The sequence below is a fragment of the Microcebus murinus genome, chromosome 6 (genome assembly GCF_040939455.1).
Source record: "Microcebus murinus isolate Inina chromosome 6, M.murinus_Inina_mat1.0, whole genome shotgun sequence".
NCBI lineage: Eukaryota > Metazoa > Chordata > Mammalia > Primates > Cheirogaleidae > Microcebus > Microcebus murinus.
This window is the reverse complement of record NC_134109.1, coordinates 3,114,333-3,258,511: the sequence shown is the minus strand read 5'-3', so window position 1 is coordinate 3,258,511 and position 144,179 is coordinate 3,114,333. Positions and strand designations below refer to the sequence as shown.

The following is a 144,179-nucleotide window of genomic DNA, read 5'->3' as shown; positions in this document are numbered from 1 at the left end:
GGTGCAGAATTCTTGTTTGGCAGGAAGTTTTATTTCTGTTCAGGACTTTGAATATCATCCCACTCTGTCCTGGCCTGCAAGTTTTCTGCTGAGAAACCACTTCCAGCTCTACAGGACGCCCTTGCATGTGAAGAGTTGCTTTTTTCTTGTGGCTTTCCAAACTCTCTCTTCATCTTGGACTTTTGATAATTTCATTATAATTTGTCTTGATGAAATCTTCCTGGGGTGGAATCCTGTCTGCAGATTCTTGAACTTCAGGCACCTTGAGGTCCATATCTGTCTCAAGATTTGAGTAGTTTTCAGCCATTGTTTCTCTACATAAAGCCCCCTGCCTCTTTCTCTCTTTCCCTTGCCAAGCAGCCATGATGTGCAGGTTAGGTCACTCGATGGTATCCCACAGATCCTGTAGGCTTTCTTCACGTTTTCATTTTTTTTTTTTTCTTTTTTATACTCTGGATAATTTCAAATGACTTATCTTTGAGTTCATAGATTCTTGCTCCTGCTTTGTCTAGCCTGCTGTTTGAGCTCTCTATTGCCTTCGTCATGGCATTCGTCGTTTCAGCTCCAGGATCTGTTTGGTTCATCTTTATTTTATCTCTTTGTTGAACTCCTTTTGTTCATGTATTGCTCTTCTTTGAGCTGCCTATCTGTGTTCCCTTATAGCTTGTTTAGCTTCCTGAAAACAATTATTTTGAGTTCTTTGTTCAGCAATTTGCAAATCTCCATTTTTTTGGGGGGGGGGTTGATTACTGCGAATTCGCTGTGTTCCTTTAGTGGTGCCATGTTCCCTGAATTTTTGTGCTCCCTGAAGTCTTGCATTGCTGCCTTCACATGTGAAGAAGCAGTCACCTCACTGAGGCTTTGGAAAAGAAAGACCTTAACCAGATGGCCTGGCTAAGGATTCTGGGAGCCTCTCAGATATTTCCTACGGTTGCAGCTGCTCCACTGCTCTTGTTCTCTCTTGGGGATGGGGTGGGGGAAGTCTTAGGATTGTATGCCTTCTCTATATCCAACACCAGAATAGGTTCTGAGACCTTCCCCTTTATTTTCCCTAAGGCAGTGGCCCTGAAGTGTCCAAGGTTAAATGCCCTCCCCCAACCCAATGGAGTCAAGCTGGCTGTCTGCATGTGCTTGTACAAGATTTGCCGAGGCTTCTGCATGCCATCTGTGGGGGTGCATGGAGGCTGCTCGCTATGGGAGAGACTGGGGCACATGGGGTGCTGGGGCATACATGGGATAGCTGGGGGGGGTGTCCACAGGTGATGCATTCTACAAAGTTTGAGGACAGGAATCCTGGTGGACTCCGTGAGATCGTGAGATCGTTGCTAGAAACAATGGCTCTTTGTCGAGTTGTGTGCCCTAGCGGATGTGAGCAGTCGCCACTCTTCCTCGCTCCAGGCTGCCACCAAACTATTCATCCATGCCGATGCCCTCGGTGCTCTGGGTGGGGTGAGGAAAAAAATGGGCCACGTGGGCAGTGTCCTACACTTTTGCTTTTCTCCATTGGAGAAACACAGACCAAAGGACTCTCTTGGCAAACAGAAGTACGACCTTGAGAGAGTGTAACACAGGTTAAGTGAAAGTGTTCTTCTTACGCTCCTCAATGCACCTATTCAAATGTATTTTTTTACTGCAGTGGGCGGGGGGCTGACCCCTCTCTGTTGGAGGCCTGGAACCCCACAGAGGTAATCTCATCTGTGGGTGGCTGTCAAAATGGTTTCTGTGAGGACGATGAGGGCTGAGAACTTGCATGCTGCCATTTTCCTGGTGTCACGGTGGTAGGGCATGTTGAGAATAGGGGAAAGTCTACATGTGCTGGGGCACGGGTCATATGGAAAATCTCTGTACCCTCCTCTCAGTTTTACTGTGAGCCTAAACCAGATGTAGAAAAATAAATCTTAAAATGGATGCATTTTTATTGAATGTAAATTAGATCTTGATTAATTTAACTTAAATAGAAAATTATATAAATTGTTTAATTTTTTTTTTTTTTTGAGACAGGGTCTTGCTCTGTCACCCAGGCTAGAGTACATAGCATCATCACAGCAGCCTCAAACTCCTAGGCTCAGGTGAGCCTCCTGCCTCAGCCTCCCGAGTAACCGGGACTACAGGTGCAAGCCACTGCACCTGGCCTCTGTTCAGTATCTTTTTTTTTTTTTTTTGAGGCAGAGTCTCGCTTTGTTGCCTAGGCTAGAGTGAGTGCCATGGCGTCAGCCTAGCTCACAGCAACCTCAAACTCCTGGGCTCAAGCAATCCTTCTGCCTCAGCCTCCCAAGTAGCTGGGACTACAGGCATGTGCCACCATGCCCGGCTAATTTTTTCTATATATATGAGTTGGCCAATTAATTTCTTTCTATTTATAGTAGAGACAGGGTCTCGCTCTTGCTCAGGGTGGTTTCGAACTCCTGACCTCGAGCAATCCGCCCGCCTCAGCCTCCCAGAGAGCTAGGATTACAGGCGTGAGCCACCTCGCCCGGCCTCTGTTCAGTATTTTTGACAGAATCTTTAATAGGAGGTTGTCTTAGTCTGTTTGTGTTGCTATAAAGGAATACCTGAGGCAGCTTAATTTATAAAGAGAAATGTTCATTTGGCTCGTGATTCTGCAGGCTGGAAGACTGGGGACGGGTGAAAGCCTCAGGATGCCATGACTCGTGGCAGAAGGCGGAGGGAGCCAGCAGGTGCAGAGATCACATGGTAGGAGAGGGAGCAAGAGAGAGGAGGGAGGTGCCAGGCTCTTTCTAACAACTACCTCTCCCAGGAACTAGTAGAGTGAAAACTCATTCACTGCCATGAGGATGCACCAAGCCATTCGTGAGGGATCTGCCCCATGACCCAACACCGTTCATTAGGGCCCACATCCAACAATGGGGCCCTAACCACATTTCAACACCCGGCCCGGAGCAGACAAATGTCCAGACTCTAGCAGAGGTGTGTGTACTTCCCACCGCCGCGTCACCGTGCCGTGCACTCTTCCCCACATTTTTTAAAGTTGCTGTTATTTGCAAATTTTTTACTATGATAAAATACACATAAAATTTAGCACCATAACCTTTTTAAAGTGTACAGTTCAATGGTATTAAGAATAATCGCATTGGCCGGGCGCTGTGGCTCACGCCTGTAATCCTAGCTCTTGGGAGGCCGAGGCAGGCGGATTGCTCAAGGTCAGGAGTTCAAAACCAGCCTGAGCAAGAGCGAGACCCCCGTCTCTACTATAAATAGAAAAAGAAATTAATTGGCCAACTGATATATATATAAAAAATTAGCCGGGCATGGTGGCGCATGCCTGTAGTCCCAGCTACCCGGGAGGCTGAGGCAGAAGGATCACTCGAGCCCAGGAGTTTGAGGTTGCTGTGAGCTAGGCTGACGCCACGGCACTCACTCTAGCCTGGGCAACAAAGCGAGACTCTGTCTCAAAAAAAAAAAAAAAAAAAAAAAAGAATAATCGCATCATTGTGGAACTACCTCCACCAGCCATGTCCGGAACTATTTTCATCTTGCAAAACTAAAACTCTGCACCCTCAGGTCGAGGGCCCAGTCCCACAGGACCGCCCCATTGCAGATTCCAGCCAAAAGTCTGGGCCTCCAGGTCTGACCAGGCAGCTATAAACTGGGGTCCCCATGCCCCTCTCCCTAGGTGACATTAATTTGCTAGTTTGGTTCATAGACTCAGAGAAACACTTTATTTGTATTTACTCACTATGACAAAGGATATTTTAGAAACTGAAGATACACAGCCCAATAAAGAGACACACGGGGTGAGGTCTAGAAGTGTCCTGAGCATGGGGCTTCTGTCTGCACGGTGTCGCTTATTCACCAGCTTGGAAGATCCCAGGACTCAGTCATTTTGGATTTTTTTTTTTTTTTTGATATAAAGTCTCACTCTGTTGCCTGCACTAGAGTGCAGTGGCATCATCATAACTCACTGCAACCTCAAACTCCTGGGCTCAAGCAATCCTCCTTCTCCCTAGTAGCTAGAACTATAGGCATATGCTACCAGGCCCAGCTAATTTTTTTATTACTGTTTGTAGACACAGGGTCCCGCTACTGCCCACGCTGGTCTCAAATTCCTGGCCTCAAGTGATTCCCCTTCCTTGACCTCCCAAAGTGCTAGGATTGCAGGCATGAGCCACCGTGTCTGGCCCATTTTGGGTTTTTCTACAGGCTTCATTATATCATATCATTGTTCATTGGTAACCAATTCAACCGTCAGCCCCCCTCCCTTCCCCAGAGGTGGAGGGTAGAGCTGTGAGTTCCAACCCTCTAATCACATGATTGATTCTCCTGGAAACCAGCCCCCATCTGTGGTTAGAGACTTTCCAAAAATCCCCTCATTAACATAAACTCAGGTGGAGTTGAAGGGGGCTGGTGATCTGTAACAAAAGATGTGTGTGTCACCTTTAACACTTGAGCTATTTCAGGAATGGAGGATGAGAGGCCAAATATTTTAACAAAAGATACTTATATTGCTCTAGAGTCTAGTCAAGTAGGAAATTATGACAGTTAAGGATCTGTGACCAGGAACCATGGATGAAACCCAAGATGTATTTTGCTTATGTAATATCACAATGTGTTTCCATGAATTTCTGTTTAATTTTTACAGCAATGGTTTTTAGTTTTCATTACATAATCTTTCGCTTCCTTGGTTAAGTTAGTTCATGAGTATTTTTATTCTTTTTGATGTTGTTGTAAGTGGAATTGTTTCATTAACTTTCTTTTCAGATTGTTCATTGTAAATGTACAGAAATGACGCTGATTTTTAGTGTGTCATTTGGATCTTTTGACAGATGCTCCTTGACTTATGATGGGGTTACATCCTGATAGACCTGGGAGTCGTCACTGCATTTAGTACACAATAACCTACCAAATATCATGTCAATACTTAGCCTCAGCCAGATGTGGTGTAACCCTAGCACTCTGGGAGGCCGAGGCAGGAGAATCGCTCAAGCTCAGGAGTTCAAAACCAGCCTGAGCAACAGTGAGACCCCATCTCTACTAAAAAATTAGAAAGAAATTAATTGGCCAACTAAAAAATATATATATAGAAAAAATTAGCCAGGCATGGTGGCGCATGCCTGTAGTCTCAGCTACTTGGGAGGCTGAGGCAGAAGGATCGCTTGAGCACAGGAGTTTGAGGTTGCTGTGAGCTATGCTGAGGCCATGGCACTCTAACTCAGGCAACAGAGCCAGACTCTGTCTCAAAAAAAAAAAAAATACTTAGTCTTGCCTAACTTAAACATGCTCAGAACATTTATCTTTGCTCACGGTGGAGCAAAATCATCTGGCAACACAGGATGCTGTAGATTATCGATTATTTACCTTTGCTACCATGCAGCTGACTGGGAGCTGGGGCTGTGCCGCTGCCCAGCACCACGAGAGTGTCACACTGCATGTTGCTGGCCTGGGAACACACTGAGATTCAAAATCTGAAGTGTGGTTTCTACCGAATGCATGTAGCTTCCACGTGCAGTTGAACCACAGTAAGTCAGGGACTCACATGAAATCATATCATCTGCAAACAGAGATAATTTTACCTTTTCCATTCCAATTTGGATACCTTTATTTCTTTTTTAAAATATTTTATCTTGGGCAAATAATAATTGTATATATTGATGGGGTACAGTGTTTTGATGTTCTGATATATGTTTACATTCTGGAATGATTATGCCAAGCTGATTAACATATTCATCACTTCCCATACTTGTCACTATGGACATCTTTCTTTTACTTCCCCAGTTGCCCTGGCTAGGTCTTCCTGTACTATGTCACATAGAACTGGGGAACATGGGCAGCCTTGCCTTGTTCCCGAACTTAGAGGAAAAGCTGTCAGTCTTTCACCATTGAGTCCAAGGTTTGCTGTGGATTTATCATATATGAACTTTTATTATATTGAAGTGGTTTCTTTCTGTTCCTAGTTTGTTGAGTGTTTTTATAATGAGAGGGTGTTGAATTTCGTTAGATGTTTTTTCTGAATCAGTTGAGATGATGGTGTGTTCCCTGCTTCATTCTGTTAACGTGGTGCATCACGTCAATTTGGTTTTCTGTGTCGAACCATCTTTGCATTCCAGGAATCCAACTTGGTCATGGAGTGTGATTATTCTGCTGAATTTTCTTTTTGGTATTTTGTGGAGCGTTTTTGTGTCAGTGTTCATATGGATGTTGGTCTACAGTTTTCTTTTTTTAAAATTTTAATTCTTCTTGTTTGTTTTTTTTTTACATAAAAGCATTAGTACACACCAGGATCTATAGTTTTCTTGTAGGTTCTTTTTCTGGGTTTGGTATCAAGGCAATGCTGGCCTCATAGAATGATCTAGGAAGTGTTTCTCTTAAATTTTTTGGAAAATGGTAGGAGTTTTTTTTTTTTTTTTTTTAAACTCCTGATCTCATTACTAGTTACAGGTCTATTTACATTTTCTATTTCTTCGTGACTTGGTCTTAGCAGGTTTTATGTTTTAGGAATTAGCTCACTCCACCTATTTTGTCCAATTTGTTGGCTTACAGTTGTGCAAGATACTCTTATAACCCTCCTTATTTCGGTAAAATTGGTAGTGATGTCACTTTAGTTTCTGATTTTCATAATTTGAGTTTTCACTTTTTTTCTCATTCAGTGTAGCCAAAGGATTGTCGGGTGTTTTTTTGTTTTTGTTTTGTTTTGTTTTGTTTTGTTTTGTTTTATTTTGAGACAGAGTCTCACTTTGTTGCCCAGGCTAGAATGAGTGCCATGGCGTCAGCCTAGCTCACAGCAACCTCATACTCCTGGGCTCAAACAGTCCTCCTGCCTTAGCCTCCCAAGTAGCTGGAACTACAGGCATGCACCACCGTGCCCGGCTAATTTTTTCTATATATATATTAATTGGCCAATTAATTTCTTTCTATTTATAGTAGAGACAGGGTCTCGCTCTTGCTCAGGCTGGTTTCAAACTCCTGACCTCAAGCAATCCACCCGCCTCGGCTTCCCGGAGTGCTAGGATTACAGGCGTGAGCCACCACACCCGGCCAGGATTGTCGGTTTTGTTGATCTTTTCAAAGAGCCCGATTTTTATTTCATTTATTTTCTATATTGTTTTTCTATTCTCTCTCTTATTTATATGTGCTCTAATCTTTATATTTCCTTTCCTCTGCAAGCTTTGGGTTTAGTTTGTGCTGTTTTTTCTAGTTCCTTAAGTTTTAAAGTTAGATTGTTGATTTGAGACCTTTCTCGTGTGTGTGCACGTGCACGTGCACACTCACATGCACATGCACGTGTGTGTTTGTGTATGTGTGTGTGTGTGTGTCTGTGTTTTAAGAGATGGGGCTTCACTCTGCTGCCCCGGCTGGGATGCAGTGGTGCAATCATAGCTCACTGCTGCCTCCAACTCCTGGTCTCAAGTGATCTTCCTATCTCAAGTCTCCAGAGTAGCTATAACTATATGCATGGCTAATTTTTAAATTTTTTTGTAGGGACAGGGTCTCACTATGTGGCCCTAGCTGAACTCCTGGCTTCAGGCAATCCTCCTGCATTGGCCTCCCAAAGTTCTGGGATTACAGGCGTGAGCCGCTGCACCTGGCCCACTTTCTTGTTTTTTAATGTAAGTGTTTTTTTGCCATAAATTTCCCCCTCAGCACTGCTTTCACTGCATCTCATAAGTTTTGGTACGTTGTGTTTTTGTTTTCATTTGTCTGTAAGTATTTTTCAGTTTCACTTGTGACTTCTTTGATCCATTGGTAAGAGTGAATTGTTTAATTTCCACAAATATGTGAATTTTCCAGTTTGTCTTCTGTTATTGGTTTCTTTTTTTTTTTTATTTTTTATTTTTTTTTATTTATTTTTTTTTTATTTTTTTGAGACAGAGTCTCACTTTGTTGTCCAGGCTAGAGTGAGTGCCGTGGCGTCCTAGCTCACAGCAACCTCAAACTCCTGGGCTCGAGTGATCCTTCTGCCTCAGCCTCCCGAGTAGCTGGGACTACAGGCATGTGCCACCATGCCCGGCTCATTTTTTATATATATATATCAGTTGGCCAATTAATTTCTTTCTGTTTTTATAGTAGAGACGGGGTCTCGCTCTTGCTCAGGCTGGTTTTGAACTCCTGACCTTGAGCAATCCGCCCGCCTCGGCCTCCCAAGATGGTTTCTTTTTTCTCTTTTTTTTTTTTTTTTTTTTGAGACAGAGTCTCACTTTGTTGCCCAGGCTAGAGTGAGTGCCGTGGCGTCAGCCTAGCTCACAGCAACCTCAAACTCCTGGGCTCAAGTGATCCTTCTGCCTCAGCCTCCTGAGTAGCTGGGACTACAGGCATGTGCCACCATGCCCAGCTAATTTTTGTGTGTGTATATATTTTTAGTTGGTTGATTAATTTCTTTCTATTTTTGGTAGAGACAGGGTCTTGCTCAGGCTGGTTTCGAACTCCTGACCTCGAGCGATCCGCCTGCCTCGGCCTCCCAGAGTGCTAGGATTACAGGTGAGCCACCGTGCCCGGCCTATTATCAGTTTCTAACTTCATCCATTGTGGTCAGAGAAGATACTTTGATATCTATCTTTTTAAATCTATTGAGACTTAATTTGTGGCCTAACAAATGGTCTATCCTCGAAATTATCCCATGATCACTGGAGAAGAATGTGTATTCTGTTGTTTTGGGGTAAAGTGTTTTATATATTTCTATTATATGTAGTTAATTGTGTTTTTGAAGTCCTCTATGTCCTTACTTATATTTGGTATTTTTTAAGATATATTACTGGCCACGCACGGTGGCTCACACCTATAATCCTAGCACTCTGGGAGGCCAAGGTGGGTGGATTGCTCGAGGTCAGGAGTTCGAAACCAGCCTGAGCAAGAGCGAGAGCCCGTCTCTACTATAAATAGAAAGAAATTAATTGGCCAACTGATATATATACAAAAAATTAGCCGGGCATGGTGGTGCATGCCTGTAGTCCCAGCTACTTGGGAGGCTGAGGCAGGAGGATCCCTTGAGCCCAGGAGTTTGAGGTTGCTGTGAGCTAGGCTGATGCCATGGCACTCACTCTAGCCTGGGCAACAAAGTGAGACTGTCTCAAAAAAAAAAAAAAAAAGAAAAGGAAAAAAGATCTATTACTGAGAGTGGGATACTGAAGGCTTGAACTATTATTATAGAACAATCTATTTCTTCCTTCAATTCTGTCAATTTTTTGCTTCATGTATTTTGATGATGTGTTATTAGGTGTGCATATGTTTAAAAGTTTTTTTTATCTTCTTGCTACATTGAACCTTTTATTAATATATAATGCCCTTTTCTGTCCATTGTAAACTTTTAAAATTTAAAGTTGATTTTGTTCCATGGAATACATTTTTCCATTCTTTTACTTTTAACCTACTTGGCTCTTTGGATCTAAAGTAAGTCTCTGTAGACAGAAAATAGTTGGATCATGTTTTTGTTATTCATTCTGCCAATGTCTTTTGATTGGAGAGTTTCGATCCATGTACATTTAAAGTAATTACTGATAAGGGGGTACTTACCTCTGTCACTTTGCTATGTGTTTACTGTGCTTTAGAGCTATTTTGTCCTTTATTTCACACATTATTCTCTTCTTTCGTATTTGATTATTTGTAGTGAAATGATTTGATTCCCTTCCCATTTCCTTTTGTGCATATTGGGGGGGATTACCTACCATAGAGAGTACATTTGACATCCCAGTTATAACACTCTAATGTGAATTTATACCAGCTTAACTATAACACACAGAACTCTGCACCTTTACAACTCTATCCCTATACCATTCAGTTCTTTTTGCAACCGTTTTAAAAACAATATTTTTAATTGACAAATCATAACTGTATATATTTATAGCATACAGTGTGATATTTTGATATGTGTATACAATGTGGAATGACTAAATCAAGCTAATTAACATATCTATCACCTCATTCGCCTATCATGGTTTTGGTGACACGTTTGAAACTTACTCTTAGTCATTTTGAAATATACATTACTGAAGACAGTCACTCTGCTGTGCAATAGATCTCAACGCTTATTCCTCCTGTTGGTCTGAAACTGTGCCCTTTGACCACAGCCCCCGTTCCCTGCCCCCCCGCCCCCCGCCCAGCCTCTGGGAAGCATCGTTCTCTCTCTAGTTCTGTGAGTTGAGCTTCTTTAGATTCCACAGGTAAGTGCACTCATGTGGCATTTTCCTTTCTGTGTCTGGCTCGTTTCAGTTAGCATAGTGTCCTTTAGGTTCATCCACGTTGTTGCAAATGACAATTTGATAGTATTCCGTTGTGTAGATACCCGCACTCTCTCTACCCATGCGTCTCTTGATCCTGTACCCTTTTATCCAGCAACGGACACTTACGTTGATTCCACCATATATATCTTGGCTGTTGTCAACAGTGCTGCAATGAACATGGGAATGCAGACATTCCTATGACACATTGATTTCACATCCTTTGGAGATATACCCAGACGTTGGCCTGCTGGATCTGACGGTTGTTCTATATTTCCTTCCATACCGTTTTATTTCATATTGGCAGTGCCAATTTAAATCCTACCTGATTCCCACCGACAGTGTACCAGGGTTCCCTTCTCTCGCTGTCTGCACCAACACTTGTTACCTTTCATATTTTGAAAAGCAATCCTCCCGCCTCGGCCTCCCGGAGTGCTAGGATTACAGGCGTGAGCCACTGCGCCCGGCCTATATTTTGAAAAGCATCAAAATATGGGTGTGAAGCCGGGCGCGGTGGCTCACGCCTGTAATCCTAGCACTCTGGGAGGCTGAGGCGGGCGGATTGCTCGAGGTCAGGAGTTCGAAACCAGCCTGAGCAAGAGCGAGACCCTGTCTCTACTATAAATAGAAAGAAATTAATTGGCCAACTAATATATATATAAAATTAGCCGGGCATGGTGGCGCATGCCTGTAGTCCCAGCTACTCGGGAGGCTGAGGCAGCAGGATTGCTTGAGCCCAGGAGTTTGAGGTTGCTGTGAGCTAGGCTGACGCCACGGCACTCACTCTAGCCTGGGCAACAAGTGAGACTCTGTCTCAAAAAAAAAAAAAAAAATATGGGTGTGAGATGATATCTCATTGTGATTTTAATTTCCATTTCCCTAATGATTAGTGATGTTGAGCATTTTGTCATGCACCTATTGTCCATTTGTATGTCTTCTTTCGAGAAATGTCTCTTCCAGCCTTTGGTCCATTTTTAAATTGGGTATTTGTTTCCTTGATATTGAAGGGTTTTTTTTTCTGAGACAGGATCTTGCTCTGTTGCTTGGGCTAGAGTGCCGTGGCGTCAGCCTACCTCACAGCAACCTCAAACTCCTGGGCTCAAGCAATCCTCCTGCCTCAGCCTCCCAAGTAGCTGGGACTACAGGCATGCACCACCACAGCTGGCTAATATTTTCATTTTTTTCTTAAGATGGGGTCTAGCTATGTTGCCCAGGCTGGTCTTGAATTCTTGGCCTCAAGTGATCCTGCTGACGTGGCCACCTAACGTGCCAGGATGATAGGTGTGAGCCGCCGTGTGCAGCCTCAAGATTCTGTTCTTTATCGCCCCAGTCCCATCTCTTCCAGCTCCAAAAACACAAACTAATAATTGAGTTTTAAAATCCAAATTATGTAGGGAACAAAATGCAGAGTTAAAAACCAAGGCTCTGAAAACACTAACTCTTAGACAAATGATTTTTTAAAATGTATTTGTCTCTAAACTCAGGTAGAAAACAAAGTACAGCTACAAACTATTATCATACTAATTTTTATATAATAACTGGTCAACCTAATTCCAACAGCATCTACCTATACTGCAATTCAATATTGATTTTAATACTAAGGCTAATTTTTATAAATATTGATGTTAATACTAATACTAATTTTCCATTTGTTTCAATATTTAAACACTGACAAACTACTGGTTACTTCACTTAGAATACAGTAAAATTCAAATTCACCTGAAAGTGAGTGATACCCAACTAAATGACTGTAGTTTGTCACAAAAGCTAGAACAGGTGACTTTAAAAGTACAGGAGGGAATTACTCCAAAGTGTGTCCCTTGCTTTTTTCTTCACAATAGGGTAGATGAGGCCAAATAAGAGAAAAGTGCTCTAAGGTTCTAAAAAATGCTAATATACGGTGGGGCTGCAAGGAAAGGTGGCCCTGCACACCTGGCCAGAACCGTGTGGAGAGACAGGGTGACGTGAGAGGTTCACACTGGAGACCTAGATGCCGAAGGCACCACAGAGATCTGAAAACAGACCTTAGGAAATTCAGGATCAACTCTGGAGAAGGTTTATTCGGCCTAATAATGGCTTTTGAGGTTCTTTAATAAATATGTGGTGAATGACCAATAAATGAACCTCGAACCTCTGCCGTGGAATCTCAACTCTGCGATCACACTGCAACTCGACTTAGCTGAGCAGGAATGTCTACACGCTCACCCGTTAGTCACACGGTCTTTTTTTTTTTTTTTTTGAGACAGAGTCTCACTTTGTTGCCCAGGCTAGAGTGAGTGCCGTGGTGTCAGCCTGGCTCACAGCAACCTCAAACTCCTGGGCTCGAGCGATCCTCCTGCCTCAGCCTCCCAAGTAGCTGGGACTATAGGCATGCGCCACCATGCCCGGCTAATTTTTTCTATACATTTTTAGTTGTCCAGCTAATTTGTTTCTATTTATAGTAGAGACGGGGGTCTCGCTCTTGCTCAGGCTGGTTTCGAACTCCTGACCTCGAGAGATCTGGGTTACAGGCGTGAGCCACCGCGCCTGGCCCAGTCACACGGTCTTTAAGCAAACAAGTGCTCGGGCTGAGCAGGAACCAGGAAGCCCTGACGTGGCAGCCCAGGGCCACGTCTTGGCCGGGCTTCTCGGGCAGATGCCCTGCTCAAGAGACCATCCTGCTGCATCAGTGACAGGGCCCATCGACCCTGTCCCTGGTCTGCAACCAGATGCAGCTACACATTACAAGGGAAACACAAGCATTCTTTGTGCGTGACACCACTGTCATCAGTTCTTTTGTTCTCAACCTAAGAATTAGCTGATGGCAGGAACAGCAGGACAAACTGACACAGTGGACTCCAGCTGCGGCAGCTGAGGTTGGATATAACACTCGCCACGCTGTAAACAACACAGTATTCTTACACCAAAGTGATCTTTACAGTCACACGACGTTTAGATTTTCTCAGAGACCACCCTGAGGACGCAGATCTAAAGCAAAGGCAGAAAGAACTCTCTCGTAACTACGTAAGCGCGGTCACTTGGCATGCCTGCCAGGTGACCTGAAGGTTGTGAAGACGTAAGTCAATGTACTCAGAGCCTTGTAACCTATGAAAAAAAATGTACCCCCTGATACCCACTAGCAAATGTACAAAGTTTTCATTCTTTTCACCATTCCCAGTGTCCATCAAACATCAGAAAAACATCTGCTGAACGAATGCTGGTGTGACATGTGCAACGCCAACACTGCAGGTTTCCTGTCCAGCGAGGTCAAAGGCAACAAAGGCTCGGTGCGGCGCAGGGAAGACCCAGGTCAAACGCTGACTGTCTCTTAATAAGCCGAGTGCACGCGGCAGCGCACGGCACGCGCTGAGCACCACCTTCGGTGACTGTGTCATCTTCAGCCACTTCCTCGGCCTTCCCAGGACCCGCTTAGCTCTCACCAGGACAGTCAGGTTATCCCCCACCTGGCAGGACTCGGCCCGGCAGGCGTCCTGCCCACTCCTCCCTCGGGACACAGCCAGTGCTTTGCAGACCTGTCTCCCCGCGCTCTCCTCAGCTCGTTTCTGTGGCGATCGGAGGGACAGGACGCTACCGTGGCAGTGAGAATCCACAACGCTGACCCTCCCCAGCAGCCACCCTGCTCCTTCCCAGAGGACACCAGTTGCTGCTGGGAGACAGTGATAAAAGTGGAAAGTACACTTTCCAGAACCTCCCATGTGGTTTCCTTAGGTGGAGCAAGAATAAGCTTTCAACCTAAGAAAACAAATCTGTTCCCAGCTATCTTCATAAAAACCAACAACAACCGGATGCTTCAGGCGAACGGACAAAAGGTGGCCCGGGAGGAAGAACAAGTGAAACACAAGCTCCTTGAGACAAGGTGCCCTTAAACAAAGCGGGGATCCTTGGAGACTTGTCCAGTACTTTCTGTCTCTGGCAGCAACAGTCCTGATTCTGCCCCTAAAAGGGTAAAGGTTAACTACAGTTAATCCCAGTCTGGACGCAAGGAGCCACTGTGTGTGGACTCCCTGAGTGAGCCGTGCTCAGGATGATGAGCAAACTCCTTGGTGCTTAAGAAAACGCCAGGACACTCCCACGGGCCTGGCCGCTTGCAACCCCCAGCCTTCGCCGGCACACCAGAGACAGGACCAGGGAGTGATGGGGTGTCAGAAGTAGGCCCGCCCTGCCCAGTTCCACTGACGTTCCAACCCGTTGGTCAGAAGTGGAACCATCAGTCATTGGGTTAACTGTACTCTGCTTTGAAAACAACCCCAGGCTGGGAGCCTGTAATCCTACCGCTTTGGGAGGCCTGGGGAAGATCGCTTGAGGCCCTGAGTTCAAAAGCAGCAGTAAGAGCAAGACCCTATCTCTACAAAAAAGGAAAAATTAGCCAGATGTGGCTGTACCTGTAGTCCCAGCTACTCAGGAGACTGAGGCCGGAAGATGCTTGAGCCCAGGAGTTTGAGGTTGTGTTGGGCTATAATGATGCCACTGCACTCAAGCCCAGGAGACAGAACAAGACCTTGTCTCAGGGGGAAAAAAAATCCATGATTGCATAATGCAATATTTTTAAAAACTTAAAAATACTGAAATAGCCAAGAAGAATTATCTACTCTTAAATTGTGATGGACTAAGGTAGCATCCCTCTCACTCTAAAGCACACAGACTGTGCAAGCCATCAGCTCTTTTGAAGGGACAAGAGCTCACCATCGGGGAAAGCACAGATGAGTTAGGGCTTTCGTGGTAACATCGCAAAGGCAGAGTGTGAGACCCTAATTCACCCAGAAAAGTTATAAAACTCCTAAAGCCAAGTCAAACATACACTGAACTGCACTTAATATGTACAGAGCATTGTATCAAATAGCAGGTCAAAATGTAAAAAAGGAAAACTGACCTGATTTCCTGCTGTAGCTTGAGACAAAACGCAGGGAAGAGAACACAAGCGTGTGGAATAATGGCAGACGCAGGACAGCAGGAGAACACAAAGCAATGGGCAGACAGCGGTCACGGGGATGCCAGTGAATCGAGAAAAGCTTTCTAAAGACGGAACAGCTGTACTGATTAAGTAAGAATAGCTAACATTTCGGAACTGACTACGCACCAGCCATTGCTCTAAGCTCTGCATGAGGATTATGTTCGTATTCTTCCCTGATAGTCACATCATCGCTCCCACTCACAGACGAAGACGCTGAGGCTCAGAGAAGTTCAGTGATGTGGCTAAGGTCACACAGCTGGAAAATGTCGGACACGGGAACTGCACACACAGAGCTGGCCCCAGAATCCACGGCCTTACAGCTCTATGCACGATCCCGGCTCGAGGAGAGGGGCTGAGGGAGATGGGCTCTTCGGATAAGAACACCCGCTCTGGTGCAGGGAACTGGTCAACGTACCACACCTGGCTTGAATGCAGTTTAGACAACAGAACTGTGGTGGACGAAATGACTGAGACCGAGGGTGAGAAACACACGGATGCCTAGTGCTCAGCTCCATTTGTTTCTACATTAACATCTTAACCCAATAAACTAAATGCCCTTAGTACCCTCAGCAAGAGTCTCAAACTCAACTGCAAAAGGAGGAAGAATGCAGATGAAAATGACCACAGTAACCTTGACCCCCCTCCCCTCCCCCAGCACTGCAGAGATGCAGAACACCTTGTGATCTCGCATCTGCTAGCGAGCGACAGGCTGACACCACAAGGTGGGCTGAGGACAAAGCTCACAGCCCTCACACAGCGCAACAAAAAATTTCCCACCACAACATCTGCAGTAGTATTAGCTACCGCAGAGGAAACACGATGCCAGTGTCTCTCTCTTCATTCACAGTGAATGTGCCAACATTTTCTTTAAGAATATGATAAATATCATGGTATCTCCTTGTATTATTAAAATAAGAAAAGAGTTAGTTACCACTGTAACTTGCTGAGAATCAAAATGAGCTTACGTAATGTAAGTAAAGCAATCATGCCACCTGGTGGGCACAAGCATTACTACAGCCAACACCTGAGGTTCCCTTTGAGTATCTCTAGGGCGAAAGAGGGCACAAGAGACAACACGGGCGGCACCGTGGGGCACCGTGGCTCACGCCTGGAATCCCAGCACTCTGGGAGGATCGCTTGTGGCCACGAGTTTAACACCAAGTTGGGCAACGCAGCGAGACCCTGTCTCTACAGACAGACATGCATACATAAATGGAAACACATAAGCCACAGCGACTTTGCCAGAGTATAATATCAGCCAGTCCTTCCGAGCCAGTAATAAAATGCACTTTCTTTATGAAGATGCTATTTCCTACTGTAGTTTTATAAACATCCCACTTTATAGGATAAGCCCTCCCCTCCCCGCAAAACACATCCCCAGTAAATACTACAAAATCCCACTTCTCAAAGACAACGTGACCTGGTGGAAACAAGAAATATGAAGCCCTCTCTAGCCACACACTTCGGTTCAACCTCAGGCATCCATTTCTACCCACGCTGACCTTCCACACACTCCCTCCACCCAGTGTCAACTGCTGCGGCTGCGGTGATTTCCACCCTCCCTCTGTGCCTCTGTTTCCTTGTCTACTGTAACATAGAAGTGGATTGGTTACTATGACCTGAAAGTCTCTTGCAGGCCTAACATTTTGAGCAACTCTTTACGTTTTTAAATGTTTAACTTCTTTGTAGGCTGCATTAAAAAAAGTTTCCAGTGAAAAGAGGACAACATTCCTCTGGCCTCACCTCAGTGTTCACACCTTTGTGCATCCACCCAGAAAGTCATGTGGAGAATCTCCTACATCTTTAAAACTGACAATCACTAGCATGACACTTAGTTGTTACTAATCAAAACAGTAGCCACCTTTCTACTGTAAAATGCCCAAAGCAAATACAAGGTCTGTTCAGTATCTACTCAGCTTTCCCTGACTTCCCCTAAGCAAGCAACTGTGCGCTGAAAAGGACCTCGCTGCTCCCGTGTATTTTCAGCTTTGTACAGTGTGAGCTGACGGAAGGAACCAGGTTCAAAACAGGGTCTGCATCTCCCTTGACTAAAGCTAACAATCCCCAACATTAAAAGAGAGGAAAAAATTTTAAAAACTGACGATGTTCGTTCACCCATCACCCTTGGCAGACCAGAGGAGAAAGAGTCAAAGTCCTTGGTCTGTATTAAGAACTTGCTGGCGGAACCCACTTCCTTAATAAAACAAGAAGACATCTTGTTCTAATCTCTCACAAAGTAGTAGGAGAGTCAAAATATATAAATGTAAAGAATTATTAAAATGCATTCCTTCATAAACTTTTACAACCAAAGAACAGGCTCAGCAAGAGAAGCTGCACCGGGTTCTTTACCTCCCTTAAAGCCGATCTCCAATTCCGCAGGTTCCTAGTTCTGATGGAAAAGAATCATCTCCAGCCTGAGCAAGAGCGAGACCCCATCTCTACTATAAACAGAAAGAAATTAATTGGCCAACTAATATATATAGAAAAAATCAGCCGGGCGTGGTGGCGCATGCCTGTAGTCCCAGCTACTCAGGAGGCTGAGGCAGGAGGATTGCTTGAGCCCAGGAGTTTGATGTTGCTGTGAGCTAGGCTGATGCCACGGCACTCACTCTAGCCTGGGCAACAAAGTGAGACTCTGTCTCAAAACAAAACAAAAACAAACTGAAAAGAATCATCTGAGAAACTTCTTGAAATTACTGGCTCTGCACCCCCCGCACACATTCTGTGTATGTATGTGTGCATACACGTGTATGTTTATGTATGCATATATGTGCACGAATGTACAGCTATACTTTATCCACAGTACAGTGTTCTAAAAAGCACTATCCATAGAGAAAAACACATGTAAGGGCACAGCTTGGTGAATGCTCACAAAATGAACACACTCGGCTCAAGGAAATAACTGAACACACCGTAGATCTGCTGTGGTTTGTTTCTGTAATGTTCCCACGTGATTGTCATGGGCCAATTTTGAGAACCAGTGAATTAGAGTCCTTTAATGACTAAAGGACATGGGTTTGACAACTTTCCCCATTTTAATATGATGAAAATCATTTCCACGAGCACAAAATTTTAAAGGTTTGGCAAGAAAAAGATGACGAAAATATCAGAATCACAGAAACAAGAAATGTGCTTTTTATGTCACTGCTACATAAAATGAGATATTTGAATTTACAAATCTCAATCATGAAAAAAAAAATTCCTTTCAGTGACTAAAGAGGCTCTTTTGAAATGACAGGTTTCAAGTCCACCTCCTGCTATGGGGTTATGGGCAGGGGAGGAAGGTGGTGGTCAGAAGAAGGATTTAAGAGTCTGCCAATCCTAGTGATTCCTTGCAGCTTGTATACAAACCTCAGTTCAAAGGGTATCTGTTCTTTAACCCTTTCCACTCTACAGACACAACAGTCCCTCTGTTAGTACAATCCATCCGGATACAAGGACCGTGTATATAGGAACAGGGGTCCTCGGTGAGAGTCAAATGGCTGAGGGAAAACAGGAGGAGGCTGCATTATAGGAACCTTCTGTAATGACAACCTCAGACAAATCACTTTCCCTCCATGGGACCCAGGTTCTTTGGCTTTAAAAATGGAAGCTTTGGGAGGCTGAAGTGGGAGGACCACTTGAGGCCAGAAGTTTGAGGTCACGGTGAGCTATGACCAAACCACCGCACTCCAGACTTAGTGACAGAAACTCTGTCCCTGAAACAAGAAATTAAAATGACAAAATACTGGAAGTTAACGGCACAGTGACATAGTGAGAGCAGGAGGGCCTGTGTGTTGGGAGGTGGCAAGCTTTCCCACTGCTAAGTCCTGCCATTGGCAGTACTCGAATCTTGGGTAGGGGGTTTCTTCATCCAGTAAAGAAAACATCAATAAACTCTGCCACGTAAATAGGCTCTTTAAGAGCTTTCAGAGTAGGTTGCAGCAAAGTGATTTTATTCTTTAAATGACAAGCAATAATTGTACATATTACATGGTGATGTTTCAATACACATAATGTGTAGTGATCTGATTATGGTAATTAGCACATCCGAGTAATATTTTATAATAAACTAATATGGTTAACACTGAATTATTCTCCACTGATGCAACAAATCTTGCAGGCCCACTGTGTGCCTGGCACTACTTCTATAGCCATGACTAAAATAGACAATATTCTGCCCCTATGAAACTCACAAGTCTGGCTGGAGAGAGAAATAATTGCACAGATAATTAATTCCAATAGTCGTAATAAGTGGCAGAGAAAAAGAACTATGAATGCACTTAACTGGGAAACCTGATCTGCAGAACCAAGCAGGGCTTTCATTTCTTTTGGGAAAGGACATTATAAATTCCTGCTTACCCATGTTTTATTAATAGCAGGAAAAATAGAAAAAAATCCAAACGTTCAAGAATGGGACATGGTTAAATAAATTAAGCTACAAGATGGGTTACTATCCACGGTCAAAACTCAGTTTAATTTTTTTTTTTTTTTTTTTGAGACAGAGTCTCACTTTCTTGCCCAGGCTAGAGTGAGTGCCGTGGCGTCAGCCTGGCTCACAGCAACCTCAATCTCCTGGGCTCAGCGATCCTACTGCCTCAGCCTCCCTAGTAGCTGGGACTACAGGCATGCGCCACCATGCCTGGCTAATTTTTTTTGTATATATATTTTTAGTTAGTCAATTAATTTCTTTCTATATTTTGGTAGAGACGGGGTCTTGCTCAGGCTGGTTTTAAACTCCTGACCTCGAGCAATCCGCCCGCCTCGGCCTCCCAGAGTGCTAGGATTACAGGCGTGAGCCACCGCGCCTGGCCGTAATTTTTAATCAGAGGAAAAATAATGTTGAAAACTATTACACGCAGGATGATACCACGTGCACTTAAAATCAGAGTGCACAGAAGCAGACAGAAAACACTCGAAAGCAAACTTTAGTAGTAGTTACCCCCACATGGTGGGAGGAAGGAACTATAGGCTGTTTTTAATAATAAAAACAAGAGTATATGCCATTTTTCCTGAACCATTTGAGAGTACATTTCACACACAATGCCCCTATACTCTTAAATACTCAGTGTATGTTTTCTAAGAGTGGGTATATTCTCTTACATAACCACAGGACAGTAAATTAAACATTGAAACAACCTAATCTGCATCCATCTTCCAACGTGGCCAACTGATCCCAAAATGTGCTTTACATTTGCTGAATAATTTTTTTTTTTTTTTTTTGAGACAGAGTCTCACTTTGTTGCCCAGGCTAGAGTGAGTGCCGTGGCGTCAGCCTGGCTCACAGCAACCTCAAACTCCTGGGCTCAGCAATCCTACTGCCTGAGCCTCCCGAGTAGCTGGGACTACAGGCATGCGCCACCATGCCTGGCTAATTTTTTGTATATATATTTTTAGTTGGTCAATTAATTTATTTCTATTTTTGGTAGAGACGGGGTCTCGCTCAGGCTGGTTTCGAACTCCTGACCTCGAGCAATCCGCCCGCCTCGGCCTCCCAGAGTGCTAGGATTATAGGCGTGAGCCACCGCGCCCGGCCGTGGTGTAATTCTTAATGGAAGGTTTCCAATGCAGTTTGCAAATTAAGCTCATTCAGCTGTTTGTTCTAATAAGTTTTGCCCATTTTAGTTAACTCTAAACCACTTAGAATAAAAATGATAAAAATAATTTTCACACACTCAAAAAAAAATCATTTTAATCACAAGCTCCAACCTCTTCTATAGCCATATGTTTATAAAAAGCTGAAAACCAGGCAATACAGGCCTTCCTATCCCTACTGTTGCTCACGTTCCAGTCAAAGAACATGTAAGAATTTCAAGTCAACTCTCCATCATAACTCAATGAACTTGTCGTTTCCCAGTAAACTGTGTGTTACACTTGGGCAGGGACTTGTCAGATTTCTCACGTATCCCTCCAATGCCTGCTGGTGCTTGGTGCAGAAGCAGGTACTTAAATATTTACTGAGTAAAGGAACGGTCACCACAGGTAAGTGACAAAGAAGAAAATGTTGGAGGATCCCAGGTGACCCAAGTTGCAAAGCAAATAGCTGAAAAGCCTGTATTTGCAAATCTCTATACAGAGGAATCTCCACACTCCCACTCTTCTCTGACTCATTCAACAAGCGTTTACTGTACACCCAGCACGTGCCAGGAGGGGACTGACCAGGAATTGAACAAACTTGCTATGTTCCTCCACTCAGTTTTATATGACAGTAGAGAGAAACATGAAATAAATCCGATGTCAAGTGATGCTCAGCAGAACGAAAGAATGAGAGGTAAGACAGTGGTTTGTGTGGCCAGAGAAGGCTTCTCTGACCCACTGACACTTTAGCAATAACCAGAAGGAACTCAGGGAGTGAGCCGTGTGCACATGCAGGCAGAGAGGATTCCAGACAAAGGAGAGAGAAGCCCCAAGGAAGATATTTTGGATGAGTTCAAGAGGGCAGGAGTGGGGTCAGCCTATGGAGGGCCTTGTAACTGTCAGGTGCTTTCGGCTTTTAATTTACAGTGACCCGGAAGCCACTGAGATGTTCTGAACCGAGACACCTGACATTTATTATACATCTATATGAAACTTTAGAATTACAGATATGTGTAATACATATTACATTATAGAATAATGTATAAATGTTATATAATAATTTCACATACAATATAGTCCAGAAAATGTACACCAAGTACAAATGTCAAAGTAGAAAGGACTTTTGTGTGTGCTGGAGGTACAAGTGTTCCCATTCCAAGAAACCTAAAACTTATCTTAAAATCCCCTAGTTGACCTTTCCTTTGGACATAATTTGAAATTCTGTAAGTCTAGCATGCTATATATGTTAATTTTTTTCTTTACAGTTAATAGCCAGTTTTCAAAAAAACTAGCGAGCTTGACTGTCTTTGGCAGAGCTAATCATCTCTGTCTTTGTCTATTTTAACATAGAGATCCATGCTTCTTACCACTGTACCGGGAGTTCCTCACTTTTATAATATAAAAGGACAAAAATGCAGTCAAATAACTGCACACTGACTGCATATAAAACACATAACGCATAAACGAGCAAGACCACTTGTTTCTATGGATATCCAGTAGCCAAAAGTTAACCTTGCTAAATTCTACACCCACGACAACAGCAGCCCATCTGGAAAATTGCTCTTTCAGGCAACTGTCCAAATCAGGCCAGGCTTTACCTGGGCTTCCCTTCCAGCTCCACCCCGACTCTTTCAAGCGCTACCTTAAAAAAATTATTGTACAAAATCCTCCTCAGATTATTCCTTTTCTTAGCCCACCTTTTTCCTACGACTCCCAGACCACAATTTTGCATTATATCTGACCACACTTGCTTTGGTCAACTTTCTTGTTTTCCTAAGTCAGTGAAAGGAAGCAGACTGGGCCTAAGATCTGGCCTAACTCCATATACACAGCAAAGAAGTTATCATTTAAAAACCTTTTGAGATTTCTTGTTACTACTCTATGTCCACTTTCTTTTGCTAATCTTTTTTTCTTTTTTTTGAGACAGAGTCTCGCTTTGTTGCCCAGGCTAGAGTGAGTGCTGTGGCGTCAGCCTAGCTCACAGCAACCTCTAACTCCTGGGCTCAGGCGATCTTTCTGCCTCAGCCTCCCAAGTAGCTGGGACTACAGGCATTCGCCACCATGCCCGGCTCATTTTTTCTATAGATTTTAGTTGGCCAATTAATTTATTTCTATTTATAGTAGAGACGGGGGGGGGGGAGGGTCTCGCTCTTGCTCAGGCTGGTTTCAACTCCTGACCTTGAGCAATCTGCCCGCCTTGGCCTCTCAGAGTGCTAGGATTACAGGCGTGAGCCACCACGCCCGGCCTCTTTTGCTAATCTTTAAATGTTAGTCTTCTCTACACAACTGAAGTCCAAGTCCGGGGAAGGAGTGCGGGGGGTACATGTAAGCGCTGGGATGGAGGGTATGGAGAGTGCACTGTGCCGTATTGTGGTCCCCCACGAAGAGAAGAGCTGATGTCCTAAGCCACTGGGCGGGGGCTGAACAAGGTGGGCATCTGGGGTGCAGACCAGATGGGATGGAGAGGGCTACGGAGGATGCCCTGGGGCAGGTGTGGAGCCCATGCAGAAGGGCAGCTGCACAGCATCACAATCACAGAGAGCCTGGCAGGTGCATGCTCAGTAGAAATGTGTGGAATGAAGGACGGAGTGGTGCAGGTGCACCTGTATTCAAAGGCATGGTAAAGGCCACCCGGCCCACCCACCTGCCCCAGGACCCTCCCCACCTCCTCTGGACAACTGGACCCTCCCGACACTGCTGACTTCACTTTCTGAATCGCCATCAGGCCTCCTGTTAACACCACTGGCCTGGTCAGGGCAGCTACTTCTCTCACCTGGAATCGCATCATCACTTACTACACCTCTAGTCCCAACTCTCCTCTGACCCACAGGGCTGTCAAGAGGTTTCTAATGCAAGTCCTATCACTTCTAGCTAAAAGTCCTTTAAGGGATCCTTGGCCCTTTAAGAAGTCAGCCTGCCTTTCCAGCTTCACAGATGCTCACTTCCCCAAGGACAGCACGAGTTGAAAGTCTTTTTTCATGGCCCAATTCAAGACCGATTCTTAAAAGTGTTTCATGTGTGTTTCAGAAAAACGTGTGCTCCCTAATTGTTGATGAAGAGTTCCATGCATGTCCATTACATCAGGCTCGTTAACTGCATTTTTCAGATATTTTATGTCTGTAACGATTTTTCTGTGTTTTATTTCCCAACAATTGGGAGAGTTGTTAAAATCTCCCATGTTTGTCAATATTTCCTTCACAGTCCTGTCAATGTTTGCTTTATATATTTTGAAGCTATTTTATTAGACACATACAATTCTTAAATTATCGTATCATTCTGGTAAAGAACTTTATTGTTATAGAATACGCACTTAATTACTAATAATTTATTTTGCCTTTAAACCTGTTTTGTCTGATATTGGCATGGTTACAGCAGTTTTCTTTTCATTAGTATTTGTTTGGTATTTCCTTTTCTCTCTTTTTATTTTAGTGTTTCTTATCTTTAGGGCTTTGGTGTGTCTCTTACAGCAGCATATAGCTGGATTTAGATTTTTTAAAAAAAAACCCAACATGATAATATCAGTGTCCCAGTCTTTTAACTGGTAAGTCTTATTCAATTTAGTTTATTGTAATTATTGAATATTTGAGCTAATTTCTACTATTTTATTAATTTTTATTTTTTTCTGTATTTCGTTTCTCTTTCCTTGCCTTTTGAGGGGATCGATTGGTGGGATTTAGATTGATTTGATGGGATGCTCCTGTTCTCATTCTAGTTTGTTCTCTTTTTTGTTTTGGAGTGTGTACGTACGTCCTATGTCCTAACTTTCGATGGTTACCCTTAAAGTTTTACCATGCATATTCAGTTTAACTAAGTCTAAATTTAAACAACAGCTTAGCCTTCCCTCCCCAACAGGGGCTTTTCTTAGAGCCTCTGTGGCACCAGGAAGTCTGCAAAGAGCACGACCTGCCCGGGTTCTCACTACCCCGCTCTCCACACAGAGTGGCAGGTGGGTGTCGCTGCAGAAAGAGGAGCCCCGGCTCTCCCTTTGTCCTTGGTGTTCTGAAATTCCGCTCGTTGTGCTGGGCACTGGGTATGATCCTTCAGCTTTTGGAAAAGCCTCTTCTAGCCTCTTCTATTATGTCTTTGATAATTCTCTTGTCTACGGCCATACCAGCCGGAGCACGCCTGATCTCGTCTGGTAATTTTCTTCCCTCTGTTTTCTTTCTTCTCTCCTTCTAGAATTCCTATTCTCCTGTTTTCCAAAGCGGCTGCACCGCTTTACATTCTCGCCAACAGGGTACGTCTCTTCTACATTCTCATCAGCACTGATTATCCGTTGTGTTTTCTGTCTTTCCGATGACAGCCCTGCTCCTGGGTGTGAAGTGATGGATCACGGTGGTTCAGAGGTGCATTTTCCTGTGGATAATGATGATGTTGCACATCTTTTCGGGTGTTGATTGGCCACTTGTATGTCTTCTTTGTAGAAATGTCTTTCCAGATCTTTCATCTATTTTTTAAATTTTTTTGTCTTTTTATTATTTAGTTGTAAGAGTTCTTTATATATTCTAGATAGAAGTCCCTTAACAGATTTATGACTTGCAAAATTTTTATTCCATTCTGTGGGTTTTATTTTATCACTGTCTTGATAGTGTCATTTGAAGCACAAAAGTTTTTCATTCTGATGATGTCCACGTTATCTATTTTGTTGTCATTGCTGCTGGTGCTTTGGTGTCATAGCTAAGAAACTATTTCTACTCCAAGGTCATGAAGGTTTACACCAATGTGGGTTTTTTTTTTAGAGTTTTGTGATTTTAGGTCTTACATTTATTTTTGGTCCACTTTGGGTTAATTTTTTTTTTTTTTTTTTTTTTTTTTTGAGACAGAGTCTCGCTTTGTTGCCCAGGCTAGAGTGAGTGCCATGGCGTCAGCCTAGCTCACAGCAACCTCAAACTCCTGGGCTCAAGCGATCCTTCTGCCTCAGCCTCCTGAGTAGCTGGGACTACAGGCATGAGCCACCATGCCCGGCTAATTTTTTCTATATATATTAGTTGGCCAAGTAATTTCTTTCTATTTATAGTAGAGACGGGGTCTTGCTCAGGCTGGTTTTAAACTCCTGACCTCAAGCAATCTGCCCACCTCAGCCTCCCAGAGTGTGGGTTAATTTTTGTATATGGTTTGAGATAGGAATCCAACTTCATTCCTTTTTTTTTTTAAGAAATGGGATCTCAGCAGGGTGCAGTGGCTCACGCTTGTAATCCTAGCAGTCTGGGAGGCTGAGGTAGGAGGATCATTTGAATCAGGAGTTCGAGAACAGCCTGAGCAAGAGCGAGACCCCATCTCTACTAAAACTTTAAAGAAATTAGCCGGACTACTAAAACTATATAGATATAAAAAACTTAGCTGGGCATGGTGGCACATGCCTGTAGTCCCAGCTACTCGGGAGGCTGAGGCAAAAGGATCGCTTGAGCCCAGGACTTTGAGGTTGCTGTGAGCTAGGCTGACGCCACGGCACTCTAGCCCGGGCAACAGAGTGAGACTCTGTCTCAAAAAAAAAAAAAAAAAAGAAATGGGGTCTCACTATGTTGCCCAGGCTGGAGTGCAGTGGCTATTCATAGGTGTGATCATAGTGCTCTACAGCCTTGAACTCCTAGCTTCAAGCAATCCTCCTGCCTCAGTATCTGGGTATGTACCACTGTAACCAGCTCAATTTCATTCTTTTGCATGTGAATATTCAGTTGTCTCAGCAACTAGAATTTTGATAGAGATTGCATCAAATCTGTAGATCTGTAGATCAATTTAGTAAATATTGCCATCTTATCAATATTGGGTCTTCCAATCCATAAACATGGATGTCTCTCCATTTATTTAGTTCTTCTTTAATTTCTTTCAACAATATTTTGTAGTTTTAGAGTATAATAGAACACAATTTATTTTTTCTTTTTTTTCTTTTGAAACAGAGTCTTGCTTTGTTGCCCAGGCTAGAGTGAGTGCTGTGGCATCAACCTAGCTCACAGTAACCTCAAACTCTTGGGCTCAAGCAATCCTCCTGCCTCAGCCTCCCGAGTAGCTGGGACTACAGGCATGCGCCACCATGCCCGGCTCATTTTTTCTATATATATGAGTTGGCCAATTAATTTCTTTCTATTTGTAGTAGAGTCGGGGTCTCGCTCTTGCTCAGACTGGTTTCAAACTCCTGACCTCGAGCGATCCGCCTGGCTCAGCCTCCCAGAGTGCTAGGATTACAGGCGTGAGCCACTGCGCCTGGCCACAATTGATTTTTTTGTATATTGATCTTGTATCCTACAACCCTGATGAACTTGTTTATTAATTCTGTTAGCTTTTTAGTGGATTCCTTAGTATTTTCTACATATAAGATCATGACATCTGCAAATAGAGATAGTTTTTTTTCCTTTCCAATCTGAATGACTTTTATTTCATTTTCTTTCCTAATCGCCCTAGCTAGAACCTCCAGTACAAAGCTGTAAAGAAGTATCAAGATCAGACATTCTTGTCTTGTTCGTGATCTTAGAAAGAAAGCATTCAGTCTTTTACTGTTAAGTATGTTAGGTGGATTATTTATAGATGCCCTTTATCATGTTGACAAAGTTGCTTTCTATTTCTAGTTTATTGTGTTTTTTTGTTATCATGAAAGGGTGCTAAATTTTGTCAAATGCTTTTTCTGTGCCTGTTGACTTGATTATATGGGGTTTTTGTTTTATTCTATTTATGCAGTATGTCACATTAATTCATTTTCAGATGTTAAACTGTCCTTGTATTCCTGGCATAGATCCCATTTGGTCATACTACATAATCTTTTTTGTACATTGCTGGACTCTATGTACTAGTATTTTATTGAGGATTTTTGCATTTATATTCATACGAGACATTGGTCTTTAGTTTTCTTTTCTGTGCTATCTTTGCCTGGTTTTGGCATCAGGGTAATACTTGCCTCATGGAATGCGTTGAGAAGTGTTTCCTCCTCTTCTAAATTTTGGAAGGTTTGTGAAGAATTGGTATTAATTCTCCTTGAGATGTTTGGAAGAATCCGTCACTGAAGCCATCTGGTCTTCTTGGTGGGGGAGAGCATGACCGGAGGGGGAGCAAGGGCACAAGGCAAGGCTGAGGTTGCGCTGTCCAGGCCAGGCCCAAGGGCTGGGGAAGCAGTGGCACCATCACACACACACACACACACACACACACACACACACACATAGCTCTTTTCTATTTCAACCCTGAAATTGTAATTTTTAAAATAACATGCTTTGGCCGGGCACGGTGGCTCACACCTGTAATCCCAGCACTTTGGGAGGCTGAGACAGGAGGATCACTTGAACCCAGATGTTCAAGCCCAGCCTGGGCAATAGCAAGACCTCTACAAAAAAATTTTGAAAATCAGCTGGGTATAGTGGCACATGCGTGTAGTCCCAGCTACTGGGGAGGCTGAGGCAGGAGGATCACTTGAGCTCAGGAGTTGAAGGCTGCGGTGACCTGTGATCATGCCACTGCACTCCAGCCTGGGGGACAGAGTGAGACCCTGTCTCTAAAAAATAAAAATTAATTCAAAATAAAAACTAAATGAAATAACATGCTGACAAAGATAAAAATCACTTCCAAGTAGGTTTCTTTTTCTTAGGTTTCAGGAGCTTTGGGGCTTTTGTTGTCTCTGTGTTGTATGTTTGTTTGCTTGCCTTAGGTCTGGATCGGAGAGTTGCTTTAACAGGATACCTTTTGGGCTTCACTGGCTACAACAGCCAGTTCATGCTTATTACCATTCAAACTCAGCAATGACTCATCTGCACTTGGGTACATTACACACTCCGAGTCATCCGTTCTCCTGCCCATCGGTGAAAGGAGGCTTTCAGTCCAGCAGCCCCCCGGGGAAGGCGTGTGAGTGGGACTCAGGGCTGACTCAGAGGAACAGCCCCGGACAGCTCACATCTGAGGTCACACCCTAGGGAGAAGAGGCAACGGAGCCACGAGAACAGAATCCTGTTCTGACAACTTCGCTGGCTCCGCGCTGCCTGGCCATGCCCAGCTCCCGGCTTGCCTGTGGGGTCAGGGATTTGTCAGGATGAAAGGCTGGACTTTTGAGGGTTTTGCTTTCTCAACTCTGCCCTTGTCCTTGCCCTGAAATCACTGGCAGCAGATGTTTTCCAAAGGCAGTGGTGACAGCTGATGCATGCGGGGGAAGTGACGAGCAATCAGAACCAGGTCAGAGAGGGCAGGGAGGGACGCAGGCATGGCCCCTGCGCAGCCCACTGCAAAGCTGGGGTGGCATGTCCGTATCCTGCTGACCTGCCTGTCTGGGATCCATAACAAGGGATGGGACAGTGGTGGCCCCATTGTCACTGATGCTCGAGTGCTATGGTCCCCACCCCCCAGGCCACGGCCCAGGACCAGTCTGTGGCCTGTCAGGCAACAGGGTACAAATCACTGCCTGAGGTCTGTACCCCCACACCCATCACACCCCACCCTATCCCCCAGGCCGTGGAAAAATTGCCTTCCACAAAACCAGTCACTGGTGCCAAAAATGTTGGGGACCATAGTGCTAGTGCACTGACATGGGGAGACAATTAAATCCATTACTAGCAAGTGAAGAATTGCCTTCCTTTCTTTAAAAATCACAAAAATAGCCAATATAGACTATCTGCATATTTTAGCCACAGTTTCTTGGTTATCTTGTCACTTCAAGCGGGTGACCTTGGGCACATTAGTTAGGCTGAATTGAAGGCCCATAAAGATAATCAGGTCTTGACCCCTGGAACTGTGATGTTACCTTGTATGGCAAAAAATTTACAGATACAGGCAGGGCACAGTGGCTCACACCTGTAATACTAGCACTCTGGGAGGCGGAGGCAGGAGGATCATTTGAGGTCAGGAGTTTGAGACCAACCTGAGCAAGAGAGAGACCCCTTCTCTACTAAAAATAGTCCCAGCTACTTGGGAGGCTGAGGCAGGAGGATCGCTTGAGCCCAGGAGTTTGAGTCTGTAGTGAACTGTGATCACACCACTGCACTCTAGCCTGGGTGACAGAGCAAGACCCTGTCTCAGGAAAGGAAAAAAGAAATGTGCAGATATGATTATGTTATAGATCTTGAGATGGGGAGATGATCCAGGCAGGCCCTAAATGCCATTGCCAGTGTCCTTATAAGAGAAAAGCAGAGGGATATGGCAATGTGACCAGATATCGAAATGATGTATCCACAAGTCCAGGAATGCCAGCCGGGCACAGTGGTCAGTGCCAGTAGTCCCAGCTACTCCGGAGGCTGAGGCGGGAGGATCACTTGAGCCCAGGAATTCGAGGCTGCAGTGATCCCACCACTGCACTCCAGCCTGGGTGACAGAGTGAGACCTTGTCTCTTAAAAAAAAAAAAAAAAAAAAAAGGAACACCAGCTGGCCAGCTGCCACCAGGAGTTGGAAGAGGAAAGGAACACATTCTCCCTTAAAGTCCCCAGAGGGAGGGTGGCCCTGCTGACACTGGATTTCAGACTTCTGGCCTCAAGAACAGAGAGGCCTGTCTATTGTTTTAAGCTACAGGGACTGAGACACCGAGTTCCTGCCAACAGGCCAGGGAGAATGCTGACGTCACGTGCCACGGGCTGCACGCCGAGGGCTCTGGGAGACTGCTGCCCCTGCTCCGTTGCCATGGACGGCTCAGGTGTGCCCGGTGCTGACCCAGCTGATGCCTCATCCCCAACCAGAATGAGCCTCCTGAGCAGCCCAAGCCTGCCACACCCCAGGCAGCCTCTGGCAGGTCTTTCCAACAGCCGAGGCCTGGTGTAAGCATCTGCCAGCCTGGTGAGCTCGGCAAGCCTCTTCACCTTGGGATTATCAGTTTTCTCATCTGTAAAATGGGAACTCATTCTTTCTAGGTGGGGCCAGGAAGGTAAGAGGGAAGCCAGGCAGACCAAGGGGTCTTGTCAGATACTGCAGACAGCCGGAGTGGACTATGTGGGCATCCTTGGAGTCATGGGTGGGGTCCAGGGTAAGTCGAGATGCCAAGGACAGACAAGTGTGCCCTCAGCAGAGAATGGAAGGGAGGGGAAATGACAGCACAGGCTGCAGGCAGGAGACATGGAGTTGAGTGTCTTTTTAGATACAGAGAAAGGCTGTGGTCTGTGGCTGAGGGTCTGTAGGAGGGGGGAGGGGCTGAGGGTCCAGGGAAGATTCGAGGAGGGGCCTGGAAGGACTTAGGCCCAGACTCCCCAGCAGGGCATCTCCTCTGGGACAACCAGGGAAGGAGGAGGAAGTGCAGCCCTCCATGGGGTGCGTGGGTGTCTGTGGGGGCTGGGGGAGGGGTGGGGAGGCCGGGGGCATTGGACAGAGTGTGCTGCATGGGCTCTCTGGGGGTTTGTCACCACTTCTCTGACTCTCAGTGTCCTCTGGGACAGACATGGCCAAGCCCCATGTCCACCTCTCCCCGACCACCCTAAGGAGCTCCCACCCAGAAGCGGGAGGAGGTGAGCCAAGGCAGAGGCCCTGCCTCCACGGGCTCACCTGCAGCGGGGGAGGGGGGAGCCCAGGGTTACATCAGGCTTGATCTGTCGTCTTTAAACTGAACAGGACTTCTAACAACTGCAGATGTCCAGAAAGCTGGGAATTGACCTGAAGTAAATTCAACAGAATACCATTAAAAACAGGGAGCTGAGCAAAAAGAACAAGGCTGGAGGCTTCATACTATAGGATTTCAAAATATACAGCTATGGCAATCAAAGCAGCATGGTATTGGCGTAAAAACAGGCGCATTGACCAATGGAATAGGACAGAGAGCCTGGAAAGGAACCCACACATTTATGGTCATTCGGTTTTTGACAAAGGTGCCAAGAATTCACAATGGGGAGAAGATGGTCTCTGTGATAAATGCTATTGGGAAAACTAGATGTCCATGTGCAGAAGAGTGAGAACAGACCCTCATCTCATACCATGTACAAAAGTCAATTCAAAACGATTAAAGATTTAAATGTAAGACCTGAAATTATACGACTACTAGAAGAAAACACAGGATATATGCTTCAGGACATTGTTCTAGGCAGTGGTTTCTTGGATAAGACCCCAAAAGCATAGACAACAAAAGCAAAAATAGACAAATGGGATTGCACCAAACTAACAAGCTTCTGCATAGCAAATTCCTTTGGTCACAGAGTAAAGAGAGAAACACAGAGTAAACAGAGAACCCACAGATTGGGAGAAAATATTTGTAAATCACATTAGATAAGAGGCTACTGTCCAGAATATACAAGGAACTCAATAACAAGAAAACAAATAACCTCATTAAAAAATGGGCAAAGCACCTGAATAGACATTTCTCAAAAGAAGACGTACAAATGGTCAACAGATACATGAAAAAAATGTTCAATATCACTAACTGCCAGGTAAATGCAAATTAAAACTACCATAAGATATCATCTCACACCTGTCAGAATGGCTACTATCAAAAAGACAAAAGATAACAAGTGTTGGTAAGGATGTGGAGAAAAGGGAACCCTGGAAACTGTTGTTGATAATGTAAATTACTACAGGCACTTTGGAAAACAGCATGGGGCTTCCTCAAAAAATAGAATTATCAGATAGATGATCCAGCAATACCACTTCTGGGTATATATCCAAAGGAATTGAAATCCATATGTCACCGGGCACGGTGGCTCCCGCCTATAATCCTAGCTCTCTGGAAGGCCAAGGCGGGCGGATTGCTCGAGGTCAGGAGTTCGAAACCAGCCTGAGCAAGAGCGAGACCCCGTCTCTACTATAAATAGAAAGAAATTAATTGGCCAACTAATATATATAGAAAAAATTAGCCGGGCATGGTGGTGCATGCCTGTAGTCCCAGCTACTTGGGAGGCTGAGGCAGAAGGATCCCTTGAGCCCAGGAGTTTGAGGTTGCTGTGAGCTAGACTGATGCTACGGCACTCACTCTAGCCTGGGCAACAAAGTGAGACTCTGTCTCAAAAAAAAAAAAAAAAAAAGGAAAGAAAGAAAGAAAGAAAAAGAAAAAAAAGAAATCCATATGTCAGAGAGATGTCTGCACTCCCATGTTCATTGCAGCATTATTGAAATAGCCAAGATATGGAAACAAGTGCCCATCCATGGACAAATGGATTTTTTTTTTTTTTTTTTTTGAGACAGAGTCTCACCTTGTTGCCCAGGCTAGAGTGAGTGCCATGGCGTCAGCCTAGCTCACAGCAACCTCAAACTCCTGGGCTCAAGCAATCCTACTGCCTCGGCCTCCCAAGTAGCTGGGACTACAGGCATGCGACACCATGCCCGGCTAATTTTTTCTATATATATTAGTTGGCCAATTAATTTCATTCTATTTTTAGTAGAGACGAGGTCTTGCTTTTGCTCAGGCTGGTTTCAAACTCCTGACCTCGAGCAATCTGCCCGCCTCGGCCTTCCAGAGTGCTAGGATTACAGGCGTGAGCCACCGTGCCCGGCCCAAATGGATTTTTAAATGTGGTATACCTACACAACGGAATACCACTCAGCCTTTGAAAAGCAGGAAATTCTGTCATTTGGGACAACATGGATGAACCTCAGAGGCCATCATGCTAGGCGAAGTAAGACAGCCACAGAGAGACAAATACCAGATAATCTCGCTTATATGTGGCATCTTAAAAAGCCGAACTCACAGAGGCAGAGAGCAGAACCGTGGTTGCCAAGGACTGGGCAGGGGGGGCAGACCTTGGTCAAGGGTACAAATTTCAGTTGGAGGAATGAGTTCTGGTGTTACACTGTACCACATGGTGACTGTAGTTAATAATCATGTATCGTTAAAAATAGCTAAAAGAGAGGATTTAAAATGTTCTCACCACAAGGAAATGATAAATATTTGTGGAGGTGGACATGTTAATTAGCCTGATTTGGTCATTTGGCAATGTGTACATGTAAGGAAATATCACATCGTACCTCATAAATACATATAATCATCATTTGTCAATTAAAAATAAAACTGAACAAAAAAAAAAGAAAACAGGTTAGCCAAGAAAAACAGGTTTACATAAACACCTCTCACTGACTGAACTAATCCTCCTCAATAAGTGGGTTACAGTTAGTGGCAAGAGATATCATTGTCTCTCTTCCCCACCCCACTTTTATTAGATGTAATACAAATTACGACTCAGAATAGGAACCCAGTTGCTTAATTCGGGGTCTAATAGCGATAGCAGCATCGTCCACAACGGAACTGAACTTTTGATCTCCGTTGTCTTTCCCGTGGGAGCCAGCACCTCGGTCGGTCGTCAAAACAGCCAAAAAGTGACAACAGCGTTTGTGCCCACCGACGGCTGAGCAGAGAAATGACACGCGGCCGGCCCCTGCAGCGGAGTGTGCTTCGCCATAGAGGGAGGACCCACGGACACAGGCCACCAGGCGGACCAACCAGCAGGACACGGCGCTGCACCCCAGCGCCAGCGCCAGGACACGGAGGGCCGCGTGCCGCACGTGTCTGCGCACGCGCGATGCCCCAAACATACGCATGCGCAGAGGCGGAGCAGCAGCGTGGGTCCCAGAAACCGGGAGGGAATGGGGGGAAATATGCCTACTGGGGGGTGGGGGGGGATTGCTTTGGAGCGCTAGAAATGTTTTGGAACTGCGTACTGGTCTTAACAGACACAGCATGTGAGGCTGCTAAATGCCACTGCACTGTTCACTTTATTTTATTTATTTATTTATTTTTTTTGAGACAGAGTCTCACTCTGTTGCCCAGACCAGAGTGCTGTGGTGTCAGCCTAGCTCATAGCAACCTCACACTCCTGGGCTCAAGCGATCCTCCTGCCTCAGCCTCCCCAGTAGCTGGGACTACAGGCATGCGACACCATGCCCCGCTAATTTTTTTCTATGTTTAGTTGTTTGGCTAATTTCTTTCTTTCTTTCTTTCTTTTTCTTTTTGAGACAGAGTCTTGCTTTGTTGCCCAGGCTAGAGTGCCATAGCATCAGCCTAACTCACAGCAAGCTCAAACTCCTGGGCGCAAGCAATCCTGGGGCCAATTAATTTCTTTCTATTTATAGTAGAGACGGGGTCTTCCTCTTTCTCAGGCTGGTCTCGAACTCCTGAGCTCAAGCCATCCTCCAGCCTCAGCCTCCCAAAGTGCTAGGATTACAGGCGTGAGCCATCGTGCCCGGCTGGCCTGTTTCACTTTAAAATGGTTACTTTCATTCCATGTGAATTTCACCTCCATAAAATAATATCTCAAATGTCTGTCAGGAATGGTGATACACAAATGCTTGTGTAGCCACCTCTTCCTCTCCTCACCATCCTCCCTCCTCCTCCTCGGAGGGAACCACTGCACCACCACCACCATCCTGCATTCTTTTCAGTGGTTTTGCCCTGTATGTTTGCATCCTTAACATGTTTGGTTTCACACGTTTTCGTTTCTGAACTTCACATCAATGGAATCCTGCTACGCATATTCTAAGAACTGGTTTTGTTTTTTTTCAGTCGAGAATACGATCCTGAGGTTTGTTCATGTGGTCATGGGTAGCTGTGATAAAGCTGTTCTCTCTGCCGTCTGCTGTTTCTTTGTGTGAGTGCCATTGTCTTCATTCATACAAGGTGATGGACATTGAGTTTGTTTCCAGGGTGTTTCTTTTTTTTTTTTTTTTTTTTTTTTTTGAGACAGAGTCTCGTTTTGTTGTCCAGGCTAGAGTGAGTGCCGTGGCGTCAGCCTAGCTCACAGCAACCTCAAACTCCTGGGCTCGAGCGATCCTTCTGCCTCAGCCTCCCGAGTAGCTGGGACTACAGGCATGCGCCACCATGCCCGGCTAATTTTTTAATATATATATCAGTTGGCCAATTAATTTCTTTCTATTTATAGTAGAGACGGGGTCTCGCTCTTGCTCAGGCTGGTTTTGAACTCCCGACCTTGAGCAATCCGCCCGCCTCGGCCTCCCAGAGAGCTAGGATTACAGGCGTGAGCCACCGCGCCCGGCCTAGGGTGTTTCTTTCTACAACAAACTGCAATGCTGTGAATATTCTTATACGTGTTCCCTGCATGCATGTTTCTTTAGGGTAAATATTTTGGATGAAATTGCTGAGTTGTAGGGGATGGACAACTTCAACTTTAATTGCTAATGTCAGATTGTTTTCCAAAATGCCAGTGTCATTGGTTTTTTCCAAAGAACCAATTTTTTACTTTGTTGTTCCTCTATTTGGTGTTGGTGTTGTGTTTCATTATTTTCTGCTCATACTTGTATCATCAGTTTGCACTCCCACCAGCAGCATGTACGGGCTCCCACTGTGCCACATCCTCAGCAGCCCCTGGCATCGCCAGGCTTTCTGCTTTCTGCCTATCTGGTAACTGGTACATGGTAACTCATTTTGGTCTTTTGTAAACCCCAGCATGATGGTATTGAGAGGTGAGGCATTTGGAAGGTGATTGGGTCATGAGGGTGGCTTTGTGCCCTATAAAAGAGCCCCAGAGAGCTCATTCACAGTGAGGACACTGTGAGAAGACAGATGACTATCCATCAGTAAACGGAAAGCTGGCCCTCACTAGATGCTGGGTCTGCCAGGGCCTTGATTTTGGACTTCCAGCCTCCAGAACTGTGAGAAATAAATCTCTGTTGTTTATAAACCACCCAATTTATGGCATTTTGTTATAGCAGCCAGAATGGACTGAGACAGTTTGCATTTGCAATAAAAATGAGTTTAAGTATTTGTTCTTACTCTTTATCAACCACTGTGAAGTGCCTGTTCTTATCTTGCCCATATTTCTATTACCTTGTCAATCTTATTAAATTGTAGACATTCTTTATATGGTATGGATTCGAATCCTTATCAGTTATAACTTCTCCAAGTTACAGGCTTATATTTTCACCCTCTGTATGGTGGTTTTGAAAAAAATAATTGTGAAAGGGTAGAGGGGAGCTTACTTTTAACTCTGTCATGTCCCTTTGCAGCTTTTTATTTTGTACCGTGTACATCTATTACCAAAAGAGAAAAATAATGACATTGGAATGAAAACAAAAGAGATTAGCTTCTATTACTCTACTCTGATTAATTTTTAATTAATTGTTAATCAGCTCATTAACTATAATTAGATACATAGTTCTCATGTCCTGAAGTTACATTGTTCATGAATTCTTCCATGTGTGCCCTGTGACAGAGTTAGCACTGTTCACACAGCTGTTCACAGCTATGTGAAACACTTCTTTGCACAAAGTAGGTGCTCAGTAAACAGTATGGAGAGAAGGAAGGAACAAAGGCAGGAGAGAGGGGGGAAGGAGGGAGGGAAGCAACCGAAGGTTAATGTGGCCTGTTATGATGCCACCCAGGGAGGTCCGATGGCTCCAAGGGCAGGGCAGCAGCCTAAGTAAGGGAGAAAATATTCTTTCTTCAAAAAGCTTAGACTTTATTCTTTCTGAAAAATCTAGTATCTGTAATTGGGAGATGTGCTTACTTTAGTAGGTCAACCCTAAAAGAATGGGAGGTCTGAGGCTCTGGGAATGCTTGTGTGGTTTATTCATTCCTTCTCTCCCCTATCCTTTGGTTGTCCACCTGTCTTTGTAGCCAGCAGGTGTCAGAGCCACCAGGCGGGAGTCTGAGGGCACTGCTTTCTGCCCATGGGAGCTTGAGCAAGCCCTTGACCTTCTGTGTCTCCATGTCCTTGTCTGCAAAACAGAGGCAACGGTAAGAAAGCGAACACCTTATTTTGCGCTGCAGAATCCCTTACCAAGGGGTTTTCCATCCCCTGTTTCCTATAATGAGCTCGATACCCAGTGAGGCAGGTGAAATTGGAGGAGGAAACCTGGAAGAAGGAGTGATCCTCTAACTCCCAGTCATATGTGGCCTAATAAGCCTTGACCTATGTCTGCAGCCTCCAAGTTCAGTGTTCCTTTCAGGGGGAGAGTTGACAAGTGCAGCTCCTGGCGGCGACAGGGGTGGGAGGTGAACTCCATACATGCTGTGCTGGCTGCTCTCTGGGCATTTTCTCCATGGGCCCCGAAGTGGTAAGTACTATTCCCATTTCACTGATTAAGAAACTGAGCCTCAAAGACATGAAGTCGTTTGTCCCAGGCCCCCCAGCATTCAGGGTCATAACCAGGGCTCAAATCCAGGGTCTAAACTCCAGAGCCCTTGCTTCTGTCCAGCTGCAGTTCCAAACAGTGGGTCTTCCCAGCTCAGAGCAGAGTGGACCGGGGGTTGGGGGGTTGGGGGAGCAGGCATCTCCAGAAAGCTACACAGAAGTCACCTGTATACACGTGCATCTGGTGCTAGATGGACAGCAATCACCTCCACCAGACCGGAGCTAGGAAGTGAGTGCAGGGCTGTATCCCCACGGCCATTGCCCTGTTGCAGAGAAGCGTGGGGACTGATGAAAGGCTCACCCTGAGTTGTGGGGAAAGCTGACATGACTTTTCAGAGTGGCGTGTTTAGGAAGGCTGGGAGGTCTCTGGTCCACCTGAGAAGCATCCCATCCATAATTAGCTTGAAAGATGCAGTTCCGCAGAAGCAAAGGGGACAGAAAGTTGCTGACAGTAATCTATACTGAGTTTTTAGTTGGGCCCTGCGCTGACCTGAGCACACACAGCTAGAAGGCCCTACACTTCCCCAGAACAAAGGAAACAGATTGCCATGAGGCCACAGGAGAACAGAGCACAGGCCTTGGAGTCCAACCCTGGCTCTCTCTCCGTTTGCTCGTCAGTGACACTGGACAAGTTACCACTCCATGAGCCTCAGTCCCTCTAACGCACCCACTGACATCTCCCTCCCAGGTTGTGGCAGAGCTGGAGGTCTTAGCATAGGTACCTTGTGCCAGGTGCACAGCTGGCGTTCATTCAATGCACTGTGACCTCAGGCAGTAACAGCCAAGGGGAGAGGAGTTGCCTGAGGGCTGGTCTGGAAGCGGCAGCAGACTAGGCTGTCTCACAACAAGTAGGCTCAGGTAGATGGGAAGCCTTTCCAGGCAGGGAATGGCAGGAACAAAATCTTGCAAGTGAGAGTTCCTGAGGTGCTTTCTGGGCCACAGACTGGAGTAGGGCTCACAGAGGGCAACAGTCCCCCCTGGGTGAAGAAGGGGACCAGAGTGGGGAATTAAAAGAACAGCAGCATGCTGCTCTCGTCCCGAGCAGCCTGAGCAGGGAGTCTGGAATGGACCTTGTATTTCCCAAAGCCCCCAAGCGTCTAGGGCATACCTGGGCTGTCCCAGGGACTGCACCTACTGTCCCTCTTTCCCCTGCCTCTAGATATGGTGACCCCAATGTCCCATGACAACTACACTCTACTTTTCTTCATCCCTGCCGCTTTATATATTCTCAGTGCTCAGCTCCTGGTCTGCTCTCTGTCTGTTACACACACACACACACACACACACACACACACACACACACCACCCCAAGGAATGACTCCCAGGTCCCAACAGTTCCTGTACTCTCTGGTGGGAGAGTGTGCTTGCGAATGCTATGTGTGGTGACAAGTCTGAAGCAGCTTTTCCAACCCTTCTAAACTAGACATAGGGCAGAGAGCACAGGCCTGTGGGGCAGGTGTTCTGACGTGCAGCACAATGGTCTTGTTAGGAACACCCCAGGCTGCAAGTAACACTCCACCCAACTGTAGTGGCTCCAACCAGCAGGGGCTTATTTTTCTTGCATAAGAAGCCTGGAGGACAGCAGTCTCACCGCTAGTGCAGGTAACCAAAAATGCCATCAGAGACCTAGATTCTTTCCTTCTGCTGCTGGGGTCAGGTGGTCAGGTGGGAAGCAGACATGCCCCCATGTACTCACACTAGCTGTGGGACAAAGACATGTGGCTGGGACTGGAGAGATCTGGGCCCCTATTTGGGCTCTGCTGCTAACTAGCTATGCAACTTCAGACAAGTCACTTCATCTCTTTGTTTTATTTATTTTTTAAATTGTGGTAAAATACACATAAAACTTACTATCTAACCATTTTTAAGTGTACACAGTTCAGCGGCATTGAGAACATACACATTGTAGTACAATTCATCTCCGTAAGTCTTTTATCTTCCCAAACTGAAACTCAGCCCATTAAATAAGAACTCCTCATTCCCTTCTCCCCTAGACCATGGCAACCACCATTTCACTTTCTATCTCTATGAATTTGACTACTCCAGGTAGATTATATAAGTGGGATCATACAGAATTTGTCCTTTTGTGACTGGCTTAGTTCCCTTACCATAATGTCCTCAAGATTCATCCATGTTGTAGCATGTGTCAGAATTTCCTTCCTTTTTAAGGCTGAACAATGTTCTATTGCATGGACAAAGCACAGTTTGTTTACCCATTCGTGGATGGACTTGGGCCACTTTCACAGTTTAGCTATTGTGCTGGGATTACAGGCCAGGCTTAATATTTTAAATAGAGCCACTCTTGGCCCCTTGAACACTCCCCTCTGAGTGTGAGATGGGAGCCCGGACTGTATCTTTATATATTCTCAGTGCTCCAGAAAGCTACACTGTCTGAGTCTAGCGGTGACACACAGAAGTCACCTAAATATGCGTGCATCTGGTGTTAGATGGACAGCAATCATCTCCAGCAGACTGGAGCTAGGAAGTGAGTGCAGGGCTATATCCTCACGGCCATCGCCCTGTTGTGGAGAAGTGGGGGTGTTTTTATATCAGGTGCATCTGGCCTCTCTGGAAGTGATTCTGGTGTTTAAAGATATATATCTTTCATGGAGCAGGAACTGTCTCAGACATAGCAAGAGGGCTGCAAGACGGCTGGGGGACCAAAGTGAAACCATGACATACCCACCCACCACAAGGGCTTATCTATTACCAAAGGTTTAAGAACTGCGTTCAAATCCCAGCTGTTACTAATCAGCCTGGGTACTTTGGCCAAGTCTCTGCAGCCTGCATAGACTTCAGATCGCATTGTGTGTCTGTCCATCTTATAGGGCTACCCTGTGGCTAAATGAGGTAACAAATGTAAGGTATCCACAAGATAGACTGTCAGTAACAGTTCATGTTACCCCATCCCACATCGCTCTCGCTCCTTGGAATTCTGCACCATGGATTCCATCCACCACTGGCCAGGTGCTGAGCAGAGGCACTGAGCACACAAAGAGGTTAGTGGGCAAGGAAGGCCCCCAGGGGAAGTAGCATGCCAGTGTTCCAGCCTGCAGGAATCTACCAAGCCTGGCCCCAGGCTGGCACCCAGGGATGATGCTTCCAGCCTTCCAGCAGCTACACGCTGGCTATAAGAGCCTGGTTATAAATCCCCTACAGGTTCCCCACCCTCACCCACTTTGTGCCTCCCTCATTATTGTACTCTTCCATCCGGATGGCATTTAGCTGGGCCTGGGTCTGTCACGCTCCTGACCGCCAGCACTCTGAGGGCAAGAGGCGCCTGCGGCGCCCGGGATCCATGCCCAGGCCCTGGCTGCCCAGAGCCAGAGGCAGGAAGGTCACAGTTAAGGATGCAGAGCCGGCTCCTTCCCGCAGCCCGGGCCCTATGGCTCCGTTAGGTGCAGCACAGTCCCGGAGGTGCGACCTCAACTCTTGCACACAGTAGGCGCTCTATCTGTAATCCAGCCAACCCAGATCCATAGCCTGTAAATGCCAACTCAGCAGTCGGGCTCGTGCTGCCGCCCAGGGCCGTTTCCCGGCTCTTTCACTGGTGCCCACGCGCTACGTACAGTGGGAACCCGCCGCCCTTGGAGCCAGCGGAGATCCAGCCGGCCCTTCCCAGCCCTCGGCACCGCCCCCTCCGCGGGGACCAGGCCAAGTCGCCCCTAGCAACAGCGGTCCGGCCGGCTTTCTCCGGCCGCGCTGATTGGCGGAACTCCGGGAGGCGGCGAAGCCGTCACTTCCTGTATCCGGAGGCAGCAGAGGAAACCGAGGGGCGGCCATCTTGGGTCCGTGAGGATCTGAGGTGCCGGGAGCAACGGCGTCTGCAGCCGCCAGGGCGGAGGCTGAGGCGGAAAGCCAGCCGGAGAGGGGAAAGCAGCCGCGCGCAGGCGCCTCCTCCACAGCCCCCTCCATGGTCGGCGCCCGCAGCCCGCGGCGGCCTGTCTTGCGCTCCACCTCTTCCACATCCTCCTTCTCTTCAGGGGCCGCCGGCGGCGCTGTGTGGAGGCCCCGGAGCTGAAATCCGTGGCGCGACGGGCGGGAGCGGAGGAGGAGGCGTGGGGGCGCGGGCTCGCGGGGCGCCCTGAGGCGAGGGGACGCCGGCGGGCCGACCCGCAGCCCGCCCCGCAGCCCGCCGGCCCGGCCCCGTCGCCGCCACCGCCGCCCGCCGGGGCTCCTCGCCGCGGCCGCCGGGGCAGAAGGAGAATGGGCTCCGGGACCTGCCGGGGGACGGCCCGGGCCAGGCCCGGGATCTAGACGGCTGTGGGGGGAGGGGAGCTGCCCTCCCCACGGCGCCGCTCCGGAACCGCTGGGGACTCGAAGACGCAGGTCGCCGGCCTCCTAGGGCTGTGCTGTTTTATTTTCAGCCTCGCATTGTGCAGAATTAAAGTGCAGTAAAATGTCAACTAGGACCCCATTGCCAACAGTGAATGAACGAGACACTGAAAACGTGAGTAACCTGGGCGTTCTCGTTGGCAGACCTTCAGGGTGGCCTTCGTTCTCCTCGGGCTGTGCCTGGCAGTTGGGCGTCCCGCTTCTCTGAACGCTCTGGAAATAAGAGGGCAGGCTGTAGCCACCAGAGGGGCAGCCAGGTCGGACCGTTTACTCTAGAAGCCAGCCCTGTCCCGCCGCGCGCGTGCGGGTGTGCTAAGTGTATTGATTATGCCGGCGGTCTGCTTTCTTAATAAAGCCCCTAAGTTGCAGCGGTGCCGTGCAGTGAGTTACTCAAGTGTGTGTCACTGCAGTGGTCGGCGCTCATTGTAACCAAGTTCACCTTTTAAATTGATCAGGTAGTTCTTGAGAGGCTGTCAGAAAAAACATGCGTTCTTGGTGCTGATTACGAGTCACCGATTGGGTCTAGTATACTTTCCATAAAGGGCAGTTCTTTAAAATGGTCTGGAATTAAATGTAATGATAGTCACTAAAACTAAGTGCCCACTAAGGGGGTTTTGCGGTCCTCTTAGGAACTCCACAACTATACTCAGAGGAGTTCTCCAAGAGGGCGCAGCCTTTTTTAAGGAACAGCTTTCTTTCCATGCAAATCTGTCTTGAAGGAGTTGGGTGAGCATTTCGAAAGATGTAGAGTGAAGCTGTGCTCTGCCACTCACTGCCTAGCCAAGGGACACCCCCTGGGGGCTCTGCTTTCCTCCTTCCTAAAAAGAAGTTGGCTTAGATGAACTCTTAGGTCCCATCCAGCGCTCACGTCCTATGATTTTATGAAAGGAACCTTTGATTTTGTTCATGTGGACCTTTAAAAAATGCCAGGGACAGCATTGTTAGGAAATGACAACTTGTAGAAATTTCACTGCAGAAATGTTTTGACTCTGTGCAAGTGTTTTTTCAACACTCTAGCATTGGGTTCAGAAGTGTTCCAATCTAGTTGTTGGTTATCTTCTGCAAAACATCTAGCAAATAACTTGTTAAGAAACTTCACTGGCCTTTCATTATAAGTGTGAAGAAGTAATTGCCGGCAAGAAAGTAACATCTCTTAGGAAAGGCTTCCTTACTCCGTGTGTTTTCGCGCTTTCAATAATGTCTTGAGACACTGTGGCCTCATGGTATAAATGCCTTCATTTTAATCTTCAAAATGCTTCATTTGCTTATAGCTATCAGGTAATTTGTTTATGTAAACCTTAGTCTAAAGTTTAGACTGCAAAGCATCCCTGTAATATATTAATGTATAGGATTTAATACTCAGTAGTATCATGGTATATGTTCCTCCACCTGAGATGGATTAGAAAATTATGTAAAGAGTGAGTAATAGAAAATCTTAAACTAGTTGAGTCAGTGAACTTGTTTTCTTATAGTCCTTTTGGAGGAACCTATTTCTGACTTGATTATTTTCTTGTTCTTTGACTACCGAGAAGAATGGAACATGCAAAAAAGTGAGCTGATTATTTTTGATCATTGATTTTCACCCATAACTCTGGTTATGTTGAACCAGAGCAGGAGCTCTGTACTTTCTAAACTGAAGCCCAAACAATCATAGCAGATTTGTGATAATGAAAGATTTCAAATGGATCTTCCTCCAATATATGTTTCAGTGAGGGACATTCAGAGAAGAAATGTGCTATTTTTGCTAAGGAATGCATGGGTGTGAATATTTGTGTAACCACAAATTATTGACTAACTTGGCCCATTCCTGTTCTTTGATTAATTTGTTGAATTATTTTGTAATATTTTTGTGTGCCGTTAGAAATTACTTTATTCTTTAAAAACAACCTAAGTTATGGAGGTATGAAGTATGCCTTTTCTTTGTTTTCATGTAATGTATTTAAAATTGAATTTTTGACAATGTTAAGATCAGAAGTTTATTGCATTCTCCTTGTATTAATTCACCATCCTGTTCCATTTTTAACTGTTGTATTGGCATGTTCTTGAAGTAGCTGTGTGTCTTTCCCAGACACCCTTCGTTGGTGTTACACCTCAGGTGTATACCATGTTATTTACCTGTCATTACTGCACCACTAAGTATTAGACTTAACTGCTAGTTGAGTGGTAAGTGCACAAGAGTGAATGGGAGCTTAGTCTGTTGTGAAGCTCTTTTGTTAAGGTTAGGTTTATTGAGATATAACATTCACCCTGTAAGTATACAGTTTGGTGAATTTTGACAAAAATGTATAGTCACCATGACAGTCAAGATGTAGAATATTTCCATCACAAGGAAGGTGGCTTGTGGCCCTTGACAGTCCCCTCTCTCTTCCCTAGCCCCTGTCAACCACTTATCTGTTTTCTGCCCCTGTGGTTTTTCCTTTTGTAGAATGTTATGTAAATTCAGCCACATAGTATATAATCTTTTGTGTGACTTCTTTCACTTAGCATAATGTTGAGATTTGTGTTTTTATGTGTATCAGTACATTCCCTTTTTTAATGGGGGGTCTCACTGTGTTGTCACAATGTGGAGGTGTGGTGGATTTTGCTCACAAGGAATGCTACTAAACATTGTACAATATGCAGGACAGCCTCCCACTACAAAGAATCATCTGGCCTAAAACATCAGTAGTGCCAAGGTTGAAAACTCTGGTATGTCGTGAGCCCCCATGTGCACAACAGCTCAATGGCCAATCTTAGTTCATCTCTTCCCTCTCCCATGAAGCAAATTCAGCAGTACATCATATAATTTCCTCTCTAAAGTCTTTAGAAGAGATAAAGCCTCTTTTTAAGAAAATATAATCAATACCTGTGTCATATTTTCTTAATATCAAATATTCAAATGTCTAAATTCCCTCATTTTGTCCGATTTTTAAAAACTTTGTTCAAATTAGAATCCAGCTTAAATTCATACATTGCTGTTCTCAGATATATAAAATAAGATGCTTTTTAAGGCAACAAGAAAGTTTGTGTTTTAGTTTATGTTCTACAGTTGACTTGCATGGAGCCACAGACAAATCCTTTTCCTATACTGGCAAAATTAGAAATGTATTTTTCACTTAAATTTCAAAACATATGACACTCTGTAAGCCTGGGTTATTTGCCAAAGTACCAGAGGCCTCAGTGCTTTGCCGGTTACCTATTTAACAGCTTCTGATATTCCTGCATCACATACTTATTATTAATACGGTCAGCAAGATTCCTTCTGTGAAATAGGTTATTGTCTAGCCAGCTTTTGGTTGTGTGAGACTGTATTAACCCGTTCAGCAAATTCAAGTGCCTACTATGTGTATGACACTATCCAGGGTGCTATAGAGGATATATACCTGGGAGGCCTATCATTGCTGCTCTGTAGAACTTCCCACTCCCTGTAGAACAATCACTGCCTTAGTGTTTAGTGAAGGCTTGCTAACTAAGGGATATTCCTTTTAGATTGTACTGTGACTACAGAGAAATTTCTGATAGATTTAATGAAGTTTTCAGGTTCCATGAGTTTTTTAAAAACTAGTTGTAGTATTAAAAAAAGTGGTTGTGGAAAATAAGAATAGTTACCCATTTGTTGATCGCTTACTATATACCAGACAACAGTACTAAGTACTTTATGTAATATCTCATTTAAAATATGTAATGTGATTTTGTTTAATGTGCTTCTTAGCTTCCAGCACAACTATCCAATCTATTAAATCAAGCTGTTTGGGCCTTTTTTTTAAAAAAGTTGATTTCTAAAGAATTCTTATTTTATATTAGATCAGAGTGTTCCAGGAAAGATCTTATAGACTTCAATTTGCCCATCGTTTTCATCTTCTGAATATAAATTAGATAAAGCTTGAAATTGCAGGAAGTAGAATATTGGTCATTTAAATTATTTATGTAGCTCATGGTGTACATTGTAATTACTTATAAGAGACTTAATATAGCGCATTATTTACATTTTAATTAGAGACTTATACACAGTCTAATATAAATTACTAGTATCTTTTATCTTTGATTTCAAAGAGGATTGACTCACATCCATTTAAAAATTTCCAGTTAAACCTGAAGGAAAAAATAATTTCTTAGCTGGGAATCTTTAATGTCTTATCTTACACAAGAGGTTAAAGAATGTGGAGTTGGATTTGGTTTGTAAATTGTAATAGGAGGTTTGTGCTGACCCATATTCACCTGCCTGTACAGAGTAATGGGAAAGTGAAAGTTGGTACTGGAAGAAAAGGACTTTTTTGGGGAGTCTTTTTCTTCAACTTAGTTCTTTAGTACTGTGCTCTAGCCACCTGAGCTGCTCAGCCATGGTTAGTCTTACATACTCTCATGTAGACTAGATAAGGCATTGTTTCTGTGGGCTCTTGGAGTTCAAAGGTGAAGCTCAAACAAAGCAGGTGTTTTGTTCATATTTCTTGTTAATAGTTAGGCAGTTACTTTTGAATGGAGCCTAAGTATTGTGGGGTTTGTGTCACGGACATTTTACACAAAAATGTGTATTGGTAGAATTTAATATAGAATCTGAATAAGGTTCAACTTAATAACCCCATTCATTATGCAGTCAGTACCTTTATGAGTGCATTGACTACATGGCAGATACTAGAATAGGAATCCTGGAGAGGAGTAGACCTTTAGGCTAACAGTTCACTATCCTGAAGGATGAATCAAACTGTGGCAGGCGTCCTTTGTTATTGAAGGCATTCCAGGCTGTTTTTCACAGCATCTTTTCACATTTTGTTTCCACCTCTTTCCTCCCTTTCCTAACCCCTGCCTGTCCTCCCTTTCCTAGACCCTGTCCTCCCTTTTTTAGCGTTTGCTTTTTTTTTTTTTTTTTTACCTAGCTCCTGCTGCCTGTCCTCCCTTTCCTAGCCCCTGCCTATCCTCCCTTTCCTAGCCTTACCTATCCTAGGCCTGCCAGTGGTACCTGCAGGCGTGTATTAGCTTTACTAGAGGAGTGGATTTAAGGAGCTTACATTTTCTTCTCTGAAATCATCAAAAGAAGATTGCCATCTAGACGTTTGATATATTCAATGCTAAAGAACCTTCCCCATACCATGGTAAAGTATTCCAACATTTTTCCCCATTTCTGTTAACTTAGTTCAGGCTCTTAACATGTATTTCCTGCTTATTACATAGTCCTACTTATTGTTGCTGTGGAACAAACCACTCCACAATTTAGTGTAAAACAACAACCATTTTGTTATTGCTCATAGATTGTGTGTCAGGAATTCAAACAGGCAGGCTTATCTACTGTGTCTAGGACCTCGGTTGCAGGGAGCCTTGAAAGGACAGGGGGATTTGAATAACTGGGCTGGAGGACCTATGTCATAGACCATTCCTTTGGGCTGGAAGACCTACGTCATAGACCATTCCTTTGCTCACATATCTGGTACCTTGGTAGGTATAGTTAGAAGACTGGGACTCTTGGTCAGAGCAGCTATGCAGGAGGCCTCAGTGTGATTGCACTTCTTCCATGGTGATTCTGTGTTTCTTCAAACAAGGCAAAGGCTTCCTTCCTGCCTTTTATGATCTAGCTTCAGAAATCACATCATGTTATTTCTACCATTCTGTCTTGGCTAAAGCAGTCATGAGCCTACCCAAATTCAAGGGGAAGGGACCCACCTCTTAATGGAAGGTGTGTCAAAGACTTTGAGATTATGTTTTTAAGCCACCAAAATATTAATAGTGACCCTTTCGGTTTATAATCTGACCTACCATTTTATTGTGTGAGCTTGGGCAAGTTATCTAATTTTTTTGTGCCCTGGTTATCTCATCTATAAAATAAGATTGGTAATAATAAAAACTTCATAAGCCTATTAAAAGGACAAGGGCTTCCATCATCTGAATGTCCTTTACCTCTTTGTCCTGTCTCCTCTCTCCTACTCATTACCCAGGTGTCTCCTTGCTGTTCTTTTTTATTATTATTATTTTTATTTATTTATTTTTTATTTTTTTATCCTTGCTGTTCTTTAAAAAACCAGGACCACTCCAACCTCAGGGCCTTGGCACCTTTGTTCTCTTTGCCTAGAACACTTTCCTTCCGAATATCTACATGACTCATGCTCTTACCTCTTCATCTTGTTCAAATGTCACCTCAGTGAGGCATACTCTGACGCCCTGTGGCCCTCCCAATCCCCTTAACCCTGATCTAATTTTTTTCCATTGCATTTGTTATCCTTTAACTTACTATGTAATTTTAATATTTATTGTGTTTTGTCAATTTTCCTTGTGATACGAAAAGCTCTCTTAGAGCAGAAATATGTATTTTGTTAACTGATACTATTCCAAATATCTACAACATGCAAATCATATTATAGGTGATCAATAAATAGTGGTTGAATTACTGAGTGACTAAATGAGACAAATGGGTAGAACATTTAGAAGAATGCCTGATACATAGTAACATAGTAAGTAATACATAAATGTTAGTCATCATTAGCATTAATGGTCTGTTTTGGTCTTCTGATCTATCATTTCTATCCCTGTGTCCTCAGCCTCTCCCATCTATAATTCATTACAGTGGGATTATCTTCTTTCTCCTTTTTAAAAGCTTAGACTACTTTCTTAAAGGGAGGTGTGGTAGAAAGAGTCTGAGCTTAGAAGTGAGAGTTAAAAATGGGAGCCTGGGTGAGGCATGGTGGCTCAGCTCACGCCTGTAATCTCAGCACTCTGGGAGGCCGAGAGGGAGCATCACTTGAGGCCAGGAGTTTGAGACCAGCCTGGGCAATATAGTAAGACTCTTTCTCTGCAAAAAATAAAAAAATTAGCCAGGCATGGTAGTGTGTGCCCCTGTGGTCCCAGCTACTTGGGAGACTGAGACAGGAAGGATCACTTGAGCCCAGGAGTTCGAGGTTGCTGTGAGCTGTGGTGACACAACTGCACTCCAGCCTGGGTAACACAGTGAGATACTATCTCAAAAAAAGAAAAAAAAACAAAAACACTTAATTTTCACTTTCTTTGACATGACTATATTACAAAGTAGTTTGTTAAGTTTACCAGCTGGATGAGGCTTGTTTTGACCTGTAGGTATAGAAAGTGACTGAAAGAAGGGAAATTTTTCTGGACAAAAAGGTGGAAAAGAGAAAACTATAAGGAAGTTGAAAGCTGCTATGTGTGTATGTGGAGTGAGAAGTCCCCCTTGAGCAGGAGGTAACAGCCACAGCAGGGTGGGGAGTGGAACATCTAATCCTTTGAGCACATGCGGGGGCTGAGGGAGCAGGAGCAGCAGGATGTTTGTGCATATGGAAGTGTACACAGAAGCACAACTCTTGGACCTGAGTATTTCATAGGATTATAGGCATATATGGTTTGTTTTACCTTTATTGAGCATATTGAGTGCTTTATTCATCTATCCAACAAATGTCAAGGGCCACACAGTCTAGCTGTTCCATTAAGCACATTGTTTTGAATTATTAGCAGCATAATGTAGAAATAAATTGGGAATGCAGATTTTCTTTGGATTTCTCACTAAATGGTTATGTGGCTGCATGCTCATCTGGGGCATAGTGACAGCTGTTCTGCTGCTTTGCCTCATGGTGAGGGTCAGATGTGTGGGTGTGTTTGCTAGCATGTGGAAGTTAAGCTCTGTATGACTGTAAGGCAGTCGTTTTACTCCTATCTGACAGCCGCATGTTCAAAGTGTCTAATTTTCTGAACACCCACTTGAAATTTTTCTTTTCAACCTTCTCTCATTTTCCTCATAAATTTGTATCACATGGTTAAACTCCTTTGAAGTACTAGATACTTTAGGATTAAAATTAATGCAGCAATGTTTTGTTTCTTCAACTAGAGGCTCTTAAAACTTGGCAAGTACTATGTGTTCTCTCATTTCCTTGTCTTTGTGTATGCTGTGTTGTAGCACACGTCACACGGAGATGGGCGTCAAGAAGTTACCTCTCGCACTGGCCGCTCTGGAGCTTGGTGTAGAAACTCTATAGCTTCCTGTGCAGATGAACAACCTGTCATCGGAAACTACAGACTGTTGAAAACAATCGGCAAGGGAAATTTTGCAAAAGTGAAATTGGCAAGACATATCCTTACAGGCAGAGAGGTAAATACGAATTATGCTTATTTCTATTTCAACACTTTCTTTATTTCCATATGAGAGAAAGGAGGAGAATGTTTGGGCTTCCTTTCTAAGCTAATTAATTTTTTTTAAAGAACATCAAACACATATTGTCTGGGAGGTTTTTTGTTTTCCCATTACTTTAAATGTTGTGAAAATTATATTGAGTGTTTGAATAGTCTTCACCTTTAAAAATTGGTAGTGTTTCGTTCTTTTGCAATTGTAAGCATCTGCCACCACAGTAAAAAAATGTCTTACACTTCAGGTATGCACTTAAGTGTATATGCTCATGGTTCTTGCAAATCATTCGTATTGTGTATATTTACAGATTTATCCTCGCTGTTTCTTCCTCTCTAAATACTTTTCTTGTAACTTATGTGTGATGGGTTATAGCATGAAGGCACATATTTTCCTAACCTTTGTGGTACTGGCTTTTTGCTCAACCTTATTCTTTATTTATCAAAATACATGCATGGGCCAGGCATGTTGGCTCACGCCTATAATCTTGACACTCTAGGATGCCAAGGTGGGAGGATTGCTTGAGCTCAGGAGTTCAAGACCATCCTGAACAAGAGTGAGACCCCGTTTCTGCTAAAAATAGAAAAATTAGCCAGGCATGGTGGCACATGACTCTAGTCCCAGGTACTTAGGAGGCTGAGGCAAGAGGATTGCTTGAGCCCAGGAGTTTGAGGTTTCTGTGAGCTAGGCTGATGTCGCCTAGGGCGACAGATCAAGACTCTGTCTCAAAAAAAAATTTATTGAAATCGCGAAATTAACTCCTCCTCACATTCTTTTTAGGTGGCATAGAGCCTGCTTTGCTGCTTTGACACAGTTTCTTGCATTTACATCTTTGCACCTGCTGTTCCCTCTGCCTGAAGTACTCCTCACCCTTCCGTGTAGGGATCACTTCTGCAGAGTAGTCATTGACACCCCCTTCCCCAGGCATAGGACTCAATAAAAATTCTGGTGTTTCCCTTGTACGGCACAAATTACATTGTATTGGAATTACTTATTTGTCTCCCCATCTGATCTCATAGGCTACCCCTAAACTGTAGAGGTAACCAGAAGTACTTGATGTAGTCCTCAGGACCTGTTAGGTACTTAATAAATACTTCTTGAGTGAATCTAATAATACTTTTGAAGTAAGCTTTTAAAAGAAATGCTGGCCAGGCATGGTGGCTCACGCCTATAATCCTAACACTCTGGGAGGCCGAGGTGGGAGGGTTGCTTTGAGCTCAGGAGTTCAAGACCAGCCTGAGCAAGAGTGAGACTCCATCTCCATTAAAAAAAACAAAAATTAGCCAGGTGTTGTGGCATGCACCTGTAATCCCAGCTACTTAGAAGGCTGAGACAGGAGGATTGCTTGAGCCCAGGAGTTTGAAGTTGCAGTGAGTTACATTGATACCACTGCAATCTACACTGCAAGGGACAGAGCAAGAGTGTGTCTCAAAAAAAATAATAATAATAATCTCTCCCTGTGCCAGACCATCCTGGTGGATATGCCAAGACTGTGTGACAGATGTGCCATGGCATTAATGCCCATAGCCCCCCTGGCTTGGGGCTGCTGGAACAAGAGCCCTGGGCTCGGCATTCTGCCAAGAAGTAGCCTATTGCCAGCAGCACACCCCTACAGATAGTCTTGTTTTCTGTGCGTGCTGGGACTTGAAAAAGGGTGGGAAACACTGGTCTACACCAACTGGAATCTTAAGTAAAGACTGTAACCAGAACTTTACCTCTTAATAATTCATCTCAATTTTAGTGACAAAATCTCTTTGGATTTTTAGTTAGGACTCCTTGTTGTTGAGTCACTTGGACTGCATTTGGAATCTAAACAACAGGAGTCGGTAGAGCTAGCCTTGCAGTCCTTCATCAGAACTTTCTTGAGATAAGGAACCAAACCTCTGAGTTTAGTTTCCACCAGTTCCAGGTGGTTACTGGCAGTTTCCTTCTGTGGGCAGAGATAGGCTAGCAGAGCAGTGAGGCAGACAGACTCTCCTCTTTTACTTACATTGGCTGGAGTCTGACTGACCGTGTTTACTTCTAGTAATTTCTTTTTCCAGAAATGCTTGAATATGATTAGCATAGTGGCTTAATTTAAAACTTTTCCCAGCTTTTTAAAAAACTTTGAGCAAAACCATTTTACTGTTCTTGTTTTTTTCTTATTGTAGGTATGACCCAGAATCAAATAAAATATAAGCATTATAGATCCCAGGAGGATCACTTGAGCTCAGGAGTTCAAGACCAGCTTGAGCAAGAGCGAGACCTCATCTCTACTAAAAATAGAAAAAATTAGCTGGACGCAGTGGTACACACCTGTAGTCCCAGCTACTCGGAAGGCTGAGGCAGGAGAATCGCTTGAGCTCAGAAGTTTGAGGTTGCTGTGAGGTAGGCTGACACCTTGGCACTCTGGGCAAGAGAGTGAAACTGTCTCAAAAAAAAAAAGAAGATATTCAAAAGAAAACCATTTGCAGCAATTTGGTATATATTCCCACAGTTTTTTATATAGACATGAACTTTTTGGTTTTTCATTTATTTATTTTTTTGAGACAGAGTCTCACTCTGTTGCCCGGGCTACAGTGCCATGGCATCAGCCTGGCTCACAGCAACCTCAAATTTCTGGGCTCAAGCGATCCTTCTGCCTCAGCCTTCCGAGTAGCTGGGACTACAGGCATGCGCCACCATGCCTGGCTAATTTTTTCTATATATATATTTTTAGTTGGCCAATTAATTTCTGTTTTTAGTAGAGATGGGGTCTTGCTCTTGCTCAGGCTGGTTTCAAACTCCTGACCTTGAGCCATCCTCCCTCCTCAGCCTCTGAGAGTGCTAGGATTACAGGTGTGAGCCACCGCGCCCAGCCAAACATTCTTTTATATAACTTTGGGTGCTCTTGTTAAGAGTGTTTCTGTAGATAAATATCTAGAATTGTAAGTCCTTGGTCAAAGTGAATGAATATTTGACATTGTAATAAATACTGCTAAACTAGTTTTGAAAAAAGTGAGGTACCTACTTTATTATCCTACCAAAATGAATGAGAGTGTCCATTTTCCTACATCCTTGCTTCACTGTAGATAATGTCTGTCTGATTATTTTAGTCTGTTTTTGCTGTTATAACAGAATATGAGAGACCAGGTAATTTATAAAGAAAAGAAATTTATTTCTTACAGCCCTGAAGGCTGAGAAGTCCTAGGCCTGCATCTGGCAGGGGCATTCCTGCTGCGTCATAGCATGGTGGAAGGACAGAGAGAGGGAAGGGAAGAGAGAGGGAGAGAAAGGGAAGAAAGAGGGCAGAGCCCTTATGGCTTAATCACCTCATAAAAGTCCCACCCCTTAATACTGTTCAGATGGCAATTAAATTTCAACATGAATTTGGGATGGGACAAACATTCAAACCAAAAAGCTGACGGACAAAAATGGTATGAGAAAACAAGTTACTTTTCCCTGATAACTATTTATATTCATGATATTTTCATATAATTTTGCCATTCATATTTTCTTTTTAAAATATATTTTCTGCTTATATTCTTGATACATTTTGTGGGTTTTTAAAAAAATCTTAGTGATTTAAACCCTTTATGTTTCAGTCATCTATCTGTTGTATAGGTTATGGATATTTTTCTGTTGATTATTCTTTTAACCGTTTATTATACCTTTTTTTTTTTTTTTGAGACACAGTCTCACTGTCTTGCCTAGGCTAGAGTTCCATGGCACACAGCAACCTCAAACTCCTGGGCTCAAGCGATCCTCCTGCCTCAGCCTCTCAGGTAGCTGGGACTACAGGCACATGCCACCATGCCCAGCTAATTTTTTCTAATTTTAGTTGTTTGCTTTATTTCTTTCTATTTATAGTATCGATGGGGTCTCTTCTTGCTCAGGCTGGTCTCAAACTCCTGAGCTCAAGCAATCCTCCCACCTCGGCCTCCCAGAGTGCTAGGATTACAGGCGTGAGCCACCACGCCCGACCCTATTATATCTTTTTTTAAGAGAAGTTTTACATTTTTATGTGGTAACATTATTTCATCTTTTTCTTTATTACATTGTATTTCATGTCTTGATGAGGAGAATGGTTTATTTTGTTCCACAATTTAAGAAACAATACTGTATTATTTTGTGATATTCCTCCTATGGCTCACATTTGAATGTTTAATCCATTTGGTGTATGTTTGAAGGGATTGGTATGAGGTGTGGAGATCTCATTTTTTTTTCCATGTCGATTACCACTTGTCCAGGAACTATCTGTTATTTCCTCACTGATTGAAGATACCTGCTTTATCATATAATAAATTTGCATATGTGTCCTTTTGTTTCTTTGATCTGTTATTTAGTCTCATACCCATGCCATGGTATTTTTTTTTTTTTTTTTTTTTTTGAGACAGAATCTCGCTTTGTTGCCCAGGCTAGAGTGAGTGCCATGGCGTCAGCCTAGCTCACAGCAACCTCAAACTCCAGGGCTCAAGCGATCCTCCTGCCTCAGCCTCCCAAGTGGCTGGGACTACAGGCATGCGCCACCATGTCCGGCTAATTTTTTCTATATATATGAGTTGGCTAATTAATTTCTTTGTATTTATAGTAGAGACGGCATCTCGCTCTTGCTCAGGCTGGTTTTGAACTCCTGACCTCGAGCAATCCGCCTGCCTCGGCCTCCCAGAGTGCTAGGATTATAGCAGTGAGCCACCGTGCCCGGCCCATGATATTTTTATTACTGCAACTTTTGATTGTATGTTTTGATGTTTTGAAGTAGTCCCCTGCTGATAATTCTTATTTTTCAAAATTTTTATAGCTTTCTTTGCCATTTACTCTTCCAGATAAATTTATTTTGTTTTATTTTTTTGAGACACCATCTTGCTTTGTTGCCCCAACTAGTGTGCAGTGGTGGCATCACAGTTCACTACAGCCTCCACTCCAACTCATGGGCTCCTGTGGTCCTTCTGCTTCACCCTCCCAAAGTGCTGGGATTACAGGCACGAGACACCTCATCCAACCCCAGGTGAATTTTAGAATTGAGCTGCCATGTTCTGAAAATGGAACGAGGAATTTTGATTAAATTATTTTTGATGGGATTAGTTGGGTTTATAACTTAATTTGTGGGGAAAATGGGATATTTTAATGATACATAGTCTTTATATCCAGGAATATAAATTGTATCTCAGATTTGTTTTCAGGGTTTGTAACTTTCTTCATCTAGATTTTATATAATTCTTGTTAAAATAGTTCCAAGGTATTTTATAATTTTTGTTGCTATTGTGAGTGTTTCCCCTTAGCTGTTGTGAATGTATGGGAAGGTAAAAACAGCTATATAACTTCGTGTATTTGGGTGAACTCAATCTTATTTAGAACGTTGAAAATTAATCTTATTTTTAAAATTGTACATTTTTATTTTGTTGTTTAGTTCTATGAATTTTAGCTTGTATATAGATTCATGTTACCACCATAATCAGAATACAAAATAGTCCCATTACTCCAAAAATCTCCCTTGTGCTGTCTCTTTGTGGTTACCCCTCCCCTACCACAACCTGTTGCAATCACCTGTCCTTCATCCCCATAGTTGTGCTTTTTTGAGAGTGTCAAGTAAAATGGGATTGTGCAGTATATAACCTTATGAAACTTGCTTATTCTCACTCAGCATGACGCCTTTGAGATTCATCCAGGCTGTTGCATATATTGATAGTTTGTTCTGTTTTATTGCTGAGAAGTATTACATTGTATGGCTGGACCACAGTTTGTATCCACTCCTTCTCTGAAGGACATTTGGGTTGTTTCCAGTGTTTGACAGTTATGAATAGAGCTGTAGATGGTTTTTATGTAGATGAATAGAGCTGTACAAGTTTTTATGTGAATATAAATTTTTTTTTCTTTTTTGTTGCCTGGGCTAGAGTGCCGTGGCTTCAGCCTAGCTCACATCACCCTCAAACTCCTGGGCTCAAGCAATCCTTCTGCCTCAGCCTCCCGAGTAGCTGGGACTACAGACATGCGCCACCATGCCCGGCTAATTTTTTCTATATATTTTTAGTTGTCCAATTAATTTCTTTCTATTTTTAGTAGAGATGGGGTCTTGCTCTTGCTTAGGCTGATTTCGAACTCCTGACCTTGAGTCATCCACCCGACTCCCGACTCAGCCTCCCAGAGTGCTAGGATTCCAGGCGTGAGCTACCACGCCTGGCCGTGAACATAAATTTTAATTTCTCTAGGATAGTTACCTAGGAGTGACATTACTGGATCATATAGTAAAAAGTTAAGTGAATTTTTACTAGAAAGTTGGTTTTCTTTTTTTTTTTTGAGACAGAGTCTCACTCTGTAGCTCAGGTTAGAGTGCCGTGGCATCAGCCTAGCTTACAGCAGCCTCAAACTCCTGGGCTCAAGCCATCCTTGTGCCTTAGCCTCCTGTATAGCTGGGACTACAGACATGCGCCACCATGCCCGGCTAATTTTTTCTATATATTTTTAGTTGTCCAATTAATTTATTTCTATTTATAGTAGAGACAGGGTCTCACTCTTGCTCAGGCTGGTTTTGAATTCCTGACCTTGAGCAATCCGCCTGCCTCGGCACTCCCAGAGTGCTAGGATTACAGGCGTGAGCTACCTCACCCGGCCAAAAGTTGGTTTTCTTATAGGTTTATTATAGTACAGTGTAATATCCTACTAGCACCTCAGACCTCTAGTCTATTTATTGGTATTTTTATCACTTATTACTGTTCTCAGCCCACTAAAAGCTAGTGTCTATATTTTTGTCAGCATTTGTCGCTGTTCTTTTGCTGGGTAGTGATGTAGCATGCTTATTGAGGTAACTAAAACCTCTAAAAAAAAAATAAAATCCAAAGGATTGCAGGAAGTGGTTTTGGTAGATTTAGGGACATAATTCTTTCTGAGTTAATTATTATGTGTTGTGTTAAGATGATTTTAGGCCGAACGCAGTGGCTTGTGCCTGTAATCCTAGCACTCTGGGAGGCCGAAGCGAGTGAATCACTCAAGGTCAGGAGTTCAAAATCAGCCTGAGCAAGAGCGAGACTTCGTCTCTCCTAAAAAATCAAAAATATAGAAAAAAAATTAGCCAGGCATGGTGGTGCATGCCTGTAAGTAATCCCAGCTCCTCCAGAGGCTGAAGCAGAAGGATCTCTCGAGCCTGGGAGTTTGAGGTTGCTGTGAGCTAGGCTGACGCCACAGCACTCTAGCCTGGACAACAGAGTGAGACTCTGTCTCAAAAAATAAATAAATAAATAAAATAAAATTTAAAAATGATTTTAACCGCCATCTTGGCCAGGCGCAGTGGCTCACGCCTGTAATCCTAGCACTCTGGGAGGCTGAGGCGGCGGATTGCTTGAGGTCAGGAGTTCAGAACCAGCCTGAGCAAGAGCAAGACCTCGTCTCTACTATGACTCTAAAGAAATTAATTGCCCAACTCATATATATATATAAAAAATTAGCTGGGCATGGTGGCGCATGCCTGTAGTCCCAGCTACGCAGGAGGCTGAGGCAGGATTGCTTGAGGCCAGGAGTTTGAGGTTGCTGTGAGCTAGGCTGATGCCATGGCACTTGCTCTAGCCTGGGCAACAAAGCGAGACTCTGTCTCAAAAAAGAAAAACCAAAAACCCGCCATCTTTGGGATCAGAACAGAGATGGAGTAGAATTAGTCTGTGGAAAGAATCCCCTGAAGGAAGGGAGTAGGGATCATCTATATCATGCACTTAAGTCATAGAATGTTGTGAACATAAAAGGTGCTCATGAAAAACTATGCATTCTTTGGAAGAAAGGCATTTTTATTTCACAAACATGTTATAATAATGAATTATAACCAAGGTATATATATACACATTCTGGGAACAGAGTCAAGTCTTTAAATATAATGGTTGTGGTATAAGTTCAATTTAGATAGACTCTACTCTCTGGGATGATTTTTAATTTTTAGATCATGACCCAATGAGATGGTTATCAAAATCCTTATTTTCTGTATTTTTAAAAAACACAGGTACCAGTTGCAAAATTCATCTAATTTAGTTCTTAGATGAAAATGCTACCTGTTATCCTTATTGTCATAATGGCATCTGTCTCATATTTACTATGAATTTGGGAATGTTAGTTGCTTCTGCCTTCTTGCATTTTTGGCCAGTTTTCCACAGCTTAAAGTTATTTTGGCTTCTGACCTACTGTCCATTTTTATGCTACAGTTTTGTTTCAAGCTAAAGATTTTCTTTTAAGTTCAGTTTTTCCCCCACTGGTTTTCATAGCCTCTCAGAGATCTTTCTCCTCACGTAAACTGCAACAGAACTCACTTGTGTCAGTCATAGGTACTTAATTGAAGCTATTTATTATCTTTAAAAAATTAGTTTTCTAAAATAATGCATGCATGTAGCTTAAAAAGTCAAATATTCTAAAAGGTTCCCAGTAGAATCAGAAGTTTTTTTCTTCGCCTCTCTTTTTTCTCAATGTCATTTACTCAAAGGCTCCCACTTTCAATTATTTAAGCTCTTCTGGTACTCTATCAGCTATCTACAAATTTCTAATTTTAGACATCACTGACTTCCTCCTTATGGAAGAGAAGGATATGGCTCTCTTATATCTCACTTCTATGTCTACTTTCCTTTCCCCATCCTTTCTAATGCAATGATATATTTGGTTAAACTTAGATTATTTACTTAATTAAGACTTTGTAAATATTGTTGAGTTTTGGCTCTGATCATTTATTTTCTTACATAATTTTTAAAAAGTTTTTTTGTTGTTGTTGGGCCAGGCATGGTGGCTCATGCATATAATTCTAGCACTCTAGAAGGCCAAGGTGGGAGGATTGCTTGAGGTCAGGAGTTTGAGATCAGCCTGAGCAAGAATGAGATCCCCATCTCTACTAAAAATAGAAAAATTAGCCAAATGTGGTGGCTTGCACAGGTAGTCCCAGCTACTCAGGAGGCTAAGGCAGGAGGATTGCTTGACCCCAGGAGTTGAGGTGGCAGTGAGCTATAATGATGCCACTGTACTTTAGCTGGGGTGACATACTAACACTCTGACTCTAAAAAGAAGAGAGAGAGACAGAGAATAGATGGGTAGAAATTAGAGACAGTAAGATAGCTCTTTCCAGGCACAGAGAAATTGGATGGTAGCTGCAGAGAGATGGTAGGCTAGAAGTTGGGCAAAATATCAACCTGTTTGCTAATGGGAATAATCTAACAGAAGTGGGGAAAGTTTTCCTGTGGGAGAGTTTGGAGTGGGTGAGAAGGGATGGTGGAGGCACTGGCCTCAGATAGCATGGACAGTTATTCCGTAGAAACAGGCAGAAGACAGGGAGTTCTGGCATCACTGCAGGTGAAGGGCTCCTTATGGTAGTGGGAGTTTATGGAAATTCTCTTCTGAGTATAGCTATTTTTTCAATAAAGTGGAAAACAAGATCATTAGCTAAGAGAGTACTGAGGAGATAGGTATTAGGGATCTGAAGAGGTTAAAATAGTTACCAGATAAGCAGGAGAGCGAATGGCCTAGAGAAATGCAGTAGAATTGCCTTAAGGCTTCCCTGAGGTTTAGTGATCAAGGATTTAAACTGGGAAAAGTCAGCATGGTTGTGTGTTACTCTCCAGCTGCATTCAGTTGCCTGGCTGCAAGCATGACATTTGCAGAGAATTGGGGTATTGTCTCACCCCAAATAAAGAAAGGAGTAAGGAGTAGGGTTATTATTGGGGAACATCCAAGGGAGTCATTGCAGTGAAAGATGGATTGAAGTAAGAGCTTGAGTGGGAAGACATACCGGAGGAAGGTGATGGGATCAGTGGATCCTGTTGCATTCAGACAATTATTGCAGTACTAGATTGAGTAAGCAGGAAAGAGGAGTTGGTTAAAGAGTGGGCAGCTCAAAATTGAGATCATAATGGGTTTCCAGATATAGGTCATGTCCAGGGGTCCTCAAACTATGGCCCGCAGGCCACAGGTGGCCCGCCAAGGACATTTATCTGGCCTGCTGGGTGTTTTTGCCACCACTGTCTGTCCTGCTTAGCAGCCGACTTGTCCCGGGCCCACAATGCGCATGTGTGGAATGTGCGCCGTGCTCTCCAACGGCCGTCCAACGGTCTGCGGGACAGTGAACTGGCCCGCTGTTTAAAAAGTTTGAGGACCACTGGTCATGTCAAAGACAGGAGTATAACCATGGAAGCAGCTTAAGTATGTAACCTTTTTTTTTTTTCCTTTTTGCAAGTTTATTCTTGGTTTTAAGAAATTTCACAGTGAGGTACCAAGGAGTTGGTTTTCATTCATTGTTCTTGGTGTTCATCAGACCCTTTTAATATAGATATTTTTGGGCCGGGGTGGCTCACGCCTGTAATCCTAGCACTCTGGAAGCTGAGGCGGGCGGATTGCTCAAGGTCAGGAGTTCGAAACCAGCCTGAGCAAGAGCGAGACCCAGTCTCTACTATAAATAGAAAGAAATTAATTGGCCAACTCGTGTGTATGTATGTGTATATATATATATATGTATATATAAAATTAGCTGAGCATGGTAGCACATGCCTGTAGTCCCAGCTACTTGGGAGGCTGAGGCAGAAGGATTGCTTGAGCCCAGGAGTTTGAGGTTGCTGTGACCTAGGCTGACGCCATGGCACTCATTCTACCTTGGGCAAAGCGAGACTCTGTCTTAAAAAAAAAAAAAAAAAGAAATTTTTGTGTTTAGTTCTGGAGAATTGTCTCCTTTTTATTTTAATTTAAAAATCTTCATTCTGGAATTCTTAATTAGAGACTAGAAATCTTGAAAAGATCCTTGATTTTTATTTATTAAAAAAAATTTTTTTAAAGAGACAGGGTCTTGCCCTGTCACCCAAGCTAGAATGATCATAGCTCACTATAGCCTAAAACTCCTGTGCTCAAGGGATCCTCCCTTCCCAGCCTTCCAAATAGCTAGAATTTCAGGTGCGTGCCACCACATCTGGCTAAATTTTAAGTTTTTCGTAGAGACTTGGTCTCACTGTGTTGCCCAGTCTGGTCTTGAACTTCTGGCCTCAGGTGACCCTCCCGTCTCACATCCCCAAAGTGTTGGATTTATAGGCGAGAGCCACAGCACCTGGCCTGATATTTTAAAAAATGTGTTTTTCATCTGTCTGTTTTTACTTTCTGAGAGATATCTTTAATTTTATCTTACAGTCTTTCTGTTGAAAATGTGTATATGTGTCCTCTCCACCAGCTCACTTTGCTGTGATTATTTTTGCCTGTTACTGTCTTTACACCATCTAGCTCTGGTATTGTGAATGCTGTTTCTTCTGTGGACTCACTGAAAGAATGATAAATGCTTTTTTTCCTTTTTATAAAGTAGATTTTTGCTCCCTGCATAGTTTCTCTTTCCTCTGGGGTTCTTTCTTGTTACCTTTTTTTTTTCCTGCAGAGATTTTCTTTGGCAGTCTGGTAATCTCTGGCTGTCTATGTGTATTTAATGTGGAGCTCTAAACTGATCAAAAGCTGTGTTTGCGTGCGTGGACAGGTTTGACCACAGAGCTTTTCTGCTGGGAGTCATCTGGCACTTTTATTGGAAAACTCTAGACATTTGTGTCTCTAGGTCTCTTTGGAAACGTTCAGTTTCTCTGGATTAGAATCCTCTCTTCTGTCTGAGAGGAACTGGTGGTCCCATCTCTCAGTCACTTAGTCTGCCCCCCTTTTCATCTCTGTGCCTTGCTGCTGTCCCCTGCTAGGCCTATTGACCTTGAGTCCAGAGCCTAGCCAGTTTCTCCACAGAGTAAGTTTCCAGCCTCTTGAGAACCAGTGGTTCCTGGTGGGGCTGGGGACAGCAGGCATTCTGTGCATAGACTTTTTTTTTTTTTTTTTTTTTGAGACAGAGTCTCACTTTGTTGCCCGGGCTAGAGTGAGTGCCGTGGCGTCAGCCTAGCTCACAGCAACCTCAAACTCCTGGGCTCGAGTGATCCTTCTGCCTCAGCCTCCCGGGTAGCTGGGACTACAGGCATGCGCCACCATGCCCGGCTAATTTTTTTATATATATATATCAGTTGGCCAATTAATTTCTTTCTATTTATAGTAGAGACGGGGTCTCGCTCAGGCTGGTTTTGAACTCCTGACCTTGAGCAATCCACCCGCCTCGGCCTCCCAAGAGCTAGGATTACAGGCGTGAGCCACAGCGCCCGGCCTGTGCATAGACTTTTTACCTTGTGGTGCCTGGGCCCACCAAGTCTGGAGCCTTTTCGGCATTGTGGTAGGCAGATCACATCGTCTCTGGTTATTATGGTTTCCTCTGCTCCGTATATTCTCTTTTAGAAAATTATTGAAATATCTTTCCCACTGTTGTCTTCTCAGCTTGGTGTTGTGGTTTTATACCTGTATTCCTTTAATGTTAGTCCTCCATGTTTCAGTGGATGTATACCAGGTGTCCTCAAACTATGGCCCGCGGGCCACATGCGGGTGTTTTTGCCCGTTTGTTTTTTTACTTCAAAATAAGATATGTGCAGTGTGCATAGGAATTTGTTCATAGTTTTTTTAAAACTATAGTTCGGCCCTCCAGCGATCTGAGGGACAGTGAACTGGCCCACTGTTTGAAAAGTTTGAGGACCCCTGGTGCATACTATCCTCCTTACTCATCTGTGTTCTATTACAGGAGGCTCTGGAGAGGACAGAGGGGGAGGGATTAGGTCTTGAACCTCATCATATGCCCTCAGCCTCTAATTCTAAGTATTCAATAAGTATTTGTTGTTGATTACAAGAATGATAAACCATACCTCTTCATCCTGGGGTGTGCTAAACTTCATGAGACTTTTCATGATTGGTTACATATTATATTTTAGTCACAAGTTTTTTTTGTTTTTTTGTAAAGACTATGTTAACAGCCTTACAGAAAGTTTGGAGAATAGAGAGGAAAAAATTCTACAGTCACAATATTCTGAATATTATTTTCATTTTGTATATTCTGTGTATTCATGTGCATGTTTTTTTGACATGCTTTTCATCATAATCTTGTATCCTATTTTCTTCCCCCTGAGAATTTCATCCTAGGCAGTTTTCTGTGTTGCTACATAATCAAAATGATTATCTATTTCAATGGTTATGCTATAAACTATATGCTATAAACTATAAATAATAGTTCACAAACTTTTCTGTCTCAGAACTCCTTTATACTTAAAGTTAAGGACTCCCCAGAAGCCTTTGTTTATATGGATTATTTGTGTTAATACTATATTAGAAGTTAAGGCTTGGCTGGGTACAGTAGCTCATGCCTGTAATCCTAGTACTCTGGGAGGCTAAGGCGGAAGGATCACTTGAGCTTAGGAGTTCGAGACTAGCATGAACAAGAGTGAGACCCCATCTCTACTAAAATAAATAAATAAATAAAACTAGAAAAAAATTAGCCAAGCAACTAAAAATAAAATATGTTAGCCGAGCATGGTGGTGTGCATCTGTAGTCCCAGCTACTTGGGAGGCTTAGGCAGGAGGATCACTTGAGCCCAGGAGTTGGAGGTTGCTGTGAGCTAAGCTGACACCATGGCACTCTGGCCTGGACAACAGAGAGAAACTCTCTCTCAAAAAAAAAAAAAGAGAGAATTTAATGCTTAAGAAATTTGAAATATATTAATATTATAGTTTAATATTATAACACCATAATATTAATAATATATTAATTCATTCAAAATAGTAATTGTATTACATGTTAATATAAATAACATTTTTTTTGAAGAACAACTATTTCCTGAAACAATTTATTGAGAAGAGAAATATTGTTTACATTTTTTTGTAAATCTCTTTAATGTCTGGCTTAATAGAAGTTAGCTAGATTCCCATATCTGCTCTGCATTCAAGCTATTTTGGTATGTTGTTTTGCTTAAGGTATATGAAGAAATTGTAGCTAGAAAAGTACGGAGTATTTTAATACCCTTTTCAGATGATTGTGAATATTGTTTTTTGTTACTATACCAAAACTCAGCAAGTAGTAGTAGGTTCTTGAGGGTGATGGGGGACAGTTATTAATTGAATTTCTGTGTGTGTGTGTGTGTGTGTGTGTGTGTGTGTGTGTGTGTGTGTGTGTGTGTGTGTGTGACAAAGTCTTCCTTTCCCTTTTCCCCCCAGAGTGCAGTGGCATCATCTTAGCTCACTGGAACCTCAAACTTCAGGGCTCAAGTGATGCTCCTGCCTCAGCCTCCAGAGTCCCTGGGACTACAGGCGGATGCTACTACATCTGACTAATTTTATCTATCTTTTGTAGAGACTGGGTCCTGTTCTTGCTCAGGCTGGTCTCAAACTCCTGACCTAAAGCAATCCTTCCACCTCAGCCTCCCAGAGTGTTGGGATTACAGTAGTGAGCTACCACGTCCTGCCTTAATTTTTATTCAAAACAACTAGTGACTGACTGACAAGAGTTAAATACTGAGAATGATTTTCTTCGATTAAAAATTAATAGTAGCTGATTTGGAAGCAAGTGAACAAATCAGCTTAGTATTCTGCTAACAGATATAGCTAGAAAGCAAAAAGATGATCTTAGTACATTGCTTTTAGTACAATTTGGAAGTGTAATTAATGCAGAAAGAAACCTATAAGCCTAATTCTAACTTACCAAAAATCACTTAATTATACAGTTATGAATACTTCTTTATTGTGGTGAAATATACATAACATAAAATTTATGATTGTAACCATTTTTAAGTGTATCAGTCAGTGACATTAAGTACATTTACATTGTTGTGCGACTTATTACCACTATCCATTTCCAGAAGAGATAGTTAATACTCATTTTTGTGGATTCTGTATTTGCAAATTCACCTACTCAATAAAATTTATTTGTAACCCCCAAATCAGTACAGTGCTTTGGCAGTCATTTTTTGAATGTGTGTGCACATTGTCAGCTGAGTTCAACAAGGCAACACTTCTCCCTCATAGTGTAAACAAATGTCCTTTCTGTGGTCTATTTAATGCCCCCCCCTTTTTTTGCATTTTTGTGTTTTCCATTAATGATTTTACTATTTCAGGTGGCCCTCAAGAAGCATGGCACTGAAGCACTATCTAGTCTTCATAAGTGCAAGGCTGTGATGTGCATTACAGAGAAAAATGCATGTGCTAAGATACGCTTCACTTGGGCATGAGCTTCACTTGGGCATGAGTTATAGTGCTGTAGGCAGTGAGTTCAGTGTGGACCAATAATACATTGTAACAGAAGGTGTCATTAAACAGATACATACATAAAGCAAACTTAGGTAGTGATCAGTAGATGAAAGTGTTGTGACCACAGACTTGCAAGAACCTAACCCTGTATTTTCCCCTGGGAGCAATGGTACGGTATTTACCAATTCAATGATCACAGTGACTTTTTAGAATATTACCATGAATAATAAGAATTGACTGTATCCCTTTTTTTTTTTTGAAAGAAGAGGCTTAATTATTTCTGGTATTTCTCTTTACACATGCATGGAGAATGGTGTTAGGAAAAATCATGGAATTTCCTCATTTGTTTGATGATTTTTGTTTCTCCATTTTGTTTCTCCATTTTCAAGAGTGGAGCCCTAAGAAGTAAACTGTGAGCTCCCTCTACATGGAGTGGATAGATAGAAAGGCACTGGTCAAGTGCCTGCCTTAGCTTCCTGGTGGCTAACATGGAGAGTTGGCCTTTACATTGGGACCTTCCACACACACAACAGTTATTTTCTCTGAACAGTTAAGTTTTCCCTTCGCCCACTCTAGGCTTATCTTCCTGTGCCCTGCTGTGTGTGCCACTATACCATCGTGAGGTTTTTTTCTCCCAGAAATTTTGGAGTCACTTGTCTACTGTTGGCACCTCTTCCATTCTCTTTGCCATTCTTTGTCATTTTGTGTTTTTTCTTCAATTGGCCTATCAGGTGGGAGAAGAGAGATGCATGTGATCCGAATGCCATCTTTAATCAAATGTTCTCATTATAGCTACAAAAAAACTTTTCATTTAGTTATTTTTATTCAAGTTGTATATTAGACAATTTAAAGAGTCAAGGCTTGTTACCAAAAAATAGTCACCTAGATCAGCAGTCCCCAACCTTTTTGGCACCAGGGACCAGGTTTCATGGAAAACGGTTTTTCCATGGAAGGTGGGAGGGGAGGAGGCAGAGCTGAAGTGGTGAAGTGAGTGATAGGGAGTGGCTGTAAATACAGATGAAGCTTTGCTGCCTCACCGGCTACTCACCTCCTGTTGGAGGCTTGGGCACAGTGGAGCTCTGTGCGTGGTCCCTAATAGGCCGGGGACCCAGGGTCTGCAGCCCAGGGCTTGGGAACTGCAGACCTAGACCCTCATGGCCCCCATTTTCTAGTCTGCTGAGATGGCCACTTTGTCTTTTAAACTGATTATTTAGGTTTTACTTTCATATCTTTATAACGTGCTTCTGTTCTTATTTTTCAGTTCTAGGCATTATCTATAGACTTTTTATTATGGTTTTCTTAAAGTCATTGACATTTCAAACACAGAAAAACTTCTTTAATTGAAATGTAACACACATAAAAAAGTACTCAGTTTGATGAATTATCACAAACTAAACACATTTGCATAACCATGACCCAGGGCAAAAAAAATGTTCTGACCCACACCTAGAAGCCTCTTCCCTCTCCCCTCTTCCAGTCACTTCACTGTTCCTCCTCGCCAAGGGAACCACTGTGCTGACCTATAATGTGCTAGATTAGTTTTGTCTGTTTTTTTTTTTGTTGTTGTTTTGTTTTTTTTTTTTTTGAGACAGAGTCTCGCTTTGTTATCCAGGCTAGAGTGAGTGCCGTGGCGTCAGCCTGGCTCACAGCAACCTCAAACTCCTGGGCTCAAGCAATCCTCCTGCCTCAGCCTCCCACGTAGCTGGGACTACAGGCATGTGCCACCATGCCCGGCTAATTTTTTTATATATATATCAGTTGGCCAATTAATTTCTTTCTATTTATAGTAGAGACGGGGTCTCGCTCTTGCTCAGGCTGGTTTTGAACTCCTGACCTTGAGCAATTCGCCCGCCTCGGCCTCCCAAGAGCTAGGATTACAGGCGTGAGCCACAGCGCCCGGCCAGTTTTGTCTGTTTTTAAAAAAGCACTGTACTAATGGAATCATACAGTACATTATTTGTATCTGCTGCTTGTAACATTCTTCCATGTTGAAATTTCCTTTTGTAGCCAACTGTTGTAATTGTTTGGCTTGGTCTCCTTTGCTTTGGATTGAATTGTATTTCCCCAAATTTGTGAGCTGAAGCCTTAACCCCCAGTGTGACTGTGTTATTTGGTGATAAAGTATAAGTTAAAAGAGGTCATAAGTGTGAGCCTGATTGATAGGGTTAGAGTGTCCTTATATGAAGAGACACTAGACAGCTTGCTGTCTCCACTATGTGAGAACACAGTGAGAAGGTAACTCTGCAAGCCCGGAAGAAAGTCCTCACCAGAACCCTGATCTTGGACTTCTAATTCCCAGAACTGTGAGGAAATAATTCTGTTGTTTAAGCTCCCCAGTATGTGGTGCTGTGTTATGGCAGCTAAAGCTGACTAATAAACTATCCTTCAGGCTGTATCCCCTTAAAGGATTTGGGAATTTCTTTTTTTTTTTTTTTGCTTTTTTAGTGGTTGTGGATACTTTAACACCTTTTGGGAGCAGGGTGTTAGGATTTTTTGACCAGTAGTGAATTGACAGAAAGTGGCAGATAAGGAGTTTTCTCCAGTGGGTAGGTGCTGTGAGTTCATTGGGCCCTTTTGGTTGAGGCTTGTTGGGGGAAGCCCTTCTAATGTATGAGCAGATCTTATCCCTATTTTGTAGTTTTCCACTTTGATTCTGGCATCAGGGTGACTATAAATGGAATTTCCCAGAACTTTACATAGGAGGTTGCAGTGGCACTCCTCTTTCATCACCTAGTGAACCCCCTTGGCATTTGCTGTGTCCCCTTCACCCAACTCCACAACCATAGGAACAAGTGGGTGGTCTTCTCCAGGCTCCACCTTTCTGAGGCACAGCAACCGGGTGACATTCACAGTTCTTGCCTCTTTTGGTGACCTCAGAGTCTCAGTTTTGTCTAAACTCCCTAGACTCCAGCTCTGGGCCAGGGTTATTTTGGTTTAGTCTTCCCAGCAAGGGAGCTGGAAGGAAGAGAGGATTAGGAACTTCCCCCTCAGACTGCACGTACACATGTCACTTTAAATGATATTTCACTCTTGGGGACACTTGCTTTTAATAAAATGACTGTTTTCTGCAGTTTGATTAAGCTGGATGGAACATATTTGAGCTCCTATTTTTTGCTTCAGATGATATTTGAATAGTAGTACCTAAGATGAAAATGTATAAACAGAATCGGAAGAGAATCTTTAGACTAGGAGGAGGATATTGAGCAGAGCCACAAGAAACTAGTGATTGAGTCCAGTCATGAGAATAGAAACCAGTTCTCAGAAGACCGGAGGGAAGAACTGGAAAGGCAGCATGTTTGACAGATTTGACCAGGAGGAGGAGGAAAACATGATGGAGGCCAGAAAAAAATATCTAACATGTTTCTTTGGAATTGGGAGATCCAAGTATAGCACATAAAATTACCAGTGAAAGTAAAGTTCAAAAGAAATTAATTCATTTAACTTTCATTTATATAATTTTTAAAACCACATTGTTCTGTTAAAACAGAACCTACTTCTTCACTGTCCTCTCTTCATCTCTAATATGTGTTTGGTTACTGATTATGGTGTTTGAGGTCTCAGATCAACACAGCAAACGTTTATTAAGTACCCCTTGTGTGCTAGGTGGTATGCTAGGGCTATAAAAATGAATAAGGTGTCTTTTCGCTGATTGAGATCTGCACAAGGTAGTCAGTGTTTGCATAGTTCATCAGCCATCATTGTCTTCTGCTTCCTTACTTTCCATTGAAACACTCATTCATTCACTCTTCACTCCTTCCCCAATTCTGATTTGCCTCCCCCTGGGGTTGAGGATGATAGTACTTCCATTCCAGGGTCAGAATAGATGGATGCCTCACTGTAGCGTTTCCCTTTCTGTAGCTCTTCTGGAGGTAATAGATTCATAGGGAATAAATAACTAGGGCAGATGGAGGCTTTGGACCAATTTAACAGTTTTTAAAAAACAGTGTTAATGCATAGTGTGGCCATCCTGAAAGTATGGCCTATACTTTGAGTAGGGGACCCTTGGAGGTTTTCTGAGACCCTTTCAAGGTGCCTGCAAAGTCAAAACTATTTTTGTAATACTGTTAAAACATTTGCTTTTTTCATTCTTTTTTACACATGTAGAGTAGAATTTTCCAGAGGCTATATGATGTGTGATAATTATAACAGATTGAATGCAGAAGCACACATGAAAATTTCATAAAAAATAAGTTACTGTGTTAATGTGTAATAGGTTTATTATTTTGAAATGATTGTTAAATACTTATAATTCTGTTTTCCTTTGTAATATGGTAAATATCCATTAATATAACCCACATTTGGGGTCTTCAGTAATCTTTAAGAGTGTAAAGGTGACCAAAAAGTATGAGAACCACTAACAGAGAATATCCAGGCCCTTTCCCCATTTTGGCTACAGATGCTCCTTCAGTTCTATGTCTCACTGGCTGTGTGTTGTGCATGGCCTCTCTGATCTTACGGGGCGGGCTCATTTGCTGATGTGGCCCTCAGGTTCAAAGCTGATTTAATTTAAATTCCCTAGTCATGGCAAAGCCTCTCTCCACTTAAGTTCCCTTTCCTCATCACTCCCACCCTCTCCTCATTCTGAATACCCACAGTCCATAGAAATCATTTTCATCCAACCAGTGACAAGCCAACCAGGTGAGGATGTTGGTGCAGGTCTACTTAGTAAATATGAGTACAACTGATTCTTATTTCTTTAAGATAAAAAAAATGCACATAAATAGAAGCTATAGTTCTTTCTTCCTGTATTCTAGCAGCTTATTTTTATATGCTGGTGTACTCATCCCTTTCTGAACAAAGGCTGCCAGGTTGCCCTTCTGTTGCCTCTGTACTTATTTCACTTGGTTAGCCCACAGATTGGTCCTTCTGTAACTGCCTAAAGGGCTTTTCTTTCTTTCTTTCTTTCTTTCTTTCTTTCTTTCTTTCTTTCTTTCTTTCTTTCTTTCTTTCTTTCTTTCTTTCTTTCTTTCTTTCTTTCTTTCTTTCTTTCTTTCTTGTCTTTCTTTCTGTCTTTCTGTCTTTCTTTCTTTCTTTTTTTGAATAAAATATTCTTAAACTTTTCAGATTCAACACTGACCTATTTATTAATTTGTTAAATTCTTATTATACAGTACACTCTTGGGAATATTCTGGGCTATATAAACCTATGAAAGCTATAGTTTCTGCCCAGGATCACAGAGTCAGCTAAAATTAAAGTGTCAGATTTGCTAAATAGCATATCTTTCTAGAATTGTTTTCATTATATTCTGTATCTCTCTCTCTTTTTTCTTTTTGAGCTTTGAGGGAAATAATTTCCCCCTTGTCTATAAGTAACTTAAATATAAAATGTTATAACCCTTATTTTTGTGACGCTCCTATTTTCAGTTGTGCAGTTTTATAAAGTTACAGTTGCTTATTATACTGCTAAGTTTTAGGTTTTCAAGTTTGCTTGCTTTTTAACAATGCCATATGTTATTCTGTAATTTCTAAATTCTTAAAGTCCAATAATATTTATTATTTTTTTCTAGGTTGCAATAAAAATAATTGACAAAACTCAATTGAATCCAACAAGTCTACAAAAGGTAAGATTGGTGCAGTATCCAGTATTTTTTAAATGATTTTCAGTGCTAATTGCCATCGAATTTGTTCCTTAAATACCTCATTTATTACTTTATTGTGTTAGTGCTATAAAGCTTCCTATTTCTCAAATGAATACAACTTAAATGTAGTATTATATAAACATAGTTGGGTATCTTCAGTTGAAGATTATGATTTTTAAATGTTCTTAATGGCATAAACTGGAAGGCTGTACTTTTTTGTATTTTTCATTGATACAGTTGTACAAGGCCATATCTTTTAATTGAATGTTCTAAATATTGAATAGAGTTTTAAAAAATAACAGTACAAAAATATTTTCATGTTATTGGTATTGTGCAGATTTGCACACCTTCCTTATGGCTAATACTGAAATCTTTCAAGTCAGCACTTTGGCTTCTTAAACTCTTAACATGCTATGTCTAATTAAGATGTGATTACTAATTAATATAAAAGGGAAATGTAAAAGTAAAACATTGTAGGAGTGAAAAGGCATGTTTATAAAGCTCTGTTGCTATTTATATCATTTAAGTTAGATCAGAAAGTCTCTGCCCTGGGTAGATTTTGAAAGTCCTAATGCCTAGACCACAGTATAGATTAAATTGCTTAGGTAGGGCCCAGGTGTAGGTAATGTCATTGGTGCATCAGTGAGTGATTAATGAGCTTCGTAATAAAATCCTTCTAGTTTTGCAAAGCCTTTTTATATACTTCATTTGATTTCTAGATTTGGCCTAGAAATCTAGAAATTAGATTAGTAGTTAGGAGGTACAGAAACCATGAACTAGGAACAGGAAGTCCTGAATTTAAGTCCTGGCTCTGCCATTTAGCTGAGTGTCTAACTTGAGCTTGAGCGAGACACTTAATTTTCTGGACCTTGGGTTTTTTGTCTTTAGAATGGAGATAATTTCATCTTCTCACTGTCGATGTGAGTCTTCATAAAATAATGCATATAAAAGAGTTTTGTAAACTTCAAAGCACTGTACAGTTGTGAGATATTTTGATAAGCGTAATTCTCTATAAACATTACTAATACATTCCTAATAGTTATTTATATCCTGATAATATTTAAGCCTTGTCCCTGTTATATGTATAGGAGGTGAGGAGGGAGATAGACTTCATCTTGCATTAAATGTGTTCAAACAAGTGATTCTTCCTGATCTGCAGCCCATATTGGGCCTTAAGGCTTCTCTGGGTGGCCCTGGAACAGATCTAAAAATCCCAGTCCTTTGTTCTGAAGAGTCAATTTGCCCATTTCCTTAAACTTTCATTTCTTCATATATCTAAGAACTTGGTACTAATAAATATGTTAGGAGTTACTAAAATTTGGTATTCAGGACTAAAATTAACATATAAAGAACTTTACTGAGGACTCTAATTCAGTATTCTATGATGTTATAAGTCTTCCACTATTCATATGTACCTGAATATAATTGGAATTTTAGCCATTTTCCAGGAAGAATTTTATCCTAGAATTATGTCAGGTTGGCTGTAATTTCCCCTTATTTCCTTGCCTGCTTTTCTTTTTTTTCATTTTTTTTTTTTTTTTGAGACAGCCTCACTTGTTGCCCAGGCTAGAGTGAGTGCCATGGTGTCAGAGCTCACAGCAACCTCAAACTCCTGGGCTCAAGCAATCCTCCTGCCTCAGCCTCCCGAGTAGCTGGGACTACAGGCATGCACCACCATGCCCGGCTAATTTTTTCTATATATATGAGTTGGCCAATTAATTTCTTTCTATTTATAGTAGAGACAGGGTCTCAGTCTTGCTCAGGCTGGTTTCGAACTACTGACCTCGAGCGATCCGCCCGCCTCAGCCTCTCAGAGTGCTAGGATTACAGGCGTGAGCCACCTCGCCCAGCCCTGATTTCTCTTCTGATGCTCATTTAATTCATGTGGAACCCATCTATCCAGCTTATTTACTGTGCCAATTTGTTTCAAATGGTCCAATATTGTTAGAATAGTAATATCAAATGTTGCTGCTAATTCACATGTAGGTTGAGATTGATTAGCTTTCACTACTGCTTTAGCTCTTCATTATCCACTTTGGTCTCAGGTCGCCCATGTGGCTTATGCTCAAGATTAAAATCACCAGAACAGAATATCTCAAACCTTCGACATACTGTGTGTTCATTAGCCTTCGTTGGTATTTCAAGCTGTCTGCACTGCACTGGTTCCACAATGGAACTCATATTCAAAAATAACATGAATTTTGGACTTATCCATGGTTTCACAAAAATTGCTCTAAAAAAAACTTTGGAAGATAATCACAAGCCAAACATGCATTTGAAAGACTGAGAATGTGCCTTTACAATAAACATAAGAAGTGTCAAAGTGAATGTCAGAGATACCAGCTATCAAACTTAGCACTTAAGGAAATCAGACATTTCATACTTAATAACCTAATATTATTAATATTATACTGTTTGTCTCATTATCAATTTAGTATATGATAGATTGTCTGGTTAGCCTGATAGTGTGATTCTGCATATTTGCAGCAGCATTCATTTTGGCTTATAATCTCAAATAGTTAAAACTTTAAGATTTGTTTGTGGTATTTGTTTAAGTATGAACCACCCACAGAAGACTTATCCGAAAGCCATATCTATCCAAGTTAAATAACTTGATAAGTATACTTTTATTTTATAGAACATTGTCTACAATTGTCTTATAATGTAAATTAGAAGCATTCTATGTACATTTGTTACATATTCTTTTTCACCGAGTTCTTTTTCCATGGAAAAATGGCAGCAAGGTAGAGAGTCTAGGCAACTTTGGCAGCCCCTTTTGGAATAGTTGTTCTTGCAGCCTTTTTTCTTCTCAGCACTATTCACAACTGTATTACACTTGCCTCGGGAACACTTCTCAGTGATTTCAAGTCCTGAAGCCACAGAAGCTAACATTCACTTTAAGGAACATTCTGCCATCAACAATATGTAATCTGTTTTTACTGCCACTGTGAAAAAAGGTAGACTGGCTAATTCACACAGCATTTGAACACACATGTTAAAATAGTGTCGATTTAACAATATTCAGGCTTGCACCCTGGGTCATGTACTTTTACTAAATGTATATAAGTAAATCTGAGTTACTGCATATTTGCAGATTACGTTATTTTCAAAGATGGGTGTCTTCATTTTTTCTTTGTATTTTTTCAGCCACTGAGTTAATAAATGTTAGATTCTAGTGAAGGATTTATTTTTCTGTATTGTTTTTATACTCTTTAAGTACTTTGTTTTTTTTAAGAGATGGGATCTTACTCTGTTGCCCAGGCTAGACTTAAACTCCTGGGCTAGTCCTCCTCAGCTTCCTGATTAGCTGGGACTACCGGTACACGCCACTGCACCCAGCTATATACTTTTTGACCTCTAACTACTATTTCTGGTATACTATTCTCTTCATAAGCGTCTCTTAGGTCTGCTTTTAAAGAACTCTATGATGTGTACCTATAATGGTTTTGAAAATAGCAGGAATAACAAAAATAGCTGCTTACTAGTTTTATAAAGTCATTTTTAGTTTCAGTTTGCTTATATATTGGGTAATCTTGCTGGGCCATGTTTTATTAAATCTGAATCTGTCATTAAGAAGGAAGCATGGCTCATTAAAAAAAGAAATGTTGGCCGGGTGCAGTGGCTCACACCTGTAATCCTAGCACTCTGGGAGGCCTAGGAGAGCAGATTGCTCGAGGTCAGGAGTTCGAAACCAGCCTGAGCAAGAGTGAGACCCCATCTCTACTATAAAAATAGAAAGAAATTAATTGGCCAACTAATATATATAGAAATATATATATAGAAAATATATATAGAAAAAATTAGCTGGGCACGGTGGCGCATGCCTGTAGTCCCAGTTACTGGGGAGGCTGAGGCAGCAGGATCTCTTGAGCCTAGGAGTTTGAGGTTGCTGTGAGCTAGGCTGACGCCACGGCACTCACTCTAGCCTGGGCAATAAAGCAAGACTCTGTCTCAAAAAAAAGAAATGTTTACCTGTTGAAAAATACTAGAATTTGTTAAGACATGCCAGTATACCAAGTATAACCCAACTAAAGCTACTAGTGTTCTTTTTCAGTCTTTGGATTAGATAGACACAAAGAAGGAAGTATGAGTAATGGTTAGGAGCATGATGAAGCTAGACTGCATGGATTCACATGCAGGCTTCAACCTGTCCTAGCTGTGTGATGCATCACTGAACTTCCCTGTGTCTTAGTTTCCACATTTGTAAAATGGAAATTATAATAGTACCTTATAAGTGTTGTAGTGAAAATTAAACAAGTTAACATATTAAAGCACTTTGCCTTGGTTAGGAAGATCACTTGAGGCCAGAAGTTCAAGACCACCCTGGGCAACATAGCAAGACTCTATCTCTATAGAACTTTTTTTTTTTTTAAATAGCTGGTGTGAGGCTGGTGATGATTCCCTGTATAGTCCCAGCTACTCAGGGAGGCTAAGGTGGGAAGATCACTTCAGCCTAGGAGTTGGAGGCTGCAGTGAGCTATGATTATGCCACTGCACTCCAGCCTGGGTGACTGAGTGATATCCTGGCTCAGGGTTGGGGTGTTGGGGGTTGGGGAGTGGGAACCAAATTAAATAAATAATAAAAACACTTAGAAGAACTTAGACTAAAGCATGGCTCATGGTAAGACTCTGTGTTTGCCATTATTGTGTGTGCTTCTAAATAGTTTTTTCGTTTGTTTTGTTTTTGGGGTGTGGGGTATGTGTTCTGTTTGTTTAAACCCTCCCACCGACTCCCAAACACACATGAAATAAGTAAAGCCTAAGAATTGAATGGTAGGTACTGGCTGGGTCTCTTTTACAGGACTTAATTGTAGGTGACTTCTGAGAATAACTGCTAATATTTACGCATGTAGTAAAAATAATGCTGAGCACTGTCCTAAGTGTTTTACCTGTATTAACTCACTTAAGCATTACTACTTCATGAGGTAAGTTCTATTCTTAAGGAAAAGGGAGCCAAGGAAATTGAGTAAACTGCTCAAGGTCCCCTAACTCATAAGTGATGGATACTTGGCTGGTCATCCTGTGATAAGTGTAGGTAGCGAGTCAGGTGTTAATGACCTCTAAATGAGAACATGATTGCCATCGTTCAGATGATAGAGAATGTTTGGGAAGCAGCCTGCTAGGATCACTGCTGTCTATTAGTTGACGTAGGAATCCATGGTCGTTAGATACTAGAGTGTGCCTTCCTTGCTCGCTATGTCAGGCACTGTTAAAATGCACTGTGGGTACACTGTTGAGCCAAGTGAAATTCCTGCTTTCATATAATTGACATAGTGGTGGGGAACAGCAATAAACAAATATATAATGTCATGTCAGTGCTATGAAGAAAAATAAAGCAGGGTGTATTAACTGTTTTCTTATTTTCTGTAGTCTTGATGCTCTGACATCTGGGGCTTTGCTGGTCCCTCTCAGGGTGAGCTAATTCTTAGAAATAACACACTACTCCCTTGTGAGATTGCCTTTCAGATGCAAAACAGCCAATTCAGTGTTCTAGTTTAAACCACCTCCTCTATCTGGCTCTTACATTCCAGGAGGCTGTATTTCTCTGCCCTAATCACCCCAGGGTCAGGTACCAGACGACTAGAGCCAGCTCCTATACCCTAGAACCTATTGAAATTATTTAAGCAAGTCAGTCCTAAGCCTCCTTACCCTGCCGTACCTCTCCCATAATTGTGATAGAGGCTTTGCCATTGCTTTTCTCTGGCTCTTTCTGCCCTTGACCCACCCAGGTGCTTCCTTGTTTGGCCCTGTGTGGTGTGGCTGGTCCTCTCCTCTTGGGAACTGTAACAAACTGTTATTTCATTGGCAGTCCTCTCATGATCTGTTGGCCTCACCATGCCTGAGGAGTAATAAAACCAGTGTTTTAAAACACAGGGTGAAGAGATAGTATTGGAAAGAATGTATCAATCCCAAATGAAAAGTAGAGGCATCCTCTTAGTAACTCATTTAAAAAAAAACATCCTTATTCTTCTGAACCAAGATTTGTGATGTCTGTAATGAGTCAGATAAGTGCTGTTGACTTTGAGTCACCCCATGTGGTGTGCAGTGGAATTTTACCTAGACCTTTAAGGATCTAAAGCAGTGGTCCCCAGTCTTTTTGGCACCAGAGACTGGTTTCATGGAAGACAATTTTTCCATGGCTGGCGTGGGGGGTGGGGTGGAGGGAGAGTGGTGCCGAGCTCAAGCAGCAGCAGTACACCCCAGTTTCTAAGTTTCATGGAAGACAGTTATTCCATAGCGACCTGACCGGTACCATTGGAGACTGCAGATCTAAAGAGTTTTCAAGTTTCCGAGTGAAAAGGAGAGGAAAGACTCTTGCAGAGCTCTTTGCAGTACCTGAATGTTTTCCATTAAGTGTTGGTGGGAGGATTACACACAGCAGCTACAGGCGGCAGAGGCCCTGATTCAGTCTTCTTGGTGGCAGAAACTCAGTTGTTACCATATTGCACTACAACCAATTTAAACAGTATATCTTTTTGTTAAACTGAAACTACTTAATTACAAATAAGAAATTTGTAACACATAATGAAATAATTGATTTTTAAAAAATATATATTTATGATAGCTGGTTAATTAGCCACCCTAAGCACATTCAGGGGTGGAGGCACACTCCTTCCCACATCATCTTGTTCCAGTGTTCAATGGCTTTGTTATTAGAGCATTTTTCTTACTTTGGAGTGGCAACTCATAGAATCTGGTTTTTTTGTTGTTTTTTTTGAGACAGAGTCTCACTGTGTTGCCCAGGCTAGAGTGCCGTGGCATCAGCCTAGCTCACAGCAACCTCAAACTCCTGGGCTCAAGCGATCCTCCTGCCTCAGCCTCCCGAGTAGCTGGGACTACAGGCATGTGCCACCATGCCCGGCTAATTTTTTCTATATATTTTTAGTTGGCCAATTAATTTCTTTCTATTTTTAGTAGAGACGGGGTCTCACTCTTGCTCAGGCTGGTTTCGAACTCCTGACCTTGAGCGATCCGCCTGCCTTGCCCTCCCAGAGTGCTAGGATTACAGGCGTGAGCCACCTCGCCCAGCCTGTCATAGAATCTTCTACAGCACTGTTCTTTATTTTGCCATATGGATCTATAGAGGTTAAGTCTATCACTCCAAACATAGATAGCCCTTAGAGATCGCTATTTTGAGTCTTCTTGATTTTCCGTTCTCTGGAGTAAATAATCTCAGCCTCTTTGGCCACCCACAGGAGTCACCCTCAACAGAGGTCTAGTTTATTCCATCCTTAGAATTGCTTATCCCCCCCCTTACCTGAATTTGTTTAATTCCTGCTAAAATTCATTTAATTGATTTTCTGCCATAATTCAAGTCTGGGCATTTTTAAATAATGAATCTTTTGTATTAGCTGTCACTTCTAGTTTGGTGCTAAATTGGATATGGATGTCTTCATCCAATTAAAATATTCAACAAGGCAGGAACAAGACCCTACAATGGAGAATCTGTTCTTCTAAGTTGGTGCTGCTGGTTGTGTGTGGTGGCTCACACCTGTAATCCCAGCACTTTAGAAAGCCAAGGCAAAAGGATTGCTTGAGACCAGGAGTCTCTACAAAAAACTTAAAAATTAGCAAGGTGTGGTAACATGCACCTCAAGTCCCAACTACTCTGGTGGCTGAAGCAGGAATATCCCCTGAGCCCAGGAGTTTGAGGTTGCAGTGAGCCATGATGCTCCCACCATACTCCAACCTTGGTAACAGATACCCCATCTCCTTAAAAAACAAAACAAACAAACAAAAAAATGAGGCAGGGGGGTGATAAGGGGAGAGAGGAAGTTGATGCCTGGGCTAGAGTGCAATGGCATCATCATAGCTCACTGCCTGCTACAATTCCTGGGCTCAAGCAATCCTCCTGCCTCAGCCTCCTGAGCAACTGGAACTATAGGCATGCGCCACCATGCTAGAGCAGTTTTTTTTTCTTTATCATATCTTATAGAGACATAGGGTTTTGCTATTGCCCAGGCTGATCTTGAACTCCTAGACTCAAGTGATCCTCCCACCTTGGCCTCCCAGAGTGCTAGGATTACAGGCTACTGTACCAGGCCCATCTGCCATTTTTAAATCAGACTTTTATAGTAAGACAGAAAGGGAAAATCCCTGTGTTATAAATTTTTAATCAGATTTACTGAAGAAAAAAATACATATATGCAAAATACGCAGTAAGTTGCCAGATGTTTATTTGAAGCATTATTGACTCTAGAACCCATTCATCAGGATCTTTATGGGCAAATCCTGCTCACATCCACCTCAGTCTGCTTGTTTGCTTGCTTCATTCATTTCCCTCTCCCAGTTCATTCCATAAAATAGAATAAGTGTCCAGTGAGCTGAGCAGTTGGCTTTAGTGATAGAGGCTGAGGAAAGCAGAAGCAAAGAACAGAGAGTATATTAGTCCTTTCAAAGTTACTTTTCTTGTAAGGCAGTGACAGGAAAACAGAGCAGTGGAAGAATAACTGGTTAATTAATATAAAAGTTACTTTCAGTTACTTTTTGTGTGTGAGGATTAAAACACAGGGAACTTTATTATCATGTCCCTTCAACTGGCCTGCTTGGAAAATTGGCTGTTATCTCTCTCTTGATTTCTAAAGTCAGATAACTTAGTTTAGAATCGAAGATGTAAAACTTTTAACATGAGTGACTCCATTTTGATTTCTAGTCTCATCTTCTGGGGCCTACTGCAAGAACTTAGTCTAAAACTATGGCCTCGTATAATTTTTATTTAATGATTCTCCTAGTTTAGTCAGGCTCTCATCTGGGTGAGTGTAACTGAAACCTGGGGCATCAGCACAACTCTCAGTGTACCATCATTTTGGGCTTCCAGTCTCAGCATGCCACTTATAGGTTAGGGTGCTCACATAATCATGTGTTTCTTTGAGTTTTTATGGCTTAAGCCATAAAAAGACCATTATGAGACATACTATTACAGCTGTCAGGGGGATAATACCAAGAGTTTGGAATATGCTCCTTAGCTAGGGTCTCTGTGAACCAAACCAACTAAAATCAAATAGCCAGATGAGGAGTATACCCATTATACCCATTTTAAGCAGGTAGTCTGCTGTACAATACCTGATGTATTTATCAGTGTGCAACAAGAAGTGTCATCAGCTGCACAGATTCTTCCCTAAACAGTAGGAAAGTTAGTAGATAATCTAGCATCCCGTAACCAGGTTAAAGTGGGAGAGCAAGTTATCCACAGAAGCTACCAATTGTGAGATTTTCTCTACAGCATTATCCTGCCAAGTGAAGAGGGTAGGCATAAAGAATTAAGAGGGGTAAGAGTCTAATAGTGTTGGGGAGTCTTGCTCTGTTGGTTTTGGGAAAAGCTGTCCACAGCATGAAGTCAGCAACTTCCTGTCCTATTGTGCAGTTTGACTGTCTCTGGTTGTAGCATTGGACATTCTGATGAACTCTTTATGTGGCCCATGTATCAGGCATGAGACTTGTCCCTTGAAATTTACATCGAGTTTTCAGCTTCTGCTTAAAGCCCTTTTAGGAAAGCAGTTTTTGTTGGAGAATTGTAGCCAGATAATAGAGAAAACTAGAAGAATTCAGAATGCAGTCCAGTCAGGAATGATCTTATCAGGTCTGTTTCTGGAAGTTATTTCTGTGAATTATCTTAATATCTTAGCAGCCTTTTTTGTTTCTGATTTCAAATTGGGTGGTATAGGGTTATTCATTGTGCCTCAGTGCCCCTAGAGCACTAGACACTTACCCAGGAAGAGGAAAGCTGCTTTCTTTTTAAAGCTAGTGTCTGTTTTGGAGCCAGTTAGTGCTTAGAGCTCTGTAGCAGTAATGGCCTTTTTTGGCATTCCAGGGAAGCTTAGTTATGGGACAAATCAGGGAACCTTATCGTTTGAAGCCATAGAGAACCAATTCATGCTTTTCATGCGGTCTGTAGCCTAATTACTTTTATTGCAGTCACCACTGGGTTATTTAGGGCACTCTTGCTTCAGCCTACTTAAACCAGTAGCTTTCAGTGTTTGCTGTGCATTAAAATAATTTGTGGAGATTTGTTTTTTAAAGCACGTTTCCTTCATAGCACTTTTCCTCCCTAGAGGCCTTGGCTTGGGTCTAGAGTGGGATGTGGTGATCCCAGTGAGAATGTATGCTAGACTTCCTTTAATTACCTTCAAAGTTCTTAATTCCTGTCCTGTTCCATAAGGTAACTTATTTTAAAGATGACTCCTTCCCCAGTGTTCTAAGTCTCATAGACTGCTTCTACTGCCACTGGTGAATATCCCCTCCCTCTCTGGAACTCTTTCCTGAGAAAGCCTCAACACCCAGTTCCTGGCCTCCTTTACCCATTGGGTGAAGCACAAATCATTTTGGGAATCTTTTTCATTAAGCAACTCTTTTTTTTTTTTTTTTTTTTTTTTTTGAGACAGAGTCTCACTTTGTTGTCCAGGCTAGAGTGAGTGCCGTGGCGTCAGCCTGGCTCACAGCAACCTCAAACTCCTGGGCTCAAGCGATCCTCCTGCCTCAGCCTCCCGAGTAGCTGGGACTACAGGCATGCGCCACCATGCCCGGCTCATTTTTTCTATATATATCAGTTGGCCAATTAATTTCTTTCTATTTATAGTAGAGACGGGGTCTCGCTCTTGCTCAGGCTGGTTTTGAACTCCTGACCTTGAGCAATCCGCCCGCCTCGGCCTCCCAAGAGCTAGGATTACAGGCGTGAGACACAGCGCCCGGCCCATTAAGCAACTCTTTTCATCTCTTTCTTTTTCTTTGTTACTGCCTTCTTCTTTCATTTTCTTATATTGGCTTTTAGCAGGCCAGCAATTCATGCCATTAACAAAAGTAGTAGTAGCCATTTTAAAAGTAGTTATTGCAATCTTGCATATTGTTCACAATCCAATGTCTGCATTCAGATTAGTGTAATAAATCTGACCAATTAATACAAATAGATGGCAAATGAAATCTAAGACAGTCTTTTTTTTTTTTTATTATACATATATCAGGTATTGAAAACAAAAACATCTGTGTATGTCTTTATTTTTAGATTTCCAAAAAGGTAGAAATAGAAGGTATAACTTCTATCTTGCTGCTTCTTTTTAAGGATGTTTTTTAATTTACTGTCAGACTTATTTTTGTTTTGGCAAGAAATACTACAGCTTGATATTTAGAGTACATTGTGAATTGAGAATATTAAAATGTATATTTTTAATTGTACCAGTGATTCATTATACTATTTTAGAAAAGTCCCCAAGGAACCAAATATTTTAAGTAGATTAAACTTAGAGCTTACTATGGATCCATTTGCAGAAAATAAAAAAGTGGGCACAAATTAGGCCTTTGGGAGAGAATCATAATAACAGCAACATCAGCCAGAATCACAGTCCCATGTCTAGTGCTCACTGTGTGCCGGGTGCTGTTCCTGTATTCTGCATGTCAGGCCTTCTTTAATTGTGTGAGTAATGGGCCAGGGAGGTCAAGTTCCTTGGACTCGGTGAGTGGTGGAGCTGGGTTGGGACTGGGTAGTGTGGCTCCAGAGGTCAGATTCTTAATAACTATGCACGCTTTACCAATATCATCGTGTATTCTTTTCACAATAATCCTGTGAAGAGGCTGTTTCTTAATTTATATTTTACAGATGAATATTTCTAAGATTTTGCAGCTTGTTCAGTCATCCAGTGAGTCAGGGATTGAACTAGCATTAGAACCTAAATCCGTAATATCAAATAGCTTCCTTTACACCCATTTCCTTAGAACTAGACATAGCCCTTACATATGAGAAGGATAGCAAAGGAACATACTGATGTTCACCTTGCATATGGTAGATACCCAGTAAAATCTGTTGAATTAATTTTGTTAGTACTAAATTGATTTTAACACTAAATTAGTTTTTCCTGATACTGCCCTGATCCTAGTAATCTTGACTGCCAACCTTAGGTTTTGGGGATGGGAAAATTTCTTAGTTTTCTTTGAAATATTTGATCATAAAAAACCACATTGCTGCTACTGTTATTTTAAATTTTTAAAAACTGCTTCATTATATTAGTTAGCTAAATCTAAGTACTTTTTAAAAATTCAGTTTTTTTAATTTTTATTAAATACTGACTACATACAAAAGAATATTCCATGTTTAGAGTATAAATATATATGAAATGAACACCCAGATACCTACCATCTGGTTTAAGAAATAGATCTTCAGCAATATCTCTAAATGAATCCCATGTTGTACCCCTCTCCAACCTTGTTCCCTTTCTGTTTCCCACCTCCCAGGTAACCACTAATAAGGATTTTGTTATTATTTTCTTGCTTGTCTTTATAATTTTACCACATATGGCTCCATCATCAGTATCATGTAAAGTTATAAACATTATATAAATGGAATCATACTATATGTATTCTTTTCCTATTGCTTTTGGTTTCCCTTGCTCAAATTTTTGTTCCATGTTTGATGTATTTAGCTGTAATTCACTTTACTATGTCAATTTTCAAGATTATATAATGTTTCATTATATGGATATACCACCGTGTATTTATTTACTCCGTGGTTCAGGGGCATTTGGATTGCTTACAGCTATTTTTATTATAAACATGACTCTGTGAATTGTCCTGTTATGTCCTGATGCACCTGTGAAAAGTTTCTTGAGGATATATACTCAGTGGTAGAATTCTCAGATCACAGGCCATTTGTTTTCAAAGTAGTTGTGCTAATTTTTATTCCCACCAGTAGCATATAAGAGAGTGTGCAAGTAATGTATCCACATCAAAATTTTATTTTCTCTGATTTTTTAAAATTGTTGCCATCAATCTGGTGAATATAAAAATAACATCTCATTGTGGCTTTACTATTTCCCTGATTACTCATGAGGTAATGCATCTTTTTATATTTCTGTTGGCTTTTGTCTCTTCTGTAAAGTGCTTATTCAAGTCTTTAGTTTCTAGTGGATTTTTTTCCTTAATAGTTTTAGGAGATCATTACATATTCTGGATACTTTTTATTATATGAGGCAAATATCTTCCACTTGATCTTTTCAATTTTTTTTTTTTTTTTTTGAGATGGGGTCTTGCTTTGTCACCCAGGCTGGAGTGCCATGGCACCATCATAACTCTCTATAACCTTGAACTCCTAGGCTCAAATGATCCTCCCATCTCAGCCTCCCAAGTAGCTAGGACTACATGTGCATGCCACCATGCCTGGCTACTTTTTTCTTTTTTCGTTTTAATTTTTTGTAGAGGTGGGGTCTCACTCTGTTACTCAGGCTGGTCTTAAACTCCTGGGCTCAAGCCATCCTTCCACCTTGTCTCCCACAGTGCTGGGATTACAGGTGGCTACCTTGCTCAGCCTCTTTTAACTCTCTTGATGTTGTCTTTTGATGAATAGCAGAGGTTCCTAATTTTAATGCTGCTGAATTTATAAGCCTTATATCATCTGTACTTTTTGTGACTTCTCTAAGAAATTATTCTCTACTTGGGGACATCTTTGTCTTCAAGTTTTTATAATCTTTAAACCACCTGGATGTTGTGTGTGTTGTGAAATAGGGATCTAATTTCATGTCCTTTCAGTGGTAAAACACCAAATGATAACTTGAACCCCAAAATACGTAACAGGTGAAAATCTGAGCTAAATTAATAGAAACACAGGAGTAACAGAGAAGACTTTATAACTTGCCTTTCTCAGGTCATGCAATAACTACTCTAGTCTTTAATGACTATAAGGTAAATGATTTCCTCCGAATTTGGCCATATATACTAGTATAACTGTAAGCAGTAGTCCTGTTAATAAGATTAAGAAACCTGACAGTTCTTTCCAGGCTACAATTTCTGAATATAGAGCAATAAACAGAGTGAAACAAAAAATACGTGTGGAACTTAAAACACATGAAATTCTTGGATAAAAGAGAAAATGCAAACCAAAAGCACAGTATATCTAGAAATTAACGCTCAAACTCCTGGGCTCAAGCCATCCTTCTGCCTCAGTCCCAGCCTGTAGCTAGGACTACAGGCATGTACCACCATGCCCAGCTAATTTTTTCTATATATTTTTAGTTGTCCAGCTAATTTCTTTTTATTTTATTTGTTTTAGTAGAGACAGGGTCTTGCTCTTGCTCAGGATGGTCTTGAACTCCTGAGCTCAAACAATCCACCCACCTTGGCCTCCCAGAGTGCTAGGAGTACAGGCGTGAGCCACCGCATCTAGCTGACAAGTGGTCTTTAATAATGCTATTAATTATTTCATGTCCTTAGCATTTGTTATCTTTTCTATTCCATGCTTTATTTTATTTGTTTATTTTTATTTTTTTGAGACAGAGTCTCACTTCTGTTGCCCAGGCTAGAGTGCCGTGGTGTCAGCTTAGCTCACAGCAACCTCAAACTCCTGGGCTCAAGCGATCCTCCTGCCTCAGCCTCCCAAGTAGCTGGGACTACAGGCATGTGCCACCATGCCCGGCTAATTTTTTTATATATTTTTTAGTTAGCCAATTAATTTCTTTCTATTTTTGGTAGAGACAGAGGCTCGCTCTTGCTCAGGCTGGTTTCGAACTCTTGACCTTGAGCATTCCGCCCTCCTGGGCCTCCCAGAGTGCTAGGATTACAGGCGTGAGCCACCTCGCCTGGCTCCATGCTTTATATTAAAGTCACGGTGGTTCCAAGACGGTGATTAGAATTTCTTTACTTACCTTCTTTAGTTTTACCTTGCTGTGCTGCGTCTCATGTATGCTCCACTTGCAGTACCTTCCATGGAAGGATGTTTTGTTTGCCTTTCTCCCCCCTTGGACCCCTTCAACCTGCGTGTTGAGAAAGAACAGTAAATCCTCTTCACATCAGGAGAAAGTGTTGGAAATACAGCAGCTATCAGCTATCTTTTCTTTCTTAGGAATTCTCTTTTTAGCCAAAAAATTTTCCTACCCTTGTGGCAACCAGTGCCATCAGTTTGTGTGTGTCTTTTCAGAAATATTCCGTGTATTAAGAAACAGATACTTATATTTTCCTTTTCTATTGTTTTTTTGTGGGTGTTTTGGGTTTTTTTTTTGTTTGTTTTTTTTTTTTGAGACAGGGTCTTGCTCTGTCACTCTGGCTGCAGTGCAGTGGTGTGATCATAGCTCACAGCAACCTCAAACTCTTGGTCTCAAACAATCCTCCTCAGCCTCTCCAGTGGCATGTGCCACCATGTCAGGCTGATTGTTTTGTTTTGGTTTGGTTTTTTGAGAAACAGGGTCTTGCTATGTTGCCCAGGCTAGTCTTGAACTCCTGATTTCTTGTAATCCTCCCACTTCAGCCTCCCAAAGTACTAGGATTATAGGCATGAGCCACCACACCTGGCCTTGTTTTTCCTTTTTTACACAAATGTATTTTCTTGAATATTCTTTCCACATAAACTTTGTAGACTTTCGTCAGTTCTCTCTTAGTTTTATCTGAGAGGACCTTTGATGCATGCTCTGTTGATAGGAGGTGCTGTGACAAATGAGACAAAGCAGTGATGAGGACTTGATTACCTGGCCTGTTCTCCTGCCCCATACCTGTGTGTCTGGAGAAAGCAACCTAAGTACTTTGATCAAAAGGATGTAGATCAGTTTTATGTATGTAATCCCCCGTGCTCTCTTTTACGTACTCATTTTCATATTGATTGGTAAAATTGTCTTTTTCCAAAGATAATTCTTGCACACCCCAGATTCTGGCTATTGGGATGTATTTCTTTACTCCTCTGACATGTCTGTGTTTGATATTTTTTAACTAGTATTTGTTTATAAAGATTGAAAAGGGAATAGGGAGAGGTCAATTGAATTAAGATAGTAGAGGCTGGGTGTGGTGGCTCATGCCTAGAATCCCAGCTGAGGCAGGAGGATCCCTTGAGCCCTGGAGTAAATTGTAGAAATGAGCTGAATTGCTGTTCTTAGGTGTCCTTTTATAATAACAAAACTTTAAGAAATATGTTGTATAGTCCTTATGGGACTTTGCTTAAAGCTCATGTTTCCTTTCCAGATTTAACTATCTTCAGCCATCAGGTTCACAGACCATGAAATCTCTGAAATTTTTTCTCACTTCTATACAAATTGTCAACTTTTTAAAAAAGTTCTGTGCCAACGCCCACCCGTTGCTCTGGAATTTTCTCTATCAGCAATTTATAATTTGTCGATTATTTTAGTTGGAGATTTCTAAGGTACATGAACGTGGACTATGGAGTCAGACATCTCAGAGTCGGGATCCTGGTCCCGCGCATACTCGCTGGGGTTGGGACAAGCTTCACCTGTCGCGGTCTTTCTTCTCTGTAAATGGGAGAGGATCACATGCCCCCGATGCGGTTGTGAAGCTCCAGTTAGATGCGTTCATAGCTGTGGAGCCGCTGGCTCTGTGCTTCAGACGCAGCCCACATTTGATGACTGTTCGCCGCTTCTTCCTGTCCTCCTCGTCTAACTTGGCATAGAGTTTAACAACTCGGTTTCACTGCCTGCCGGTTTGTGCCTCATACACGATCCTGACAGCGAGGCGAACATGTGAAGTTATTCTGCTGATGTCCTGACGCTGCTCTGCGAGGGAGTCTTTGGCTGCTCTTTCTGCTGACAGAATTAAGCTTCCGCTCGTCATCTCTGCCTGGTCCCATGCACCTTTCCTAGCGCATTCCTGGTGTGGCCTCTGCCGTAACTCAGGGCTTATCGAAGCTTAACGTGTGTCTGTGGTGTATTATCTACTGCTGTGTAAAAAACTTCCTCCAGAACTTAGCAACCTCCAGAAAAAACGTTTATCATCCCAGTTTCTGAGAGTCAGGGATTTGGGAGTGACTTAGCTGAGTAGTTCTGACTCAGGCTCTCTCCAGAGGTGGTTGCCGGATGTCAGCCACGGCCACAGCCATCTGAAGACTCGACTGGGGCAGGCAGGGCCGCTGTCCAGGGGGCACAGTCCCGTAGCTGTCGCTGAGACCGTGGTTCCTCACCAGCCGTGGGCACGCAGCCTCACGACTCTGTCAGATGGTCCTGTCCACGGAGGTACTTGACTGTCCTTATGCTACTCCAGCAAGTGACCCGTCAGAACACGGAGGGAGCCGCAGTGCCTCCTCGAACCTGGGCAGTCTCTGAAGTCCCCACCGTCGCTTCTGTCGGATTCTGTTGATTGGAGCAGGCCACTAAGTCCGCCCACACCCACAGGAAGGGATGCTAAGTCCTGCCTTTTGAGGGGAGGAGTTTACAGACTTACTTTAAAGCCACCACACCTGAGGCGCTTGTCGAGTAATGAACTCTACGTCTTCGTTTCAGATCTGGTGCTGGGTAGGACCTAGGAACCTGCAGTTTGTTTGCACAGGCCCCCTGGCGATTCTGATGCAGGTGGCCTGAAGTCCACACTTGGAGACACACTGCTCTGGCCAGAATGGGTCACTTGGTCTTCAGTGCCTTCATGGGTTGCATGTGCCCATCTTTGTTTGCACACATACACAGAGCACTGGCGCCCCATTTTCAACTGCGGACGTCCTTTTTTAAGTCCTCAGAAGTCTAGTACCTCCCTGGTGCCTGGTGTCTTGGACAGAAGTCAGCCCTCCCTCCCTCACATTCCTGTAAGAGCTCATCCTTTTCCTGCTCTTTGGCTCTGATCCACTTTGTTTCAATCCCACTGCACTGCTGGCAGGGATTTAAAATGATTGCCTTCATTGGACTTGCTCTTCAGCCATCAGAACTAACATCACTCTGTGGCAGGCGTTTTGCTGCTCAGGATTGAAGAGTAGTGTGGCCATGAGAATGCTGAGGAGCCGTTCAAGCCGCCCTTCTTGGTGGTAGTTGCTTTTGTGCAGGCATTTGTCAAACAAATGCATTCCTGTTGTGTGCCAAGCTTGGTTTCAGGTGTGCAGCAGTGAAGGGAGACAGGCACACTCCGTGTGCGTGACAAAATGATAAGGAAAGGTGCACACAAATGTATCATCACAACTTGAGAGAGATTCTAGGGAAGAAGTGAACAGATGGCTGTGCTTTAAAACAGAGGAGACCTACTTAGATAACTTCCCAGAGCTTCTGCTTCATACTTCAAGGATGAAGAGGGAGAAGAAATTTAAAAGAACTTTTAGTATGTTCTAGTAACGGAAAGGAGTTGAGGTGACCAGAGCTGATGCCGAGTGGGGGGCCGGGGTGGTAAACAGAGGCTACATGGTGCAGGTTGGCCTTGGCTGTGGTCAAGGTGTCATGCTAAGTGCGGTATCCTGAGCTATATTGATATGGTATCCAAATTGGAGGTTTCTAATTGAGTAGTTGATGGAAGTAATTGGGAGATTCAAATTACAGCCACGAGCTCAACTTTAATGGGTTGGAAAACAATTTCTGTGTTAGCTCAACAGAGGGAAGCTAGAAAAGAACTAAAGCCTGGATGGTGGTCAGGGATAAGGGTGACCGTCTGCTCATCTCGGAACACAAAATGTGGAGTGACCACAGTAGCAGCAGAAGTATTTATGTTGGAGATAAAAGTGCTCCTGCCTTTCAAAATGAGCCAGTGTCTTAGGAAAGGTTATTCGTCTGATTCCATGTTTTCAAGTTCTGAGCTCAGGTGCATAGCTTAGGTTTGTCAAATCCTGCCCATGTCCATCTCCCCTGAGCTGCTGATTGAATTCTAGATGAGACACAGTAGACGAGGACAAGAGCAGCAAGAGTCCTATGATCTCTCACCAGCTTCCTTTCCACATGGCCAGCTGCTCCTTCTCTCCCAAGGCTTTTCCCAGCCCATGTCTCCTGCAGGTTGTAGTATCCTAGGTCAACCGGTTCCAGCCAGATATCCCGTAGAAAGATAGCAAGGCCTCAGAAGATCTTTTTCTTTCCTTTCCTGGTTTGCTTTTGTTCGCAACAGGGTTGTTGAATAAGGTGGCCTCTCTAATCCTGTAGTTTTTCCGGGTCATATTAACTAACCCAGGCCATAGTACGACCCTTTTCTGAATATACATTTGAATATACAACAACAATTTGCTATTTCTCCTCATTCTGTGGGTTGGCTGGGCTGCTCTGTTGGCCTTGGCAGGGCGATTCTTCATAAGGTCACACCTGGGTCCACTTGTGTGACTATATTCATCTGGTGGGTTGGCAGGGGCTGGATGCAATTAGGACAGTGGGTCTCTCTGCCTGCACACCACCCTTGATCCTCACAGAGGCTTGACTAGCTCCTCTACACTGTTCCAAAAGAGCAAGCTTCGCTGTGCCTAACATCTTATCCAACCTCTGCTTGCTTTGAGTTTGCTGATGTCCTGTTGGCCAAAGCATGTCACATGGCCACATCTCATGTCAGTATGAAAGGGACACTCCACAGAAGCATGAACATGTGAGGCGTGACTCATTAGAGGGTCAGTAATGTAACAGTCCATCACAGCCTCTGGTAGATTGCCTGTCCTCTCCAGTGAGGATTTCCCAAGGTGGTTTTGTTCAAAATGTTAGATTTATTTGGAATTACCAATCTAATATGCTCATGGTATAATTCACTGGGACCATACAAGTTTTGATTGACAAAATTGGGACCCCTGGGAAGATAGTGAGAATAAATTTAATCATAAAAAACTGTTCTTGCCCAGGTCTAGCCTTATATTTTCAAGATAGCAAAAGAAAATTGAAAGTGTGGTACCCTCCCCCTTTGAGACTTCTGCTGTTTTTCATAAATGAAAGTATTTGATAGTAGTTTATAAAGCTACTTCAGAGTTACTCCAGACTTTCATATTAGTCTTAGATAACAAATTCATTGCTAATGTTTATTATTCCATAGCTAAGAGAAAATTTACATTTATATTGCAACACTGGAATATAATGTTTAATAACTTGTATTCGGGGGATTGTTTTTGTTTTGTTTTGTTTTGTTTTAGCTCTTCAGAGAAGTAAGAATAATGAAGATTTTAAATCATCCAAACATAGGTACTTTCTGCTTTTTTAAATACTTTTTGATCTAAATGCATTCTTGAAAGCATGTCACAAAGCTAAATATGTATTCCAGAAATGGTAGAAAGAGACTCCTTTCCTTCCACTACCCCTGGTACACTTTTAATAAATATATATACCAATTGTTGATTGTTTATATTAGCTTTTTGAAATTACTGAAGACAAATTAAATGCTTTAGTGCAGTAGAAACATCTCTAATCATAACTATAATTTGCTTTTTTAATATGTTAGAAAATTTTATTTCATTAGTAGAAGAGAATTATAGGAAGTGGGAATTAATATTTTCAAAAGTATAATACTTTTTGCTGTGACTAAGTTCCTGAGAAAATACTTCTACACTGAATCATATTTAAAAGATGGAATACTTGCTATCTAATGGAATTTTGATGGGAATTGTTGTTTAAAGCAAAGATATGTTTTATGTATCCTCTGTGTGCACAACTCTGTGCTATGTAGGTTTAAAGATGAGGAAGTATCTCCTCTCATAGTAATTGTAAACAAAATGAAAATATGCAAATTACTTATTACTGAATACCCTTAATACTTAATACCCTACTCTATACACATACAGTGAAAACTTTTGATCCCACATGTCATAATAAGGATCTTTGTAAATTATTTAACTGCTTTACATTTATATTTGTATATATCAGAATGTATTTTACATATCAGCGATAGCTCCCACAATCTAAAAGTAGTATTTTCAGAGTGAAATCACTCTTAAGACAGTCCATGTGAGTTTACTGTCAACACCAGTTGTAGGACAGGAAAGGGTGATATTTAGTGGTAAAGTTAGCCTATCAGGAATGCTTCAGGCACAGTTGACAGAAGAATAGCATGGAACCACAGGAAGGAAAAAGCTCTTAAATAGAGCTGTTCGTTTTGTTTGTATACTTTAACAAAAGACTTATTTTCTGTTTCATCAAATCTAAGCTACTAAATCTAAGCTAATGCATTTAAAAAGGCATTTTTTTTATATACTACTACCAAACCATCATTTTGATATCAGGGATATTACTTAAAATAGACATCTTAGAATTAGTGAAATATAGTATGTTCGAAGAAAAGGATAATCACAAGGAATATACTAGTGGGAAGAAAACCTTTTTTTGCTTTTTATTTCAACCCTTTGGGGCTAGCCAGTGAACTCTGGATTTCAAATTCCAACTTTTCACCACAAAACTTTATCACTATTGCGTAGGACTAGTTAACTTAAACATATTTATTTTGTCCTTTAATTACTGAAATTATACCCTGATTAGAGTTCTTTACTTACTAAATGGCATATCTTTGACAATAGATTGAAATTTTTAAAAATTTATATTGCATTAAAATGGTTTTCCCCAAAGAGCTAAAATTTGCATTGGAATATTAGAAAAGTTTTATTTTTATGCTGTTCACCAGCATATGTGTCTTAACTTTCTTAAATGGTTTTTCTTGGCAACTGGAGCATATCAAAGTGTAAGGAATGGTACAATAGTTTTATTCATGAGTTCATCAAACATTTATTGACTACTATGTGAGATACTTGTTTGGCCTAAAATACTCTATCAAAGCATCAGAAAATCACCTGCAATATAAGACTAGCATCACCCCCTCTTTTGTGTAAATTTAATTTTAAAGTAAATATTAACAAAATAAAGTAGGTATGCACAGTGGTGACTAGATAGCTTCAGAGATTTGCTTCAGTTTCATTTAAATATGCATCTTTCTAATTGATGTATTATGGTTTTATCAATTAGTAGTAAGAGAAACATCTGTAACAAGGGACTGCTGTAGCACTGACCTGCTAAAAATTGTTCTTTAAGAAAGTTTTTTTTTTCTTCCAAATAATTGCAGTATAAACCCCTCTGCTTCTTTCCCTCTCTGGCTTCAGAATAGTAGCAAAGGAACCTTGTTCTTGAGAGTTGTGATAAGTTCCCAAGCAACAAAAGTCCGAAATGGAATTATATCCTTAAAACCATAATGACAAGTGAATGGATGAGCAGTTGTAGGAGTGAGTAGATCTGAGCAATTGCTGCAGGCTGAGAGAATTGATACCACTTTTCCTAATGTGCAAAGAGTGAGATGATGGAAGGGCAGGTAGCCAAGAAGCAAATAAATACAGTGACAACTATGACAGAAGAAGCAAGCACAGATAGCTCTTGGTAGACGGCTGATGACATTCTGAAGTCTCATTGAATACCCAGAAATGATCATTATTTTTGTGGAATTATTTGTTTTCATAAAAGCTTTTCTGTTGTACCATTTGGTAAAATCCCCTAAAAGCATTTTTTAGAGGGCCAGCTGTTAAAATATTTAACAGGGAAAAAGTTGCTTTTGAAAGTTACAGTTTACATGTGCATGGTTTGTGCCTACAGACATTTGTTTCTTTTTCTCCTATATCTTGTCCACTCCCCCAGTGAAGTTATTCGAAGTCATTGAAACTGAAAAAACACTCTACCTAATCATGGAATATGCAAGTGGAGGTAAGAACGTTTATATATATAATATATATATATTAGGGGTTTTTTTTCTTCTCTTTTAAAAGAATACCCAACCATAGTGCCCATATGAATAATTGTTAAGGTTTCATTTAACACCCAGAGTTATAATATACTAGGATAAGAGTCAAAAAAGCTGACTGTTAGCAATTCTATGGGTTGCCATTAACTGATTCACTATTAGCTTTGTTAATTGATAATATCTAAGGCCGTGGATTTTTTTTAATATGGAAAAATATACACCACATAAAATTTACCATTGTAACCATGCAAGTGTACAGTTCAGTGGTTTAAGTATATTCACATTGTTTTGCAGTCCACCACCATCCATCTCCAGAACTTTTTCATATTACTAAAGGGAATCTCTGTACCCATGAAACAGTGACTCCTCATTTCCCCTCCCCCAGCTCCTAACAACCACCATTCTATTAAACTTTCTGCCTCTATGAATGTGACTACTCTAAGTACCTCATGTACAGATTGCAGTATTTGTCGTTTTGTATCTAGCCCATTTCACTTAGTATAATACCTTCAAGGTTCATCCATGTTGTGGCATGTGTCAGAATTTCCTTCTTTTCTAAGGCTAAATGTCATTGTGTTATGTGTGGAACACACACTTTGTTTATCCCAAGTATTTGGGTGTTTAAATGTATCAATGCATTAGTCTGTTTGAAATAAGTGTGTACTGTGGTTTAGATGTATTTCTTTATCAGATTTTAATATGTCATTGGTGTCCATCTTTCCCAAGACCAGAATTGATGGTTATAGGACATATGACTCGATTTTCCTTAAAATACAGATTAAGGACTGGTTATTATTTGCCTATAAGGCTGTAAAAATGTAGACATTTTTTGAAATGCATGTATATAGCTTCTATCTTTTATAAAGATTCTCATCCTGTGGTTGAGGTTGGGCTCTCTTGTGGTTTTTGGACCACATGTGAGTTTCATCATTGTTGGAAGGCAGATGCTTTCTTGTTTATATTTTTGTGTTCCCTGCCTGGAGCACAGTCCCTCACACATAGCAGATACTCAACAATTAAGAATTGGATGTATGAAATTATAAACTACTGGGTACACATTCCATTGAACTCTACAGTATAGTAGTTTTATTTTATCATTAGCATTTTGATCCAGGTTGTAAAACTTGGAGATAGAAGGTTATATTATGACCCAGTTGTGGTGAGTTAACTGTTAAATGGGAGACTGTTGTGAGAAACAATGAGTTTTAGTAGGCATACCTCTGACACCACTTTTGCATAGTCCTAATTCATTATTAGTTATGTATTTTATGTTTTAAATGTGTAGTTTGGGACTTTGGTTGGGATTTTCAAACTTGAGGAGTTGTCGGAAGAACTGAAGGTTATTGTAGGACCAAAAGTCTATACGGAGTTCTAACCCTTCCTGCTCATCTTTTAGCAGACACAGAGTAATGTTTATAACCTTCTTATCGTATGGCCTCTGCAGTGTACAAAGTGCTTTCCATTCCTTGACGTCCTCTGACTTTCACAATGACTCTATGATGTGGCCAGGCCATGAGTGATGGGCTTTTACCCTTGAAGTGGGAGCTGGGAAGCCTCACTGTGGGCTCACTGTGTAGCCTAGAGCCCCAGCCTCCGACAACACGTAGCCTGTGTGGTTTGTCAGTCTGTCGCGGCTTTCTTTCCCATCTATTTTAGGTACCTTGGTGGAAGAGATTACTCATATAGGGATAAGACAATAACATCTGAGAAGCATCTACATTTAAGAGAAGGAGGACAGGCTTTGGAAAAGACAGACATGGGGTAAAGCTAGCCAGGGCCCCCTATGATCTGACAAGTAACATGTCACACTTAGCTTCACAGTGGACTTCATGACCTAGCCCTCCCAGCGAGCTCCATGCATTGCATAGCACTACAACAGCATTTAATCGATGGTGGTGGTGGTTTATTTTCTTGGGCTGTTTGTTTTCATCAGCTCAACAAAGCACTGTCACTCTCCAGGATATCTTTGAAATTATCTAGGGCAATTTTTTGTCTCATTTTTACAGATGAAACCAAAGTTCAGATTGTCCTTTGCCCAGGGTTCCCTAGTTAGTTAGTTACAGAACCTGAACTAGAACTAAGAACTCTCTGAACTGTGCTGCCCAAGGGTCCATCCGGCTGCCTTTTCTCTGACCTGGGCAGGAGAATGATTGCATGTTGGTTTTCTTCTCTCTCTATATATAGTAAATAGCCTTAGAGGTTTTCAATTCAGCTGTTTAATCTGAGTGTTAATACATTTTTAATAAGGAATAAAATGAAAGCTCTAGGTTCAATTCCTGGTTTAAAAGTTGAACTGATGGGCCAGGCGCAGTGGCTCATGCCTGTAATCCTAGCACTCTGGGAGGCTGAGACAGGAGGATCGCTCAAGGTCAGGAGTTCAGAACCAACCTGAGCAAGAGTGAGACCCCGTCTCTATTACAAATAGAAAGAAATTAATTGGCCAACTAAAATATAGAGAAAAAATGAGCCGGGCATGGTGGCACATGCCTGTAGTCCCAGCTACTCAGGAGGCTGAGGCAGAAGGATCGCTTGAGCCCAGGAGTTTGAGGTTACTGTGAGGTAGGCTGATGCCATGGCACTCTAGCCCAGGCAACAGAGTGAGACTCTGTCTCAAAAAAAAAAAAAGTTGAACTGATGTATAACTTAGTGGTTATGTATGTGACTTCATCGTTCCAGAAATCTCTGAAGAGGCTTTTATTGCATTTGGGTTTAGAAAAAATATTTTTAAATTACATTCACAGACTTGGACTTTATGTTACTATATAACAGCTAGTGAGCTTACTACATTAATTTTTTAACGTCAAAACTGTTTTCTGTACACATCTTTAGTTGTTTTCACTTATTAACCACTTGCATTGACTTTGTGTTCTTTTCTGCAGATAGAAAGATCATTCGCTTAGAAAATGCTGATCTGACTTTATACTGAGCTGACATTTAACTTCCTAATTGATTATAGTTTAATGAATTGGGTAGTGTAAATTGACAGTACGTAATGCCTTGTAAAAGATCATTATACAATCAAATGATAATATGAAAATATTTATGCCTATCGATTATTTAAAACTGATTTATTCAGAGTTAGGGTTAAGAGTTTAAAAAGTCAGAGACACTAATGTATAGTTCAAATATCAGAATATTTTAGTTGAATATTGTCACTAAGCTAATGGAAATATTCCTCGTGTGTATGAAATAGACCTGTTCTTTCCTAGAGACACTTTATATCTAATTTTCTAAATTCATGTTCTTCTCTGTTGATTTCAGAGGTGGTGTTTATTCTAAATTGATAAGCAGTTGGCAGTACTAGTAATACATTCCCCAAAATGTCACCTCTCTTCCTCAAAGAATTAATATTATATGAACTCCATGAGTTCTGCTGGCTTCACCCTCACTGTGTCCCGAACCCCCACTTCTCACCACTGCTGCACTTCTCGCTTTTATCCCTGCCACTCCGTGCTTGGCTCCATTATAGGACTAGTCTCCCAATTAGTCTCCCTGTCCCTCCCCTTCATCCTGACCTCTTTCCACTTGTGGCAGCCCGTGATCTTTTTAAGAAGCCATTCCTTTTATCTTCTCTGCTTCTGGGCTCACATAGAGTAAAGCCAGAGTCATTAACAAGGCCTGCAGGACTCCCCCTTTCTCACCCTTCCCAACCCTATGGCCTCCTTGCTGTTTCTTACTTGCTGCAGAACCTTACCCCAGATAACTATGTTGTCCACTCCCTCAAGTGGCCAGCAGAACACAAGCAGGCAAGTGCATGTGTGCACGCATGCGCGCACACATACACACTCACACACACACTCACACACACACACACACACAGAAACTCACTCCACCTGTTTCTTTCCCCTACTTTTTCTCCACAGCACTGGTGTCCTCTGACATACTATGTATTGATTTGTTTATTGTCTGTCTGCCCCTCCTATAATGGAAACCCCATGAGGAAAGGGACTTTCCTGGGTTCACTGCTGTTTCCCCAGAGCCTAGAACAGTGCCTGGAGGTCAGTAGGCTCTCAGTAGGCTCTCAGTACACATTCACTGAATGAATGAATAGACTCAGGAAATGCATTTGATGTCAGTGAAGACATCCTCTTTAAACACACATACTTCATCCACTTTGACTTTCAATTTTCATTGCTCAGTGTTTATTACAGCATATTGAAAACACCACTTAAAATAAAAGTTATATAATTTAAGCATATGAGAATTTAATTTTAAGGCTTTTCTCCAGCTTAAAGATTTTATTGGTGAACTCAAATGCCTATAGTTGAACTTAAGGACAGCTTAGTTTAAATTCCACATATTTCTGGCTAATTTCATGCCTGTATTTAAAAATTAGAGCATTGCTGAAAGTGAGACATTGTCAGCTTATGGGAAAATTAATGCTAAGAAGTGGGACTTCTGCTTACTTTCCTTTCTCCTAATTATAGGTGAAGTATTTGACTATTTGGTTGCACATGGAAGAATGAAGGAAAAAGAAGCAAGAGCTAAATTTAGACAGGTATGAATTACTGCATCTTTAGTTTGTCAATTTAATAAAGTGACCATGCTTAGACCCTAATACAAACAAGTGTTTGCCTCTATAAATGCTTAGAAGGCTCACTGGATGGCAGGGATTGGCCGTTCAGCTCAACAAAAATGTATTAAGTGCCCTTCCGTGCCTAAGGTGCTGTGCTAGAGGTACCCATGGGTTCCATTCCTAGCTTTATAATGTCATCATTAGACTCTTTTTTTTTTTTTTTTTTTCCACCCTGTTTAAAAAGTTTGATATTGGCCGGGCGTGGTGGCTCACGCCTGTAATCCTAGCTCTCTGGGAGGCCGAGGCGGGTGGATTGCTCGAGGTCAGGAGTTCAAAACCAGCCTGAGCAAGAGCGAGACCCCGTCTCTACTATAAATAGAAAGAAATTAATTGGCCAACTGATATGTATATAAAAAAAAAAAAATTAGCCGGGCATGGTGGTGCATGCCTGTAGTCCCAGCTACTCGGGAGGCTGAGGCAGAAGGATCGCTCAAGCCCAGGAGTTTGAGGTTGCTGTGAGCTAGCCTGACACCATGGCACTCACTCTAGCCTGGACAACAAAGCGAGACTCTGTCTCAAAAAAAAAAAAAAAAAAAAAGTTTGATATCATTAGACTCTTAATTTTCCTTTTGAGTATTGAGCCTTAAAAATCTAGAGCTTAGCCAGGTATGGTGGCTCACACCGCCGGTAGTACCAGCTACTCAGGAGGCTGAGGCAAGAGGATCACTTGAGCCCAGGAGTTTGAGGTTGCTGCGAGCTAGGCTGACGCCACAGCACTCTAGCCCAGGCTACAGAGTAAGAGTCTGACTCCAAAAAAAAAAAAAATTAACTCTGCTCACAATTACAAGGTCCACATTGAAATAGCAGTAGGGCCTCATTCTCTCAGAACCTTTAAATTTTGTTCTATTCATATATACAGTTGTCAAGACAGATAGGAAACTTAAGGTTTCACATTTGGAAAGGTGGTCTTAGCTGATTTTCTAGTTTTCTCCAAACAGTGCCTCCTTTGATTTGCTTAGTCTGATGTTCACAGTTAAGAACTCATTTCTAAGTTTCTTAACCTTTGCTGTTGCTTAAATTTAAAAGCTTAAGAAATACTAATGTTACTTTGACTTAAAATCTGTTAAACATCAAAGTTGAAACTACCTTTGACTATCACTTAGAACTTCTCTGATCCTCAGCTTTACAAGCTATAAAAAGAAGAAATTATACTTGATGAATTCTGAGTTCTTTCCAGTTCTAATATTTAATTCTGTGGTCTATGAAAGGAAACTCAAATTTTTATTAGAAAACCAATCTGCCTCCCCTTTTCATAACTGTATTCTTAATTTTTGTGAATTAGCCACCTAAGATCCAATATTTTTGCCTCATACAACTTAAATTCCTTCCTACTCAGATAAATCTGACTTCCAGACATTTATGGGAATGTGGTTTCCTGATCATGAGGAAGGGCCAGTGTCAGCAAGCAGGAGTGTGTCTGTCCGAACCCTCTCCAAGGCCACAGTGTGACACTTAACCCCACAGATGCGGTTCTTTTCATCTCTACCCGGCCCCATCTACCACCTAATGGGATCCAATTCATCAGAAAGACTTAGGCATTTACTAACCTAAATTTTGAGGCAATTACTCTGGTTTTTCTGTTACTGTTTTGGTTTTGTTTTTTTTTTTTTTTTTTTTTTTTTTTTTGAGACAGAGTCTCGCTTTGTTGCCCAGGCTAGAGTGAGTGCCGTGGCGTCAGCCTAGCTCACAGCAACCTCAAACTCCTGGGCTCGAGCGATCCTTCTGCCTCAGCCTCCCTGGTAGCTGGGACTACAGGCATGTGCCACCATGCCCGGCTAATTTTTTATATATATATCAGTTGGCCAATTGATTTCTTTCTATTTATAGTAGAGACGGGGTCTCGCTCTTGCTCAGGCTGGTTTTGAACTCCTGACCTTGAGCAATCCGCCCGCCTCGGCCTCCCAAGAGCTAGGATTACAGGCGTGAGCCACAGCGCCCGGCCTTGGTTTTGTTTTTTTAAGAGATGAAGTCTCCCTGTGTTGCTCAGGCTGGATTCAAATTCCTGGGCTCAAGTGATCCACTCACCTCCACCTTCCTAGTAGCTGAGACTATAGGCATGTGCCACCATGCCCAGCTTGTGGTTTTTATTTTAAATTTCCTGGAGAAATTCTGAAGCCTTTATTTGAGGAACCAATTAGTTGGACCAGGAAATTTGGCAGAGGGGTGTGCTTTTGTAATTAATGGCCTGATTTACAGTGCTTAGAATTAATGTAATCCCTTCTCCTTGCTGTGGTGTTTACCTAAGACAGCTCCTTTAGACCTGGAAGAATCAAGCATGATACTGGTGTTTCTGCTTTTCTCTAAGTGTCATGCATTCCAGGAACTTATAAGTCATCATTACTTTGACTAAAAAAAAGTTTTTTCCTGTGTATGACAAGAAACATAGGCCCTTCTTTCCATATTCATGAACAGGTGGGTTTTCCTCCTCCTGCTTCCTTCAGAAATTCCCAGCCTGGTGACCACTTTAGCCATTTTAGTTTCTTGGTTGAGCTCTTGTTCTTTTCAGAGAAAAAGAATAGATTCCTGGCTCTATCTTCTTCACTTAGCTCTTTCTTGGTGGGCTGGTAATGTTGGTGCCACTGTTCTTTCATATATGACTGAAAGTGAATTAGGCTAACATTCATACTTTAATGTAGATAACATCCAAGTTCTCACTTTCATTAGAAAGCACTGCTCATAGCTAAAGAATGTGGCACACACCTATAATCCCAGGTACCCAGGAGGCTGAGGTGGGATGATTCTTGAGCCCAGGAATTTGAAACCCATCTGAGCCAACATAGCAAGACTCCATCTCAGAAATAAAAAGTATACATGCAGAATACCAAAGAAAAAACTGAAAACAAATACAAAACCAGAGATGCTATCTTTATTTAGTGGTAATATGTGCATATATTTGTGTATACTTTTCTGTATTTCCTAAAATTTCTACAATAAGCGTATAAAACTTTAATATTAGAAAATGAGACTTTTTAAAATGTTACTAGTAAATGTGAAATTTCAGTAAAACAATTGTTTAATTAACAGTGCTGGGCCAGTCAAGGTGGTTCACAACTGTAATCCTAGCACTCTGGGAGGCTGAGGTGGGCGGATCGTTTGAGCTCAGGAGTTTGAGACCATCCTGAGCAAGAGCAAGACCCTGTCTCTACTAAAAATAGAAAGAAACTAGCTGGACAACTAAAAATATGTAGAAAAAAGTAATTGGGCATGGTGGCACATGCCTGTAGTCTCAGCTACTCAGGAGGGTGAGGCAGAAGGATTGCTTGAGCCCAGGAGCTTGAGGTTGCTGTGAGCTAGGCTAACACCACAGCACTCTAGCCTGAACAACAGAGTGAGACTCTGTTTCAAAAAAAGCAGTGCAGGCCGGGCGCGGTGGCTCACGCCTGTAATCCTAGCACTCTGGGAGGCCGAGGCGGGTGGATTGCTTGAGGTCACAAGTTTGAGACCAGCCTGAGCAAGACCCCGTCTCTACTAAAAATAGAAAGAAATTCATTGACCAACTAAAAATATATATACAAAAATTAGCCGGGCGTGGTGGCGCATGCCTGTAGTCCCAGCTACTCGGGAGGCTGAGGCAGGAGGATCTCTTGAGCCCAGGAATTTGAGGTTGCTGTGAGCTAGGCTGATGCCACGGCACTCACTCTAGCCTGGGCAACAAAGTGAGACATTGTCTCAAAAAAAAAAAAAAAAAAGAAGCAGTGCTAACCACAGGAATAACTGGAAGTTGACTAAAGCAGGGTATTTACTGAAAAAGTGGGAGGAATCTTTATTAATAGTGCACAGAGTATTAATAGTTTTCATAGTTCACATATGTTGCGACATTTGTTCCTGGGAAAAGGAAACTGACCCTCAGAGAGTTAAGTAAGTCTTTTAACTATCCCTGGTTTGGTTTTGAGTTGGTGACACAGTCATGGGAAAGTTGTACCAAAGCCATCTGGTCTCGGGCCTGGGGCAGCCAGAGTCCTCCAGATGCAGGGCAATTTGATGGATCCTGGCATTACGCTCAAAAACAAGTGGAATGTCAGCAGTCAAAGTCAAATAAGAGACTTGTAGTTAAAACTGCAGAGAACAGGAAGGACATCTTCACCGTTGTCTTCGAAAGCCCTCAGCCCTGAATTTCTCCAGATTGAAAAGTTCAAAGCATGAGAAAATTGTTTTTAGAAATCCACACATTCAGGTGCTCACTGCATATTTTGCATGTGTGAACATTGACAAAGTTATTTTCCTGTTAATTCGGAATCTGCTCCTGTGAGGACTGACCCTTGCGTATCTCCTCATTCAGATCGTGTCTGCAGTCCAATACTGTCATCAGAAACGGATCGTTCACAGAGACCTGAAGGTGGGTAGAAGTGTCCGACGTGTATGCTCTAGTTGTATGTGTTCAGTTCTGTCATTACACAAATCAGGCGTTAGGTTTTGTTATCAAATAAGACAAAAATCTCATAATAATTGGATCCTTTTAATCAAATTACAGTAAAGGATTAAAGGTAAATAAATTGACATTTTTGAGAAGTATTTTATGTTTCAGTTAAGGTGTGATGGTTGATCTCTGGAGGATAGTCCTCCCACAGCCAAAGAGATGAGGGCCTCCAGGAACATGTGGTCACACCTGGCCAGTGTCCTCAGCACCGCCTGGCATTCTCTTGTTCTTTTCCAGGCAGCATTGTCTCCTGTTAACAGCAGTGCCTCTTTGAGGCTCTGTTACAGCCTCCACCCCGGCACAGGATGAGGTTTCCTATTTCACAGAGAAAATGGAAACTGCGGGCCCTCGTCCTAGCTGCACCTGCACCCGCACCCATCCTTCAGCTCTCCTCTCATTACAGGAAAGTGGGGCACCTGTGCTGCCCCTGCCTCTGTGTTCTGCGTCCTGTCTCTGTCCCATGCCTCTTTTCTCTCCATGTTTTCATTCTCCCTTTCCTCTCTCCTTCTCTCCCTCTTTCCTTCTCTCCCTCTCCTCCTCCCCCTCCCCCTCTCCCCTTCTTCCCATCTCCCTCTCCCTGCTTCTTAGCATTTATACATGCTCAACACCTCTCCACCCCAGATCCTCTTCCAGGTACACCTTTTTTCTCTCTACATGGTCACGGCATATTTCTCTAAACATTTCTAGATTCCACATCTTAGCTTGGTCCTCAGCACGCTTTTTCCTTAGGTGATGGTCATTGACTCGCTGGTCTGCGTGCCCACCCTCAGTATGTTCTTCCATTAGCTGCAGTAGCCACCTGTGTGCTGACAACCCCCAAGGCCCTTCCTGCAGCCAGAGGGCTCTCCCAGGGTCCAGGACCCAACTGACAAGGGCATCTTCACCTAAGTGTCCCTCAGGCACCTTAGATGTAGCACGTTCAAAGCCTAAACTCTTCCTTCCTGATCTTAAACCTTCACTTCTCATTCTGATGACAGGTGGCCCTCTGCTTTACCATCCTCTCAGTCACCAGCCAGGTCCTTTTACTGCTGCTCTCTAAGTATCTCTTAAACTCACTCACTCTTTTCTGTCCCTCGCACTATGCTAGGCCAGACGCCATCATCTCATACTTGATTATAATACTAGTTTCTTGCCTGTTCTTCTCTGCTTCCAATTTTGCCTCTTCTCATGCACATTTTCCATATTTCACCAAGAATGGACTTCTTTAAAAACACAAATAAGATAGTTATTTCTCTGTTTCAACCACTCTTTAGTGGCTCCACATTCCCCTTAGGATGAAAACCTAGACTTCGTGAGTACAGTCCTTTGTCATTCAGCCCCGACCATTTCCCCAGCCGTCTGTCTGCATCTCTCTCCCCTACACTTTCAGTTTCTTGAGTGAAACATGCACTCTCTCACCTATGTGTCCTTGGACTCTTTATTCTGCCCGAAACATGGCTCCTCAACACACACATTATGACCAGGTGCACCTTCTTGTGCTTCGACATCACTTCCTCTGGGAAGCAGTCCATCCCTTCAGTGCCAGGCCCCTAGGCCCTGTGCCTCCTCGGTTACACAGCACTTGGGTCTCAGGCCAGCTGCTTATCTTTCTGCCATTATAAAATAGGAGCTTCTGAGGGCAGGGTTCTGTCTGTCTGGTTCATTACATGTTCAGACACTAATATAACATCTGTTGTATAGGAGCCCCATAGTGAATGTTTGTTGAAATAAATGAGAGTGTGATTTGTCTCTTCAGTGGGTTTTGTGATTCTCTCTTCCCCAATAATTGTCATTTTACAATTGTTTAGCAGTTTTTTTAAATGTGGCTGTCCACTTAAAGCAAGTACCCATTTTTTAAAGACCCCTTTATTATCCCTAATTTAAAACCCTGTCAAAGGGCTGGGTGTAGTGGCTCATGCCTATAATCTCAGCACTTTGGAAGGTACAGGTAAGATGATTGCTTGAGACCAGGAGTTCAAGACCACCCTGGGCAACATAGTGAAACTTGTCTCTACACGAAAAATAAAATTAAAAATTTGCCAGGCATAGTGGCACTCACTGTAGTCCCATCTACTGAGGCTGGAGCACTTCATGTCTGTTATTGATTGTTAATGTTATAAAAGTAGGAGTTCTAATTTCTCTCCTGTTTTTTTCCTCTAGGAAAAATGTGTTCTTATTTTATTCATTAGATATTAACTTTATATCATTACAAAAAGCTTATTTTATGAAATGCCTGATCTTATTCTCATTACGTTTTGGTTAAATTTTATTTTTGTCTTGATGTTTTCCCTCTAGGCTGAAAATCTATTGTTAGATGCCGATATGAACATTAAAATAGCAGATTTTGGGTTTAGCAATGAATTTACTGTTGGTAGTAAACTCGACACGTTTTGTGGCAGTCCTCCATATGCAGCCCCCGAGCTCTTCCAGGGCAAGAAATACGACGGGCCAGAGGTGGATGTGTGGAGTCTTGGGGTGATCCTGTACACACTCGTCAGTGGCTCCCTTCCCTTTGATGGGCAAAACCTGAAGGTATAGGAAGCAGTTACATCCGTGTACTATACAAAACCAAAAGGAGTTTCATTAAATTATATGGGTTTATATTTGTAATGTATATCAGTTTAGGGGTTTCAATGGGTTTTTTGTTATTTTTTAACCTAAAAGTTGATTGACTAGTTTTCTGTCCTTTCTCCCTCCCCAAAGGAACTGAGAGAGAGAGTATTAAGAGGGAAATACAGAATCCCTTTCTACATGTCTACAGACTGTGAAAACCTTCTCAAACGTTTTCTGGTGCTAAATCCAATTAAAAGAGGCACTCTAGAGGTAATCACATAAGTGGAAATAAGTAATAACTTTGGAGAGCTTTTAGAACTCACCTTGGTTTGTGTGGCATACTGAGTGAATATTTGCTTGGGACTTTTAAAGCAGGAATTGAGACATTAAAAAAAATTTTTTTTTTAAGTTACCCTTTGACCTATAGTCAACAAATGTTGAAATAAATTTGCCTAAATATTGTGATTATTGGAATATTTTATATTCTGCTAATGAACAGTTCACCTTTTCAGCAAATCATGAAGGACAGGTGGATCAATGCAGGGCACGAGGAAGATGAACTTAAACCATTTGTTGAGCCAGAACTAGACATCTCAGACCAGAAAAGAATAGGTAATTACTCTGTGCCTACATGCTTATGTGTGCATATGTTTGTGTAAGTAATATATTTCTGTTTTGACTCATGCACGTCCCTAAAAGTTGAATAATGGGATGTTAAGCACAAGTTATATAACAATGAATCAGCCTATCTGTTCTGTCATAGTTAGGAACTTACTATAGTTTCCTACAATAGCACCCAGTAATTCTGAAATAAGAGCTCCTTTGTGTTAGAAAATATGTGATGTTTTAGGTCAAGTAAAATTATTTTACCCTGAAACAGAATGATTTCTTACCCAAACAAAACACATAAACTATATTTTACCCTTCTTTTTTAGGTATTTTGGTGGGAATGGGATATTCACAAGAAGAAATTCAAGAATCTCTTAGTAAAATGAAATATGATGAAATCACAGCCACATATTTGTTGTTGGGGAGAAAATCTTCAGAGGTAAGAGTAATCAGAGAGGAAGAACTAAAATACCCTTTATGTAAATTAACAGTTTGTATAAGCTATTTTCTTAGTTTTTATTTTTTAGATATGTATAACATGTTTGACATATCCTTTTTTAAAAATTTGCCTGCAAATACCAAATCTAACTCCCATGACCATGACAAGAACACTGTGATTCTTCATGTTTCTGAATGAACTGTTAAGGAGAGGTCTGTGTGTTCTGAGAAGTTTAGTTTCCTAATAAACCATTTGGGTTCATGTTGTGCTTTATTGTTTTTCTTGTTTCCTCTCAGCTGGATGCTAGCGATTCCAGTTCCAGCAGCAATCTTTCACTCGCTAAGGTTCGGCCAAGCAGTGATCTCAACAACAGCACCGGCCAGTCTCCTCATCACAAAGTGCAGAGAAGTGTGTCGTCGAGCCAGAAGCAGAGACGTTACAGTGACCATGGTAAGTCTGACAACATGACAGTGTGTTCTCTTGGAGTGTCCCTCCTCACATGGGGAAGCATTCTCAGGGCCTGCCGGGGTTGGAGCTTGGCTTTGTGTCCCTTCTTGGCATTTCTTTCTTAGCATTCCCGCAGCTGCTGGCACAAGTCCCTCAAGGCTCTGATCTCCTTGGTACACTCTGGCTTCTGTTGGGTAAGACTCAGCTGGGTAGAAACGTCACCATCCACCCCTGCCTTAGTATGCAGTTCAGTTCACTCTCTTCTCCACCTCTAGTGCTGCTCTAGAAACATGTACTTTCTAGAGCAGTACTTTGCAGTAAAACTTTCTGTAATGAAATGTTCTCTATCTTGCTGTCCAGTCAAGTGGCTACTAGCCGCTCACAGCTGTTCAGCACTTGAACTGAGGAAATTACTTTCCATTTTTTAAATTTTAATTAAGTTACATGTCTTTAGCCACATGTGGCCAGTGGCTAGACAGGGAAGCCCTGAGAATATGTAGTATCCCAGTCCTGCTTTCATTGGTTTAAATTCTTACTGTCTTTTTTTTTTTTTTTAATAAAACCGAGTTCATGATACTGTCTCATTCTCATCCACACTCTTGCTGTTTTGTGTGGTTAAGTCACCCTTTGTTTTAAACTTCCCGATAGAAGCCAAGTCCTTATGAGGTTGAGAGCCCAGTGGCTGTGCTTACCATGCTCTGTAGTTATTCTGCTCTTGAGGTAGAGTCCTGAGACTCTTATGTGTGTGTGTTTTCATTCATAGCTGTAAGTGTTAGCATTGTGGGCATTTCCATTAATTTCAGTATTCCAGGATTCAGGAACCAAATCTCTGTTGGTCTGGTCCTAACTTTTAAAAATATGTCCTTATATGGAACCCCATTTCATCCCGTGTTCTTTGAGTTCTCTTCTCTGGATAGTTTACACCTTCATTCTTTCACCTTGAGATTTGACACTATTAAAAGGATTTATTATGTACAATTTGGATTCAGTCAAAAGACCATACTCAACGATCCAGAAGGCCACATGTGGCAGGAAGCCTACAGGTTCCTTACCCCTTGGCTTCCATAATTCTTCTTGCTGATGCTGCCTCCTGTGTGTTTGGACTGAAGCAGCACAGTGTCCTAACAGTGCCAGTCAGTTTTCTACAGTGCCTACTGTTCTGGGCTATAACTGAGAGCTTGAACCCATGCTGACACCAGCATTTGTGTTCATGGCATTTGTAAGTGAGGTATTGATCTGGGTGTCTGTCTTTTGTGTTTTTTAGTTGCTAATGAGGAGGGGTTTTTCACTGTCTGTGGATGGCAGGGCAATTAGCAATGCCTACATATTGCCCTAAAACGATGCGATTTAAAGGGAATTCTTTCTGAAACGTAAAAGAAACCTGATAATAGAATTTTGTCATGTCTGTTAGGAATATCATAATAAATTAGTTCTTCCTTAAGCACATAGATTTCATCTGGATTATGAGTGCTTTTTTTCCCCAGCTTATAAACGTTTAGAGATAAAAAGATCTTTAAACATGGTGTTACATACCAATAGCCCATTTTATCAATGAGAAAATAGGCCCAAGAGAGGTCACCTAGTCTCTTGAGGTTGCATAGCAAGTGAGGAAGACCTGGGGCAGAACCCAGGACTCTGGTCCTATGGCTTTGTTCACTAAACCATCTCACTGGTGTATCCTTTTTATGATAATAATCATCCTTCTTTCTTGGAGTTTCTAATATTAAAAGGAAGTTCATAAAAGAATATTTCCCAAAATTATTAATATTTATAGAGAAAATCACTTAATGACCCAATGCCTGTTTTTTATTTTTTATGGGTATGGAGAGAGTGGTCAGCAAAGGAAAGATGTATTATGCCTGTGGCACTGTTCTTTTAAGTGCTAAAAACTAGACAGGCTCCAAAGCTGATGCCTAGCAAAGTCCTTGGTACCAGATGAAGGCAAGCAAGCCTGTAGCCAGGCCATCTCTAGTTCATCCTCCAGCTGCCTCTCACCACTCCCCTTTGCCTGCCTTTGGGTGCCTTCCTCTGCATATGTGCCTGCTGCTCTGAAACCACAGTGCAGTTTATAGCTGTGCTTCTTTTTTTGTTTTATTTTATTTTTCCCCCTGGGTGTACAATTCTATAACACGTAGCTGTGCTTCTTAATTTGGGACCCAAGTGTGAACCCTTGTTCGTGTGTGTTGGTACACATTTTTCTGGGAAGGACGATTTTTATTAGATTTTCAAGGGGTTCTTTAGCTTGCTAAAAAAACCAAAACAATCACTGGTTTACTAATCAGTAAATGGTATTGGTACAAGTTGATAGTTCTCAGGAAAAAAAAATTAGTTGGATCTGTTTCCCACATCTTATACAAGGATAAATTCCAATTGGAATGAAAGTAGAAATATAAAAAATATAACCTCAGAAATATTAAAAGATGTTTGTTTCCTGAGCATGACTCTAAAAAAAAAAGAAAAGAAAGAAAAATATTAAAACATGGGATGATTGCTTTATAACTTTGACTGGTAAAGATCTTTCTAACTGTGACCTCAGACTAAACCCATGAAAGAAAAGACTTACAAATTGCACTATGTAAAATTTCTATGTGATATATCCATACCAGGGACTACTACTTACACTAAAAAGGAACAAACTATGATATACACAACATGGATCTCAAGGGAATTGTACTGAGTGAAAAACAATCTCAGTAGGGTATATACTATTCCATTCATATAACATTCTTTTTTTTTTTTTTTTGAGACAGAGTCTCACTTTGTTGCACAGGCTAGAGTGAGTGCTGTGGCATCAGCCTAGCTCACAGCAACCTCAAACTCCTGGGCTCAAGCGATCCTCCTGCCTCAGCCTCCCAAGTAGCTGGGACTACAGGCATGCACCACCATGCCCGGCTAATTTTTTGTATATATATTTTTAGTTGGTCAATTAATTTCTTTCTATTTTTAGTAGAGACGGGGTCTCGCTAAGGCTGGTTTTGAACTCCGGACGAGCAATCCACCCACCTCGGCCTCCCGGAGTGCTAGGATTACAGGCGTGAGCCACTACACCTGGCCCATATAACATTCTTAAAATGACAGAGTTATAGAGATGGAGAGCAAGTTAGTGGCTGCCAGGGCTTAGGGAAGGGGGTTGGGGCGAGAGGGAGGTGGCTGTCGCTGTGAAAGGGGAAGCTCATGAAGTCTCTGAGATGGAGCCACACAAATCTGCATGTGTGATAAAAGGATCTAGAAGTAAATACACAGACACAACTGAGTGCAAGTAAAACAGGAAATCTGAATGCATTCAGTAGATTGGATCAATGTCTGTTTCCATTCAGAATCTCAAATCTTAAAGGATTTTGTGATTTCTAAATACAATTAGTAAAGGTTTCAAAGCAAATCGATAATAACCTGAATGTTCACAATGTCAGTAAACCTCTCCTGATGTTGGGAAAAAAGATAAATGTTAGGCCGGGCGCGGTGGCTCACGCCTGTAATCCTAGCTCTTGGGAGGCCGAGGCGGGCGGATTGCTCAAGGTCAGGAGTTCAAAACCAGCCTGAGCAAGAGCAAGACCCCGTCTCTACTATAAATAGAAAGAAATTAATTGGCCAACTGATATATATATATAAAAAATTAGCCGGGCATGGTGGCGCATGCCTGTAGTCCCAGCTACTCGGGAGGCTGAGGCAGAAGGATCACTCGAGCCCAGGAGATTGAGGTTGCTGTGAGCTAGGCTGACGCCACGGCACTCACTCTAGCCTGGACAACAAAGCGAGACTCTGTCTCAAAAAAAAAAAAAAAAAGATAAATGTTAAGAGTAATATCACCCTATATTTGGTTAATTCTTCATTTTATATGTGAAAATTACCAAACTGAGAGTTTAATTGTTCTTCTCCCATACATAAATAAAATTAAGCCCAGGGGTCTTGCTCTGTGGCCCAGACTGGAATGCGGTGGCCAATCATGGCTCACTGCAACTTCAAACTCCTAAGCCCTGTTTACTTTCAATTCAGTTCCAAATAGATTTGCCATTTAGTTTTTTGTCCAACTGGTACTTCCCCTCTCCACCCTTTTAATAGACCTAAAATACAAAGTCCGTCTGCCTTAGAATAAATGATGAGCATTTGGTGCTGTTCTTTAAGTTTATCACTGGATATCATAACTGATGAATATAATAATTATGTTCATTTCTAAAATTCTTTGCACTCTAGATCTCCTGTGCTACTATTGGAGTCTCCATATGGTTTATTGCAGGGCATTGGTTAATCATGCACCTGAGGTGTCCCTAGGTTCACTGCTCCTGGAGTTGGGGGTATGACCAGGTACCTCTGCCCAATTCCTCCCTGTCGCTAACATGAGGAACATGTTTTCCTCTGCTTTTACCACCTTCCTCTGTCTACTCAAGTTCATATTAATCTGGAAGATTATGAGTTCTTTTATCTATCTATTTATTTATTTAGAGACAGTCTCACTCTAGCCTGGGCTAGAGTGCCGTGGCGTCAGCCTACCTCACAGCAACCTCAAACTCCTGGGCCCAAGCCATCCTCCTGCCTTAGCCTCCCGAGTAGCTGGGACTATAGGCATGTGCCACCATGCCTGGCTAATTTATATATATATATTTTTGTTTTGTTTTTAGTTGGCCAATTAATTTCTTTTCTTTTTAGTAGAGGAGGGATCTCACTCTTGCTCAGGCTGGTTTTGAACTGACCTTGAGCAATCTACCCACTTCGGCCTCCCAGAGTGCTAGGGTTACAGGCGTGAGCCACCACGCCCGGCCTTATGAGTGCTTTTAAAAAGATCCAAGTTAAAAGTTTAAAAGAAATGGCCCATAAAGTCTATACTGTTCTGTTCCATAAGGTGAAGGCATCTCTTTGTACAAAAATGGATGTAATTCACTCAGATATACAAAGTGAGCCAGTTCATTCTGCATGATGTATGTGGCTCTAATTAATTTGATTAGTTATCTATATGATAACACCCCCTTAAGATGTTTCCAAAGGACCACTATAAACAATTATTTTTTTAAAAAAAAAGAAATCTTCAAGAAAAGTAGAAAGTTAGGGAGTAATAAGTGAAATTTCAAATTGAATTCATTGCATAGAGTAAACATTGTATATATAAGTGGGCAACATCTTAGAGGATTTTACTGTTTTACATTTTTTTAGATGAATAGGAATCTTTGATTGTTTTACAAAATGTTTATTTTCACAGAATAAAATGTGAAATTATATTTTATCTTTTAAAAAGTGAACTCTTTATTTTAGCTGGACCAGCTGTTCCTGCAGTTGTGGCATATCCAAAAAGAAGTCAAACCAGCACTACAGATAGTGACCTCAAAGAAGATGGAATTCCCTCCCGGAAATCAAGTGGCATTGCTGTTGGAGGAAAGGGAATTGCTCCAGCCAGTCCCATGCTTGGGAATGCAAATAATCCCAATAAGGCAGATATTCCTGAACGCAAGAAAAGCTCCACTGTGCCTAGTGTAAGTGTTATTGAACTAGAGAGCAGACCTAGGATGATAAATTTAAACCAGCTAGACATAGCTGTTCTGAGCTTGTCCATTTTACTCCTATTTTCCCCCCACACACACCACCATGCCCGATCTCCACCTATAGAAATCCTGCCTGCTGTACTGGAGGTATTTCTCGTTGACACCCTTTGTCCTTAGTCCATTCCTACTGCTGTAACAAAATACCTGAGAATGGGTAATTTATAAAGAACAAAAATTTATTTCAGAGGCTGGGGCACAGTGATTCATCTCTGTAATCTTAGCACTCTGTGAGGAGGAGGCGGGAGGATCACTTGAGGCTAAGAGTTTGAGACCAGCCTGAGCAATATAAGCCCCCATCTCTACAAAAATTAGAAAAATTAGTGAGGTGTGGTAGCACACACCTGTAATCACAGCTATTCAAGAGGCTGGGCCAGGAGGATTGCCTGAGCCTGGGAGTTCAAGGTTGCACTGAGCTGTGATGAAGCCACTGCCCTTCAACCTGGGCAACAGAGTAAGACTCTCTCAAACAAACAAAAAATTTTTTTATTTCATTTCTGGAGGTTGGGAAGTCCATAATCAAGGCACCAGTGGGTTTGGTGTCTGGTGAGGGCCCTATTCCCTACTTCTAAGATGGCACCTTATCACTGCATCCTCCTTAGGAGACTAACACACTGTCCTCACATGGCAGAAGCGGTGGGAGGGACCAACTCACTCCCTCAAACCCTTTTATAGAGGCAAAGCTGTCATGGCCTAATCACCTCCTAAAAGCCCCACTTCTTAATATTATATTACATTGGACATAAAGTTTCAACATGAATTTTGGAGGAGCCACAAACATTCAAACCATAGCACCCCCTCATACACACACCAGTCGTGAAGTCCTTTACATCAGGTGCCGTTTCCAGTTGTTCCATAGACATGCTGAGCTCTAGGTTATGTCAGGCACTGAGAGACAGAAAGACATCAGTCTGACAAAGCAAGAAGTAAAAGACAATGACAGTGCAGACAGATGACAGGTAGACAGAGTCCTACAAGTACTACATAAATGTACTAAATGTACTACATAATGTACTTGGAGGCCTGACTGCTGGTGCCCCAAGGATGTGATGTTTGCACTGAGTCTTCAAAGGGCAGTTATGATAAAGGACGTTGACTGAATTCTCACCACGTGTCAGGGACCATGCTAAGTGCGTTTCCATGGATTAGCTAAATTTTAAGATGAAACATGAAGAAAGGTTAGGTAGTTGTCTGAAATTACACAGCTGACCTGAAGCCAGCTCTCTACCTGAAACAAAATCTCCCCAGTAAGTAGATAGTATTTGCTAAATTAAATTGAATCCATTCAGTTTCAGAAACATTTCCTGTGGATTAAAGTATCTTCTATCTGACCTAAGATAGTAATAGTTATTCTTAGCACTCCTAGACATAATTTTTTTTTTTTTTTTTTTTTTTTTTTTTTTTGAGACAGAGTCTCGCTTTGTTGCCCAGGCTAGAGTGAGTGCCGTGGCGTCAGCCTAGCTCACAGCAACCTCAAACTCCTGGGCTCCAGCAATCCTTCTGCCTCAGCCTCCCGAGTAGCTGGGACTACAGGCATGCGCCACCATGCCCAGCTAATTTTTTACATATATATATCAGTTGGCCAATTAATTTCTTTCTATTTATAGTAGAGACGGGGTCTCGCTCTTGCTCAGGCTGGTTTTGAACTCCTGACCTTGAGCAATCCGCCCGCCTCGGCCTCCCAAGAGCTAGGATTACAGGCGTGAGCCACCGCGCCCGGCCCTAGACATAATTTTATAAAGAATTTGCAGGGAAGTGAACGATCTCAAGGTTATTCTGAGAGAAACCCTGGGGGTGAGGACCCCCTGAGGCCCCTGCTGCTCCCTGTGGCATCTCTCATTGTGCCATCCTTGGCACAAGCACATAAAGGAGCCCAAGGGTTTTGTCTGTTCCATCCTCCAACCTTGTGCTTAAAGTAATAAACACTGTGTGAAAAGTTTCATATTTTGACTTCTGAATACCATGAAATAAAATTGTCATTCCATAGTTCTGCACTTAAAATGCAGTCTCCACTTTTTATTGACAGTTCCCAGAGAAGATAAGGACCTCGTTCTCTGTCTTCATGTCTTTCCATTCCCATTGCTTTTATCCGCATGCTATCCTTTCTAAAGTATGTCATCAACATTAACAGTTGCCTATATTTGATTATTCATAAAAGGAAAAAAAGTAGTTAGCAACATTACTTTAATTTTTTCCCATTAGTCTTTTTAGTTTCTGTGTACATGGTCTACTCTTGCTATTTTAAAAGTGACTGCTTTATCTTTTTTAAAAAAATTACATGATAAAAATTCTTAGTTGTGACTTTTGTTTCTTGCTTTTTTAGTGTGAAAGTTAAATTGATGTGAAATCCATATGACATATAATTAACCATTTTAAAATATGTAATTAATTGACATTTAGTACACTCACAATATTGTGCAGCCACCACCTCTTTCTGGTTTCAGAATTTTTTCAGCACCCAGAAGAACACCCTGCATCCATTGAGTAATTACTCCCCATCCCCCTTTCCCCTCATGCCCTGGCAACCACCAGGCTACTTTCTGTCTCTATGGATTTGCCTGTTCTGAAAATTACATGTAAATGGAGTCATTCAATATCCATTCTTTTATGTATGCTGTTTTCTTTAACTCAGCATAATATTTTCAAAGTTCTTCCAAATTGTAGTATGTATTAGTGTTTTCTTCCTTCCTAGGACTGAATAATACTCCATTGTATCTGTGCCACAATTTATCTGTTCATTTGTTGGTGGACATTTATATTATTTCCACTGTTAATATGAATAATGCCACTATAAACATTGTATGCGAGTTTATATGTGGACATATGTTTTCGTTTCTCTTGGATATATACCTAGGAATGAACCGGCTAGGTCACATGGTAGCTCCCCGTTTAACCTTTGAGAAACAGCCAAACTGTTTTCCACAGCCAAGTGCTCCATTTTACCTTCCTTCCAGCAATATATTAGAGTTCCTATTTCTCCTTATCCATGCCAACACTTTTTTTTATTTTTTATTTTCTATAGAGATGGGGTATTACTCTTACTTAGGCTGGTCTCAAACTCCTGGCCTCAAGCAGTCCTCCCACCTCAGCCTCCCAAAGTGCTGGGATTATAGATGTGAGCCATCATGCCTGGCCATGCCACCACTTTTTTTTTTTTTTTTTTTTAATAGCTGTCCTAGTGAGTGTGAAGTGATATCTTGTGGTTTTGATTTGCATTTCTTTAATGACCAGTGATATTGAGCATGTTTTCATGTGCTTATTGGCCATTTGTATAACTTCTTTAGAGAAATGTCTATTCTGGTTGCCTTTTTTTTTTAGATGGAGTCTCACTCTGTTACTAGAGTGGGCTAGAGTGCTGTGGTGTCAGTGTAGCTCACAGCAACCTCAAACTCCTGGGCTCAAGTGATCCTCCTGCCTCAGCCTCCCAAGTAGCTTAGACTATAGGCAGACATGCACCACCATGCCCAGTTAATTATATATGTGTGTGTGTGTGTGTACACACACACACATATATTGGGTTTTTTTAGTTGTTCAACTAATTTCTTTCTATTTTTTTAGTAGAGACGGGGGCTCACTCTTGCTCAGGCTGGTCTCGAATTCCTGAATTCCTGAGCTCAAATGATCATCCTGCCTCAGCCTCCCAGGGTGCTAGGATTATAGGTGGAACTACCACACCTGGCCTCTAGTTGCCTTTTTCTTTCAGTGTTCTTCCACATTTTATTGTACCAGAAGCAGCACAGTTCTGAAGGAGACTCAATTAAAGTTATCATAGGTGTCCTAGGTCATCAACATACCATTTTATTTTCGTTAACAACAGATTACAAAGGTTCCCTCATTTGCATTATAATTAGTTATAAGACACTCAAGTTGCCCTTTTTTTTTTTTTTTTTTTTTGAGACAGAGTCTCACTTGTTGCCCAGGCTAGAGTAAGTGCCGTGGCGTCAGCCTAGCTCACAGCAACCTCAAACTCCTGGGCTCAAGCAATCCTTCTGCCTCAGCCTCCAAAGTAGCTGGGACTACAGGCATGCGCCACCATGCCCAGCTAATTTTATATATATATATTAGTTGGCCAATTAATTTCTTTCTATTTATAGTAAAGACGGGGTCTTGCTCTTGCTCACGCTGGTTTCGAACTCCTGACCTCGAGCAATCCGCCCGCCTCAGCCTCCCAGAGTGCTAGGATTACAGGCGTGAGCCACCGCGCCCGGCTCAAGTTGCCCATTTTTAAATTGAGTTTTCATTTTGTGGTTGAGTTGTAAGAATTCTTCATTCTGGATACTAGACCCTAATCAGATATACGATTTGCAAATATTTTCTCATTGTGTAGATTTTCTTTTCACTTTCTTGATAATGGCCTTTGATGTACAAGTTTCTCATGTTGATGATGTCCACTTTATTTTTTCTTTTATTGCCCATGCTTTTGGTGTCATATCTATGAATCTGTTGTCAAATCTAACATCTTGCTGATGTTTTATATCTTCATTTTTATTATTTATATATTTATCTTATATTTATAATCCTACTTTTAAATTTTGAATGTATTTGCTTTTAAAAATGGTGGCTCACCCTATAGTCCTACTTTGATTTAAGTAGTCTGTGAATTATTACTTTACTTATAATTATAAAACATTATTAAATTCACCCTACCTTAGCCTTTTTTCATGTTTTTTTCCACCAGAAGAGAGGGTAGAGGTTGCTGTCCTCACTCCATTTTCTGATCTTTTGGTCATTACTGTGGATATTTTAGAATAGTTTAATTTAAAGACTGAGTACTCCTGTTTATGTAGTACTCCTGTTGTTTTTTTTTTTTTTCTCATTGTACTATCCTTACCAAATTGTTTAAGACAAAAATGTCCTTTTTTATAGAGTAACACAGCATCTGGTGGAATGACACGGCGAAATACATATGTTTGCAGTGAGAGATCTACAGCTGATAGACACTCAGTGATTCAGAATGGCAAAGAAAACAGGTATGAAATTTTACCTGTTTGCAAGAAAATTTGTTTTTCCCCAAGAGAAATGAAAGCATGTTATTTATCTCTCAGTTTTTTAATCAAAATTCAAATAACAGTAAGTATCTCTGAAGGTAAGTTAAATTTGAGTGCTGATTTTTAGCAAGGTACTAGGGTTCCAAATTCTTCTGGTGTCTAGAGCACCATCCTCCTGGCTGGCTGTATATAACGATTAAAAGGATTGGATTAAACCAGCAAGGTTTCCTAGGAGAGGTAGGCAGTAAGTAAGCCATGGTTTCACTGTAGAACAGTGAATAGGGAGGGAAATGAAGGTTATTTTGTGCACATTAATAACTTGAAGAAAGGAGCAGAGGGCTGGGGGAGCAGGATGAGGACCTGAGGCAGGAGCCACACCCGGAAGATGTAGAGAACAAGCTAGAGAGAGTGAGTGCTCACAGTCTCTACCTTAGAAAGAGATATGCTTGAGCATCCGAGAGAAATGGGGAGTCCAATCTTCTGAATGTTTGTAATCTGGCTGAGGGGCAAGAATACACAGAATGAATGAACATGATTTAAAATACTAATAAAGTAATGTATCAATAAAGAGAGCATTATATGGAGACAACTTTCTTGAAATTATTAATAGAATCAGCAAAGTAGAATTAGGTAGGTTCAGAAACCATGAGGGTAGGGTTAGTTTGGGGGGAGAAAAAAAGAGAAGTTGAGTTGGTAGAGAGTGGTTAAATACAGTTTATTCTGTATAGAACAAATTTCCCAGGCTGGCATGGATTTTCCTTCTTTCCATAAGAGTCTCATATGAACTAAATTCAAAGATAGAAATAAAGAGATAAAAGTCTACATGAATCCTGGAGTAAAAATCTGTAAAAATAAGCCTACATTGTCCTCCTAACTTGAACATTGTTTGCTCATGTCTAGCATCAAAATTGTTTCTTTATTTTCTTCTGACATTTACTTTCTCAAATTGTATTCTAAGGTTTCTGTTTCCTTAATCTTACATTTCATCTCTTTTGTCAAACCATAAGTTTGATCACTCACTAATATGACAGCCTAAGCAAGGATTCTTCTTTTCTCCTCCTTTCTAAAACCAAACTATTTCTCATTTCCCTATTAGTAGACCACTTAATTTTGAATTGTTATGGGGAGTACAGCTTGTTATATAAGAATAGTTTATTATTCAGTGAATTTTAGCAATATTGACATTCCAGTGTTCTCTTTTCTAACTCGTATATGTTTTAACATTATCTTTTTCCTTATGGTTAAAAACTATTCAGAACTTAATTGATAGGGATTGTATAATTATTTTTTAATAGTAGTTTATTCTTTGGTAGATTTTATTATAGTTCTCTCTCAAATACCTTCTAGTTCAAAAGTGATATAGGTGATATCTGTAGAAGATTTAATTAGAAGTTTCTAACATTGTGGATTTCAGTCTACAGGACTAGAAAACTGTTGTTTCCTGACTTTGCTTGTTTTTACAAATGCTTCTGAATTGTTGAATTGCTCTGTCAGGCTCCTTCTGAACTTTAGGATATGTGACTGTGAATTGCAGAGTCAGACTTTTTATAGCTGTTGAGACCACAGCTCTCTGCTCCCCATCCTCTCTCTGTGGATACACATGCACCAGGAACTTTATGCCTGTGCTCTTCTAATTCTCCTTTCCTACGATTATTTGTTTCACTCTTTGAAAATAGTTTTTAAGGCTTTTTAAAATTTCTTTGGAGTCATTTCCTTTCTGTGTCCCCCCTGCTGCTGATACCTTCCTTATTAGGGCTGACTCCTCTAGGTCCTGACCTGGGCCCCATTGCTTCTCTTACTATAAATCATTGAAATACTTTGCTTTTGAAGGTTTTGTCTATTATCTTTTGCTACACAGAGCCTCAGTGCCAAACCACACAAGACAGTCCATAGTTTTAATAATGTCTGGATTTTCTTTTTATTTCTATCTTACAAATGAATTGAAAGACTGTGGAAAATTATTGGGTTTGAGGACTGAACTAGTGGTTGTATTTTTTACTTTCAGCTAAGGCACTCTGTGTGACAACTTTCTGTCCCTTAAAAATGATGCTTAAGGCTGGGCATGGTCACTCAGGCCTGTAATCCTAGCATTTTAGGAGGCTGAGATGGGAGGCTTGAGGTGAGGAGTTTGAGACTTGCTTGAGCAAGACCAAGACCCCATCTGTACTAAAAATAGAAAAATTAGCTTGGCGTGGTGGCACACACCTGTAGACCCAGCTACTTGGAAGGCTGAGGTGGGAGGATCACATGAGCCCAGGAGTTTGAGGTTGCAGTGAATATGATGACACCACTGCACTCTAGCTGGGGCGACAGAGCGAGACCCTGTCTCATTAAAAAAAAAAAAAAAAAAAAAAAAAGATGCTTGAGTCTTCAATTAGATGCAGTTAGCCTTCTCTGCATGAATTTCTTCTTAATCAGATTATTGCTTTCTCCTCTCCTCTCCTCTCCTCTCCCAGCTGTATATCTTACTCCTTCACTAATTGAAAATACTAGTGAGATATAGGATGCTGGAACCTATGTTAATTCTGAAACAAGCACACTAAGTTCCATTTATAGCCTTAAATATGTTGGACTGTTTTCTTCTGTACGTGAGTGTTTATACAGAATTCCACCATGAGAATGATCATGGCTGATAAAAACTGTGAAAAGGTTTGAACCAAAGGCTCTACATGCCTTAAATGAGCCCTTAACTGCCTTCAAAATTTTACACCAAACATAGGATGATCTTTTAGAGGCTTACCAAATGTAGATTTTTTGCCTTTTGCCATAGGCAATATAATTGATTTTTAATAGTTTTTTCTTTTTAAAATTTGTTTTATGAATTGATTCTTACTAGTACAATCTTTCTGTTTTATCAGCTTTACTGTATGAAAAATAATCATTGGTCTTGGGGGCGGAGAAGCATAGCTTTTGGCAAGTTGTTGCTTTGGCACAAACACCTGTGAGAGTTTTCTGAGTAAGACTCGCCTTGAAACCAGGTGTGCTGAACGTCAGCCTCCTTTCTGCTGCAATCCTGCTGATGTGACTGTTCTACTGCTGTTATCAGTCTCCAAAACATGGCCTGGTTCCAGCTGTGACTGACAGTCGGTATAAACTAGGCTTAGGCTTCTGAAGGTTTGATGACATCTCTAATGGTATGACTTTCCCAAGATGATGTAGTGTCATAGTGGGAGTTAAACCACTGAGCACAGACTGCTCAGACAAGAATGTGAAGAATTTTCTTAGTTTACACTAACTATACCTAATCTCTCAAGTTAATGTTGCTGAACAACCTATATAGCAGGGCTACTTCACCCCCACTTTTTAATATGCTTTTAGATATCTGCATGAGGTTATTTAGACTGTGTTCGTTTAAAGACCTCCCAAAGAATTAACGTATGGTGATAGGGTAAAACACAACAGAAGGTTTTCAAAGAAGTTTGAAGTATTGGATGTCATTGGCAAAAGTTTCAAATAGTGAAGTGACTTTATTATTTTATCCACTTACCCATTTGCCCTGCATTAAGCCACAGAGATTGAGCAGAGAAGGATCGATGACAGGTAACACACGTATCTTTTGGACTATATTTTTAAGTCTGTTTTTGCCCAGTCACTGAAAATGCCTTTAATTGGCAACCAAAACATTTCATATCAAAATGATTCTTTATGGGATAGATGTTCTAGCAAACAAATTCAGAGTGCCTGTCCTTTAATAAGTGAATTAGAGTTTCTATAAAGATAATCAGTTATAAATACAAAAGGGAAGTGAGAAAAGGGAAGAACCTGCCAGTTTCTACATTTCAGTCCTTTGCAAGGATTTCTACAGAAAGACACTGGAAGAATATGATCAGAATTCTAAATCCCTGCTTATTCTTAAAGGAAAGAAACTCTACCTTTGAAATTCTAAGGACACGATGACTGAGCTGGAATAGTGTAGTGTTGGTGAGACTCCTGTGGATAGTTTTGTCCAGTAGCTGTCTGTGCCAGGTGAAACTACAGACTTCCAGGCACTCTATCACTCTTTCTGTGTCTATAAACAGTTAATTTTTTTCTCATGGATTTTTCCTTCTTCTTTTTTTTTTTTTTTTTTTTTTTTTGTTGTTGTTGTTGTTGTTGTTGAGACAAGTCTCACTCTGTTGCCGGGGCTAGAGTGCCATGGCATCAGCCTAGCTCACAGCAACCTCAAACTCCTGTGCTCAAGCAATCATTCTGCCTCAGCCTCCATAGCTGGGACTACAGGCGTGCACCACCATGCCTGGCTAATTTTCTCTATATATTTTTAGTTGTCCAGCTAATTTCTTTGTATTTTTTTTTCTTTTTTTTTTTATTCTTTTTCTTTACAAAATACCCTCAGATTCTATTTTTCTTTGTATTTTTAGTACAAAGAGGGTCTCGCTCTTGCTCAGCCTGGTCTCGAACTCCTGAGCTCAAACGATCTGCCAGTCTTGGCCTCCCAGAATACTAGGATTACAGGCATGAGTTTTTCCTTCTTGAATAAAGGGGCTCTGTTAACCCTTTGGGGATTTTGACTATTCTTTGTAAAGAATAAAGGACTCCTTATAAATGTCCTTTGGATAAGAAGATTCTAAACTATATTGTTAAAACAACATAGAATACTCTGTTATATAATAACTAGTTTCTATACCCATAATCTTATTAGTTCATTTAAAATATGTCAGTGTGTTTTGGGCACAAGTTGAAAGCACAGTAAGCTCATGTTATGTATTCACTTTACCACTTACACTTGACTTGAGATATCTCTTAGAATAGGCTTTATTTTATGCATAGCTTGGAGGACATCATCCTTCTCGCATAAATGTTCAAACATATAAGCTATTTTCTTTTGTTTAATATAATAAACCCTTAAGATTACTGTTTGAAAAAAAAAACAGCTGCAGGTTAGCAGTTGCTCCAGAATCCCCAAAACAAGTTTAAGAGAGTTTTGTTCTTTGAAAAACATGACATGGTTTGGGGAGGAAGGTTTGTACATTACACAGCAGGTTGCTCTGTGGTCACTGCTCCATCAAACTGTTGTTTCTGCCTCTGCCTGAACCCAAACCCCCTCCCAGCCTGACAGAAATGTTCGCTTATGCAGCTAGCCCTGCCTCAGTTTGTACCACATCTTCTACCTGTCGGCTGAGACATCAGAAGTCGATGTCCATGTCAGCCTCGGGGCACCCCAAGATGATGTTACCTCCAATAGACAGTGAAGGAGATAACTTCAAGGCTATGTAAGAAAAATGCACATTCCTTGTGAAACTAATGTGTACCCACTGCTTCTTAATTTTGTGCTGTGGATTTTATGATCCAAGATTTTGTTATAGTTGTCTACAAAGTGTCCCTCTTCATTGTGATTTTAGTTTAAGCATATCCTGTCTCATGGTGTCCTTGGTCATCTGTGTGTGTCTTCATGCCTTTGCATACTACAAAGGTGTAAGAAGTTCCTGCTCCTCCCCAAGTTGCTTTCAGCATGTGGAATTTTATATTCATACCGTTTGTGTGCTTCCAAAACTTTTTAGTTGCCGATTCTTCAAGTATGCCTGCATATCCTTATTTCTTTCATATTGGCACGGTTTTCTACGTGTAAGCAATTTGAGAGGGAAGCAGAGGGGAAAAGCTTGAGTTAGCCAATCTCTGTCCTAGAATTTCCCTGCATTAACCTTGTCCTTAAAAATATATATGTACTATTCCCTTAAACTCTATGAGGCTTTGTCTCATTATATACTATTCTTTTGGTACCCTTTCCCATTTAACTTACCTGGTACTCCTAAGTTCTGTGAAATACCCCTTGGATCTGGATTGATTACACCTGATTTTCTCCACTGTGTATAGAAGGTATATTGTGATTGTAAATTTTATATGCCATGTTTGTTAAAAGTCTCTTATTTTCTGATCTCCACAGCACTATTCCTGATCAGAGAACTCCAGTTGCTTCAACACACAGTATTAGCAGTGCAACCACCCCGGATCGAATCCGCTTCCCCAGAGGCACTGCCAGTCGTAGCACTTTCCATGGCCAGCCACGGGAGAGGCGAACTGCAACATATAACGGCCCCCCTGCCTCTCCCAGCCTGTCCCATGAAGCCACACCGTTGTCCCAGACTCGAAGCCGAGGCTCCACTAATCTTTTTAGTAAATTAACTTCAAAACTCACAAGGAGGTAAGTGTCAGGTGATGCTGGTTGTTTGGAATGAACACATAGAACACAAGGAGAAATGTTTTTCTGTTGTGTGAAGCCACTGCCCAGATATTTTTTGTTCTGCCTTCAGCTCATGTTTTTCTGGTTTATATATATCTCTAACTTTATACATTAAAACCATTAAAATAGAAATTACAGAGCTCAGAGTCTTTCCGTAACACTCAAAGTTGTCTAGCATTTGGGAGTTTTTCTTTATTTTCTTTAATTACTATTCCTTTTGGTCACATGTATGTTCTACTGCAGTTTAGCAGAACTCCAGTTCTGGTGTAAGCAAGGGACTGGCGCCCCGTAGCAATCACGCAGGAGGACAATGCAGCCTTTGTAGCAATTCCTAGACACAAAGGAGAGGGACATTTCCTCTTTTCTCACTTAATTGTCATTAAGGAGCACTAAGTTTCTAAAAGTCCAAATCTTGAAATTGTTCTCTTAGTGTGAGAGCAGGATAACTTTCTTTAAAGGTATGATTTTAGAGATAAAACTCCTGGTTTGGCCGGGCGCAGTGGCTCATGCCTGTAGTCCTAGCACTCTGAGAGGCTGAGGTGGGTGGATTCCTTGAGATCAGGAGTTCGAAACCAGCCTGAGCAAGAGGGAGACCCCATCTCTACTACACATAGAAAGAAATTAATTGGCCAACTAATATATATAGAAAAAATTAGCCGGGCATGGTGGCTCATGCCTGTAGTCCCAGCTACTCGGGAGGCTGAGGCAGCAGGATTGCTTGAGCCCAGGAGTTTGAGGTTGCTGTGAGCTAGGCTGACGCCACAGCACTCACTCTAGCCTGGGCAACAAAGTGAAACTCTGTCTCAAAAAAAAAAAAAGCTCTGGGTTTATTCTCAAAAAATAATATATCCTCTTAGCACATCCAGGACATAAGAAAGAAAAAATAACAGTAATATCAGGTTATGTATAAAATGTTCCCTGTGTCTAGTTAGGCTCTCATTTTGGGCCTTGGGAAACTCTACAGGTCCTTTGAGGTAATTTTCCGTTCATTTCCATGATCTATATACATGTTGCAAAAGCCTAGAAATATTGGTTGCTTCCAGAGGAAAAAGAAAGGATCCCATTTTGAACCTTAAACAAATAGTGAAAGGCACCTTTAGCCAGGAATAAATCCCAGAAACCCAAAAGCCCCTGCAGTTTTGGGACTCCCCCAAGGGAATTTTTTGAAATTCCCTTGGCTGTGGATTGGTCTGTATGAGGTTTCTTGCAGGTTTGCCTGGTAGAGCCCCTCTTGTCTGTCACCTGTGTCTTACAGGACAGCATAGGAGTGTTCCCAAGTCTGGGATCATCAGTGCCCCCCTCTGTTTCTCTGTGTTCCCCATGGTCTGTTAGCACCCTGCTTAGTGTTAGCTGTTGCTGTTATTTAAACGGTAAGCCAATGTCACTTTTCAGTCTTCTTAGTTTCTCCAGATTAATCATCTAAAACTTAGGTGAGTCACATTAAATAGTCTGATCTATTTATTGTTAGGATATCAAATAGTAGCTACGGAAGGATTTCTGATATCTTCTAGCATTAACTAGAAGTCAGACAAATCAAAAGGTTTTAGTGTACCTTCTTGTTCTCTCCTCAGCCACTCTACTAAGACACCCATTTCCAGATTGGGCAGAACAAAGTGGTCTAAAGGGCCTTGCCAGTTTTGGGGCTGGGTTCATGACCAACAAGAGAGATAGTAAGTTCAATCCAAAGAGTCTGTTGACCCCCCCACAACAAATCCTTTCAGGGTCACCACATGGCCTGTCCCAGGCTTCCTTGTCCTCTGGCATCTTCCATGGAGACTAGGCTAAAATGAAATCTGCCTCTGCTTGGGTGGTAGAAGGTGGAGCCATTTATGTGGTTGTTCACCTTCTGTTCCTGCTTAATATCAACAGGGGTTTCCCCTCAGAGCCCCAAGCACAAATGAATGTGCAGCTGTCCAGGTTTGCCTAAGCTCAGAAAGGCAGCTTCATGTCCATACATTTTGTTCTGTAATGGGCTCTTTAAATAAAACCTTGCACATTATTTAAATCCTTGAGTTTATTTAATGGTCACTATTGTGCTCCTTTTTTTGGTCTTAAGACCATCAATGATAAAAATATCAGCCACCATTATCTGAGTGCCTGCTATGTCCTAAGATAGATAGATGTCTGTAAATACATAGATATACTCATTTTATACACATATAAATATGTTATATACACACATATTTATTATATATACACAAAACTTTATGGGAATATCTATAAATATATATCTATATTTATAATATATACACACTCACTATATCACCACAGTCCACCCTGTGGAGTAGATATTTATTCCCCATTTCATAGAAGACACTGAAGATGAGATTCAAAGAGGAGGTACATGTTTAAGGTCCTACAGCAGAAAAGTGTCATGCAGAACCAGGTCTGAGACCAGCGGAAGCCTTTTAAGTCACTACACTTGTGCCTTCTTAGAAAACTCAGTGAAGGACTGGTACAGGCCTGAATCCTTTTATTTCCTAATTACATTTATTACATGTATTTTCATTGAAATTTGAGACAGGTTTCTTGATTAAAAAATTCTAGGTGATTGGCCAGGCACAGTGGCTCATGCCTGTAATCCTAGCATTTTAGGAGGCTGAGGTGGGAGGATTGTTTGAGTCCAGGAGTTTGAGACCAGCCTGGGCGATAACGAGACCCTATCTCTAGTAAAAATAGAAAAATTAGCTAGGCACGCACCTGTAGTCCCAGCTACTCGGGAGGCTAAGGCCAGAGGATCGCTTGAGTCCAGGAGTTTCAGGTTGCAGTGAGCTATCATGGTGCCACTGTACACTCCAGCCTGAGCGACAGATGACAGAGTGAGATCCTATCTCAAAAAAAACCAAAAACCTAGATGATTGTTTTATTCTACAACTTCCAAATTTCCCAGTATTTCTACCCCTCAGTTTTTGTAGATAATCTTTTGTCTTGTTAAGGCTTGCAAACTGAGGCCTGTCGCCTCCCTTAGTCATCCTTCAGTTACAGGCAGCTTGCCCCTAAAAACAGCCAGGGTCCTTGCTGCAGTGGTTGAAGCTTTTTCTCCTCCCTTAGCAGTAATTGCCAGGATTAAAGTTGCAGTGCCTGAGAGACTAGGATACTTGCACTTAGGTGCTGCAAGGGAGACAGGGCCTGGCTAAGTGAGGAGGGCTGGTGTCAGAAGACCTACACTCTGCCTGGAGAGCACATGGCTTTGGGGAGCTGTGAACCCTTCGTAGTAAGGAGGGAAACTCTCCCCTCTTGCGGCCAAACCTGGCCTGCTCAGATTTGCCCATGTGGCCTGGGCCAGAGTGCAGAGGCCTCCATCCTATAGCGTCCCCCTTCCTCTTTATACCTCACGGGATTCATGGAAAGAAAAGTTAAGAAAATTCATCCTATGGTATTTGACCAGTAACCCTGACTTTTTCCAGATACAAAATTAGGAAATGAAAATATATTTTAAAGAATTTTTAGTCATTTTTCAACTAAAATAATCTTTGGAATAATACCACCTTATATTTATATAGTATTTCTTTACAAAATGTTCTTACATGGGTGGTCCTCTTTACGTAGATACCCTGCTGGGTACCACTTCTGATCTGATAATGAAGTGGTTGGCAGTTATTTACAATAGTTAGACTGTTTTGTGGTTTTTTTTTCTGAGACAGAGTCTTGCTCTGTAGCCCGGGCTAGAGTGCCGTGGTGTCATCCTAGCTCACAGCAACCTCAAACTCCTGGGCTCAAGCAATCCTCGTGCCTCAATCTCCCTAGTAGCTGGGACTACAGGCATGCGCCACCATGCCCGGCTAATTTTTTCTGTATATTTTTAGTTGGCCAATTAATTTCTTTCTATTTTTTAGTAGAGACGGGGTCTTGCTCTTTCGCAGGCTGGTTTCGAACTCCTGACCTTGAGCAATCCTCCCACCTTGGCCTCCCAGAGTGCTATATAGACTTTTTTTTAATTAGTTAGTATCTGGAGCAATGCCAGAGTTATCCCAGATTAGTAAAAGTCCAAGGATTTCATTAATTTAGTTATTCAGCAGGTATATATCATTGCCAGTTGTGTCCAGTTACAGAACTGGCCTTTACAAATAGAAGTTAGGCCGGGCGCTGTGGCTCACGCCTGTAATCCTAGCTCTTGGGAGGCCGAGGCGGGCGGATTGCTCAAGGTCAGGAGTTCAAAACCAGCCTTAGCAAGAGCGAGACCCCGTCTCTACTATAAATTAAAAAAAAAAAAAAAACAAATAGAAGTTAACAAGCCTGGCCTGTACTTGCCCAGGGAAGCCGATCACATGATCAAAAAATCTTATCCAAGCCGGGGGCAGTAGCTCATGCCTGTAATCCTAGCACTCTGGGAGGCTAGCAAGAGAATCACTTGAGACCCCCATCTCTACTAAAAATAGAAATTAGCCAGGGATGGTGGTACATGCCTATAGTACCAGCTACTCAGGAGGCTGAGGCAGAAGGATTGCTTGAGTCTATGAGTTTGAGGTTGCTGTGAGCTGAGCTGACGCCAAGGCACTGTAGTCCAGGCAACAGAGCAAGACTCTGTCTCAAAAAAATTAAAAAATAAAAATCTGATCCCTAGTTGGAAAAATCTTTTGTCAGATCCTATTTGGCACAGCCTGTGCATCTCCTTAAACTTTTTTAGTGACCAGAGTCACCACCCTTTCTAAATACAGTCCTTCCAGTTTGTTACATAAAAATAAAATCCATACTGTTACCTTGTTACTTAATTTTTATTTATTTTGAGATCTGAAACTGGAATGTCTACTTCAGTTTAAACCCCAATAACCTATTTTTCTTAAAGTGATTTATATCACATCATTGTAGTAAATATCCTGTTAATGTTTAAATTATCTTCCTGAAAGAAGTAGTGATCTTCTTAATGGTTAAATATGTTATAATGAAAATCTTTTATGTTTATGTATAAGAAGGCAAGATGTTTGTTTATTCATAAAATATTCTGAAGAAAATTGAGAGATTGTTTTATTACTAGTACATTGTACATAGCTTGTCATTTCTTTAACACAAGATGTTAAGTTTTATCTTAAAAGTATGTCCACCTGAAGAACTTTAAATAGATTTAATTACATCTGATGTCAGTATTTACTGCTGAACTTTTTCTTACAAGCATAGATTTTTTTAACATTTCTGGTTAAAATATTACATACTCATATAATTATCTGTAATAATTTTACTTTTTCAACAAATGTCACCATTTTATTGTTTATTGGCCAGAAAAGAAGCCCTGTTTAATTTAGGTTTTTTCTTTCTCTATATATAATTTATTAGATTTTCTGTTTAATTTGTATAAGTTGTTTTTGTTAATTTTTTTTTTTTTTTTACTTAATTTCTTTTAGAAACATGTCATTCAGGTTTATCAAAAGGTAGGATTTATAAAAACACATTTATTTTTCAATCCTCACCCCCACATGGCCCCTGCAATTAACATCAGGTTTGGCTTTCTGGCCTTGTTTTTTTCTTAAAAACTAAACTTTCTGCTGATAACTAAATACTTATTTCCTTGAGAGGAAACTGGAAAGAAATAGATTAACTCTGTCAGGCATTTCAAAGGGACGTGTTGCCCATGCAGAAAAAGGCCTGTGCATGCTCTGTGCATTTTCTTCCTTTGGTAGAATTATTTAGCATCCAAATAATTCTGTTTTCATACTAATAACACTTAGCATGCTCCTGTTGGAAGAATGAGACATTCAGTAATGTTAATATACAATTAATTATTAGCCACAAGCATGTCAAAGGTAAGTGGTAATTGTGTTTGTCTTCATTTTTAGTTCCCTGGGGATTGAAATTAACAAAAGGCTTGAAAATGACAGGGACATTAGCAAATACTCTGATACTGAAACAAGCATAAAATCCAAATCTACAGCCTCATTTGGTTTGGCTTTTTCAGAAACTAAGATGTGAGCAGCAGCCATAGCAGAATGTTTTTATATTTTGGGAGAGCTGAAGAGTAAATAGAATTCTATCTATTGCCACTTGCCACTAACCACTGAAGAAAGCCTATCTCATTATTTAAAGCATTGCAGTAAATAGTATTCTGATTTGATTAATATTTTTTGATGGTGACAGTCAAGATACCCAAAATTTTGCTGTTAGAATGTACATGCATGAGGCAGGAAATCTGCCATTAAGGGCCGCTCTTGGCCAGGCAAGGTGGCTCACGCCTATAATCCTAGCACTCTGAGAGGCCGAGGCGGGCGGATTGCTCAAGGTCAGGAGTTTGAAACCAGCCTGAGCAAGACCGAGACCCCATCTCTACTCTAAATAGAAAGAAATTAATTGGCCAACTCATATATATAGAAAATATCAACCGGGCGTGGTGGCGCATGCCTGTAGTCCCAGCTACTCGGGAGGCTGAGGCAGAAGGATTGCTTGAGCCCAGAAATTTGAGGTTGCTGTGAGCTAGGCTGATTCCACGGCACTCACTCTAGCCTAGGCAACAAAGCGAGACTCTGTCTCAAAAAAAAAAAAAAAAGGCCGCTCTTATGCCAGTGCCTCTCGAATCACTGGAAGCCCATGCTGCGAATTTTTTTTACATATTAGATTGATGGATCTCTGCAAGGCTCTGTTAACCTGAGCTCGTTAGGTGGAACTAGGGACGAAGGGGGGGTCCTTCCTGCTGCAGATACCGTTCCATGATTATTTTTTATTTTTTAACTGATCTTCCCAGTTGTCAATTTTTTCCTTAGAAAATATTATAATTGAAAGTAGACTTCAACTGAGAGTCTCATTGCCTTTTAATTGGAAGCCCATTCTTCCATGGGGAGTGTTTAAAAAGTGAGGATGGCACCAGTGCCTGGCTGTGAATGTGTTCAGACTGAGGAGCCCAGCGGGAGTGCAGCCCGCCCCTGTACGCAGCCTTCGGGAGAGTCAAACTGAGAGGAGACACCTTAATAAGCCCTACTGGGGACACAGGAACTTTAGGTTTGCTCATGACGCTTGTGTTGGTATGTGCATGGTCATGTACTGGTATGTAAGATTTCTCTTCTCTTTCCCACTTCTCTTTGCTTCTACATTCTGTTCATTGAGGCTTCCAACTGAATATGAGAGGAACGGGAGATATGAGGGCTCAAGGTGAGGGAAATAATTTTTATTCATTTCTGAATGTTCTGCACCCTATTCCTGCGGCAGCATAGGTGCTGGGTGAGGTGGGCCCTGCTGCTGCTGGCCCAGCAAGGAGGCTGCACTGCACCCGGTGTCCACATGAGGGCGCCAGTGTGTCACACAAGCCTCACTGATTCCAGTGGCTGAGTTTTACCTCTGTCTGCACAGCGGTGTCAGCCTTCTGGCCCAGGCGTTAATGGCCCAGCTGGGACCTGGAACTCTGGGGGTCAGTAGCAGTGCTCATAGGATAGGCCCTCAACTCTAACTGACTCCTTGCCTGGCTCAAGGAATAAAAGCAAAACACTTAATAAGATTTTCATATTTCAAGAATGATGATTATATAGTCAAATGTTTTGCTTTTCAATTTTGTATAGCTGTCACTGCATAGGATATGAGAGAGATGTCACCAGATAGGCTTAGGACTCTGTGTCCCTGGTTCTAGATGTCTTCCACTTGTGCCCTGTCTTATAGCAGGCCCACTCTAACCCATTTGCTCTCTTCCTGGGCACAGCTCTCTTCCTTTCTAAAGCACAGCTCTGGTCATACAGCTTTTCTGAATGAACCCCTTCAGTGGCCCTCACTACCTAACCAACCAGGTCCCCATGAGGCCCTTTGTGGCACGACACAGGCCACCTCCACAGCCCCCGCTCTTCTGCCCCATCGAGGCAGAGTGTTGGAGTGAGTGCCCACCCCAGGTTAGAGCAGGCTTGAACTGACTTAACTCATTTCCCCATCCATAATAGGAAGGTGACAACAGGGTCTACCTCCTGGTATCAAGTAGTCCTGAGCCGGGCCACCACAAGTGCTTAGTAAATGCTGATCACTTATGGGGTGACAGCACTGTGCCCCCAGTTCTAGTCAATCTCTGCACTTATTGTGCCACTAAACATTTCATACTTTCCAGTCTCCTTACCTTTACTCATGATAGCCTCTGCTCAACACAACAACTCTCCTCCCCCATCTATTGTATTTTGTGAAATCCCATGGGCTCTCTGTTTGTCTTCTCAGATCCCTGCCACCCCGAAGCCATTTCCTCATGGTTCTACCCTGCCTTTCACTGAACCTCAGTCCTCCCATGAGGCGGGCTCTCCCTCCTCTCCCATGACCCTCTAGGCATTGCCCCATCTTTCCTGTGCTGCTGCTATTGCCTTATTTCACAGTCTTCCTGGCCCCAAATTAGTTTGAGAGCTTTCACTCACTTTTGTAACCTCTTTAGTATCACAGCATTTTACACATAGGAAGCTTCTAATCGGTTTTGGTGGTTGTAAACTAAACTGAATGTTTTAGCAGATTGGTGACAGGGAGAGCCATGTGCATAGGTAAAACCTGTGGCCCCTCAGCTCTGATGAATGTGCCGTAGGGTGGAGTATATTTAACATACATATAATAGTGTTGTTACTGCCCAAGAGGTTCAGTACTCACTGTCTTAATTGAAGCCTCCAAATACATACATGAGGATGTAAATGATGACTTGTGGCAATAGTGCCTAAGTGCTAAGGAACATCTGGTGAGCTGTGGGGTTCCCTAGAAACCCAGCCCTGCACATGCCTCCCCCAGGGCAGCAGGACCCAGGCTCAGACTCTGAGTCCACGTGGCACAGACAGTTCAGTCCCTGCAGACAAATGAGCTGTCTTCGAACATTTCATTTTTCCATCTATTTCAGTGTAATTGTTTATGAAATTGGAAGTTTAAATCAACAAAACAGAAGGAAGAACAATGAGGTGTGTAGAGGTGACTGAGAAAATGCCCCCCCCCCCACCTGATGGTGCTCAGCATCTGGTGGATGTTGAGTCCCCATTATCGCGAGTACCAGTCAACAGTGGTCGCCGTGGAAGGAGCAGTGTGGCAGGACAGGAGAGGCGGTGGGTCGTTCAGGCCTCCCTCCCTAGCTGGGCCCGTGGAGCCCAAGCAGAGATGTGGGGTGCTCTCTTGGCTTCGCCTGATTGCCAAGGATTCTGCTTAATAGTTATTTTCTTATTTTAGTAAGTACAAGTGGCTAATGAAGATTTTCCAGCCAGGTAGATTTTTGGGGTGTATGGGTTATGATTGGGGGAGGGGGTAATGAAAATAAACATCTTAGTAAAGGAACAGGTTACTACATGTGAGTCTGTAGGGAAAATGTGGAGGTTGCTGGTTAATTGTAATGAAAAGGTGGATTATGAACTAGCCGAAGTAGAAAAGGTTGACTTTCCTGTGCAATTAAAAAACTTGCCACTGTGCGTTTCAGTCGCAACGTATCTGCTGAACAAAAGGATGAGAACAAAGAAGCAAAACCTCGCTCCCTGCGCTTCACCTGGAGCATGAAAACCACTAGTTCCATGGATCCTGGCGACATGATGCGGGAAATCCGCAAAGTGCTGGACGCCAATAACTGTGACTATGAGCAGCGAGAGCGCTTCTTGCTCTTCTGCGTCCATGGCGATGGGCACGCAGAGAGCCTCGTGCAGTGGGAGATGGAGGTCTGCAAGCTGCCAAGACTGTCTCTGAACGGGGTCCGGTTTAAGCGGATATCAGGGACATCCATAGCCTTCAAAAATATTGCATCCAAAATTGCCAATGAGCTAAAGCTGTAACCCAGTAATTATGGTGTAAATTGAGTAGCAATTAAAGTTTTTTCCTGAACACTGATGGAAATGTATAGAATAATATTTAGGCAATAACGTCTGCATCTTCTAAATCATGGTATTAAAGTCTGGGGGCGAGAGCACGCCTGGGAGCGAGAGCTGGCCTTTTTTCTATGAGTGCACTACATGAGAGGTGCGGCCCGTCCTGTTTCCGTTGCCCTGAAAGTCAGCCTGTGGCCCCATCTCTAGGTGCCTCCTACCTGGGGGCTGTGAGGGGGCTGCGTGTGTGAAGTGGTGTGTGTGTAGCATCTCCCTACACTGGCAGCCAGAGCTGTTACTAGTACCTCTGGGAGATCATCTGGTGCTAAAACATTATAATTGCCAATGAGGAAAATACTGAATTACTGCTAAGAATTAACCTTAAGACTAGTTGATAATTAATACAGGTTTACAGTTCATGCCTGTGGTTTTGTGTTTGTTGTTTTGTGTTTTTTTAGTGCAAAAGGTTTAAATTTATAGTTGTGAACATTGCTTGTGTGTGTTTTTCTAAGTAGATTCACAAGATAATTAAAAATTCACTTTTTCTCAGTAAATCTTGCATTGTCTCCTAATACTGTATTTAAGACCCAGATTAAGGCAGTTACTAAAAATACACGTGTTTGCTTCCGTCACTGAGTTGAACAAAAGCAAAGGAAGCATATGAAAACTTGGGGCCACTTGGTCTTTGGCTTGGGTCCCAACATTTGTGATTACTAGCATCTTTTTCCCCCCGAAGGCAGTAAAGGGAGAAGATGGCTCTCCTGGTGACCCAAGAAGAAGGGGCATTGAGAACAGCTGCAGCTTAGCCCGCAGGAGCTGCAGTGCACCACGTGTGGAGGAGTGCCAGCCCCTGACAGTTCTGGGCTGCTACTTCATGAAGTATGTAATTTTCCTCTCTCCTCTCTTGTGACTCAGCACATGAATCAGGCTGCAGCTTTTCCCCAGCACCTACGTGGCTATGTCAAGGGGTAGTGGACTTACCACACAGTTTGGTGCTTCATTCTCACAGGAAAATGGTCACATTGATTGGTGAGCTGTTCTGGGTTTGGTGATCGGAGTACGAAAGTCTGGACAGCCAGCCACTTGTCCAGTCCTGGGTGTTGCTGTCTCCCATGGGCAGGGTGCTGTTCTGATTGTTTGGGACATATCCATTGTTTGGGTTCTGGGTATATTTTTAAATAAGGGGCAACTGCATTTGCCCTTGGGTAGGATATGGGGTGAATGAGAAAGAGAAGAGCTGATGGTGACTTGGTTTTTCGTCTGAGCAGTAGTAATGCGGGGATTGCTGGTGAGATGGGGAAGGTTGCTGGGAAGACATTTGAGGGCCAGAGGGGAAGAGGAGGAGAGCAGGCTTAGATGGGTTGAGTCTGTGGTGCCTTTAGATGTCAAGTGTGCAGTTAGACAAAAAACCAAGGTGGGGGAGAGACCCCAAGGAGCCCTCAGTGGGGAGAAAGTTCCTGTTCAAAGCTGTGAGGCAGAGGAGCTCAGCAGTGAAGGGAGAGGATGAGGCCTGAGCCCTGGCCACACATGGGGAGAGGCCCCAGGCAGAAGAGGCAGAGCCAGCAAAGCAGCGAGAGGTGAGAGGAACATACCCCCAGTCCCCTCAACAGGGCCAGTGTTGTCACTGTTGCAGGCAGGCAGGCTGCCTGACCTTTGACTTCATTTTACCTTGCTGGGAATTCCAACCCTACCTTTTTTTTTTTTTTTTTTTTGAGACAGAGTCTCACTTTGTTGCCCAGGCTAGAGTGAGTGCCGTGGCGTCAGACTAGCTCACAGCAACCTCAATCTCCTGGGCTCAAGCAATCCTCCTGCCTCAGCCTCCCAAGTAGCTGGGACTACAGGCATGCGCCACCATGCCCGGCTAATTTTTTCTGTATATGTATTAGTCGGCCAATTAATTTCTTTCTATTTATAGTAGAAATGGGTCTCGCTCTTGCTCAGGCTGGTTTCGAACTCCTGACCTCGAGCAGTCCGCCTGCCTCGGCCTCCCAGAGTGCTAGGATTACAGGCGTGAGCCACCGCGCCCGGCCTATTTTTTAAAAATAAATTAGTCTTTCCCTCCTTCCCTCTCCAAATCCAGTGCCTTTCAGAGTGAAGTCCTCTAACAGCTCAGTGTGTACTGCCCCAGGACTGTTCCAGCATTTTTGCCTGGGGCTGTTTTTTATATACCGTTAAAGCATCACCGGAACAAGAGAAGTGGGCTGCCTCTCTATGTACCTGGGAGCCTCTTAGAGAAGGTCCACATACACACAGTTTCCCCTTTGGGGCCTTTGTCGTTTTCTGTTCTGCTGGGCAGAGAGCCAAGGAGCCATAAAGTACTTCCTTCTCTGAGCAGATGCTTCTGAGCTGTTTTGTGCAGTTCATGACTAGGTGATTTGCTTTCTTATGATTCCTACCCCAGAAGTACACTGTCACGCCAGGTTTTCTGCCCGTTGTTGCCCTGCAGAAGTTTGCAGAGATGGAGCAGAGCCCTGCTAAGCAGAGGTTTTGGCTGCCATGACTTCTTATCTTTACACCTGGGACTTATTTTGAATTGTTTTTCATCTTTGGGTTCTCAAGGTCAAATTGAATACTAGAAGTTAAAAAGAAATCAGGTCACCACATGTCCTGATGCAGTGGCTACTCTTGATGTAGACACAGGTGTTTATTATTTTTTGAATTGCTTATTTATCACAATCAGTGGCTGCATTTTAATTGATCAAATGAGGAATAAGTGTGTGACTCTAAGACCAGTGTTCATCTACGAGAAGTTTGCTGAGTTGGTTACATTTAAAAGCTATATTACTAATAGAGATTGGTTTGATTTTAGTGGCAACACAGGTGGTATTGCCTTTACCACAGTTAAAACTTGAAAACTCATCCATTACTAAGGGGTCCATACCCTTTCTTTAGAGTCTGTGCTCTCAGAATATGGTATTTTTATTCTGCATACAAGGAACTTTGAAAAGGAATATTCTAGAATAATTGAAAATTATGAGATTCACAGACAGTGCCACATTTTTTTCCTCAACGACTCCCATGGAATCTCTGTGGTAAGGTGAGGCATGGAACCTGGTGGAGCTGTGCTACTGGGGTTTTTTTACCCAAACAAGCAGAGTATTTTCTTAATCCTAAAAATAATGTCCATATTCTCATGAGTGCTGACTTCCCTCTTTTATATCAGGCAAATCAAAGGAACCAAAACCATGTTGCTACAAGTAAGTGATGTGCCTGGCTCTCAGGCTGCCCTTTCATTTCTGAAAGTGAAGGCTTGCAGAAAACCGTTCAGGAGCCATGACTGACTTTTAGGAGCACAAGCGTGATCATTTTCACAACATACGTTTCTCCAAAACCCTACACAATGATGATGTTGGGTGGGCACGGTTGCTCATGCCTGTAATCCTAGCACTCTGGGAGGCCGAGGCCGGTGGATTGTTCAAGGTTAGGAGTTCGAAACCAGCCTGAGCAAGACCAAGACCCCATCTCTACTAAAAATAGAAAGAAATTAATTGGCCAACTAAGAATACATAGAAAAATTAGCCAGGCATGGTGGCGCAGGCTGTAGTTCCAGCTACTCAGGAGGCTGAGGCAGAAGGATTGCTTGTGTCCAGGAGTTTGAGGTTGCTGTGAGCTAGGCTGATGCCACGGCACTCTAGCCTGGCCAACAGAGTGAGACTGTGTCTCAAAAAAAAAAAAAAAAACCCTTTGGGCCAGGTGCCCTGGCTCACACCTGTAATCCTAGCAACTCTGGGAGGCCAAGGGGGGAGGATCACTTGAGGTCAGGAGTTTGAAACTAGCCTGAGCAAGAGCAAGACCCCATCTCTACTAAAAATAGAAAAATTAGCCAGGCATCATGATGCATGCCTGTAGTCCCAGCTACTCAGAAGGCTGAGGCAGGAGGATCGCTTGAGCTCAGGAGTTTGAGGTTGCAGTGAGTAATGATGATGCCACTGCACTCTAGCTGGGGTGACAGAGTGAGAGATTCTGTCTCAAAAATAAATAAATCTTCATGGAGGAAAAAAGAAAGCAACCTTGATATATGTACATATGAAGAAATTGCCATTGCTACACAAAGCATCCCCAGCAGCTCCTGCCCAGTGAGTTACCTGCGTGTTAATATGCTCCTGTGGGTTCCTAGCACCAAGCAGAATCAGGGATGGGAAGAGGGATGTTTCTGAAGCACTGTCTCTTCTGGTCCATCTCAGATAAGAGAGGCTCAAAAATAAGGAAGACATCAGAGAGCTCAAACTTTGTTTTAGGTTTTTTGTTTGTTGCTGATTTGCCATGGGACCCTTAGATAGCTCGAGCCCACTTTTAAATGGGAGGAAAGTATTGCTCTTCAGGGGAGTGAAGTGAAGGGTGTGCCTTGGATGTTCCGATGTTGCACAGGTGCATCCAGGTGACTCCATCCCATGAGTGGAACTCAGGTGTCCTTGCCAGTCAAGGAGAAGGGCATTCTGACAACTATTGTTGAACAGGTCTTTGGTTTTGGAACTTTGAAAGACCAAAAGCTAGGCAAAGTTGACGTTTCCCCACAGGCAGTTCTTGCTGAGTGGTGTGGCAGCCAGGCCACAGGTGATGTTTGGGGTGATAAGAGTTAAAGCATCCTTGTGACTGTGGGAAGTCAGAGGACAAGCGGCATCTGGGTCTATCTGGTGTCCCCAGGGAAGGGAAATCACATGGTGAGGAGAAGCAAACAGAAGGACTAGATTAGATGGGTTGAGTTTGGGGAAATGGAGAAGGGGGCAGGAGATTGCCTAAGACTTTTCTTTGTGTCTGGGCCAGACTCTCAAAGAGGAAGCCAACTCCCTAGGGCAGCTCTAGGGAGCAGAACAGATAGCAGAGTGCACATTGCAAGGAGGCCTTTGTGAACCCAAAATAAGAAAGCACTTTGCCAGGAAGTGAGCCCCTGGCTAGGTGCTGAACCTTTCCCCACTGGTGACTACAGTGGAGTCTGGGTGGCTGTGGAGGGTGGGTTTCATTCCAAAGCAGGACCTCTTACAGTCTGCTTTACCCAGGTCTCAGAGCCTGTTTGAAAGTTAATTGGGGCCGGGCGCCGTGGCTCATGCCCATAATGCTAGCACTCTGGGAGGCTGAGGAGGGTGGATTGCTCAAGGTCAGGAGTTCAAAACCAGCCTGAGCAAGAGCGAGACCCCCTCTCTACTATAAATAGAAAGAAATTAATTGGCCAACTAAATACATACATATATATATATATATATATATATAAATAAAATAATTAGCCAGGCATGGTGATGCATGCCTGTAGTCCCAGCTACTTGGGAGGCTGAGGCGGGAGGATTGCTTGAGCCCAGGAGTTTGAGGTTGCTGTGAGCTAGGCTGACACCATGGCACTTGCTCTTGCCTGGGCAACAAAACAAGACTCTGTCTCAAAAAAAAAACCCGCCATCTTTGGGATCAGAACAGAGATGGAGTAGAAATATTAGCCAGGCGTGGTGGTGCGTGCCTATAGTCCCAGCTACACAGGAAGCTAAGGCAAGGTGATCACTTGAGCCCAGAAGTTTGGTGTTGCAGTGAGCTGTGATCTCACCACTGCACTCTAGCCTGGGCAACAGAGCAAGACCCTGTTTCAAAAAAAACAAAAAATGGATTGGGCAGCATGACCTAGTTATTTAGGCACGTGCTATGGACCTGAGCAGCCTGATTTCCAAACTCTCTCACTTTTGACCACAGGCTAATAGCTTAACTTCCTAGGCCTGTGTTTCCTCCTTTGTGAAGTCAAAATGAGAAATAATGTCCAATTCTGGGTTTCTAGATGGAGTCCACCAGACTGGCATGTGCTGAGCAAGGTGCCTGTGAGCTCCTGCAGCAACTTACACAGACCTTTTGACAAGAACACACACTAACCTTTCTCTCTTCCTCCCCCTCCCAGCACAGCCAGGACACTGAGGTCCTTGAACAGCGTACTCTCTGGTTCTCAGGTGAGGACACTGCCCAGCAAGCAGAGACTTGGTAAGGACATTTTCCCCATTTCTAAGATGGAGAGAGTTCTGGACTCTGAACCCACTGTTAGAAGTTTACAGACCTGTGCTGCTGCCTCCCTGGCCCAGAGCCTTCACAGGTGTTCCCAGAGGACAGGTGAAAGCAGTGAGCCTGGGCTGGGAGCTCAGACAGACAAACACAGGCTCTCCCCTGCTCTTCTTCTCTAAGAGGCCTGCCCTGACCTTCACACTGGGAATCGTCCCCAGGCTTCTGTGCCCAGACCTGCCGTTCACTGTCCTCTACTCCTGTTGGCTAACAGCATAAGTTAAAGTTATTGTCCTTTGTGTCTGCCTGCCCCATCCTCAGTAGAATGTAAGCCCCAAGGGCAGGGACTTTTGTTCCTTTCTTTCTGAATTCCAAGTTTATAACAGTTCCTGGCACATAGTGCAAGTGAGTATTTGTTTTTAAAAAAATAATAGGCAGAGGCCGGGCGCGGTGGCTTAGGCCTGTAATCCTAGCACTCTGGGAGGCCGGGGGGGGCAGATCATTTGAGCTCAGGAGTTCAAGACCCAGCCTGGGCAAGAGCAAGACCCCATCTCTACTAAAAATATATAGAAAGAAATTAGCTGGACAACTAAATATACATATATATAAAATTAGCCGGGCATGGTGGCACATGCCTGTAGTCCCAGCTACTCGGGAGGCTGAGGCAGGAGGATTGCTTGAGCCCAGGAGTTTGAGGTTGCTGTGAGTAACCTAGGCTGACACCACGGCACTCTACTCAGGGGGATGGAGTGAGACTCCATCTCAAAAAACAAAAAACAAAAAAAGATAGGAGAGATGTAGGTAGTGCAAGAGAGCTTCAGCCCTTGTGGTCAGAGCATTCCTGAGGTTACCCAAGATGGCCCAGGGCTGAGACAGCAGCTGGGCCAGGTCCCAGTTGTGGCCAGTCCTTGTGGGTCCAGCAGCCCCTCCAGCCCTGCACGTTTGACAAAGAAGACCGAGGCTCTGAGGAGAGGGCATGAGTGGTGCCCACAGCTCCCTAGTTGGCCCCATGTGGTTTCCCATGACACCTGCCTGCACAGGTAATGCTCGTTTGTCATTCAGCTCAGGTTGGCACGGACTGCACAAGTCTCAGGGCGAGTGCTGTGGGTGTAGAGGTCATCCCAGGCTGGATGAACTTTGCAGTCAGATGTAAAAATGAGAGTGAAAGCCTTGGGCCTTGGTCTGCATCCCATACTGCAGAGAGTCACACAGTACGTGTAGTGTTTGGATTTCAACCCAGGGAAACAGCAGCGACTTGAATCAGGCGGTTGAGCAGTCAGTGGGCATGAGCAGTGGCCCTCACCCCCGACTGCTCCATCCCGTGGCACCAGGCCACAGGGAGGCTCTGGGTCCGCAGAGGGCCTGCGCAAGCCCCGCCAGAGACGGGAAAGCTGCCCCCGAGGATGGAGCCAAGGGAAACTGGGGCCACATCGGGCATTTTTTGTTGCCTTCGCTTTGTTGCTTTGTTGATTTATTTTGGTTTTTTTTGTTGTTTGTGTGGTGGGGCTGATTGATTGCAAATTCTAAGGTTCTTACTTGCTTTTTCAGCTCCCTGGATATTCATACCTGTGGTTTCCGGCTGTGGTGAAATGTCTCCTTACCGAGTGGGTTGATAAATAGAGGGCTTCGTGGGGGTGTCACTGACAAGAAGGACAACTAATCATATGGGCGTCACTGAGGGGTTCTTCCCCCAGCCAGTGCCTTGTGGAATTTCCTGCTTGATCTGCTTTCCGCCCACTTAACCCACCTCTAGGAGTTTTAAAACAGCATTCCAGACCCATCTCTCAAGCAGGAGGGACGTCTCCGTTGCTCAGCGGGCACTCCTCCTGCTTCTGCCAGGTCCTGCAGTGCCCGGTGCTCGCAGCCATCCCACCCCACCCTGGGAGCGGGGAAGGCTCTGGCTGCTTCTGCACGTGCCTGACGCACACCAGCCTCCAGTGCCGTCTGGACCTCCAACCAGGCACAGCTCAAGTATTTGAAAATTAAAATTGTGTTCCTTCCCTGAATCTTTGCTTCTCCAAGTTAAACCACCCCAGTTCTTTTCAGGTGTTCCAGAACAGTATGAGAAGACTTTTCATTATTGTTTATTCGTGTGCTCATACATTAGCAGGCATATTTTGGGGGTTAAGTTAGGGGAAGCTACTCTGGAGGACCCTTGCAGAGCCTTGGAGACACAAAAATAAAGCCAAAGCCCCTGTCACCAAGGAGCTCAGTCTCAGGGAGGAGAGGGACACTAAGGGAGACGAGAACACCTGGACGCAGGCTGCGGGGAGCCCAGCCTGGGCAGGCAGGCATGGCCCAGAGAGGTGGCGGTGCAGTGAGTCTGCGCGGCAGGAGAGGGAGCGGCAGTGCGTGCAGAGGCAGACACCAGGGGCATCGCATCCACAGGTGCGGGGGCAGCTGCTGTGCCTCGAGCTCCTGGGCAGGCTCTGTCTTGTCACCCTTCTGGTACAGTATGCCCGAGGCAGTGCACTTCTGTTAAGGGACCTTAACAGAATATTGGTCCCTAGTGTTTCATTAGGGAGTGACACAACCAGCTTCAGGGCAGAGTCGTGCTACTGCCTGACCAAAGCAGACCCAGTAACCCTGGAGAGCCTGGCATGAGGCGCTGCCTGTGCCGGTGCCTTCCGGAGCCAGGTCTGCACTGACTTGCCTCCCCCTCCTTTCAAGAGGGGCTGCCAGCAGGCGTGGGTAGGTGTGAACAACTCGCAAAGCAGTCGTGCTTCTCATGGAAGTCAGGGGGGAAGTAGGGGCATGTGCAGACATGTTCATAAACGGACATGGGAAGAGGGGTGCCTGCTGCCAGCCCACCCCCTTCCCAAATGCACTGTCACTCCGGGATTCTGCTCTGCTGGCCACCCTCTCCTACAGCCAGCTTCTGCTCATGCATCAGCATGGGGCTTACCTGCCTCCAGGCTTTGTGATTCTCACCCTCAGCCCCAACCCGCTGGCCCCTCTGCTGCTCAACGCCTGCTCTCTGGGTTCTCTTCCCCCATCCATGAGCTCTGCAGGGCCCCAGAAGTCTTGTCTTGTGGCTCCCCAAGGATCACTCGGCCTGACGCAGTGGGTGGCAGTTCTTGTACCCAGAATGGCCAGGCTGCACATCCTTTTGTCCTGACATCAGCATGCAGGGCATATGTTGCTGGGCTGCATTTCCTAGTACAGGTTGAATATCCCTTACCTGAGAAGCTTGGGACCAGACATGTTGTGGATTTCTGGAGTATTTGCATTATACTTACCAGTTGAGCACCCCAAATCCAAAAATCTGAAATTGTTCAATGATCCTTATGGTAGTACTCAAAAAATTTTGGGTTTTGGAGCATTTCAGGTTTTTGGATTTAGGATGCTCGACTTACAGTATGTCATTAATAAGTTTAACCAAATCACTGGAACCTTTCTGGAAAAGCAAAATCATGTTATGCCATGTCCTTGAGGCGAGGAGAAAAGCAGCCAGTGCCTTTCTGATCTCTGGGAGGAAGTGAGGGGCTGGGCCTGTGGCCCCTCTGCTCAGAGCGACTGACTTGGGACAGATTCCTTCCCAAGCACAGTCAGCAAGGCAGGTATGGATGAGTAGGCGCCACCTTTATCTCTTTTTGAGGGTGTAATACATTTGTTTCTTTTTTTTAATTGTTTTGTTTTATATACCCCAAGTGGATAAAGGAGAGTATAATACCTTTGAAGTGCTGTTTAATGTGTTGGGCAGTGTCAAAGGTATTGACAAAACTAGATTTCTTTTCACTTTAATTTTAATGGAAGTTTTTGGTTTTTTGGTGTAAGTTGTGTATTTCTGGAATAACCTTGGCATGTTTAACACAGACCACCTGTACCAGTAATAGGTGCTGCTCAGCACAGGTGGGATGAGATTGAAGACGTGGGCTCTGCCCTGGAGGCAATTGAAGTGGTGGCAGATAGAGCCCAGAAGGACAGTGCACAAACCGACATTCTTCCTCAAAGGTGGTCTGGGGCAGGCGGAGCGATGCTGGAGGTCATTCGGGCAGAGTTTGGGAAGCAGAGAGCAGACACACTCTCCCTGGGAGAGTCCCAGGTTAGACAAATGGCAAATGCAAACAAATCTGCAGGTGCTAGTGCCGCTGCAGCAGTCTGCCCTTGTGTGGGCCATCCTGAGTGCAAGTGCCATTGGGTGGACCTGGAGCCAGGCTGTGCTGGACCTGCTGGACCGATTCCCCTCCAAGCCCAGCAGCATTGTGAGCCAGGGCCCACACTGCAGTGGGAGCAGCCCTGAGCAGCAGGGCAGGGTAACAGTTCCAGTCCGATCGCCATGGCAGGAGTGCTTCACCCCTTTGTGCCTTGTCTTCATGTCCAGGGAAGTTTCTGGAACAGCTGGGCACCTGGCCATACAGGCTGCAAGGGAATCTTGGAAATGTGTTCCTACAGCTGGCAGCTTCATGCAGGCAAGAAACCAGAGCTTTGTCACTAAAGTGGAGGGAGAATGCCAGGGAATAAGAGGTATCTGTACTACAAGGTTATATCAGAAACAAGAGCTGCTGGCAGCAGTACTTATATATGGGTCTTAAGGTTAGTTTTTGGGCTGGGCTTGGTGGCTCACGCCTGTAATCTCAGCACTCTGAGAGGCCAAGGGGGGAGGATTGCTTGAGCTCAGGAGTTTGAATCCAATCTGAGCAAGAGTGAGACCCCATCTCTACAGAAAACAGAAAAATTAGCCAGGTGTTCTGGTGCACATCTGTAGTCCCAGCTACTCAGGAGGCTGAGGCAGGAGGATCACTTGAGCCCAGGAGTTTGAGGTTGCTATGAGCTAGGCTGATGCCATAGCACTCTATCCAGGGCAACAAAGTGAGACTCTGTCTCAAAAAAAACAACAACAAAAAAAAAAGGTTTTTAAATCAAGCAGGGTGTGAAGGTCAGGACTTCTGAACCCAAGCAAACCATCTTCACTTCTTTGTCTTTAGCAAAGCAGAACCTGTTATATACAAAGATGGGTTTGTGGAGAAAGGTGGTCCAGTCTGCGAATGCAGAAGGCCTCCAGAACCCAGGGTTTGGCCGTGGAGCCTACAGTAAAAAGCCTCACTTTTCTAAGCTGAAGCACCGTCACCTGCTCAGGGGAAACCTCACAGCCAGAAAGACTTCTTGCCAATCAAAAGATTGTTTTCTTTTTATCTGTGGAAATGGAAATTAGCTTTGAATCCACGTGAGTACAATGCACAGTCCCCAAGGGCACTCTAGGAGGCTTTATTAGGTACCAGGCTGGCTCAGAAATAGAAGCGTAGAATAAGGGGCCTACCAGGCAATTGCAGCCTTTAAGCTGCTACTAAGAGAAGCAGGTCCTCCCAGTGGGAGGTCTGGAATTTTCTTAAAACATTCTTAACATTCTAGAATGTTCTTAAAAGTCAGAGCAGTGAAAAGAGCTCAGGACTTGGAGCTAGATGACCCTGGACCAGTCTTTTCTCCTTTCTGAGCCTCAGTTTCCCCATCTGTGAGGGTCCTCAGGGTTTGACAGTGAAGCCCTACTGCTGCTTTAGTAGCCTCCTAGGAACTGTGACACATTAGAGCATTCTTTAACACCGTTTTAAAAAGCTATTTTGGCTTATATAAGTAATACATGTTCACTGTAGAAAATTTGGAAAATAAAGTATAAAGAAGGAAATCACCTGTTACCCTACCACCCACAGCTGACTACTGTTCCTCAGGGTTTTTTTCCATACATATTCTGTGTGGGATCTCAGAGAACAGGCTGTTTTATAACCTGCTTTTGCACTTGAGCTTTTTTCAGCATGTCACCATCTCACTA

The 144,179-nt window shown here is 42.5% G+C and overlaps 1 protein-coding gene across 12 annotated transcripts; it reads left to right on the top strand.

Annotated features, from left to right (window-relative positions):
• The first annotated feature begins 41,404 nt into the window (after positions 1-41,404).
• On the top strand, positions 41,405-132,466 carry MARK3 (microtubule affinity regulating kinase 3). Of its 12 annotated transcripts, none has more exons than XM_012746314.3 (19): positions 41,405-42,088; positions 49,844-50,035; positions 70,612-70,665; positions 90,446-90,494; positions 92,922-92,987; positions 97,452-97,522; positions 101,880-101,936; positions 104,292-104,528; positions 104,700-104,819; positions 105,062-105,161; positions 105,485-105,597; positions 105,894-106,047; positions 111,289-111,506; positions 116,439-116,542; positions 121,609-121,770; positions 122,442-122,699; positions 128,078-128,104; positions 129,768-129,812; positions 132,070-132,466. In XM_012746314.3, the coding sequence occupies exons 1-19, from the start codon at positions 42,038-42,040 to the stop codon at positions 132,413-132,415; spliced, it is 2,424 nt and encodes an 807-aa protein (XP_012601768.2). In that variant the 5' UTR covers positions 41,405-42,037; the 3' UTR covers positions 132,416-132,466. The 12 variants fall into 12 exon arrangements, with proteins under 12 accessions (XP_012601768.2, XP_012601773.2, XP_012601770.2 ...); XM_076003691.1 differs by lacking the exon at positions 41,405-42,088 and adding an exon at positions 42,099-47,042; XM_012746319.3 differs by lacking the exon at positions 121,609-121,770.
• Positions 132,467-144,179: the final 11,713 nt, after the last annotated feature.

Coding starts and splice junctions, on each gene's coding strand:
- MARK3 (XM_012746314.3), top strand. CDS start 42,038: ATGTCAACTAGGACCCCATTGCCAACAGTGAATGAACGAGACACTGAA. Junction 105,598..105,893: donor TGGGGAGAAAATCTTCAGAG/GTAAGAGTAATC, acceptor GTTTCCTCTCAG/CTGGATGCTAGCGATTCCAG. Junction 121,771..122,441: donor GGAGATAACTTCAAGGCTAT/GTAAGAAAAATG, acceptor TGATCTCCACAG/CACTATTCCTGATCAGAGAA.